The sequence below is a fragment of the Apus apus genome, chromosome 3 (assembly GCF_020740795.1).
Source record: "Apus apus isolate bApuApu2 chromosome 3, bApuApu2.pri.cur, whole genome shotgun sequence".
NCBI classification, from domain to species: Eukaryota; Metazoa; Chordata; class Aves; order Apodiformes; family Apodidae; genus Apus; species Apus apus.
The window spans coordinates 9,059,331-9,203,509 of NC_067284.1; positions in this window are offsets into that span (position 1 = coordinate 9,059,331).

Below are 144,179 nucleotides of genomic sequence, written 5' to 3' on the forward strand. Positions count from 1 at the left end.
CTTTTAGTTTGGCTCAGCTCAGAAGGATAAACAAGTGTGGACTACTGCTTCGGTTCCCTGCCTTTTTTATTAACTGCCTAAGAACAGGAGGTTGGCAGATCTTGTGCAGGAAAGTGTTAATTAAGGCTGCTGACATGTTTTTACTTTCTTTTTTTGTTTTTCCTACGGTAGATATTTAGAATTCACTATACTGTTTATCAGCCAAATGCTGTAAAGAAGTTCCTATGCAGTATTCCCATTACAGCCACTGGAAGCTCTGTGTATCAGTATGCTGCAGAAACACTTTCCTAATTGTGGCTAGTGGGGAGAGCTTTCAAGCCTTTTGGATTTTCTTTTTTTTCCCCATAATTTCATTGTGAGATAAGATACAGATTATTTACATACTTTTTAGTAGCTATAAAGCCTTGGTACTGCACTCTGACTGTAAAATAATTCATCTGAAGATGCCCATGCCTCTGTGCTATTAGTTGTTTATTTACTTACACAGAAGGAATAGGTCAAACATGAGAAATACCTGCATCACAGTGGCCTTAGTGGTTGAACAGTCACCTGCCACTGAGAGGAAAAACAAAGCAGAAACTTGAACTTCTTTCATTTATATTTCAACAGAGTATCACCATCACACCCTAGCATTTCTCTCTGCATGCTGTCCAGGACTTACACCCACTAACCAGCTGGCTTAGGAAAAACCTTTCTCTAAAAAAAATTTAGCAGATCTGGATTGTTCATGTTAAAAAACTCTACTTATAATGAAAGTTCATCTGCAACAAGAAGAAAAAAACCCACAACAAACAATACAGCTGAGAAGGAGACAACATTTTGATAACATTTCTTAGGGGTTATAATTCTAGCACATCTGTTTCAGTTTTGAGCAGATACATTTCATACACTCACATTCTGACAGTAGAATAATCTCTGACTCTACAAAGCCTGTCACTGGTTTCAAGCAGGCTGCAGCTTTTTGTCATTCATAGAATGAGAAATAAATGATTTGGAACTTCATGTACTTTCAAGAGAACTGAGAGCCAGACTCACCTAGCCAAGGACAGTGTGAGGGTTGTGTCAACACAGGCAACTCAGAAATTTCCACCGTCATAACAAAAGCTTTAACGGCATCATTTCGAACTGACAGCAAAGAACAGAACGTATTTTCAAGCTTCTATCGCTCTCAGAAATAAAAAAGCTCTATTGAATCTTACAGAGGCAGCTGACAGGATTGTTTTCCTGCAAATGTTTGCCCTGCCCACCTTCTGCTTCACATTTCTAATGTATTAGTGCAAACAGCTGATGAGGGCAGGTTGGTGATGGGAGAGTGTCATGTGAATGGGATGGAAGAGAGTCAGAGAGATTTGCCATTCTTTGCAGATGACTGGGGAGGCTGTTTATGTTGGTTTTACACCAGGTGCTGTAGAGGTATGCAGGGGAGAAGGATGGTCTAAAACATTCTGGAAAGAAAGTAATAAACTTGAAGTTACAGATCTGGCGGTTTGTTTATGTCAGCAGTTCCTGGTGCTGTTTTGAATGTGGTTGTGAGAAATCAAATTGTGTCAGGATTTGGCTACAAGCCTGACAGAAATGGAGGTAATACTGCAAAGAGGAGATTGGGAGGGTCTGTAAAGGATTTTGTTGATAAATCAGGATGGGTGACCATAGTCACAGACATAGTTTCTGCCATAGTATAGCTGAAAATATCAGAAGGTCCACTCCTATGTGTCTGCATTCATATTTCTGTGCAATTACCATACTAATGTTATTGTATTCTAATATATGTTTAATTAATTATTAGACTATTAAACTCTATTAGAGTCAAGGAGGGAAAATACTGTTGACGTACACATTGTAATAGAATCTGACATGAATTGATAATGCTGATATGCATTATTAATGCTGGTTCTGATTTTAGGATTAATAAAACTTTTTTTTATTATGTTGACAACACTTTCTCTGGATATCGTGGTTAGACTACCTTCAAATAAAAACAAAACAAAACCAAAACAAACAACAACATTTTTTAACATTAGAAGTGGAAAAACTGTCTCTTTCAGATTTTTGGCAAATTTGAGAGTTTTAGAGAATGGGGTTTTTGTGTCTACACATTATAGAAGCAAAAAGTGATCATCACATTTTGACCGAGCTGCCCTAGAAGCTTATGTTTTTTGTTCTATTCAGCTTTGAAAGGAAGCAGATGCTCTATGCATACTCCAAAATAACTTGTCTTTTTCTAAGTGCCAGCTTCAAACTTCGTGGAAGACTTAGTCCATATTTTGCTACCACTAAATTGCAAAACGGTGTTTTTGTAGTCTATAGTCATCATATGGCAGCAGAATAAGGAATCAATCTCACAGTTAAGGCTTTCAGTTCTTACTGCATTGTGCTTCTGAATTTAGAGCCCCAGGTGTTTGCTTAAATGCAGACATCTAGAACAGTGCAGTAATCATGAGTAATGTTTCAGTTTCTAAAGTCTCTCTTTTTTCTTGGAGGCTGAGAAGTTTTGGATAAATGCCTAATAGAACTGCTGTCTAGTTGCCAGACACATTTCTTCCTACCTTTTGGAGCTGTGTTTATGGCATATACTTGAAGATACAATCTCCACTATAGTTCAGCTGAAATCACAGTTATCCAAATAATGCATAACACATTTATACAAAGCTCCTCTCTCTCTCATCTTATACCACTGTGTTTGCATATATTCCCATAAAATCCACACTTTAAACTGCTCTAAAATACTAATTAACTATATTAGTCCTCTAAATAGCTATTTAGTAATGCCTGTTTAATATTGAGTATTTGTGCTCTGAGCAATGAAAGAAAATAGAAAACAAACTGGTAGGCTTTTTAAAAAAGTGATAGAAGACAAAAAAGCCCTTTATAGTTACTTTTAGAGTAAAAAAGAAAAGCTTTCTGAAAACAGTAACACACACATTTGAATTAAATTACGCTTATAATGAATATTCCACTCACACTGAGAGTAGATACATGGCTTTCCTCCAGTCAAAGAATAATTATTTTATTATTTATAAATGCAGATCTATGAATTCCATACATCAGTTTTATTTAAGAAAAGACTAAAAGGTTATATTAAATCTCTATTTTGTTCTATTAAGTGTCAAGGCTTGCAATTTGTAACAAAATACTGTGAAGACAGCTGGATGGAAACTTGCTCTTAAAAAACTTTTCATCAACCAAATTAAAAGAAGCCTCAGGTCTTTTTAATTTCCTCTTTTTAATAAAACAAATATATATATATATAGTATTAATGATCTAAACATACTTGACTTTGTCATTAGCAATGGCTCTATTTTCTGTTTTTTCTTAAAGACACAATAACTTGAGCTAGTGAGGAAATGTTCCTTATTTCTCCTATTTCTTCCTAAACACTCTTAAAATTGAGGTTATATCACAGGTTGTTTTTTTTTTATTGTGAATGTAAACTTAACTTTATTGGCTCTTTAAACTGCTTAACTCTTTCATGTACCATGATACAATTTTAAGTTCCTGGACTACCATACTACTTTTTGATAATATTATAAACAGCACAGAACACACACTTCACTCATGCACTTGTCATAAAGGCACTTGTGAGAAAGGTAGCTTTATTCCCCAAGTTATATCAGGAAGTACTAATTCTGTTTCCTTAGGGAAAAAAAAAAAAGTAGAAATCAGACCTCATCTCCATAAATATAGTTTCCTTTATGTTCCAAAAGCATTTAGATATAGTTGTTGAAGTCAGACACATCCCAGTCTTGTATTATTAACAACAATGAACTGATCTGTTAATTATTGAAAATATACAACATGAGTATAATTTTCACATTTCCTGTTAGTTCCAACAAATAGCTGTACTATACTGTCATGATGGAAAACACTTCAAAATTAATACATTCAGAAAAGGAAAAATAATAAGAGAAATAAGAAATAAATAATAAAACACATCAAGCTCAAGAATAACTTACATAATTTATTATTGATTTGCATCAAAACACTTGCAATTATTTTACTAATCAGTCTGTGTTTCTGTCAGGCATGATGGAAATCATGTTACTCATGCTATTTAACAGCTGGAATATTTGCTTTACAAAATCCCGTCCTTCTTCTTCCCTTTTCTCCCTTTCTTTCTTTTCCTTTCCTTCCTTCTCTCTCACTCTCTTCCCCCTTCATCCTTCTAGTCCTTCCTTCATAGCCAGGTAGTGCACATCAGCCAGACAACCCCTGCTTATCCAGGGATGTGCTGTGAAGCAGTGGAAGGAACAGGGAACATCACTCCCACATGGGTGATTGAACCTGAGTGGCACTGGCTGAGGAGCCAGGTCTGTGTTCTCTAAGTATGAAAGATGTACCTTAATGACATTTCATTTTACCTATTTTCAAGCTTGGAATATAGAACTCTCTTCAGAGTTAATTACTGGGTGGTGTGATTCTCTGTGATGAGTTTTATTGCTTTATCTGGGTGATTTCCATGTGTGCTAGCTTCCTTATCTTTCCTCAAGTGCTTAAAATATTAGCACTGAGTATTTGTTAGTTGTTTAATTTTCCTGGAATTCCTTGCTCTTGACTGGAGTCCAGCCTCAAGTTTTCACAATAAAACAAGTACTCTAAAAGGCCCTCAAAAGCTAGTAAATAATAATATGTATTACACTATAAGCTGGTAGTGGAAATTCAATACTTACTTTTTCCTTGTGTGAGTTTTTCCCTTTCTTGAAAATTGCTGGGCATTGTCATGAAGAGCTGAAGAGGAGACGAGAAGATGGGCCTTGTTAAAACAAGGAGAAACTCAGGGTTCATTCTTTCTGCTGCTGTCTCTGCTTCCACTTCTATAGGCCAATCTCTCTAATATATAATCTATAATTCATAGCCTGTGAGAGAGTCTTTAGTTCTCAGTCCTTCTGAAAGTACATGATTTTAAAGGTGTGTGTGAATCCTAATCAGTCAGCCTACATATTTCAAGCATTTGTGTATATTCACAAATAAGGCAGATTTTATAACATGCCAAAATTGTTCTTCATGTCGCAGACCTTGCCTTCCTGCTGAGCTGTAGGAAAGTCTTAAAAGGTTCTTCTGGCACTGATTGAAACTCTTGGATCACAGCCAGAAGACTTGCTTTAAATCTCTAGCTGCCCATTTAATATATGGAGAAAGTAGTTACCTGATAAGCATAACTAAAGAGTGATAATAGAGATCAGAAGTGACCTGTCTGAACTTTATTGAGATGTTGTTAAATAAAGCTAATTTTTTTGTCTGATATATTGTAAGAAGCCACATGCATATCTGCATGGATGAGACAGTGACAGAAGGGTCTTGAAGCTTTAAGATGTAAAACATGGGAAACAACCACTCATTTGATATTGTGGTAACCCATGCATTGAATGTAGTAATGGCTACTGATTTCTTTCTATAATTCTTTACAAAATATGTGTGTGAGTGAGATCAAATAAAATATTTTCATAAATCCTTTCTTTATCTTATTACAATAAAAACTTTCACTTAAACACTAGCTACTGCTAAGAGAATTAGTAATTTAAGCTATCTGTATAATTAATGGGCAGTTTTTTTTAGAAACCACAAGAATTCTTGCCTATTGAAGTATTTTTAACAAGAATGGTATATTTATAATATGTATTTATAATATGCATTTTAGACCTATGGCTCTCATAAGTTTCTATTTAAACTTCCTGACATTATTAAGGTCTGCTGTTCTAGAATAAATTTTTGGGGTTATTTATAAATTAAGTATAGGATTTGAAAGGAAGCTTTCAGGATTCATGTTCTTGACAGGTAAACAAAAAGTCCTGAATGGACTATAATGACATCCACATGAAAGGATTCTTCTCACATGGCTTTGGCTTTCTAAAATTTTTGTACCTATTTTACACTTCAAATCTGAACTGGCTCCATGGTCAGTGGGTGAAGTCCTCCCATCTTATTGAGAGGCCTGTTTTTCTTTATTGATTATGAGAATAGCTTCAGTTGTTAGCTGTGATGTTTGAAATGAGACAATACAAAGCTATGTCATTATTATTTAATTATTTCATAATAATGAAATAATTGCTTATATCAGAATATAGTATTGATAATTACTAAATTTAGGAAATAATATTAAAGTATGCAAAGAGGGAAGTGGATTTGAAATTATTTGTGGCAAATATATTCCTGGGATTTCTGGTTCATGAATCTAGACATGTCATAGAGGTAGTTGTACTTGGTTCTTTAGACTGCTTTTCTGTGACAGAAAAAGGGGAAGAAAGCAACCATTATGCTGCTGCCATCACAGCAATCTACTGTACATCAGAGTCTAAAGCCCTCCAACACTGTAAATGTTTATCATCTGGCAGGAGGATTAATTTAATCAGACTGTCCCAGAGGAGGCTTCTACTAGCAAAGATAAGCTGCCAATTTATACCTTTGGGTGAGAAGAAAAATACCTTTTCTTAATCCTGTACCTCAGAGAAGTATCTGAAGTTTAAGGACCTCTCATGACATCTGACACAGTCAGAGGAGAAAAGCAGTAAAGTCAGAGACTGAGTGGTGTTGCAAGAGTTTCCAAGAGTGAATGGGAGTTTGGATAGCAAGTGAAGGAGGGAGAGCGATGTCACCTCAGCCATGTCCCCCTGCTGCTGCAGTTGCCTCTTCAGTATGGACCCCTCCCTGAAAACTATGTCATACTTTGGTATTTAGTGTTATATCAGATCTGTAGGGTCCCAGAACAGATGTTTGAAATACACCCACATTTTAATCTAAAAAAAGCTAGAGATGAAATTCATATTTAAAATAGTTACAACTGCTCTTTCGGTGAAACCATGACCCAATTTTACAGGACAAAAGCAGATGCTTTTCTAGCTTTACAGATACACTTGGCAAAAAAATCCACAACAATGAAGACTTAGTAGCTGCTCAAAAATCAGCCTCAAACATCTCTTTAAATGGAGAGTGCCATGAACTGTTCAAGCACCACTGTCCCTATAGATTATGGACTCTATTATATGCTATTAGCGTATCTTCCTCTTGATCATTGATACGGGTATTTTTTGTGAGGCTTTCTGTTAGTGTCCTTCTAGACTTTTCTGTTCTCTACTTTGTTTTGTAGACATTGACCATGTAGCCTTCTAATCTTTTGGTTAGACTTAAAAACCCTTCATATCCTGTATCTTAAGCAAAAAAACAAAAATAAAAACCACAAACAAAAACCAAAAACACACACAAAAAAACAACAAACAAACCCCAAAACAAACAACAACAAAAAAATTCCAAACCCAACCAACCAGCCAGATCAAGCCAAACCAGACAAAAAACCCACCAACCTACAGAAAACCAGTGTTTTTTTCAGAAGGTATTGAAATACTCATAGATCTTTGGATTAAAATGTGAAATTAAATGTCCCAAGAATTAAAAGTCAACTTTTCCACATTCTTATCTGGTTAGCTGTAGCTCATCAGCAGCACAGCACACTGCAGTTAGGCTGCTTCTCAATTTATCTCCTTCAGGAGGCAAAAAGACATGTTGCCATCCGGTACTCCTTCACAGAGAGCAGGAGGATGTGGAAGAGGCCCATATGGTCTAAAAGGAATAATGAAAGTGTTATCATTCAACACAGATATCCTCAAGCAAGCTTCAGTGCAATAAATTATCGAGTATAAAAACCAGCACCTGCTGTAGGAAAGCTAATGGTGCAAATCTCTTAAAAACAAGAACTGTCCTGCAGTAGAATCCATTAATTTATTCTGCATCTAGAATTTTTAGTTTAATTCTTCAGAACTCACAGATTAGGCAGCAAATATGTTGATTAAAGTAAAATTCTCTTACTTGTATAAGGGGTAGGCCTCACTGTGGTTCTGCTAGTCCTCTGTTTATCTTCGTTCTGACTGTGTGGCTCTAAATCAAGATAAAAAGCAACTCAACATGAAGGAAAATAAAAAGAAGGTCATTTAATCACCCCGTTAGCTTAAAATGATTATTGATTCCAGGAGGTGATGTCTAATTCTGCCAGAAAATCCATTTCAGTAATGATTACTGCCCTCTGCCTTATCTATTATCCTGGAGGTTATTAAAAGTGGGAGTCTCCAGGGAAGTATATAGCCTTAGACCACTAATATTATATTTAATATGTTTTTAACAGAACTGAGTTTCAGACTGTGCCCTTTAACCTACAAGAGGATCAAATAGACAGTTAGAAAACTGTTGGTCTAATTATTATATATACTCCACTGGGATCTAGTCAAACACACAGTGTGATAGATAAGTATCTTCTGGGACAAGGGCACATTGAACTCTTCATCACTCTAAATTACCAGGTGCACACAACTCTAGTAATAACATACTCAGAAATCTTACAGTACCTTTCTGAAGTAGATACTCAACTTGCTGTTGCAATGTTCACATGCTATGAGTCTTGTATTATGTTTTCCTCCTGGCTGCTCTTTCAAAATCACAATGATATAAACGAACGACTGTGGGAATAAAGACTTGTCTAAAAACTGAAACATCTGTTCTACAATTATATCTACACAGACATCTCTAGAGTGACCCACTCTAACTAGATTAAATAATTAAACTCAAGGTGAGGCTAACCAGATAAAATTAAAAGATTATACATTCAGAAAATTAGACTAGATCTTGTGGTCTAGAAATCTTTTGTGCTGTTAATTTCTCTCTATATGTGAATCTCCAATTAAATTAAAAAATCAGTAAGATGACATATAGCATAACTTATTAAAAAGATATTATTTTAATATTCCATGGACCGCTTGGTGTTAAACTTTGAACCTTTTTGAACCAAAGGACCAGTGTTAACACTTACAATTTTGCATAGATCACAATGTGCTTATCTAATTATATTTAACACTGGGAAAAGATGTATCATTTCATGAATTAGTTTCAGATCTTTTTCCATGGAGTTCTAGACCACCATTTTTGTCAATGTGTAGACTACAAACTGAGACTCACTCATGCATGGGCTATTGAAAATATAACTATTCTGCCTCACTCTTTTTTCCATTTCAAAATACCAGAGAAACTTATTAAAAAGTTATTTTAAAGGAAAGTGTTTGAAAAAAATAAATTACAGAACTTGATTTCTGAAGTTAATTAATCTTGCCATATTTACGGTATAAAAATACATTAGTAAAAATAATAGCTAAAAACTGTAAAGTAAAATTAATGACTGCCTCCTTATTTCTACCACAGTAAGCACCTTCACAATGCAAATAAAATAAATTATTATCTTCCATGTTCTAGAGAGACCACAGATCTTATCAATTATACTGAAAATGATGTGACCAGATGTCCAGAATCAATGAATAAAGCAAAAATGGAGCAGCAAGTTGTAGTTCCATCCTACTCCAGGTTTTTGGGGCATTATAGAGCATGGAACACCACTACTTTTCAATCCCTGCTGTGTACTCCCTTTAGTCTTGTCTGAACGTTAATACTAGCTAGGCATTATAGATCTCCCAGCATTTTGTGAAGGCAATTCATGTGATTATTTTTATTTTACTCAGATAAAACACATCGAAGATTACATGAATCTTTCTTTGTTCTGATCCCAGCCCATTTCCCACAGGGCAAAGAAATCTGAACGAGTCAATTAACTATTAAATATGTTATAGAAATATAACTGCTAAAAATGTCTTAGAAATTTGGCTTCAAGTTTTCACTTCAGTTATTTTCCACATTACATACAGTTGATAGATGTGAGTTATACTTTACTAATATAGTGTGTGAAATACTAGCACTATAAATGTCAATAGGTGTCCTATCATTAACTTTAATGGGAAAAAAAATGTTTCATACTACATTGTAAAATTAAAAAGACATATATTCTCTTTAACACACTATGAATCACTCTTTAATGGTTAAGTATTTAATTCCTGAATTGCTGTTCACTTTGAAGGATCTGTGGCCCAATCAACTGTTTATTTCAACTGTGCCTGTGGATGCTTTGATCTTTTCAATGAAATTGTGTTTATAATTATGTATATAAAACAAAAAAAAATAATGTAGTTTCTGTAATTAATTATGATATGTCAGCTATGTCACTTTAAGGATAGTACTGTATTTTCTTTCTGTATTGAATGATAGCTGGTTCATTTATTTAATTTGAGCCTTTTTAAGTGGACTTGTATTGCTCACCGTTGTGACACTTAGCAGAAAAACTGCTGTTGCCTATCACAGGAACCTCTAGAGCAAAAAAAATACAAAACACAAAACCAATCCTAGGTTAATGTCCCCAATGTGTTACTGTCAGAAAAGGCAGCCAAACCACAATGTGTTCTTTAATGGAAGAAATATCAGTTAATTTCTCTTCAAAACACAGACATAAATGTAGTCACAACACTAAGGAGGAAAAAAAATAATAATTAATTGACCAAAGCTGGGGTCACATCTTCAACTGGTATGAATTTGTACACTCCATTAATGTTGATTGGATTTATGCTCCCTGAAGACCAGATGTCCCATGTTTCTCTGTTTATATCTCTTTCATAACCATAGTAGATTTTTGCTTTTTAATATTTTTTGTTTGTTTTGTTTTGGTTTTATTGACTGGGTATAATTTTGTTTGTTCTGGTCAGTCCTTTGTCCTATTTAAACTTTGTCAAGATTTCAGTAGTTAATTATCAGACTGCAGACTCAGATTTAATCAATCAAATATTTTGAGTCTACACCATTTTTAATTAAGAAATTCTTCTGTGTTTGGCATATTGTATTACTTATTTGTTTATTATATTTTTATCAGCAATGAGAGCAAATAAATAAGATTTTTAGCTCCACTGGTGGTTTTAACAGTTTAACATTTATAGTTTCTCCCTTCTCCCACCTCTGCTAACACCTTCATTCTCTCCATCCCCTATCAGAAACAAATTTATTCTAGCCATGCACTTAAAATAACTGATTTCTATAAAGACTTATATGATGCTTACTGTGGTCAAGGGGTTTCAGTGTCGGGGTTTTTTGCTGCAGGTGAAGACTGGATTAAAACAGAGAAGCAAAAACCTGATACACCTTCTTTAACATAGTTCAACAATGAGGTTGCTTTTTTGACCACTTCGTACTGAGCATTTTCTTCAAGCTTTTGTCAATTAGTAGTTCTTGGGTTTAGGTAAAAAACTTGCCATTAGTGATCTTCATTCATGTAAATCTCATTAATCAGAAGCTAATAAAATTTTGTCAGTCTTTGGAAGGAAAATAATGAGCTATTCCACAAGATACACTACATTTGTCAGTTATGAAGTTTAATATATTATTATCATTTTTAAACAATGCAATAGCTGCATTTTGTGTCAGAGATACTGAAACCTCTGCTAATTTACAGAGAAAAAGCCCTTCATTTTCATATGGAAGTCTTACAAAACTTGCTGGTGTCTAACAAATATCACTTGAAGAAAGTACAGCACATGTACAAATTTGAGGGAAGAACTAGCACAAACAGTTTGATAAATTAACCAGAAATTTTATCATGCTGTTCTTAGCTTTATTTTGTATAAATGTATAGTTTCTTGTCTAAACCAGAAACACTACGGTAGTAGCAGTGATTATTATGCTTTTCTTCTTCTCCATCATTGTCCCCTAAATTTCTCTAGTCTTTATTCTTCCAGCTCATTTTCCTTTTTACCATATTATCATCATAAAAGAAGATATATGGTGGGAGTTATTAATAGTTCCTTTCTTATATCCATTTTACCTCTAAGTTGACCCAGTATCTGTGGCAAATATTGAACAAATTTGTTTTGCTATAGCTCCTGACTATCAACAAATGACCCAATGAATGCTCATTGACTGTCTTTCAGAGGAGCAGAGGTGTCAAAACTTGATTCTTCTTCTTGTCATTGCCAAACATGACAGCAAAGACTAGAAACACTCACATATGATGGGAAACTTGGTGCTCGTTCAGCTGTGAAAAGAGCTGTTATTAGGCAGCCCAAACATTTTTGTCAGGCCAGCAAAGTATGAGAAAAGTTGCCATTAGACAGTTTATAAGTATACTCCTCTTTTTTCTTCCTTTCTCTCTCTCCTCCCACTTCAAGTTTTGATAGCCAGCAATTCTGTTTTCTGGCACAGACTGTGGCCTTTCTCAGAGTATAATCCACAATGTTTATAACTGTCACCATTTCATTCTCTGTACTTTGTTTTTTTCCATCTCATAATCTTTCTCTTTTCTAGGTCCTTGTCACCCTGGAAAAGTACTAGTGTTTATAACCTCTCTGCCTACACTCACTGGCTTTGTCATCAGAGGTTTTCATAGCAGCCTTAATGACCTGTTTGCAAGAATCTCGTAAACATTCTGTCATAGTAAGTGTTAGGCAGAAAATCTTCTGTTATCTTAACTTGTATGCTGAGAATATTGCCATATTAAGTGCTTGGGCATTGACTGATGTGATGATCTCTATTTAGTAAACCCTTCAGATATATTTTTTTCTGAGTAGTGTTTCTTTTTGCCAGAAAATAGACCATATTAAAGAATGGGTGCATTATTAGGCTGTGAATCTTTAGGAACTTCTGTACTAAATAGTTCTAATTAAAAAATTTATCCCAAATCAACAGTATTCATCTAGAATAATAAGTAAAAATAATTGGAGATAATTTTTGAAGTTTTGAGCAATATAATAAATCAGATATACAGAAAATTCCAAGTTTGGTTTGTTTTTTTTTGGTGTATATATATTGCTCCTTATTCTTGGTGAGAGGAGAATGTAGGGAAGGCCCAATTCTGCTCTATTATTATAACAATAAGAAGTGTGTGAGGCATTCAGAAAATTCAGGAGAAAGTTGTGTCATCTACTGCTCCAGGCTGGATGGTAGGTTTTGTGTAACCTTTTGAGCCAGTCTTGAAATAGCTAACCTTCCCAACTCCTCTGGAATAGTTTTGTGGCAAAACTGACTTTCTGCACTAAGACTTCATAGTTGAGAAGCAGGCATTACTCAATTCAAAAAATGCACCAAAAATTGAGATACTATATTTATAATTTGTTTTTTGTTTCTGTTTCAACTTATCATTTCAGTCTTATGATCTGCAAGAACACTCAAATTGAAATAGAATGCTGGAAAACCTTTAGTTATGGTGTCTTAAAGGTGCCACAATCATCTCTGTCTCAAATAATATCCTTATGTATGTAAATATATATACACATATATATGTATAAATATGCCACAGATATATAGTAAGGCTCACACACTAAGAAACAATGGTGATGATACAAGGGAAATATTTTATTTATCAATATGTTTCACTTATGAATCACATTATAAAAATATAGGCTTATGTCAATAAAGCAGGTTCATCTCATGTCCCAAGGAAGCATGAGGTTTCCTATCTGAAATGGCTTAAATAAACATTACTTGCTTTGAAGAGCAAGAAAACCTCAGCTATTATTTTTGGTAGAAAATTGGGATGCAAATCAAAGACATTAAGTAATCCTCTTAACTGTATGGATTTACATCTCCCACAGATTTGGAAGTCAAAAAGACAAGTATGGGTTCTGGCAAATGTTCCATTTCCCCTTGGAATGAGTCAATGAGCCCATTGCTGACTGATCACCAATTTACTGCTGCCAGGAGAGTGCACTGGGCCAAATGGAGAAGTCCTTTGAAAAAAGTTTGGGACTTGTTTGAATGAAATTGTAACTGCATGAGTACAAGTGACACTGGAAAACTCAGTCATCTGGAAACCAGGAAACAAGTATCAGCACTTTATCCAACCCTTTTTGCTATGCTTAGAGATAGCAAGACGTATTGCTTCATTGTGGGGGGATCAAACAATGCTTATGATTAATAGCATCACAGTCATGGTGTTCATGTCAAACAAAGCACGCACTGAAATACTTGAGTACCAGGAAAAGGAGAAAAAACTCAGTGAATGCAGGAATTTATGCTGGAGAATGTTAAATAGTAGTAGCCACAAAACCCTTAGATTTATTCCAGGAACCACTTCATGCTTATCAACAAGAATGCAGAAAGCCTCTCAGCGGTCAGATGAATGAACTACTAATGGGACAAAGCAATCTAGAATAATTAAATTTTTCAGATAATGCACAATGTGCAGCTGGATGGATAGTACTGAATGCTGTGCCTTGATCTCTGACAGTTCTATATTCCTAAAAAAGAATATAGAAATCTCCTCAGCCATCTTCTTATCAGTCTTTGATCTCAATGGAACTAATCAGGGTTTTCATTTCCTTCATGAAGGTGCCCATGAATTATTTTTTTTTGCCAACTCATTTTATTTTAAATACTGTTTCACTAAAACCCTGTAAAATAAGAATTTAGATCCTTGCTAAAACCAAATATTTATCAAGAATTCAATAATTGTCTTTAAGGTGTGCAAAAAAAAAAGTTTGTGTTTACATAAATGTATAACTATTTTCCATTGGAGAGAAAAAAAACTTCCAAAAAAACCCACAAAAACCCCCACAAACTGACAAGGGTAGGTTAAATTTTAGACCTGTTGCTTTGATTTTCAGACATTAGTATTCAGTCATAGCATGGGCAGAAATATAATCTGGATAGACCAAATGCTTGAGAATTGATCATTTTTATATGGTTGCTTTTTTGGCTGACAGTGATATAATCATCCCTCTGGCTGGAAGAGAAGGTCACACATACCTCAAGATCAGTAGGAGGATCAGCTGATAGCAGAACTAGTAACGATTTTATTTCTTTTTAATTTAAGATATAAAAACAGATAGACCTTTTTTTTAATAAATATGATATAAACATGAATCAATGAAAAAAGAGAGTAGTTATGTGCTGACCCAGCATGAGAAATCTGTGGGATTAAGACACTGTTAGAAGTAAAAGTTTAGTTTCACCAAAACTGGTGAAAGAACTGTGACAAGAAAGCTATGGGAGAAGCAGGATGTAACTGCTCTCCTTTTAGCTATAAAACAGCCATTTTGTCCTCATTAATAATCTAAACTATTCCATAATAAGTGGAAGTTTTTGTGTTGGTTAGCTGTGGAGCAGTGGTTTAGATTACTAGTATAAATAAGATTTTTAATTTCCTAATATAAAAGATACAAAGCTGACCTAAAGCCAAATTATACTATTTTTATCCTTTTTATTTTAAAAATTACAGAATCATTGAATAATTTAGGTTGAACAAATTCTCACAAGGCCAAGTGGTTCAACCCCTTGATCAAAGTGAGGCCACCTAACTTGTAGTTGACCTTCTGAAATCTTCTCTCACCAATTTGACTGTAAGTATATTATGGAAGACTTGTGCTGAAAGCTTTGCTGAAGTGAAAATACAGAATATTCACTGCTTCTCAGCTTCTTCACCTGAAGCAGGATGATTGGTTTCCATGGTGGGTGGCTCCAATGGGTGTTCTCTGTGTATTTCTTCTCTTAAAACAGTCAACTTACTTTCCATTGGTTTCCAGCTTGAGTGTTGAAGTTTCACAGTAGCCTACACCCATTTTATTCAGTTAAAGACAGTTTCCAGATATGAAAAACAAAAGTAAACAAACCTCACACATCAATAGCCCTACCTATTTAATGTGATATATTTTTAATGAGATCTCTCCCTGTGTTTTGCTGAAATTGTCATTGAGCATGAGTACTGCATCTAACACTTCAGCTTCCTTTTTCTTCCTAAGCTGGATTTTTTTACTAGCCACTGCAGAATAAAAATATGCAAAACAAAAGGTCCCAAGATATATGCACACATATTTGTAGTGCATTAATTTAAATATAGAAATATACAGGGTTCTGGAAAACCTATAACATTTCCAAAGTCCGACTGAAACAACTGTCTCACTTTAAGGTAAAAATGCTTTTTCAACATGTAGTATCACTGTCATGCAAAGTTTAAGTGAAAAGAAAGAAAATATATGTCTTAGTGTAATGTGTATGTTTCTCATCAATATGTATTCTGGATGAGAGAGAGAGGTATGTGTTGCTCACAGTCAGGCAGGTTAACCCATCAGATAACTGTAATAATTTCAATGCTCAGGAATGTTTTTTATGACATTCCTAATTTCTTCAGGTAGAAAAGAGACAGATATTTTTTTCACTACTAAATTGATGTGAAAGGTTTGTTTGTTTGTTTTTTTATTTTGGTTTTGTTTTGGTTTTTTTTTTGTATGCTTGTGTTTTTTTGCTGTTGCTTGATTTTGTTTTGATGGGGTTTTTGTATGTTTTGTTTTAAGTGAAGAAAAGCTGGTGAAATCAAACTAGAGAAAAAAAATACAGTTAGCTGGTATCAGTCAGTACAAACCTGTTCCATCAAGTTCCTGGGGCCCTAATATCTTTTAAATGAGAATTTAGTACTGTTTTCCCTTAGTGATTCAATATAAGTAACAAGAAAGACAATGTGATTGTTTGTTTATTTTGTTGTTATTCTATCCCTAGTAAAGTTATTCTACATAGCTCTAACACAATTAATAGCTGGAGCAATCCATAGAGCTTTAGTCTAGAAATATGTGATGATACAACACCCAAGAACAACCAGAACATGAAGTATTTAAATTCCTTTTTTATATCTGATTGCACATTAATGCTGACACCATTAAGATGCATGCAGTGAACACAGCAAGAGGTAATTAAGATGGGGATGTGAGTTCTGATTTCTGCAAGACAGTACTTTTGTTGGGAAGACTGTAAATACTTTATTCATAAAACCTCAGCTTTTTAACCATGTCTCCCTGCACTGCACTCCCCCAACATCACTCCCCTGTAAGATATCTCTTTAATTTTTTTCCCATAGTCTCCCAGACATCCTTCCTCCTCTTGTTGCACCTTGAAGCCTAAGCCGCTAACTGCCATTTTCATCCTTTATTCTATTTCTGGTGAGCTGTTGCATCATCCTCCTTGGCTGCCTTTCCTTCTGTTACTGCTTTATTTTTTAAAAGTCTATGCACCATTCTTCCACCCCAATTGCACTTCAATTCTCAGTTTGTTTCTCATTCTCTGTGTCCCTTGCCTTCCTCCATGAACCTAAGTCCTTTACTTCTGTTTGTTCCCACATTCCTCTCTTCCCGGAGATGTTTTCTCTAAGTTGTCTTGTCTTAGTCTTTTCCAGTTAGTCCGATTGCATAACCTGTTGATAAAGATGACATTAAATTATATATTAATATTATATATATATAATATATATACTTATATATAAATATATACATATAAATTGCACACAGATTAGAAGAACACATTTTCTTGTCTTCATTCTATTTACAGGCTAGATGGTAAGGAATAAAGGACTTTTAGTGCCATTGAATTCGACATTAAAATTATTAAATTAAGTAAAAGAAGAAGACTTAATTTTGCAAAAATGTAGTACATGAGTTATCATCTAACACAAAACTTAGGATATCACTGCTGGTTTAACAGCTGACTGACTCATGGAAACTGTCAGATTTCTTAAGAGCTTAGAATCCTCTTCTTTTCAGGAAACATTTTTAGTTCTTTTCTAATAAGTCTACATCTGGAATGTGTTGTGAAGCAGTCCTACTCATTTCATTGTAAGAAATGTATGACCAAAGGAAAAGGGTAGAAGTGAGGGCAGGCAGGATGTATGAAGCCAGAGAAATATGAAAACTTAACTTGAACCAGGTCTCCCTTCAGACAAAGAGAAAAGATTAAACGGTGATGTGTTCTGGGGAGAAGGATCTGAAGAAATCAGGGAAAATAGATGTTATAAGATTATTTAACTTATATTTTAATAATATGAAAAAGTAGGTAAAATATAAGTTTTTTTAAAAAAGAACAGAATTCTATGGGACTGTGTTATAAAACCAGAAATAAAGTAAGTCACATGCAGAATAAATGTGGTTGCAGTGAAAGTTCCTTATCAGAAAATACATCTCATTAAGTTACTGAAGATCTGCTTTCCATGCAGGTGTGTCTACTATTATTCAAAAGAATTCATTTTCCAAAAGCAAACAGAGTATTTTTGATTCATTATCAATTTTTTATTTATTTTTTTTAAACATGAACTAACATTATCTACATTATTCTGGGAGAAATGAACAATTATTCTCTATGCAGTAAGAAACACCCTGTACTCCTCCAAATATCTTATTCAAATTCATATGCACAAGTAATTTATTGGCATAAAAATAAAAGCAAAGATCACAGTGTAATAATATATCTTTAAATTCAGAGACTGGTCATAATGCAAGTCAAAAGCTATAACTGTCAATCACAATATGGACAGATGCATAAAGCAAAATTTCTCAATATAATCTGATGGTGTAATTTGTTCTGAATTTTACAATCTTTTTACTTATCCTGGCCAAATCTCTAATGAGAGGAAATCAGTAAGTGAGACACAGAGAACCTATAAGGATTGTACAGAATAACTTTAAGGGCATGTTTTGGGATCAAAACACTTTATGTCAGATATATCTTGATCCCTCTATTTAGGAATATCCAGTATTATCCTCCTCTTTTTTTTTTTTTTTTTTTTGAACAATGGTTAATCTGCAGGTGGACATGTCTTTCTAAAATACATGAACTTAGTGTGTAAGAATACAACAACTTTTCTTTAATTAAAATAATGGAGACCCAAATGTAGTAGATAAACCAATGAAACTTAACTCCATCTACCATTTTCATTCCCAGCATTTCAAAGATTATTATCTACATTTGAATCTATGTCTCCACTTAAATATGGATCTATAAGTTTTCTTTTACAAACATTTTCTGTCCTCTTCCAAAAAAAAAAATCATATTGAAGTCCATCTTTGTTTCAAAAGAGGAGCTCATTCGTTGAATAAAAACAATGAAGTGTAGCTTTGTATGGCTTGTAAAGAAATGAAAATCAATCCCTCCCCTAAACTCACAAAACAGATAACACAGAACAGTCTTCACCTGACATGTGGATGTAAGCATAATTAATCAAAGTACACACACTAAGACAAAATAAAAAGAAATATATAAATTCAATCAGAGAATTATTTGTACATAGCATTTATAAAATGAATCATTCACTACAAATAGTTTTCTGGACAGTTGCACTTGAGTATATCCAAGCAACTTGGCAGCTTGTTCAGAAATGCAATTTCATTCCCTCTCCATAAGCATTTTTTTTAAAAAAGGCATGATGAGTGTGTGATGCTGAGTACATGCCAGAGTACAGAAAAAGAAAACAGGTAAACTTCTCAGCAAGAGACATGGAGCTTGTGGCTGTGTGAACACGATGTCAGCCAGGTGTATAACAACTTTCTGTGCTAAGAAAAAGGTTTTCATCAACGGTTTACGCAACTAGAAGAGGAAAATGAAGTGATTGCTTGCATTTCTATACAGTGACTTTGAAAATATCATTTTCACTTCAAAATAGATTTCTGACTAACAGTGTGGCAGTAGCACTGTCTCTTTCAACTCCTCTTGAAAGCATTGTTCTGATTTCAGTGGCAACACTGTTAAATGACTGACTCACCAGCAATGGAGGACACTCTTAGTTCAGCCTGTATACTAAAGTAAGGACAAATTACATTTTGTATTCCCACTAAAAAAAGAAATAAAAAATACCTTTTGGTTTGTGTACTGTATGCAGAAAAAGGAATATGGCTCTATTTTTCTATTCCTTTATATAAAAAACCTATTTTTATTGTTCCAGTTAAATAATTTATTTCAAAACTATTTTTTTTATGACTGGTCTATTAGCATATTATTTTCAGCCCATGTAAACAACTGCCTTCATTCCTTTATCTTTGTTCAGGAAGAATGAAATAAGAAATCAGATTTGCAGAATTATACGTCAGTTCATGGGAATAGATTCTTAGCTTTACAAATCAATTTCCAAGACTAACAGGATCAGCTGGGACCCAAAAAGCAGGCTGAGCTCCAGTCACTTGACACTACAGAACAGAAGTGTACCTTACGTTAGCATGAGGACTTTGGATGAGGTACAACACAAGGCCTGCAGGGCTATACATCTTTATTCCAGAATGCTCCTTTTGGCAGTTTTTATAATCTATGTGGAAGACCAATGTCAAAACTGCCAATGCAAACAGACCATCAAGGCTGCATAGCATGGAGTCCTGCCATACTCATACTACTACCTTCTGACACATACCTTAAAAAAATTCTGTGGCAAAAAGTGGGTGTATAATAACATTAAAGCTGTCATTTCTCTCTTGCACTAAATTAAATTATCTACGGATGTAAGCATGTGAACATGCACAATTTTGAAACTGTTGTGAAGCATTTTGGTTACTAAAAAGCAAAATTCAGACTTTAAAAAATGGTGGTAGACAGTATTGAAAAAATATTTATTAACTGGATTAGGACCACAGCCTGAGCTTTGCCACCAAAAAAAAATTAAATTGTGGTTAATTTTTCCTTTCAACAGGGGCATCACACATGCACTAGAGTCCTGCCTGAGACTCTGGTGCGACTGTCTACATTTAAAACATTTTCATATAGCTAACTGTATCACAGAGAATACTAAGATTACAGCAGCAGCTTATACAGACCTGCCTACAAAAGAAAAACTTCTGGGCAACCAAGTCAACATTAGCTGTTGTTCAAATGCAGTGTTAAAAGAAGGTTTGTGCAACCCTCAAGGGTATAAATCAAAGACTAAGAGTGAGAAGATGAGTTCACCTTTGCACAGCACTGATGACACATACTAAAGTGCTGAATGTAGTTCTGTTGTCTAAACTTGGAAAGTGGAGCAAGGAAAGAAAGAACTCCAGAAATAGCTCAAGTGTTAGGAAAAATAATTTATAGAGAGCTCAACATATTTGGCTTTTCTGAAGAGAATTGGAGTAAGTGCCTTCACGGTGGGTGTGGACACTGGAGACAGGAGTGCTCTTTAAATTAATGCAGAAAGGCACAAGAACCAATTTCTAGGAAACTGAAGAAAAACTGTGATAATAGATGTGTCACAGAATTCATTTTCTGTATGTTGAAGTAGTTATTTATTATTTGTATTTTAGTGGTGTCTGGGAATCCTAGCCATTTGTCATGGGCCGGTATCGGGGGCTACCCAATATTTTGGTTTTGTTTTTCTTATTTGCCTTAAAGAACTTTCAGCTATAGAGTTTAGCAAATTATAGCAACTAAATGTAGGTAACTTTATAAAGCATAATGGCTGGCAACATATAAAAGACTGTCTTAGATTATATGAGATAAAAATCTCACAGATGTCCGTTTTAAAATGATGTGAACTTAACTTCACGATTGTTCGATCCCTGAATTTAGTTGGCACACTGCAAAAATGGAAATGTAAATGATAGTATGTGGGGAAAGGAGGTCAGAGTTCTTTGGGATTGCCTGAAAAGAATAAATTTAACTCAAAGAATACTTCCCAGCATGTGATTTACAGATTAGCAGTTACATTTGCTTTTGCTTTGCAGGGATTATTAAGAAAAAACTAAACACAATGACCAACAGACCATCCATTTCTTCCTTGCCCTCTTACTTTTCTCCCAAATCCTCGCTTAAAGTTACAGCTCCTCCTGAGTGGTGGAGGCAGGCAGTTTATAGGTCTGCCATAACACTTGTGAGGTGGTAAGAGAATGCAAATATCACTAGAATCATAGAGTCATAGAATGGTTTGGGCTGGAAGGGACCTTAAATATCATCCAGTTCCAACCCTCCTGCATGGGCAGGGACACCTCCCGCTAGATCAGGCTGCTCAAGGCCCCATCCAACCTGGCCTTGAACACCTCCAGGGATTAGGCATTCACAAACTCCCTGGGCAACTTGTTCCAGCATCTCACCACCCTAACAGGAAAGAACTTTTTCCTAATGTCCAACCTGAATCTCCCCTCTTTAAGCTTCAGACCATTGCCCCAGCTTTCTTGTAGGCCCCCTTCAAATACTGGAAAGTTGCTATAAATGCAGTAAACTCAGTCATCTCTATAACTGACACATCTGACCTCTGACTATCAGTTTATGTTACAAGTATAAATCAGCAGGGCAAATGAGAACTTTAGCCTCGTGTGCTTCCTTTCTTTACAATCCAGCATTGCTCACATAGTTTTCATAAGCAGTATTTTTACTGAAGAAAATTACAAAGTCTGCAGAGTTCAAAATAAAAATTATTTTTGCAAACTCACAGACATGCAGATACATATTTATAAATTTATATTTAAAAAAAAACATTGGGAACAATTTAGTCATGACAGATGAGAGGAAAATTCTGAGCAGTCCAAAATATGACATCAAGAAGTTTTATGAGAACAATTTGGAGAATTGTAGCTAGCGGTCAGGAACTAAAACACGAAGCGACATGTTCTAAAGAGTTAGGGGATCACACCACTGTAATGTCAATCTGAATAGCTAGAGAAGTGGACAACTGTATCAAGTGATCTCCATAACCAGCGTAACCAAACTATAAACCCCCTGAAGAGATTTGAATTGCATTTTAGCAAGTAAATTATAGATATGGTATAAAAAAACAGTCCTGCATTAGAAAATCTACAATCTAAGGATCCAGCAACATCTATAAACTGAAAATGAATATGTGATGTGACAGCATAAGAGCAGAAAGGCTGGGATAAGAATGTAAAGTTTGATTGATACATATTAAAGGTTGAAATGGCCTTCATAGACACACATGGTTGCTGGGCTAACCAAGGATAATGGTGGCAAATTAATTTACCTTAATTTTATTATAAAATGTTTCTGTGCTGGTCACTCCTCTAAGTGACTCTACTGTACTATTCTTATAATGACAATTGTGTGCTGATACTTCAGCATTTTTGTCTGAGGTATTACTAATATAATTTAATTAAGTGCCCTTTTATGCATATATCTGAGAAAGAAATAACTTACAATACCTTAAAATTCAATCATACCATAAGATGAACTTCTGTTTTCAAAGATTTGATCAAATATCCACTCATTTTCAATATCTCATTTTAAGATTTGGTTAGTCTGACCTACAGATATTATAAGATCGATTTTTTTTTTCATGTTGCTATGCTTTACTATAGATGATTTTTTCTAAATCTCCGTAATTGAAGTTCTTTTTTGAGTAAAGCAATTCAATTTTGTGTTACAGAAATGAAAAATACTTCTCAAATAGACTATAATGAAACATCAGATCTGATATGAAACATGAACTTATCTGAGAGCTCTATCTGATCGGTCTTACAAAATTCCTGCCTGACATTTTTAGAGATATTTGTCTCTTATACCTCCATATTTCCATAAGAAGTATTTGGTGTTGTTTTCATTATGATTCTGTCTACTTTAAAGCTGGCTTAATGTTTGGATTACAGGAACACCTCTGTTAAGTAAACTTGAGCTCAGCTTCAGTCTAGAGCAGTGAGAGATGGCCTGCAAATATCAAATTAAATGGTTACTCCTTTTTCCATTTGATTTTTCCTCCATCTGTGCATAAAGCTGAGGTAAAAGTACTAGCGGTACTAATCTATTTCAAGCTTAACTAGGGCAAAAGCAGGAACCCAACATAATGTTCATTATCACAAAATTTCAGCGTAATGAAAGATACAGATCTCAGTCAAGATTTTTCTTATGCCAGAATCATTGTTCATCATGATTAAGCAGTACAATTGGACTGAACACCTTGTTCACCAGTGATTTTGGTAAAAGTAAAATTACATTCTTAACTATTATGCAGTTTCATTTCAAATAATTTTGTAGACCTCTCTGGGGCTGCAACAACAGTGCAGGCTTCATTTTATCTCCATAGTCAGCTGTGAAATAAACTTGAAATCTCTTAAGATTCACCATCCTCTAACATGGAGGGGGATTAAAAGGGAACAAAATTGCAGAAGAATGAAGTTCTGGTAACCTTTTGCTGGTGACAGTGCCTGTTGGTTTTATTGTAATGACCTATGCCAGACCCTACTAGAAGCAATACAGTTCTTTGCAAAAGCCAACTGAGAATTAACTATCACTTAATAGTCCCAAAGGAAACCTGTTCCCAGCCCAGGGTGATGCTGCTTAATGGCATTCTGGCTACATCAACTGCAGATGTAAGCTGTATAGGCCAACATCTGGCTAGTGCAGATGTTGCCTTCCCACTTGGGAATACTACAGTATGCCAGCATGGGGTGAAGGAAATGCATTATTTCCACCTCCTAAGTGCTAATCAAACAGACACACAATAAACAAATTAATAAATAACTAAACAAAAAATCAGGAAGCATGATACTGGTGCTCAAAATTGTCATCCAGAAGCTCCTAACCCATGAATGCATGAGCATGAACTACAAAAGGTAATAGACCCAGTGTCAGAAGTAAGAAAGGAAACTGAAAAGTAAACTCACTGGTTAAAATAAAATAAAAAAAATTACTATGCATTAATTTAGAAGTGTTACCATAATCCAACGCATGTTTCAGAGATGGTTTCTGAAATTAATCTAGATGCATACTGGGACAATTCAGTTTAGGAGGTCTTCTCCAGTGAAGAAAACTGCAGCCATTACATATTGTCTTGTTACTAAGAAAAACCTTTTCCTCAAGCAACACCATAGCAAAGGTGAATGTAAAATTACCACTACTTAGAGCATGTCAAGATTGACATAAGGTTCCATTGGATAATCTGGGGGGGGGGGGGGGAAGGAATATCTTTTTTTGTTTTGTTTTTAATACCTGAATGTTTCAATGAGCTAAAAACATGAAAATCAGTTGTAACCAACTGAAAATGTTCTGTGATATTACGTGACGGATGCATATTGTTACAGGCAGTGCAGCTCTAATCTGAGTGAACTCTGTATGCAGCTGACGTATGTGGGAATGTGTGGGCAGTGACCACAGAGAAGCACAACCCAATTATCCTTCTCTCCTGCACCCAGTAACTCCATCCTTAGCAGCGTGTAGAACTAAGAACAATGGAGCCTTTTAAGGTGTATTTTCAGCTGCAAAAAGATATGAAAAAATAACATGTTACTGTTTTTATTTTTTATTTTTAAAAGCTGTTTGTAGCTTACTTCCTTTAAATTAATTTGTATTTTCAATACTAAAATTAATCAATGTATTGTTTCACACAAGAAACAAAATTTCTTTCAAAACATTACAAATTTTTTCATTTAAAACATTCCTAATTAAACTAATTGTTGTAAATTAGAAAAGAGTGTTTTGAATCAACAAAAATTTGCATGCCTCATTCATATCCATTAATTTCCTCATATTTTCTCATGTCTTTGAATTAATTGATTACTTTTTTTCTGAGTTGTCATAATAATTCATTAACATGAGAGATTTTGAGCTTTATCTTATTGTATTTGTAGGAAGAATGTGAATTATCTCTTTTTCCAAAAGAGAATAAATCCATAAATAGTGTTTTAATTGTTTCGTACCCTGTGGATATGTAACAGTGACTATTGAACATTGCAAAGTACTTATACTTAATGAAATATAGGGGAAAAATGTTTCTGAGCGAAAATAGGCTAATGCTCATAACATTAGGTAATTACATATACAATTAAACAGAGAGCTGTAAAATAAACTTCTTTAACCTGCAGGCCAGAAAAAATTACGATCTGAAGATTGCAATTTAGCTAATAAGTCAAATAGCAAGGTTGGATAAGGGAGGAATTAATAATGGTTGCCCACCCCCCATTTCTATGCTATTATCACAGCTGGGTGTTCCAGTCAGTGAATGATGTGACATCTACATAAAAGCAGCCTTGTAGTCTTCTACCACTGACTACTAAAGGAAAGAGAACAGGGAAGGTACATCTCATCTGGCCCCTGACTCCCTGTAGGTAATTTGCTTTTGCCCTCTGACAGAGTTCAATCCTTTAATAATACAGGCAAACACTCGGTGAACACCTCAAGTAGTGAGGAATTACTCTAAATTCAAAAGCCACTCTGACACTAATGGCCAATTCAACAGCGCAGAAGGAGACACCCTTCCTCTTTCTAATCACACCTCAGCTACTTGGCTTCATTGTTTTATTCATGTGTTTACCCAGAGATTTCCATTCTCTGTATTTGACTGTGTGCAATGTCAGGAAATACAGTTAGCTTTGGAACAGCAAAGAAATCCTATCAGGAGTTTGTGGGGTGGGATCTTGTCTCTACTGAAATCAGTAACAAAATGCCGTAATCGGAATTCTACCTTTTTTTGTGTGTGGATTAAAGCACAGAGATAAAATAATTCCTACTTTTTAGTCAAATAATTGCAGGATTTTCCATAGAAGTAAAGCTGTGGTAACTCCACCTGGAGGAAGGTGGTGATGGGGAACTCAGGAAAGTGTTTAAATGACAGACATTTGCAAAGAGCTGACACACTCAAGCTCATGATTCATTCTTTCCTTTTTAGGATGCTCTTTTAGACTATGCTCTGCAGCACAAAACTGCCATACTTAGGGTTCTAAATGCTATCTGTTGCCTCTTGCACCACATCACAGTGTTTTTTAATAATGGATCTTCAGCTGTTTTGTTCCTAAGCTTCAGAAGGTGCAGCGTAATTTTCCATCCCTTTTCAAATAATGTGTTTATAACTATGTATATATAAAACAAAAAACAAACCAGAAGACAGTAAAAAACAAAGCATGAAGTTTAGATGCAAAAGCTGTGACTGATCCTTACTTTAAAAATTAGTGTCACCTTGACTGTTCTTTTTTTAAGAAGAAGGATTTAATTTTCTTTCTCAAAAAACAAGTGAAAAGAATGGAAGAAAATTACAGATATCATAATTGCTTCTTGACAACATGTTTCCAAATCTTCCAAGAGTTCTGTACCTTCTTTGCTTGCCATTTCATCTTGAATATACATGTTTTGGGCTGAGGAAACATGAAAAAATTCTCTTATCTCTTTTGAAATAATTGAACAAGCATGGAAAATAATTGCCTCCTTTTCAAATAATAGAGTTCTTCAGACTCCAGGAGGAACAGCCTGAGATGGTGGATTTTTTGTCTTCTCCCATAGCTGGTAGCTGTCTGGAGAAATGACCTGGACAACCTGAGTACTCCAAGCCCCCTTATGAAACTGCTGTGTAAAAGCTGAGCCCCCTACCTGCAAGGGTTAGACAAAAGGAGCACTTCCTTTTGAGGGCAGGGAGGGGAGGCTCTCCACTGGGTGGCACTGCTGAAATGCGTGAAAATTCACAATACAGCAGCTTTGGTTTTTAGATTTTTTAAACATAATTATTTGCAAGAAGATTTTTTATTTTTTTTTCCCCACAATGATATGTTTGTTTCAGATGTCACAGATAAAATGATACAGATGTCTATTCAAAGGTTACCTTGAGATGTGCAGCTATATATAGAGAAGAATGTCCTAGAAAACAAAAAAGAATAATAGACCTCTATTAAATTCTAAATTTGAGGTTTGTTTGGTTACATCTTTTTCAATAATTATGCATTTAAGGCTTGTTCACTTCCACTTGAAATCAGAAATCAGTCTTATCAATCAGTAGCACTGAAAAAATCCTGTCTTTAAAGATGATGTTTGGTGAGCTTGCAACCTTAGTGAACAGAGGAAGACAGGACTAATCCTCTCAGCTATAGTTGAGAAATTGAAAGAAAGAACATATTTGATTGTGTTTTCACAAATGAATCCAGATCTTGTTTCAGTGATAAATCTCAGTTGCTTATTTCCAGTATATCACTGTGGACTATTATTTACTACGAATCAATTAATGAAACATTTGTCATCTGCTCTGCCCTCTGGATACATATTATATGGTGACAACAACAAAAAAATGTACTATATTTTTGGTTTAGTAATTGTTTACTTTCCTTCACTAAAATAAGAAGAAACTGTTATGAAGTATTAGGCTTCAGTAATGTCCCTGACCCAAATGAAATACTGGGTCGATACTCTGCAGTACAGTATTGCTCAGAAAAACTTGATTTCTGGTTCTAACTGATCCGTCATTCAGCACTGAGTAGGATGACAAAAAACACAGTTAGACAGTTAGACATTCAAAACAACACAAACTGAGAAAGAAATTTTCACTTCTTTTTTTTTCCCCCAGTGAAAATGAATCTTGTGCTTGTGAATACTGGTCACTTGCTAGACCTGCACTAACAGATGCTCATTGGTGTATTCAAGCAGCATTTAATCACATTTTTAAAAAGTTCAGAAAGGTTGCTCTGGTCTATTTGGAGATATCTCACACTCTGCCAAAGTCTCCAGGGCTTGCGGACCTTCTGGATTCTTTGTGAATGAGGCCTTTTTTTATTTTATTTTCCCTTCATTTGCTTAGCTCTTTACCTAATTGATTTTTTGTGCTAATACACTAAAGGTCTGAAGAAGGCAGAGCCTCAGGTGTGACAGATGAAATAAGGTGCTTTTAGTCATTGCTTTTATCTTCCATGTCTAATGTGTTGGTTACAGCTGTGCAGTTTAACAGCAAAATCAATATATCATTTGCTGCTGGTACCTGAAAGAATCTGGAATCTTGTTGGTATTTTAACTATTAGGTTTCCCCTAAAAGACCTTACTTCCCCTGGTCCCCCCTACCCTGTTCCTTTTGAAATAAAATGTTACAGGAACTCAATATTCCTTTCTGTCTCCTGGTGTTTGTGTATGCATGTAAATTCATTAACCTTTTACCCTATTACCTGTGACCTAAACTGCCTCACTGAAAATTGCACCTTATAGTTGATTAGCTAAGTTTATATTTACCTCAAGTAGAAATGATATTCAGGGCATACTTACTGCTAATGGTTCAAGAATACATTTCATGAACATGAAAATTATGAAAGACAAACAGAGAAATAATCTGCACAACGATAAGTGAACAAAACTAACGATCCTATATGAAGTCCTGTCTACTGATGCAGTCATAGAATTTATGCTACGTAACTATTTTGTCCCCATTTTTTAAATAAGTACACTTTAAACTCCAAAAAATGACAGAAAATGCCAAGATAACAGGGCTCTGCCAAAAAAAAAAAAAAAAAAAAAAAAAAAAAAGGCAGCAAATTGGTGACTTTTAAGTAATGTCCTGAGTCATAAATCTGTTTAATTCCTTGTCATGTGGTATATGTTATAGTATTTTCTCCTTATCTCTTGATTGTACTTAAATTTTGTTGAATTTAGTCCTTGACATACTGGTGCAGTGTCCTTTATGTCTTGTTTCTCTCTGACATTATTTCTGTGATCTTTCACACTGTTATACTTGAGGAAACCCTCAAACACAAAAATTGCCCTCTAGATAACATGATTACCTTACTATTGATTTATTTCATAGCTTGCTGAAAAGTGTCCTCGAAGTTACACAGTGAGAGATCTGTGCCAAACAAATAGCAGCCTCCTGCCCAGAAAGGATGCACAGAACAACACTGTCCTGCAAAGAGCTGTCATTCCCATGAAATTCTGTGCACCTTTATCTGATCTGAATTTTGACCTTGCCTGCTTTGGTCACACCCTGCACCATGACTGGTTACACTATGGTGAACTGGTTCTGACTGAATTTTGAGTTTGTTAAGAACTTACCAGGTTGAAATAATCACCTGAAAAGGACTCATCAATTCAACATTAAAAGATAATAAAATGCTATTATGATTATAACAACAATTGACCAAATTAATATAGAAAATATAGCAACAGCTGGAATGTTCATCCCAGTAGTGAAACAGATGAAACATATTTCAGGTTCAGGATAACATGAATTTTCTCTGCTTTTTCTTTCTACATGTATTTTCTAGACATGCTGCAAACTGGCATAATCAAGTAGTAAAGGTAACTGTTTGAATGGTACTTCCAGCATAGCTGAATCCAACAAAGCTATTTTTATTACTGCTGTTCAGATATCATAATGTCCTCAGCAACCTCCAACTGTACATGAAGATAATATGTTTATATTGAAGTGATATTTTTAGATGCAGCAAAATTATTTTAAGAGACTTACTGAGCTCAATTTAGAATACTGAAGTTTCATAGCAAATTAGGTTGTTATGGCTTTATCAGTGGTAAACCAGTACTTAAATAACACTCCTCTCCCCCATATTTCTGACTGTTAGCAAGTCTTTACCTTCAGCATAGCTTAGAGATTTCTCAATAGATTTCTCAGGCCAAAAGGTATTTTTATGGTCAAATTGTCTGTCCATACAAGACAATTAACATAATTTTATCAACAGGTTCCTGAATCAAGTTCCTGACTTGTTGTTTTAGAACATAACTTTCAGAAAGGCATTCCGCTACCTTTAATTTTTATTTGATTTGCTCCTTTACTTAGTATACCAGTGTGAGAAATTGTACATTTGGATATCCACTGTGATACCCAAGCCATTTCTAAAATCACCATTTTCAGAAATAATTCATAAAAAAATCTCTGAAAGTGTATGTAGTTCTAAATGAAATTAACATATTTTGATTTTTGATCAGTGAGCTTGGATTGGCTATGCTAAGCTAAGCTCAGCACTGAGAACTTCAGTGCTAGACATCTTTAAAGTTATTTTTAAAATACAAAGCCTTTGGATGATCTGGAGGGGTTTTGTTTGTTTTGGTTTTTTTAACCTGTTATGGAACTTTCAAATGTACGATGCCTCTAGGAAGCTCTATCACTACCTTTTCAGCTCATGTGGCAAGAATTGGAGAGCTCAGAGTTCGTTATAGCTCATCATAGAGCCAGAGAATTTTATGGCACCTTAATGATGCTCTCCTGTTGTAGTTATTATGCCTTATTTATCAGGCTTTGCTGCCTGGCTAAAGACCCCTGCCATATGGGTGTTTTGGATCCTTTTGCACCAAGATAGCCTTTCCCTCTCAGAGTACATTTTTCCACTATTAGTGACCCTTTATCACTTGAAAGGAGGAAAGTTGCTGACAATGATGGTAGAGAGCAGATGTTTGGCACCTTGAAGCCACACACAAAGGAAAAAAACAGTCTTTTACTTTCAGACACTAGCTTTACATTATACAAGAACTAATCATATCTGTACAGGGATACAAAAATCAGATGCACCTTTTAAGGTGCATCCTGTATTATAAAGTAATACATTCATGTAATTCTTCAAAAAATGTGAGCCTGCTATTCCTACATATTGAAGGCTCCAGCACAAAGTTAAGCCTCAGGTGCTCACATTGCAGTTGCCTTTTCATCTGATCCATACGACACGTTATTTCTTAAATGTCGGTATGAAGAACTCTATAGACTACTTAAATCTGCATAACATCCTGATACCCTTGGCCTCTGTGAGGACACAGGGTGGGGAAGAATGCTTCAGGGGGGCCACTACTCAGGACCCATCCTGCCATCCCAGCCAGTTCTGGGTGTTGTTAAGGGAGCACAGCACGTGCCCTACAGGCAGATCACACACAAGGTTGTCAGGACTCTTGCTGTGTGTCTCACAGGGGCTCATGCTTTCCGTGCTTCAATGACAGAACACAGACTCTGCTGCTACTTGACCTTGGTGTGTAAACATAAAATAAATGAAAGTGTGGTTTGCCATGTTTATTCACAGGTGTCTTTACTGTGAGTGTTGAGAGGAATGACTGAAGTCAGAGTTTTTTTGGCTGTAGTTGTTCAGCAATAATATTAATAATAGTAGTAATAAAATCTATTTTGAAAATAACAACATTAAAAAAAAAAGAAAATAAATGGTCCTGTGTATGAATGTGTCTCTTTTCACTAGTCCTACTCTAAGACAAATTTTTTTGCTGATTATCTCAGTCACGATAAATGAAAGGAAGTGAAGAACTTTGAATTTGGTCAACACAGCTATAGATTAAATGGAAGGTATAATCTTTGAGGTTGTAGCTCTTATTTAAGTTTATTTGGAGTTTGTCTTTAGACCTTTTATTTTTATCTAAAAAGTATCTTTTGGATAAGAAAAGCCATTGCAACCAGCTGGAGCTATGTGACTCCTTCTGCCAAGGATGGCAGAACTCCCTGACATACTATACAATTTAGTTACTCTGGGCCAGATGCTTCTTTTTGCTGGAAAAAAATAGAGGCATTGTGAAGGGGTAGGGAAACAGACAAGTACAGATTTCAGCCTCCCAATTGGGAAAGAAGGGTGGATCTCCTGGAAAACTCCTTTTCCTTATCCAGAAAGCTCCATCACAGAGTAAGAGGTGATTAATCCTCAGATCTGATATGGAAAATGGTTTGTAAATACAGGATTCATTCAGGCAGTATCTCCTCTAAAAATCATGTTTTTGTTTGAGCTCAGTGAAACTCTATTGTGCACTTTGCAAGTTCTATTCTTCTCTCTTTCAGGTTTATTCTTGCTTTTTATTCAATGACATTTATCCGAGATGTACTAACAGTGATAAAAGCCAGAACTAGTATCCTCACTTCTTTCTTGGCAAGCTCAGAAGCACTCGCTGAATACCTGCTTACTTTCCCTCTGTGGCATGAGTTTTGCATTCTAGTTTTTCTCTTGCCCAAATACAGATGGAAAGGTGGAGAGGGAGAGATACAGTGACTTAGTCCATACTGAATTTTTTAGGGTACTGTCCTGGGAGATTGAAATCTAAATGCTTACATTTGGTTTTAAGCCAGTGGAAGAAAAAGTGATAGGAAGAGTAGCTATGCATGATTATTGCAACATGTGACTTGTAGTCACTTATACCTTTTTATCGCATCTGATCTTTACTGACAGCAAGGCAACCAAGGACTTTGTCTAGAGCAGTTTTTCCTTTGACTGTAATGATAGTACATTGATCAAGGGGAAAAAACAACAACAACAAAAACAAACAACAAAAACCCCCCATATGTCAGTATACTCAAAGTAGAATATTGTGCTTACCCTCTCAGATGAAAAATCAGAAATCTCCAGCTAGGCATATCCACTTTCCTGGTTCCTGACTAATATTTACCAGAGGTGTACCATAACTATATTTTCCACAATTTTCCCACAAAAATGAAAACTGGTGATTTAAGCTGAGGTGTCAACAATGTCAGTATGCCTTAAAGATCATCTTTCATATTTTCAATAATTTAAAATTAATTTAACCTATCAATCCATACTTCTTCCTTTTTCTTTTCTGGAAGCACAGGCATTGGTCCTTTATTCACTTAGAAAATTTTAAATCCTGAACATATATTCTAAAAATAAATAAATAAGAGTTTTTGACCAAAAGACTTTTAATCCTGAGATGTTCCCTGGTGATCTGTCTTTCTTTGAAAACATATGCTCCATTCCAGACCCCATGGAGTCAATTGCTTCCATACCATCTTATACAGCTCACAGAAATCAGAGGAGACAAAAAAAGGAGAAATAAACAAAAATGGTGAATATGTACATATTTTTTTGTTTGCTAAAAGAATGTTTAAAATCCAGTAGTGTCTTAAAAACTTGAGTGTTCAGCAGTGTTCAGATAATTCAAGAATACATTATTTGGAACCTTTTTTCCAAATGTGACTTCTGCTACTCTCCTTTTATTTTTTAAATAGTTTTTCATAAAAAATCTCCTTCTCATGTGACCTTTTACTATTTATTCAAACTCTGTAGAACACAGAGAATTCACAACCTTGTGCTGCAATTTCAACACCAATTTTAAGCCGAGTTGTCTGTTCAGGCCAGATCAAAGCTAAGATTTGCTGCACATTTTTTAGCCTATGTATGCATTTTGAGAGGGATTTTTTTTCTACAGCTGAGCAAATGACGGCATCATCTGTTTACTTTCTTTCCCCATCTCCTCTCCAGACTGAGATTTCATAACAATATTTTGTTCGGTCATGTCCCTGATATCTCTGTGTCTCTCTTGTTTTCCCTGTGTGTGAACATTCAGGTGCTCAATCTTGATTAGTGCAAATAATCAGGAAAAGGACATGTTAATCTCCAGTTTGTCAAAAGCAATTTTAGAATTGTCTTTTAAATTGCAGCACTCACTTCATGCTGCTTTGGTTAATTAGATGTGTTAACAGAAGCGAAGAAAAAATATAGCAGAAACCTAGCAGAGTAACTGTGTGCAAACTGTGAACTTTCATTGAGCATGTTATTTGCATACTTCTGCATTTTTTAAATTAAAAATTATATTAATAGCTTATATATTTTTGAAATTGTAAAATACAACATTCTATATGAAACTGTGAAAGATTAATTATATATTAAAAATAAGTATTGCATGAGTGAAACTGTCCTCAAAAGAGCAATTTCTATTTGAACTGTTGAGTTTTCCTTTTTGGATGAGAGCATTGTGTATGCAATGAATGTTAAAGTTGCTGGGTTCCAGAAATAAGTGCTTAGTTTTATTCAGTTTAAAACTGTTTGAGTGAAGCTGTGTTTAAAAATCTGAACAACAGATGTGTTATTTCAGCTTGTAGCAAACCCCTTGAGGTTCAATGCTCTAGTTTACTGTCCAAAGGATGTACCAGGACCAGATCAGGGTGGGGAAAAAAACAAACAAACAAACAAACAAACAAACAAAAAAAAACATGAGTATGAGGGAGTGGAGAAGAAATGAACTAATGTTCCTCAAAAGAAAGAAACTCTGTTGTTTTCCAACCTCTGCAGAACCCCACTTCAGTCAGTCCTTAATGCTCCCTTTAGGCAAAATTCTGGTCCTGATATCCAAGTCTCTCCTGGGTAATTGATGGGTATCCTATATCTGTGCTCAACTAATAAGAAGCCAAAGCCAGTTAACTATGTCTTTCAAAAGACTACTTACCTGAAGAATGTCAAAAACTTAAAAATAACTCCCTTTTCTGAAGTAAAATAATAATAATGTATTCCATTGGAGCCAAGTTCCTACTCTTCTTTTTAATAATAATAATAAATAATCTTCATGCTTATTTATGTGAATCTTTCCATCAACAGAGAACCAAATTTCATTTCCATATTTCCCACTAGGGTTGAAACAGGGTGCAGAGTAAGTTTTATCATAATATATTAGGGTTTCTTTGACTTCTATATTAATACAATAGAAATTAAATACTTCTAGCAGATGTGAAAGCAAAGTGTAATTCTGTTTGTGCAACAATATTACATAGTGATTTTTCATTTATTAATTCGTTTTATTATTTTAATAAGTCAATATTAAGCCTATATATGGGAGAACAAAGGAAAGGGAGATAGTCTAAATTAATATTTACAAGTATGAAATTAACATAAGTTCAAGGTTTATCAAGAAGTGGTAATCTGGTTGAATTAACTGGAAATGGAATAGTTATCAGAAGCATTTATTCTATATCTTACAGTTAAAATGGTGTAATTATTTATTCTTATATACTGTTTTATACATGTTATAAAGTCAATAAAACTGACATAAAATCAATAAAACATTGATTGTTTTAATTTTAGATGATAATTGTTGTGATGATTTATGAATGTTATCAAATTTTGGCTATCACTGACAATCAAGTATGAGAAAGAATTTGTATCAGTCAGTGATGAAAACGTCTTGAAGAGTATATCTGTGTTCTCATTCACAGGAACACCTATCAATATATAAGAACATGATACAACCAAAATGGATTAAAAAGATGACAGACATTACTGCACTTTTCCTTACCTTTTCCTTCATTTCACTGTACTTCAATGTATTTCTCAGTTCTCTAATTCTAAGGTTAGCTATGATCTCAGTAAATAACTTAGTTATAGTTGTTATTATTTGGTATCTCTTTCTGAAACATTATTAAGTGTAAAATATTTAGCAGAAACAGTGGGGAAAAATTCCACATTTTGGTCTCTTTTTAAATTTAAAAGATTTAAGAATTCTGAAGCCCTTTTCCATTCTTCCTTGTTTTTCTATTTTTTTCTTCTTCTATTTTTCTTCTTTCTCTGTTTTATTTCTGTTTCCACTGATGAGAAGTTAAGTCAAGAAACACAGAAAGACAGAAGAGAAAGTGTGACTAATTCTGCCAAAAATATTTTTACATTATAAAATATTTTTTTTTCCTGTTGAATTTTAGAACATATTTTCAAAGTCTTCAAAAGATTAGTATTTTAAATATTTTTGCATGTTTGTTTGTTTTTTTAATTCTATAATTTTTCAGAGATCAATTTAAATAGATATCTAACAGGATATTTTTCTTTCTAAACACAATGTATGTCTTCACACAAGTTGATTTTGATAATTTGGGTGAGTTTTTTTCTCTATTTCCTCCTCAAAATTATAAATATGATAGGTTATGAATGTTTTATGATTAAACTCAGGAAGTGATACGTAGAGAGTCAAAATAAGTTTCTGTCTGAACACTTTTACTTCTTTATTAACATATATGCTTTATTTATTTCTCTTTATTAATTTATCACTTATTCTTTTTTTTTTTGGTCTATTTCCTCCCATGCCAGTTTTCTGAGGTACTGTTACTTCCTTTCCTCTCTCATTCTTTTTTTACCCTTTCCCTATTGTGTCTTCTTTTGCTCAATAGTGAATCTTGCTCTGTCTCTCTTTATTTTTTTTTCCCCACCATCTGTTTTTCCTTTCTAATTACTTTCCTATCCTTCTTCATTCACTTAAATGTTTACTTTTTCTCCTATATTATCCTTCTCTGAATAAAATCCATGCTTAACTCTCATTCATCGTAACTACAGAGGGAACTCTCACGGCCAAACTTACTCTCATCACTCACCAGACTGAAGGATGAAGTAAGGAAGGATTTTTTCTTCTTTCTCACTTGGAAAATCCCCCCAAAATAGATTGGAGATTAGTGAAGGGGAGAGGTGTGAAAATTTCTAGCTGTTGGCAGTTGCAAAACAGCCAAGTGTGACCGGATGCTTTATGAAGAGAGTCAGATTGTTTTTCTTTGTTAGAGAAAAATGTACACAACAAAACTTCTCTGTAGATTTCACTGTCAAGCCAAGGCAGAGCCAAAGGCATGATCAAATCTTACACAGACATCAGGCTAAGAATGCTATGGATATTACTATAGAGCTTCAGAATCATGGTGCAATTGAGATAGGGAGGAACATCTGCAGATCACCTAGTACAACCCTGTGGTGAAAGCGGGATCAACTACCCAGGATTTTGTTCAGTAAGATTTTGAATGTCTCCAAGATAATCCACAACCTCTGTCAGAAATCTGTTCCAGAATCTGACTACCTTTATATGCAAAAAAAAAAATATATATATATAAGGGTTGTATTCTTAAGTTTGAATGGAATTTCCTGTCTTTCAGTTTATCTCGTCTCTCTTGGCCTGTCAGTGGACATCAATGAGATGTTGATGCTTGTCTCCATCTCCTCTACTCCCCTCCACCAGGTATGTACACACATTGATCAGATACCACTCAGCCTTCTCTTCTCTAGGATGAACAGACCAAGCTCTCTCAGCCTCTGTATCTATGTCAGACACACAAGTTCTTTAATCATCTGTATGCCTCTTTTCAGAACTTGTTCCATTTTGTCCATGTCCTTCTGATATTGGGATCCCAGACCTGAACTCAACACTTCAGTTGTGTCTCACTTGGACTGAGCAGAGAAGGATCACCTCCCTCAACCTTCTGGCAATGGTCTTCATAGTGCATTTAAAGATCTTCTTGAGCTTTTTCCTGTGAGGTTGCACTCTAGCTCATGGCCAGCTTGTCTACTGGAATCCCAAGGTCTTTCTTTGCCAACCTGCTTTCCAACCAGTCAGCCCTCAGCATGTCCTGGTGCATGGGGTTGTTCGTCCACAGGTGTAGAGCTTTGCTTTTTACCTTGTTAAAGTTAATGAGATTCCTCTCTGCCCAGTTCTCCAATCTGTTGAGCTCCCAGAGTGCAACCATCTGACATATCAAACACTCATCTCAGTTTTTATTATCTGCAGATTTACTGAGGGTGCATGATGCAGGTCATTAACGAATATGTTTAACAGTACTTAACCCAGTGTCAACACCTGGGGCATGCTACTAGTCATTGGCCCCCAGCTGGACTTCATGCCACTGGTCACAACCATTTGAGCCCAGCAGTACAGATGGTTCTAAATTACCTCACTCTCCTTTTATCTAATCTGTACTTCATCAGTCTGTGTCTATGAGGATGCTATAGGAGAAAGAAAAACCTTAGTTGAAATTCAAGATCAACCATATTCACTGCTCTTCCCTCATCTACCGAAGCTGTAATTTCATTGTAGGAGTCTATAATTTTGATCGAGCATGAGTTACCCTTCATAAATCCACAGAAACTACTCCCAACGACCTTCTAGTTCTTTATTACTAGGACTATCAGTCGCTTCATCACTGTCTCAGAGATCAAGGCCTTTCCTGAAGATAGGAGTGATATTTGCTTTCTTCCAGGGTCAGGAATCTCCCTCAGTCACCATAGCACTTCAAAGATAATAGTGTCCTCAAAATAACATTGTCCAACTACCTCAGCACTCATGGGTGCATCCTATGAAGTCCCACCCCTGAGGTATGCCAACTTTGTTTAGATGTGCCCTAAGCTGAAACTCTTACACCAATGATAAGTTTTCCTTACTTCCGATTTTTCCACTGGTCTGAGAGGCCTGAAATTCCAAAGTCAAATCTTACCAGTAAGAGATGAAGACAGTTTTGAGAACCTCAGGCTTTTCCATGTCCTTTTACACCATTTTCCATGCCCCGTTTGGCAGCAGACCCACATTTCCTCTAGTCTTCCTTTTGTTGCTAATGTAATTGTATCAGTCCATCTTGCTGCTTTTTACATTGCTTGCTGGATTCATCTCCAGATTGCCCCTGACTTTCCTAATCTTATCCCTGCATGATCAGACAACATCTCTTTATTCCTTCTGGGGCACCTCACCCTCCTTCCATCTCTTGTACACTTCCTTTTCAATCAGGGGTAACTTTTTTGTCAATGCACGTTTCCTGCTGTGTTTGCTTGACTTGCTTTGTATTGGGTTGGAGCTTGGAGGAGGTGAGCCAGCTGGCGGTCTGGCTCTCCTTGAACATCTCTTGTCTCCAGGACTGTATCTGATAAGATTCTTCCAAGTAGATTCCTGAAGAGACCAAAGACTCCTCTCCTGAAGATCATGGTTATGATCCCTCCACTCAGGATCCTAAGCTCCACCATCTCATGATCGCTGCATCCACAGCTTTCACCCCATCAACCAGTCCTTCCCTGTTTGCAAATATGAAGTACAACAGTGTGCCCTAGTTGGACCCTGGCTCACATATGTCAGTAAGTTGTCATCAGTGCACTCTGGAAGCCTTCTGGAAACCTTGCTGCTGTGTTGTACCTCCAGCAGGCACTGGGGTAACTGAATTTCCCCATGAGGACCAAGGCCAGTGATATTGCAGACTCAATTGCAAAAGCAAAGGAAAAAATCTTCTGTCAGAAAATAGAAAAAAACTCCCCAAAACTGAACCTTCTTCACAATGCATGTATCTCCTAGACAATCTTAATACTTGTTCTGAATGCCAATATCTCATCATACAATATTTATATCTGTAGTAAAAATATAATTATAAATTAACACTTAGGTTTTTTTACATACTCTGATCCATTTTTCAGTGTGGAGCTTGCATTGTTGAGCTTCTGAGAGCTCCTTTTCCCTTAGGGTCTATTGGAAGAGCTGACCCTTTTTCAGGTCTGCTTTCAGCAATTTCTAGAATCAATATGTGACATTTTTCAAAATGTAATCTGGAAAATACTTGTAGAGAAAGGTTCCTGTGCCTTCAGAAAGTGTTAGTAAGAGTGTAGGTGGTGTAATGTGGGAGATACATTAGTTGCTTTACATAGGAATGTAATATGCACAACAAGAATAAAAGGAGGCAATGTGATCAGTGCTGCTGCCCACACTGTTCTGGCTTTTGAATGGGCTGTAGTTAGTTTGACCTCCATACTTAAAATGGTAATGTCTGTAGAATTCTGGAGGGTGTAACTTGCTATTATTAACATAATTACCTGAAAATTTAAACAAATATCTATCATCATTTAGAGTTATGTTCTATTCTATACTCTCAGACATACTTAAACACTTTCCTGCTCAAATCAATACTCAGTGTTATATCATCATGACATTTTTGATCATGTATACCTATCCCCACACTTTAAAAACGTAGGAGAGAGCAGGCATTTTGTTGTTTTGATGAAATGTCTGGGTTTTCTCATTCAGAAAGCTAGGAAAAATAAGTACAAAATATGTGTTAAGCTGAGATTGTACTTTCAACGACCAAAAAAAAAAAAAAAAAAAAAAAGCAACAAAAAATCCTACCCAAATAGGCAGCACCTAGTGAGTAATAACTTCATTTCTGTATAGCTCAGGGGGGTTGCACAGGGAGTGTGAAAAGTTCATTATTATCAACCAGAAAAAAAGCAAGTGCTAAGAAGAAAGAATCATATTTCCTATTGGGATTTCTCTCAGACTACATGATTTGCATGAAGGGCGCAACATCAAACACATTGGGTGCCCTTTTTCAAATATTAATGTGAAGCTTGTTTCAAGTTCTTTCTTGACTTTGTGCCACCTTGTATCAAAGGAAGTTAAAAGCAGGACTTGGGAGGAAAAAATACTTTTCCAACACTTAGCAAAAATCTTTCTGTATTTGATCAGTTCTGCTTCAAACTTTTATTATTCTGACAAACAGGCAAATTTTTATGGCTATGCATGCTATGACAATCTGATATGGGCTTTCAGCCTCATGCTTTGAGGTTTTCCTGTTTTTTGCAGAGGTGGGTGTCATGACTGACCCACTCAGAACATTTATGCAATACCTAATTTAATTATCTGCCTTATTGTTTTCTCCTACATGTTATAATTTCTGTTAGATATTTATATATCTGAGCAAGATTACACCAAAGTATGCCAGAGAAAACAGAGCCCTTCAGATTAGATGCATGTAGTCTGAGCTACCTTAATCTTACCTGACTGAACTTTTAAACTCCTATTGTAACAGAAGCACCCACAAACACACAAGAATAAATATTTATTCCAATCAACACCATTTAGTACTCAAATTAAACAACATAATATCACTGGTTTGGATGTCAGTTGGGAAAACACTACAGCACAACTACTTATTAATTCCTAAGGTCGTTTTTTACTAGTCTTAACATTAAGAATAATAATCCTACATGTGCACATTCACTCAGACAAAAGGAAAGTTTCCCCCTCAGGTACCTGGAATCACTCGTCCAACAGTGGCAAGGCTCACTCAAAGATACATCTAGAAGAATTACCACTCACCAAAGATGAGGTCACTCTATCCCAAGAAGTGTCCTTAGGTGATGGCCCAACCTAAGGAGTGGGCTTCCTCACAGACCCACTGCTCCAAGAGAAGACACCAAGGAGCTCCATTATTATGGACTAAGTCAGATCTGACCTGTGCTTATTTATTTGTTTGTCTACCTGAGCCAAGACACCCCATTGGCTGGGGACCCTGTTCATATAAAAAGGATCCCACCCTGACAACCCTCAAATTGCCCATGAGAACCGGGTGCCACTGCGTCTGCTGGCAGTTCCACAGCACCACAGGGGGTAAGAGCAGAAATAGGTCTCAGTGTCACCAGGTCCAACCCAACAAAAGTTAGCCCATCAGGGGTTCTTCTGCCAGCTCCAGAGAACTTAAGAGATAATATAACAACCCCAGCACCAGTGGGAGTGGAGGGGACATGAGTGCTCTGCCACACCTGTATCTATGCCAACTTATGTTCTTCTTACAGTGAAGGGGACAAATAAGCACTTCCCCAGGATGGCTCAACTTTGTCTGAGAGAGGTGACATGAATTCTGCTCCAGCAATATTAATTGACTATAAAAAGACCCTAAAATGCTTAGTTTGTTTTTAAATTACTAGTACTTAGACATCAACAGTTAAAGCCCACTGTAAGTTACACAATAACAGCACCAACAAGAAAAAACAGGAAACATAGTTTCTGTCTATTTCCACCTCTCCTCAGAAACAAAGAAAGAAAGAGAAAAGTGGCAGGAATTGTTCGTTAAGCAATGCAGGTATAAATATATTTAGAAATAAAAATTTTAGAGATTATACATTTTATATAGTTTGAGAGCAATTATTAGAGATAAGAAATGAAATTATGGAAATCTATAGTAAAAGTCGATCTTTTCAGAATGCAGGGCCCAAGGTATGCAGGACAAAAAGATGAAATTACAATAAAATAGGAAGAAAATGTAAGTTGCAATTGGTAATTTAGGAAGTAGTTGTATCCTAACCTGAGAACTAAATGGTCTCCACAAGCCCTGTGAAGAAATCTTCATTGAGCTTTCACAAATTTAAAAATCACAATAATCAGCCAGATTTGTAGCTGAAATAATTACCATGGACATGGTACAACTAAAGATCCTGAAGCCTTTTCAGGCAAAAAAGTCAAAAGTGCTCTGGACAATAAATGTAAGCAAGTTGTTTGGTCTGTTAGACACAAATCTTCTAAGTCCTTTTCTTTAACTTTCTTTCATAGAAAATAAATTAGACAGACATTAAAGCAAACTGCTGTCAATAAACACGTGAAAAATCTAACAGTGCTTCTGAAAAACAGTGTAAACTTTAGACCTAATGGACTCTTTATGTGCTTCTTACCATGCAGAAACATCACTGAAGTCAGAAAGATTGTTTTTCTTCTAAGTCACAAAAGAGACAAAGTTTTATAGGAATTTCCTGTCAATGTTTTGTTGTTTGGTTTTTTTTTCATGTAAAAAAACCCAAGCAAACCAAACAAAAGAGTAATAAACATTTTTTCTGACCAGTTCTGTCTATGGCCATAAGAAAAATACAATATAATGAACTAATCATTAAAAACATTATGTAGTCCACACACCAATGATACAGCAGCCTGGTCATTAAGAATGGATTGTATGGATGATGATCTTCCCTTTTGTACAAAGATAAAAAATCCTGATTTTAATACAGTTTCATTTTTTGTCCTCATTACCTCAGGATGAGATCTGTTTTTCACTTGTCAGCTAGATGTCTTTTGCATGAGTTTTTATTTCCATTTTCTTTGGGTTTTTTTGGTTCAGTAAATTATATGGGCATTTTTCACATTTTAAAGCCAAAATTTTCATAAAAACAGAAGAGCCGAACTTTACTATCATATTGTTATCCTATGTGAGGTATGGTGACACTAGTTTCCAATTTTAAATTTTAATTACCGTTGGGAGACTACATTCTGCTGTACCATTTTGGCAGCCCCATAGGTATTGAATTAGTCCATACATTGGACTTGAAGCATATAAAACAGAATCTAGATCTATGAAATTAGTGATAGAAAGGTTTATTAGATTGTCTAGCCTATAATACAACAAATCACCGAGTACTCTAAGCTAAGAAGAATGGCCATAAGACTTTTTACCACTTAGAAATGCATTATCTGTGTATTTGCTGCAGCCATAAATGACAAATATGTAATATTGGAAAAGATCTGCACTAGCAATTTTTGCTGGATGCTTGCCAAGTAACATGTTTGAACTATTTGGTTCTTGGTTTCCACCATTATCAGTAGAATGAAGTTAGAGGAAAGAAAAACAGCGTTGCACATGCAACAACTCTTACTTCCTTTCTACCAATGTTTCCTACTGTAGATTGTTTACACAGAAAAGAGTAGCTAGAGTCAACTATGTTCCAGAGCTGAAACAAAAGCAGTTTTCTATTCCAAGCTTCCTCCTAACTCCCAAGGAAAGGCTGCAGTCAATGCCCATCTGAAGCGAGTACAATAATTAAAAGATTTATATTTTAAAAAGAAAAATGTTTTCTGTTACTTATCTTGATTTAGTGACCAGTTGAAACAAAGATAAACAGAGAAATGCGATCACTGTCGTTATATATTGCAACTCATTCAACTTTAAGCTACATTTTCTCCCCTGTTTAATCAATTTTTAATTTCCTATCACCTTCTTCCTGTGGACTGTATTGACCATAGACATCCTGCGCTACTATAGAGTAAGTTGAAAGGATAAATGTAGAAGAAGAATTTTTTTTAAAGGCAGACCTTCTTAAAGCTGTATTCAGCATAAGAAGTGGTAAACAGTCATCTCACTCCTTCGGCTTACATGGACTGTGAGTCTCCTGAATTATCTTTAAGACTCTTTTGCTAATGTTATCCCCCTGGAAAAAAGTCATGGTGTATATCACAAGATCTCAAGCTGCTATAAAACACAATGCATTGCCAAATAGCTCTTAATAAAACAGAGGCTTAAGATTCCTGAGCGTGTTTCCATGTCATCTGCAACATTCCTGCATCAGATGAAAAGAATCCACGACTACTCTCTTATCACTTCCAGTGAGACCCCACATTTCAAAGCCACCAATAAGACACTAAATGACCAAGTGTCGCCCTGCCCACTGTCAATGGGAGGCTTCATGATTTTTCCCTCACAATGAAGTTAGAGATTTCTGTGCAGGAACATTCTGCATCTTTTACAATTCCTCTGGTACAAAAACCCCTGAGAATGCATGACTTCAGGTAATTCTATTTCTAGAACACTAAAGCAGTTTTCAGTTCTCTTCTCAAGAGCAAAACCAAAATGTCATTTTTCACAATTATTAAAAACTCTGTCTGGTTTTCAAACACTATATTCTTTGCTTCTGCTTTTTCCTGAGCAGAACTTTCTGCCATTTCAGCCTGTATAAAAACAGGAAAAGGAAAGAACAATTAATTCGCCCTCTGCAGTCAGAGCACATCACTTACGATGACTTTTCCTAAGTATTCAAAAACTATTTTCCAATTAGTACACATCTCTTTAGAAAGCACAATTCCTGAGATGACCAAAATCCAAATTGTCTTTCAAAAATAATTTCCTGTTCAAGAGCTCTAAAGCTACATAATACAATGCATTGTGACTGCCAAACTCTAAAAAATCATTTTGAGAAAGGGAAAAAAAGACTATTTATGGTTATAAAATACAACTTAATATCTGTCTTTCCAGCTTCACCCTCAGTAAACATCAGATCAGAGTTAGTTATTCGAGCCTCCACTGAGCAGCAGTTCTGGATAACATGAGAAACTTCCAGTTTTTATACTGTTGGGCAATGATTCCACACGGCAATGTAGCCTTGTGGTTTTGAGGAGCTGCATAGCTATGAGGTGTATATTGTTTAACAACTTGGCATTTATATTATTTATATTATTCATACATTTTCTTGTAACAGGACAAAGTTGTACTCATCAAACCATGCAATTCACTCTCATGACAAATATCAAAAGTTTATGTGAAATAATTTTGTATTTTGACTGTTCTAATGGATCAAGGTTTTGATGTGTTTGAGAGCTGTATTTTCCCACCTTTTTATCTCAAATCACATTTAAAAAAAATAAAATTAGTGTTTAAAGTCTGGGTAGAAATATGATGAAAACTCAGTTTTCTGAGAGAAAAGCAATAGAACAGGCATCTCAGTGCATATATCCAAGTCCCCAGATACTATTTTCTAGTAATTTAAGTTGGAGTTTATCCCTTGGTACATGGAGTTATGATTTCTTCACACTGAGGGCTAATACAAAATGCATTAACTGCAAGTGGGGAACTATAAAAATCCTGAAAGCCAATGGTTTAATATATGAATTTCCAACTCAGCTGATACTGTATAAAGCGTTAGCAGTAAACACTGGGCCACAAGGGGATTACCAGATCATATTGTACACTCAGTGTAAGATCTCAACCACGCTTCTGTTTGATGCTTGTGATGTTACTGCTTGCCTCCCCATCCTGCAAGGGAGTAGCACAAGCAGTTAGTTATTTTTCACTGATGTCTCTTTTTTGACCAGTATTTTATAACACAGCAACGTAAATGGACAAAAGAAAATTTAAAGGGCTTCTTAGGAAAAAGAAACAAGAATTACATTTAGAGATTATCTTAATACTTGCTGGGTAGCTTTGGTGCATTCCACACATCAAAAGAAAAGAAAGATACATATAAAAATTCTATGAACAGTTCTATGAAAAGTTCTAATTTAGAAATTAAACTCACATAAAAAAACACCTATGTAAAGTATCCTAGAAGTATTCTAGATTTATGGGAAGTGTGATAAAAGTTATTCAATGATAGAGAATTAAATTATAATATAGTTCTTAACAACTTAAGGAGGATTTTAAATTTGGGATGTAGGGCCAAGGTCCTTTATTTGCCTGTTGTTTATTGAGAACTTCTAAACAGATACTTCATTTCTGAAATTGGATAGTTTTATAGTTACATTATTCAGTTGAGCTGTTCTTTTCCTAAGGTAGGATTTTATAAATTAAATATTATTTGATCATAAAAAAAAAAAATCCTAGAATGGCAAGAAATAATAAATACATAATTGCATTAGCTGCAAAAAAAAAATTAATAGACATTTTAATTAAAGAACTACCCTAACAGGATTAGAATTCACCACCCTATAAAGGCTGAATCATGCAGTGTTTCATTATCGTTTCTGAGACTGTACAGGTGTTTAATTAACTATAGGAGACCTCATCTTTTGTTCATTGCATAAATAAAAACATACTGTAAATTAAAATGAAAAATTAATTTACAAGTTTATAACTATAAAGTTTAATAAAAGTCTTTTGGCTAGTAAAACTGGTCAGGAATTTGCTGAGGTGCATCTTTATTTCAGAACATTGATGACGCGAATGAATGACTTCTGGGAAATTGATCTGTTTCATAAAACTTTAACGAGAAAAAGTATCTCAGGACTTGTTAGGTTCTCTGTTCCTAACTAGAGCAGAAGAGACTCGTATGTTTTGATGGTCACACTTCTTACCTTGTAGTATAGGCAGCTGCTTTGTACAGAGCCACATAAATAAGTGAACCTGAATTTCCTACATCTACAGAGCCTGTCAGCAGTGAGGCAGGTGCTATGTATTCAGAGCAGCTCTTGACTTCTGACTGACATGTATCTGGCTTGTGTTGAACCATGTGGTTATAGAATCTCAGTTACAAAATATCTTACAAGTTTCTACATAGTGCCTTTCCTTGAATTGTAGGGAAGGAGTGGGGACATTTTTAGTTATTTTAAAACATATATTATACTCCTCTGGCTTCTCTGTTAGCACCCTTGCTTTCAGTCCCATATAAAGGTATTTTAGGATAATAAAACATAAAATTTTCACATTAAACAGAAAGGAAAAGAAGTTCACATTTAGTCAAGTCTCTATTTTGCAGCAAGCACATACACAACAAAGTATCATGAAGTGTAGACTAAATACCATGCATTGCCTTGATACTTGGTCACCAGTTTTCTATTCAGTGCAGAGTATTTTTTCATGCTAAAGATTACTGGAAGAGATTGATGGATACTGACTGAAATAATAATTTGTCAAAAGCAATCTGTTGATGGAATACCAAATGCAGATGATTATTTCCAGTGGTTGGAGGAACACATAAATGATCTCTGCCTTTAACTTTACTAACAGTAATGCTTTTCATTCAGTCTCCTGCTGGATAAAAATGAAATAAAATATCAGCCAGCATCCCTCAACTCAGCAATATGATGCCAAAATAAATTTGCTCAATTTCTGTGATAAATGAACCATTCCTTGCATAAACTATTCCTCTGAATTCCCAGGCTTTATACATCAGTTTCTATAAACTAAATAGGAAGAATTTTACACAAAAAAATAAAATTATTTTTAGATAACACTGAAGACTGGTCCTTTTTAACAAAGGCTCACATCACATATTCATCTACTTTCTTATCAAAAGCTTCCTATACTGACAGAGAAGTCCAGATTCATCTGATCTACCACAGATATCACTTTGTAAATGTTTTTATTTGAGCTTGTCATCAAGGTTTCCTTCAGACAATGGACTCAGATTGGCACTAGACAAGCAACTCACGTTATCCTAATGCTTATACATATAAAATAGATAAGGATCCAATCCTAACAGATGTATGCCTGTTTCTTTCCATTAGCTACAAAAAAAGCCTAAGGTAATGTAAGATCTGAGTTGCAGAGAGCCAGATGCAGATACTTCAGAAAAGATGAAATGGAAGCCTTGTTAATAAATACTTTTGTAAGACTTTTATTCAGAAAGCTAACTTAATGTAAGTTGTGGACAAGAGAATACACATGCACAGGTACACTGCAATGGGAAAAAAGAGTAATGACATATAATATTAATGATCACATCTATAATATTTCACTAGCTCTTGGAAACTGCTGTGGTTGCTCTCTTTAAAAATGGCATACAGAGAGGTTTCTTTCTCAGACCCAGTCCCCTTACTTTGCTAAAAACAGCAGCTATAAGTTTTCAAGAATAAGACTAATACTACTACACAGGAATGATTCCTTTATTGTCACTGTTACACAATCATTTACTCAATACTAGTACATTAGTCAATACTAATACATTTAGTCAGATGCATCACTATAAAATAGTGTAGAATTATCAGTTATAATTTCACAGAGCCACATTTGGACATGAATTTTAAAGAATGCATTTTGATTCTAATGCATTTTGAGAAACCAACTCTCCATCTGTTCCTTCCCACTCTTACCTTATGGTTGATATTTAGTTTAAAAACAGCAAAGTCAATACAACCCGTTATAAAAGGGACTTTAGTAGGCAAACATTTCTATGCTATATTGAATGTGCTCTTTACAATAGAAGTGATTTGAGCAACCTGCACTCTACATCAAGGTGATTAGTTTGCACAAATGACGCGCTTGTATCAGGAAAAAGGTACAATGCAGTGGTTGCTGTGTTACAGCAGTGTGAACAAAGAGAATAATTATCAAAATAGGACATTCTGAATTATCTTCTGGCTTTATACTCTAAGTACATGAAAAAATAATTTGAAAATAATGTCTTCATTTTACACATATTGAACTCCTTTGCATTCCCCTCCCCCTCACACACTGATTTAAATGGAGGAGGCCCAGAGCCAAGAACATTTTATTTATGTCTTTCATCATTTTGTGGAAAATAATTTCAATACAGAGAATAGGAGGGGAGAAAAACAGAATTTGCCATATGTTATGCTATATAAAGAATAAACAAATGCTGACACATCATGGAACCAGCTCTTCATTTCCTGGGTTGTTCCCTGCATCCCTTTTTATACCTAAATGTAATCTCTACCCTTGAGCTGATGGAGAACTTGGACAGGCACTCAGTCTCTGTCAAGACATCAGAGTCCTGGGGCATACCATGGCCCATGGTTATCTACTCCACAGACGACAATCTATATGTACATACTCTGTATATACTAGTAGATAATCTATGTGCACATAAAGGAAAGGCCATTATTACTGCATGCTGGGGTTTGGTTCTGTTTGCATACCACCACAAATAAAATTATAGCAGGTAAATGATGATTAACTGCTTCATCAAAGTCATTCCGCAATCAATGACTTTATTTTACTAATTTTTTACCCATTTATATCTTCTATCTATCTATCTAAACTATTTCTATCGATTATAATTTTTTTAAATACTAAAGCTATTTTGGGTGCAACTAAAAATAAGTTTCTTCAAACTTGCACGTTTCAAACAAGACAAATGGATTGCCATGGGGCAATGTATGTCCTGTCTGTCATAAGACACAGAGAACAATAATAATATTTATATATATCCCAGAAATATTCATTTGCATCATGCAAATGCTTCTCAACCTGGGTTAGAAGAAATTGTGTTTGACAGTGAGTACCAAGCTAAGTACTTATTACAGCTTTTATTTTTTTTCTTCTTTCTTCTTGTCAACCCAAGTATTCCAATAATACAGTCTAATATGGTGCTAAAAGCTAAGCATTCATTCCTTCTGACTACCTTATAAGCAGTAATCTTGTTGCTCTTAAACATTTTTTCTTAGACTTTTGTAATTAGTTGATATTAAACCATTTGGTCAGTGAGTAATTCTTGTTGTTCTCTATTAAGGCCTCACATAAAGTAACTTTCATTCTTTGAGTTGTTCTTTCAGAATCACATAAAAATCACAAAAATAAAACTCAAGCTAACAGCATGCTGAAAACTGCAACAAAATTAAAAATCAGGGGAAGAGCAAACTTGCCTATCATTTTATACTCTTCATTTCTCTAAAGGAGGCAAACAGTATGTACAACATTTTCACTCTGGAAACATTTTTTTTCTTTGTAGTAAGTGTAAATTTAGACTAACAAAGAGGTTATAGTATTGTTCCATAATGCCTTATTCAGTGTTTTACAATCCATTGCAGAGATATCTGATGGACCTAACACAAACACTTCATGTAATTTTACTTTAACTTTATTGTAGTGATAGGCTACTTGCTATCCTTCATGACCTTAAAGATTCATTGCTCCAGGCTCCTGTCAATTAACACTTTTCAAGGGCTAACGGGCAGTCTGACTTGACTTTCATTTGTCTAATGTACTGGAGAGGAGCTGAGTGTTATTAAATACCTGTTGTGCAGCAGCTATCCAGGCAGGACTGAGATGAATAAGTCCATTAAGGTTTTTTTTTTAATTCCCTCTGATTTAAGCGGTGTGACTGCCTGCTTATTTAAGCTACTCAAGCAAGTTTAAGTTTCATCTCCCCTCTCAGGGTTATCCAGAAGCTGTCTCTGTTTTTTTTTGTAAGTATTTGAAATAACTAAGGTGAGTAGATAATTTGATTTGAGTGTGAATAAAGACTATATGATGCTGCTCATCATACACTTCTTTCTTTCTTTCTTTCCCTCCCCAGCATAATCAGGAAAAATACATCCATACTAATACGCAATTTGACACCCAGTGCAACCTATAAAGGTTTGCTCTGATTTGGATAAACCATGCCATTTTTTACGAGGCACATCAGCAGGCCTGCAGGAGGATAAAGGGACCTCCTATTGGACTACTCAAAATATCACCCAGATAGCTGTTAGATCCAACATCTTGAAAGTCACCATAGCTGTAGAGCATAATTTGAACAGATCAAGAAAAAATATCAAAGGCCTTAATCTAGGATCTTTTACTGTCCTTATGTTGCTGATGATGACTTTTCTTCTGTTGAATTCTATGTTTAAGCACCTGAACTATTAATTTGTAAATGTTAATTTCTTTTTCTTTTTTATTTAACAGAATGAAAACATAAGCTTAGTTTTTCACATGCCATTAGTTTATCTAAAGTCTTCTTTCCAATTCTTTTGACATGTATGTTCTAAATCTTTTGAACAGAAATAATAATAAAGTTTTTCTAAGGTTGTACTGTTATTTTTAAATTTAATGCCTCTGAATCCTTGGTTAAATTAAGAGCAAGACTACTATGTTTAAGACAATATTAATTATTCGAAATGGTTTACTGGAGTCATAGAAAACAGAGTTCTCATGTGAATTGAAAGTAAATGTACACTGGTGTGAAAGAGAGTTTTAGAATTCTGTTTTGCATGGAAGACAAAAAAAATTGAAACACCTTAATATTTAATAGCTTTAAAATCCTAGTTCAGGACTGCTGTATTCCTGCACAGAGCACAGAAACAGAAAAACTGTATGTAAGTGACTGATTCTAAATTTGTGTGTATTAATAAAATTTCTGGGCAAGACTTATGAAGAAATTTAAAATCCTAGCTATCACTGAAGTTAAATGGAAAATTAGGTTTCTAGATACTTTAAATACAGCTCCATAACTCACAGAGTAGCAGTTGTATTGATTTTATCTCAAGTCAACTTCTAAAAAAATTTTTTCAACAGAAAATGAGAATAGTTAGAGGAAATATCCAGAAAAATATATTTTACTCTCAGTACACAGATCTATGCATTCATCCTAGAATCAGAATCATAGAAAGATAGAATGGTTTGGATTGGGAGGGACCTTAAAGATCATCTAGTTCCAAGTGCCCTGCATGGGCAGGGACACCTCCCACTAGACCAGGTTGTTAAAAATAGGGAATACAAATATTGCTCGTATTAATATGTGGGAGCAAGGTGAAATGTTGCAAAAAAGAAAAAGATAACAAAAAAACGTTATTTACATATTTGTCTTGAAATGCTCATAATATTGTCAGAGATAGTGCTGAGATATCTAAATCTGAAATTATGTTCAAGTAACCTTTGAACACTATGAAGCTTGAGTATATTTGAATTAATCTTTTTAGTTTATGTTCAACTCTAATTAAAAAGGTTTTGTATTATTAGAATACTTGACTAAAATCTCTGCTTCTAATTGTTTAACCAAGTCTATCTATTTAGTCTTGAAATTTCTTTTAAAGAACCACCTCTGCCCTTTACTACTAATGTCTTCTTTCAGCAATTATAATCATGCATAGCAGTGACTTACTTGCTTTTTTGTTTTTACAACATTGTTTTAAGGACTCATTATTCATAAAGCAGGAGGCAACCATTGAAAATTAAAAGAGCCGTGCAATGTGCTTAGTTAAAGCAGTAAAAATAGTACTTGCATTCAATCTTCTTTCAAGTCTGATGTGCCTGAGAATCAGGATTAGTACAATAGAAATTACTATGTGCACAAGCTACCTACAAAAAGACTTTCTGCAATGGGCTCTGTCACATCCTTCCTTTGCTCTCTCATGCTTCCAGTGAACTTTTTTCCAGCTTGTTGAATGTGATATATTAAGAATTTAAACTTGGTTCTCTAGAATAGGCATGCAAAGCAAGTAGTCAGAGAAATAAAAACTTAATACATCTCTTTTACCATTTTACTCTTTTCACCTACAAACAAGGTCTTATGACAATGTCCAGAGCTGATCTACACGAGAATTTTAATCAACATTTGAAAATAAATTTTAAAAAGACCAGTGTTCATTTCTGATCTAACTAGAGAAAAATGAATAAAAATAGATAGAAATACTGTGATAGCTATGTAGATAACTTGCTTAATACCACCCTGTGAAAATGTAAACTGAATAGAATGTCTTATATGTCTGCTTGATTCAGTGAGACAATAGCCTTATATTTTGCTTATTTTTTTATTTCTACCATTTGCTGTCCTGTGTTTATTTTACATTATAGAGCATTTATTTTCCAGGAAGAACTTTTCCTCTTATATAATTTTTCTCTGTGGTACCCTGCTGTGCATGTTATGTTTATTCATGAACAGTGAAATACATTTCCTGGGCACTAAGGAATGTATTGTTTCAGACCAAGTCTCAATCTCTGTTTAAGTCCATTCCCATTCTTAATAATTTACTTAAAAGGACAAAGGCATTCAAATAAGTTAATTCTGTGCTTGAGTGTTTTATTTCACAGACATGAGTGGTTTACTATTTTTTTTTCCTCAGTTATTAAAATGGTATTCTTTTGCAAACTACTTATTGAAGATACTGAGGCTGGTATATTAGCCAATCTTATTACTAGATATTCCTTACCCCATGATTATATACAGCTTCAGCAGACACACATAAGGAAGTCCTGTGTGTAAGAGTAAGTTTTAACATGATTAAGTCAAGAAAGGACCAGACTATAAATCCTCCATACTGTATGAATGCTACTCATTATACAGCTAAGTAGATCCACCTACAAATCTCATGGAGATGCCATCCCAAACTTTTTATTTATTTATTTGTCTCTTCTGTTTAGATTGCATCACATGGAATTATGGTTATTTCATAGAGCTGATTAAAATTTTATTTTCATGTTCTCCAGAGAATGGCAATAGAGGGTTCAAGAACCTTGGAAGTGGGTGCCCTTGCAAAATCAAATCTTGATTGTACTTCCTCTGCAAATTTTGGAAGATGGCAGCTTAGAGGTAGCCAGCAGTTGTAGCTTTTGCTTACTTCCTTGATATAGTCATACATTCCTGGTATCCTGTCATGGCCTATTAGGGTTATAGAGCAGCTATAATTTCAAACATACATACATTTCAATGGGGAGCAGAAGAGTGGGTTTAGAACCAGGGCTTTTATCTCTGGATTTGCCCAAACAAAAGCAGAACAAATTTGCATCATCTTCACTGTAATTGGTTTTTAATCAAAAGTGATTTTAACATAAATATTGAGATTTTTGTTCCTGAAGCAGCATGATTGTTTGCATTTTCCCCCTGAAGCAGGATGTAAGTGCAGATGCCATTCAGCTGGAATGCTGACAGCCAGCCGAACTCCAAGGGCCATGACCCCATTGAAACAATTATTTATGTAGAGGAAAAACATGCAAGGAGCTTCCAATGCAGCAAGTAGAAAAGAAGCATTTTGTAACAAATATATAATCTCTTAGTTCCAAGCTGAGATGAAAACCAACCAGCCAAACAAACAAGTTTTTTCATTCAAATTATCATCCAGAAGGCTCCATCAGCATCTAGGACAAACACAGCCCTACAATTACTATAAAACTTCAAAGTAAGCATGCAGTCCTACACTGGACAGCAGTTTTTCCCCACATCAGATCTTTGAGGGAAATTTAAAAGCTACTTTTTCACATGGACTGTCTAGGCAACACCATAACTGAGGTAGGATGAGGCTACTCTTCTTCCTTCTATCTGTCAGCAATACAAGCACAAGCAAGGCTATATCCCTGTTAAATTACTCTCCAGAGTTAATGGTTGGAGAGAGAGGACAGATAAGAAAAGGGTGAATTGAACAAAGCTTATTTACAGTTGCTTGCCATGGCAACACAGCTGAAATAGTACTTATGCTACTATAAACCAAAAAAAGCCAGAAATATTGCTGTTTGAGTATGTCAGCCAGGTTGTATTTTGTCGACGAGTATGACTTCCCTTTATTTACCCTCTGAAGTTGTGATAAGCAAGGCATTGCAGAATAGAAGTGTATCTGAAAAATCATATACTTGGCACTATCTAATGAGCTTTCTGAGAGGTAGCCAGTGTTAATCCAATTCAAATATCAAACCAGCTCAGTTCGTGGGTGGAGATGAACAAGATCTAATGTAGTCATGGTCTGAGCCAAAATGTCTTTAAGGATTTTCTCTGGAGGAAGTAAATCTACCTCAAAGTTGTATCAAAGGAGGAAGAATCAAAATAATGTTTAAAAGCGCAACAAAGCAAAGCAACAAACAAACAAAAAACCCCACAAAAATTACAGCCAAACAATGTAGGCAAATGCAAAATTATAAATTTAAAGAAAACCCACAGGAGTCACATATACACCACAAAGACCCCAACATCAGCTATCATGAAGGCTGTGGCCTCATTGTGGCCGTATCCACTTTTAGGACCATTACCTCAATACTCAGGGAAAAATGCAATGTTAGGGAGTACTAAGAAGGAACTGAAAACAACTGAGAAGCCATGGAAAAAAAAAAAGTAATACTTTTTTGATTTATTAGTCTGTAGTTCACTCATAGTTTGAAAAACACATGAACTCTGAACACAGCATTACAAAAATGATAGAGAAGAACTTGAGAAAGATACCAAAGGTTACCAGAGTTGAAGAACCACTTCATTATTAACGGAAATGCATTAATGTAATAATCCCAAGCTTGAAGGGAAGACAACTAGGAAAGGAGAAACACACAGAGAAAGTAATGAATAGTGCTGATTAATTACAGCTACTATCTACAATATTTAATAACAGAAAACCCCAGAGGCACAAAAAGGAAATTATCAGGTGGAAGCTTTAAAACAAACAAAAAGTAGCTTGTTTCATACAGCACGTAATTAAAATGTGATGCACATTGCCAAAGGATGTTTGGAAACGAAACCAAATGTGTTTGAAAATTGAGTAGAAAAATTCATAGAAGAAAAGTTAATTAAAGTCTACTAAGTAGAATACTGAAGATAAAGCATCCAGCTCAGGAAGTCCATAACTGATGATTTGTCACAGTTTAGGAGGAATGTATCAGTTGATTCACTTAATTGTGATTATATTAGCCACAGTAATAGTCTTTTTTTAGAGGAACATTTTGCTGCAAAGTCAAGATTTTTTAAACACACATGGAGGAAGATAGGAGTTAAGGTTGATGTTTGTTAAGTAACTATTTCTTTTTCCTGGATAAGAGTAGTGTGGTTCTTAATTATATGGGTTGTGTGAGATGTATGATATCTTCAATGTTCATGTTCTTATTTTCAAAATGGTTGATTAGGTAACTTATGTAGACTTCAGCAATTCACTGCCTGGTAAAGCTTTTTCTAAACCTTTTTCAGTGTTGAGATTTGTAGAGGGAATTACAGAGACCCACACAACAAGGACCTTGAATCATATGTGTGTGTATGTGTCTGTGTGTGCGTGTGTACAGATACACATATACACGTTTTTTACAATATTCTCTAGGTTTTATGTTCCCAAGGTTAATCATGGGTACAACTGCTTTGCTAAATGAGGACCATCAGCATATACAATCTCTAATCAAAATTCCTACAGAACTATATTTCACTAATGTTCGCATGATGCTGTTGTACTTTTTTTTTTTTTTTTTTTTTTTTTAAATGCATTATGTCAAATCCCCATTCCTGTAATTCCAGTATAACCTCAAGGCCAATGAATGAATGGACCTGGAAGCCAATCCTGAGGGTAGGGTTTGGCCCAGACTTTAGGAAGACAAAGTATGGCAAATTTTGGAAAATCTCAAGGCAAAAACTTTCAATATCACAATGTTTATATGTATAAGAGCATTAATTGAAATGTGGGTGAAAGCCATGTTATTTGTAAAGAGGGGCTGTAGCTGTAACTTCCTCTATTTACAGCACAATTTCCATGTACATCCACTATTTCTCTAATGCACCTGAGTTATTTGGTGACGAGGAAAGACTAAGCTAGTAAAAATCAATTTAAATGCTCTATCTTGCTAAATCTTCTTAATGAATACTGTAAACTGAAACATAGTTGCAATAAGACACAAATCTTAAAGTTAATTAGTATTTTAGTGCAGTTGTTTATCATCTTGACACAACATCTAAAGAACTTAGGTTATAGATTTGTTTCTGGCTATAGGTCTCAAATGCAGCTTGACATTGATTTTATAATTAAAATTCCATTTACTACATAGTCTTTTACCTATGTCATAAAAGGGAAACATAGTGTATTTGGGGTGATTCCATAAGGGAAACCCATACTGTTTTGCAGTTACTCCAAGTAAAGGTAGAACGTGGTCTTGAACACACTAAAAGTCACACTTATGAGTGTGTAGATTATCCATTATGTGATAACTAGATTATTTTCTTCCTTGTTAGGCAACACAGCTGTTTCCCAATCTAGTGTTCCCTTGATAATACAACTTGATTGATTTTATTTACTTTTTTTTATCTGAGGCAATGTCTATATGAAGAATTTACACTTGGTACTGGCTAATGCTTCTTCCTTAATTTATAAAAATACACATTTTCCCTTCCATTCCTTAAAGACAGGCGTCCTTCACAGAAAATAAGGGTTTGAGTTGGCTGTTCACACTGCTCAGTCCTCTTTCCTGAGAGCTGGACCCAATGAACTAGATATGGGTTGTTTCCAAGATGTAATTACTAAGGATGTCATGAGTTGTTGTTTTTTTTTCTAATCTCTGTCATTTCACAGCCTTACTTCTACCAAAAATCACAAAAGGTTACTCTCTCTGCATTCATTTTCCTTTCATGCATGAGCCTTTGAACAAAGTAGAAAAGCAGTAGCAACTTATGGTGCTTTAACCACTATAATAGCTAATGGACTTTGAAGGGAGTATAATGGGCTGAATCCTGTTCTGCTAACCTGCTCCTTGTCCCCCCTGCCCTTGACAGCTGCAGAGGTCCACACAGCAGCTGTACTGTTACTGAGCAATGCATTGCTGCTTCCTTTGCCCTCTGCCTGGCTCTTCAGCTCTCCTTTGTGAATTCTTCTCCAACATTTTTAAAGTAAGGTAGAATTCTTTACAACTTGTCAGGAATACACAACAAAGATGCACTAATACCTAAAAGCTTCAATGGAATACAAAGGACTTGCCTTTGGGATGCCTGATTTATATTCCCTTTTAAGGTAAGTGTTACACAGTACATCATTCTGGTTGGCATCACACTGGATGTCTGTCAGAAGACACCTTTTTTAACTGTCAACTCATCAAATTAATTGCTTTGTTCTGAACGTGGATTGGGTGATGACATACTTTTTTTTTTTACTTTTTTTTTCCTTTTTTTTTTTTCTTCTTTTTGTCATTTAACCTGCTGATAAGAGAGCAAGATGTTTGGAAGACAAACTATAGACAGTTTTGAGAAGGACAAAATGGACATTATAAGAACTGAAAGAGTAATCATGTTTATATCCTTTTGAGGTAAGTAAAACTGTATTGAAATGGTAGAACAAGTGCAGGCAGCTTGCCAGCATACCACTCAGACTGCAGTATAGCTCTTTGAAAACTTTGTCAAGTATTTTGGCACTGAGAAACTGCTGACAAATTAATATGTTTATGTGCTGCATACCGCATCTATTTTGGACTGTAGTGCTGCACTAAACATATTTTCCTAAATACACTCACTTTATCAGATTATTTTTTTCCTCTAAGAGGTTTCCTTATCTACCTTCAACTGTGCAGGAAGGTTTTTCTTTCAACTGTTTTTTTATAAGTATTTCAAATTAACAATTCATTAGTCAATACTGTAGGGTCTTTGGACACTGCAATGATTGTATGGAATTTCACTATATAGCATGCAGTTTTATTAAACATGCAAACATTTTAGGCAATTGGAAACTTTAAAATGGTGTTCATTATGGATATAAGGGAGTGGTCCTGTGTAAGTGATGCTTCATTTTCCTTACTAAATTAAAAAGTAAAACAAAGAAAACAAGGTTTGTTATCATTGGACCTATAAAACTATGTACACACACAAACAAATATAAATACTTTATATTTATATATATACACTCAAGCATATTTGTCTGCATGCTTTCTATTCAAAGTGAAAATGCTTCCAAGAAAAACATCTTGCACATATTCTGCTAAAAGGTATCTCTAATGAAAGAAAGTAAAGGAAATGAAGGGCTAAACTTGGGTAGTGTAAATGCAGTGAGAACAATACCCTTTTATTTAATAAACTAGTACTCACAGCCCCTATCCAGAGTGCAGGAAACAATTCCATTCCTTCATTCTTTTCAATGAAATTTGAATCCAGTCTGCCAAGTTTGAAAAACTTTTCTAAATGTCCTGGAAAAAAAAAAAAAAAAAAAAAAAAAGTACAAATAAGGAAAGAGGAGCAGATTCATTCAGTCGCCTCTCTCTTCATACTCTTGTACCCTCTCTATACTCTTCACACTTCCAGTATGTGAAAGTCCATGTACTGAACACCCATAATTTGGTGTCTTGGGACATTTGTCTAGAACCTTCAATAATCCCTACATTGAGAATAATGTCCACTCCCCTGGATAGCTATAATGTATGAATCCAAATCTTCTGGGCACAGGATGGAGTTACACTGTTTCCTAACATGAATATTGTCATGAGCTAAAGGCTGATAAAACAAATTACCTGATTTGGGAATCTCCAGTCTCCCCACAGATTTCATGTTTGGTGATTTGTTGAATCTAACACAAATAATTAGTACTTAATATTTAATGAATAAGTTATTTACAGAAAAGAAAACTTAATTTCATTTAAGGCTGAAGAATATTGGCTTCAACAGCACAGACTCTTCCTTATGCCTGACGTGTCAAAGCATTATTACTACTATGTTAGGGATGAGGCTGATTTAGATTATTTAACATTTCTAAATTGTGAAGTTCAAAGGCTACTTTGGATGATCTAAATAGAAGTACATTATAGGTGCTCTGATACCAAAAGACATGAAAATTGACAATGATTTAATGTAGTAACTGACACACTTTATCACTCCTTATTATAACATCCATCATTTTTCAAATGCTAAACTTCTTTCAGATTCTTACAAAACCAGCAGATAGACACGTCAGTCTTTCAACAAGACTATTCAGGATGAACAAGGTACTTCACTAAGAAATGGCTGTACCCACTTTCTGACAGCTCATTGGGATGCCTATAGCTATCTAATACCTGATCGTCAAGTTTATCATTTCACACACCACTGAAGTTGGTAAGATAGCCCTATCTACTTTCACTAAACAATTTAAAAGAGTAGGCAGTAGCTGTGTTGAGACATGCTTAATGGAAAACCAAAATCACTTTTTTTTCTCCTTTCCTCCCAGCCCATTGAATTCTAAGTCAGAAAAGAACTGCCAACACCATTTTTTCTGATTTATATTCCCAAGCCTGTCAAACTCTAACTAACCAGAATATATACTTGCATCTCATTGTTACATTCTAGCAATGCACTTTGGTGGCATCAATTTGTGCTTAGAGAAGTGCTAATATAAAGTAAAACACAGTCAACAGGGCACTGAGGAAAGCAATTAGTCCTATTTATCTCCCTTTGCAAATGCCTGTCTACTTCCAAGAGCAACTTGTGTTAGCGTAGTAGTATTAAACTCAAGATGTCATCCATTCATGTAAAGATATACTTACAATCAGTGGAGGAAAAAAAAAAAAAAGCACTTGGGAACATTATGTTCTCTGATAAACTGATAGTTACAGAAGTCTAAATAAAGATACTGAGAAATATCTAAAGTATGTGTTCAAACATAACGTTATTGCATCAAAAGGAAAGCAAAAAAGAATTGTTGCTGGAAAACCTTGTAGTAACTAATACAAACAAAAAGGAAGTAGAAAATTGATAAGAAAATAGAACTGGCTTGATTAGATCAATTCTATTAAAAGCTCTGAAAGGTAATAAATGATTCAATAGACGTAATCTGCAGTTCAGGTTTACTCAGTAAGCCACTGGAGGTCTTTGTCAAAATCTTTTGACAAGCTAATTAAAAGAAGACAGTTAAGCAGCACTGAGTATTTACCTCTGTGAAACAAATCAACCCATCTTAAGGTTTCTGTATCCATATTTTCTTCTTAGCAGTGTGTTGTGGTTTAACCCCAGCTTGCAACTAAGCCCCAAGCAGCAGCTCGCTCACGATTGGGTTGATGGAGAGACTCAGAAGAGTAAAAGTGAGAGAACTCATGGATTGAGATAAAGACAATTTAATAAGTAAAGTAAAAGCTGCAGATGCAAGTAAAGAAAATCATGGAATTCATTCACCATTTCCTAGTGCCAGGCAGAGGCATTCAGGCATCTTCAGGAAAGTAGGGCTACATCAAACATAACAGTTACTTGGGAATGCCAAGACTCTCAGTTTGCCCCCACTTCCTTGTTCTTCCCTCAGCTTTATATACTGAGAATGATGTCAAATGGTCTGGAATGTCCCTTTGATCAGTTGGGGTCAGCTGTCACAGAAACATTTTGTGGACCCCCACCCTACTTGCTGGTGGGATGGTGTGAGAAGCAGAGAAGGCCTTGACTTTATGCAAGCACTGCACAGCAGTAACTAAAATATCCCTGTATCATCAACACCGTTTTTAGGAAAAAAAACAAGACTTAACCCTATGCTACCTACTATGAAGAAAGTTAACTCTAGCCCAGCCAAAACCAGCACACAATGTCACAGGAACTGTCTGAATACAATTCATAAACTTCTTCATCATGATAGCTTCAGATTAACCTGTTATTTAACATGTTACTGGTTTGGGGGATCTTTTTTAATGTTTAAGTAAAAATATGAGAAAATATTATATAGTAAATTTCTAGGTTCCGTAAGCCTCAAGAACTGGTATAGTCTCCATATATTTCTGTCTTACAGGTAAGGAAAGTACCATGAAAACAAATTTAAAAAAACCCTCTGCATAGAACTCCAAATAGCCAGAATACATTATGAGAATACTTAGATGTTTAAGACACTGTGAGGACAATATGTTTCATTTTATAGAAGTTTATATTATTTCCTGAAGGATTCCTGTTTGACTGGAATAACATTACTTTTTCATACCATTTAAAAAAAAAAAAAAGTTCTTTAGAAAAAAACCCAAATTAATAAATCCCCATTCAAATCTTAGCCCAGTGTCCTACATGCTTCTTTTAGGATTATAAAGATCTCAGATATTTTCATCTCTTCTCCAAAAAGTTATGATTTTTTTTTAATACATCTCAAAAATTATCTAAGAAGTCATTATCTGTTTTATTTTGCCAGTGAAAAAACTGTGTGTATTTCTGAATTGCATTTCTTCTGTGTCACGTGAGAAAAAAAGAGTTGTCAGAGTCTGACTCTACAGACACTAGCAGTGTGAGCTGCAATCTTTTCTCAGTAACTGGAGGTTTGTGTCAGATGTCCTTGACCAATATCATATCTATCATGGAAGTGGATAACCAGGGGTCTAGTCACTACTCCATGATTGAGTCTCTGTACAAACATCCCTTTTCTGTGCTTCACTTTGTGCATCAGTAGAAAGGGGGTAATTATGCTTGCACTAAAAAACTTTTTTAAATATGTGAATGGTAAGATGCCTTGATGATTTAAGCTAACACTTGTCTTTCAAAGCTGGGACAGATTTTTAAAACCCACAGTGTTCCAAGACATATGTGTAGAATCCATAAAACTGTGTTTGGATGCTGCAGGACTGAAGTTAGGGCAACAAAAACTAAAAAGACAAGTCTGATCATAAAAGGAAGAAACAAAGACAGTAGTCTCCAAAGAGGATTGCATATAGCAACTGTTAGTTTTCACAAAAGAGACCTCATGAGCACACCTGTGCACTTGTTCGGTTGGATGGCTTTTATGTAACATAGTCTAAAGCAGCATTTTGGAGGGAAGAGATTAGGGTCAGTCTAGTTTCTTTCAGTTATCAGTTAGCTACTGTTAAGAGGCAGGTTAATGTCATTGTTTTGTGGAGTTTGGGGGAATATTGGTTTATGCCACACGTCCCCTCAGGCAGTGACCTATCATTCCTGTATTTGAATTAATGCAGGACTCTGAAAAGGGTGAAATGATACAGCTAGTGCTTTACCTTAACTGACCCTTCTGTTAGAATCTGTGGATCCTCCCTCATTAGCACTTTATTTTGGCCTGAAAGTGAGCTTTTGAAGTTAATCTGTCACCAATTGTCCCCTCTCCTGGTGCTGGATAAGAGCACAAATGCTGGATTCCTGCTGGACAACACCTAACTGGTATGCATGCACTCCGAGAACACCTCAGCTGCTTCCAGGGCTAGCAGGCATTCAGTCCTCTCAATTAAGCTGGAATATGTTTGAAGCACCCCATCCTCCAAAATTCATGTAGGTAAGAAGTCATGTCCTCATCAACAAATACTATGCTCTAGAGTATGGTAAAATAGAAATATAGAAAGAGAAATAATAGAAATAGTGATTGAGTCTTTAGTTGTGTAACACTGCAGAGTCATACTTGTATGTGCATTAGAAATTATGCCAATTGCATCCTGTGTTTTTATTGATTCAATTTGGAAGAACTTCCTATTTTTTACAATAAAAATTAATATATCTAAATAAAAGTCTTATTTTCCTAAGGCCATGATATAATTTACTAGTGTACTGATCCTTGTTAGTTTAAGCCAACTTGATCTTGGATAGTGTAAGATTCTTGTAATGTTACCTGTATGTTTTATATCAGCTTCCAAATTTCTGAAGCAATGTCATTATCATTTTAGATTTTCTCAGTGTTTCATAGTTTCAGATTTGCATTTTGCAATCTTCAAAGGCTGTTCCTTAAGGATTGACTTATGCTTCTATTTTCAGTTTTTGTTGATTGGCATTTTATAAGTATTTTAAGGTATGTTTAACATGTTCTTGTTAGATACGTGAAATACTAGAACACTCTTATAATAGTGAGCTATCATAATTGGATACACAGCTCTGTGCACCATGGAGGTCATCAGCCTTCCCCACATTTCCTCATTCAATAAATAAAAAATGAATATTATTCTCATAGAAACTGGAGCCTGTCCTCTAGATATATGATTGTACTCCTTTTTAATGCCAAGTGAATTGATTTTGTCATTGCTCTATTCCCCTTTTTGCTCTGATGATGTCTGAGGGTGCTTCCAGAGAGACTTCACCTTACAGCATAGCTGGCTGAGGGAAGATATGCAGCATGTTAATATCCAGGGATTTTATTCATGAGCCCAGCAGCTATCAAATTGCATATTCCAGCCTATGATCAGGTCTCATGTTGCATTGTCAAAAAAACACTAAATGATTTCCCACACACAGTTAATTTGTATTCAAAGTCAGCAAATGAACCTTATTTCAAGAACATGTCTATGAGTGAGGCTTCTCTCTACCAAGTTTTGTATTCTAAAAGTTTATTCAAAATGACAGGTGGTCATTTAGGCTACTCCTATGCTTAATGGAGAGAACTAAGAATTCTGAGTGAGTAAATCCTGTCATCTGCTTTAGATGCCTAGTTTAAAGTGGGATAAATTGCTTCTGCAAATGTCTCTTTTTTTTGTAGACAGAACATAGGTGCTGAGGATGGGATTAACCTAACATTTATTAGTCACTAAGAAGTAGTTTATTAGATTCAAGCTAATTACTCCAGACTCTCTGTGTAAAGAAATAAAAAAATCCAACAAGTGTATCAGCCTAAGACACTGTGTCTCTGAAGTGAAATAAATTCTGAAAATACCATTTTCCCTGCTTTGTGTAAAGAAAGACTAGCTTATATAAACAACTTATAGATGTTTAATCACATATGAAACAACTACCCTGGTATGAGAATCCTTTACTTGACACCTCTTATGCCTTTGGGTAAGCGGCTTGTGGGACAGGAGTGTCTACCATTTATATTTATTCCGGGTCTAGACAGTGACCCTCTACATATGTTAGAGAAATGTACACGTAGTGTACAATGTCCAGTGCAGCTTCTTTTCTCTCAACAGTGGATATCCACAGTTGCTATAGCTGATTAAAAAATTATCAGAATCTTTTCCAGTTTTTGGCATAGATGATGTCTCAACAATTTGCTGTGATGGTGAATTTCCCTGGCTGACCACACATTGACTTAAAAAAAAAAATATATATATTAAATTCTTATAATTTAGTTCCATTCTACTGAGTTTAATTACGTTAAAAGACTCCCTGTGTTATGGGATCATTATGCATTATGCCACTGCTACTCTGCCACAGGATAATGAGGAGGGACTTTTTAGTTCTGAATTTTTAGTGCCTTGGCTAAATCCCTTCTATCATGGTTCAATTCAGCATTAAATAATGTTAGGCTTTGTAATTTCCCATCAAATGCTAGGTCTACCATGATGCTTGCCGGACACCTTCATGGCTCATCTCCAGATTTTTCATTTTGTACAAGACACACACCAATTTCAGGCATGCAAAACTGAAAGCTCTAGATCCAGCATATTGGCTGATCTATCTATGCAGTTCATAATATGAATCAGTATTCACTTCATGCTAAGATGTTATCTTTGGGTTTTCTGTAGGTTATTAACAAATGCAGGCACAGTGGTACTCCCCTGCAATTAGAACATAATTGTTTTCTTAAATGTTTACAAGATATACAGATCTTCAAATTTATTTTTTTAATTGTTTTTGTTCCTGATAATTGTTTTAATGAGATTTGCTCCAAAATTATCATTTCATTCCTCCATAATTTCATTTATTGAGAATTTCTAAGATTTGGTTTCTTCCAGGGAACACTTCTAAAGGAGGACTCAGGAAACTAAAGGCCAGTCAGTCTCACCTCTGTCCCTGGGAAGGTTATGGAGTGACTTGGAGTGACTTGGACAGGCTGGAGAGCTGGGCAGAGAGAAACCTAATGAGGTTCAGCAAGGGCAAGTGTAGGGTCCTTCACCTGGGGAGGAAGAACTGCAAGCACCAATATAGGTTAGGGGTGGACCTGCTGGAAAGTAGTTATGAGAAGGATCTGGGAGTCCTAGTAGGTAGTAAATTACCCCTCAGCCAGGAATGTGCCCTTGCTGCCAAGAAGGCCAATGGAATCCTGGGATGCATAAAGTGTGTGGCCAGTAGGTCAAGAGAGGTCATTCTCCCCCTCTACTCTTCCCTGGTGAAGCCACACTTGGAATACTACGTCCATTTCTGGGCTCCCCAGGCCAAGAGAGACACAGAACCACTAGAGAGAGTCTAGTCAAGGGCAGCAAAGATGACTTGGGGATTGGAGTATCTCCCTTATGAGGAAAGGCTGAGAGAGCTGGGACTCTTTAGCCTGGAGAAGAGAAGGCTGAGGGGAGACCTTATTAATGCTTGTAAGTATCTAAAGAGTGGGTGCAAGGAGGATGGAGCCAGACTATTTTCAGTGGTTCCCAGTGACAGAACGAGGAGTAAGGAACACATACTGGAACATAGGAAGTTCCATATATATATGAGGAAAAACTTATTTCCTGTGAGGGTGACAGAGCACTGGGACAGGCTGCCCAGGGAGGTTGTGGACTCTCCTCTGGAGATATTCAAGACCCTCCTGGATGCAGTCCTGAGTAATGTGCTCCAGACAATCCTGCTTTAGCAAGGGAGTTGGACAAGGTGATCTCTAGAGGTCCCTTGCAAATCTGACAATTCCATGACACCATGATAAGGGTTAGTAGAAATACTTGCACATTACAAGTATCATTTTGAAGGCAGGAACTAAAGCTTATCACAAAATCACAGAATATTTGGAGTTGGAAGGGACCTTAAAGATCATCAAGTTCCAACCCCCCTGAACAGGCAGGGACACCTCCCACTTGAACAGGCTGCTCAGAGCTCCATCCAACCTGCCCTTGAACACCTCCAGGGAGGGAGTTCCCACAACATCTCTGGGCAGCCTGTTCCAGTGTCTCACCACCCTCACACTGAAGAATTCACGCCTGATCTCTAACCTAAATCTCTTTTCTTTCAGTTTAAAACCATTACCCCGTGTCCTCTCACTGCAAGCCCCTGTAAAAAGTCCCTCCCCAGCTTTCCTGTAGGCCCCCTTCGGGTACTGGAAGGCCACTATGAGTTCCCCCCGGAGCCTTCTCTTCCTCAGGATGAACAACCCCAACTCCCTCAGCCTGTCCTCATAAGAGAGCTGCTCCAGCCCTCAGATCATTTTTTGTGGCCCTTCTCTGGACACGTTCAACACGTCCACATCTTTCTTGTGCTGGGGGCACCAGACCTGGATGCAGTAGTCTAAGTGAGGTCTCACCAGGGCAGAATAGAGGGGCAGAATCACCTCATTGATCTGCTGGCCACACTTCTTTTGATACAGCCCAGGATGGAGCTTATACACACTTATACACAGATTTTTTTTTAGATATCCTTTCAAAATCTTTAGAGGAGCATAAGGAAAGTCAATCTCTCCTTGTTGATCATGTTGCACTCTTTTTTATTATACTAAATATTCTAAGAGTATTCAATGTGTCTTCCAGCTGACAGATTTATTTATTTTTTTTCCCTCTATGACATAGTTTACCCTCATTTCTCTTTCTCTATAACAGTTCTGATCATAAACCAAACCTTTAAGATCAGCTACTAAACTGGGCACAGCCCTTATCTTGACATATTTTCCTAGGATATTAAAAATCATTCAGGTGGCTATATGGGTTTTTTTTGCCCATAACTTCAGACCCCTGTTGCTTAGTTTTAATACTGGGGGGGTGTTATGTGTTTTTTTATCATTCCCTTCTCCTCCTCCCCTGCAATTTTCAAAATCAAAGCAGGTAGCAGTCTACATTCCATTATTGTCTGGGTAAGTTTGTAAGTTTGTGTTATTTCAAAAACATAAAATAAACCCTTTAATCTCTAGAGTTCTTTCAATGTTGCAAAATATAGTTTTTGGCTTTTGGTCTTTTAATGTAGATCTCAAGTTTCTTACAGACTGCTGTGTTCTGTGACCTATGATGTACAGGACATTTGAAAGAGACACTGTTCCACTTAATCATCTCTATCTTGAAACTTCAGATGACTCTGTTCAATTAACCAGTTATGCTCCTCTAGTCTTTTGCTTCTTTATATTCAGGCCCTGCCATTTTCTCTGCCAAGTCAATATGAGTTTTTGAAAGTAATTTCAGCAGATTAAGACCCATAGGATTGAAACAAATGTTAATGTAAACCCTGTAGTGCTTAATCCTGTGAGACTGTGGCCACAGAATCACTCACAGGAGGTGTTTGGTACTCAGGGACAGTGCTCAGCATCTTAATGAAGTACATAAGCCCTCATCACACAAAAGCCAATATTTGCACCTAGTTTTCACAAGAGAAATTGATTCTGCAGGGCTGACTCTGCAAGTAAAACTGTTAGAATTCTTGCCAGGAAAAGATTCTGGGTTGTTTTTTGTTTGTTTGTTTGGTTGGTTTTTTCTGTATTGTGTATTTGTACACTTGGCAGGCTTCTACAAGGCACTGAGCAACTGTGTCTTCAAAGATGTCAATAGGCATCTCAAATGCCTAATCTCTAACATCTCTAATGTTGTAGCACCTTCCTCTTCTTGATCAGTCTTTCAGTATTTGTTGAAGAACATCCTCTAGCAAGCAAAATACAGAGCCAGTGCCAGATAAAAAGCTTAGCATACAAGAAAAGACAAATGATGGAATGGAAAATAATGAAACTCCTTTAACAATTAATCTAAAGTTGATCATAACATAAGTGAATCAAACTTGTTTCCAGACATAGCAGCAGCTCCCAGGACAGTTCCTTGCTCCTTTCATTGTATGAGTCTATGTTTTGATGACCTGCAAAGAGTAGTGTCAAATAGTTCCACATCTGAAGGGACAAGACAATACAGAAAAGTCAGGGTTTGTCTTATTCTTCATGAACATGCATGCACATATGTTTGAACCAAGAATACTTTGCCCATATCATAATTTCAAACCAGAGTTACTCTGATTTTTGTAACTCATGGTAATATAATGTATAATTTTTTAATATCACTAAGGGATTCCTGACATTTTCTAGTAATAACTAGGCAGTGACCTGGATCCATAGTCACTGCCTTGACTAGCCAACTGTTGACTAAACACCTGTTAATAGCTCTACAAAACCAGATCAATGCCTGCTTGCTAAGGAAAACAGAAAGAAAGCAAACACTTAAATAAAAAAGCAAAGGGGCTATAGCTATATCTAGATAAATATTTTTTCACACATACAGAGCATATTAGCATTTTATATGGTTTCATTATTTTGCCAGGGCTTATGGTCCTTTAAGTTTCAGCCTCAGTGAAAACTGAAGGCTACCTTGACTTATACAAATGCAAATTTTGAGCATCCAAACTAATTTCTCATGGAGATTTTCTATGCCACAGGACACCGACAAAGCATAAGGTTCAACTGTGTAGCAAAATTTTAGCATGGAGACATTGAAAGAGCCATTCAGCTCATAACAATTACTGCATATACAATTGCTTTCCAGAAAAGTGACAGGAGAACTTTAAAATTTAAACTCAGCAAATAGCTAATAAATCTTCCAGATGAATAATTTTTCAAAGAGAAGAGCCTGAAGCAAACTCTGGGTGGCCTATGAAAGAATAAATTAACCATCTTACTTGTCTATCATCCTAATCTAGTCTCTTACCTGCTACATGTAGTTACCTCCTTCTGAGACATTTGGATTAAGAAAAGTAGTTCAGTATCTGCTTGATTTCAGCTTGAGGGTGTTCTTTATGAAAGTGTGTCATCTTGGTACTTCTTCTGTTCTTCTCCCTGATTATTTAGTTGGGAAAGAGAGGAAAGGTAAAAAATATTTTATTTTTTTCGTATCATGTTCAAATTGAATTTTCAGCAATCAAGCACTTTATCTAAACAGTTTGTATTCAACTCAGAGAGATAAATAAAGACATGAACAGCTGTGAAATTTCAAGCTAATGAGATTTATTGGTACAAATTTAAACTTTCTTTCTTTTAAAACATGAAAGAGGAAGGTATAATATTTTATGTATTAGTCTTGTAATTCACTGTTGAAGTGAGAAATGTAGTTTAATTCTCTCTCAAAATAATGATACCCAGATCCTTGATCTCTCAGGAAAAACTTCACCAAAAGTTGCCGTGTCAATTACTGTGACGACACCATTCTCACACCTGTTGCTATGATCATATTGATTATTTAGTTTAATAACAGTGTTTCTACCATAAAAAAAAAAAAGTACAATTTGAATATTTGTCCAGTTTAAAATAGGCTGTTGTCTGTACAGACAATGTTAGTACAGTAAAGAAGACAAAGGACAGAATGTAAGAATTATTTCTGCTAAAAGTTCACTGGTAATGAATTTATATTGCCTACTAAGTGATAGTTTCAGATACTTCTTTATTTCTTTTGTTTGGTTGGTTTGTTTTGTTTTACGAAGATTACATTTAAAAGGTAGTTGCTAAATGGATAAGCAAGGGAAAAATTAAGGGAGAAACTGAAGGCTGAAGAAAAGAATAGCAGGTAAACTAGCTAGTTGGGAATAGGATCTTCAGAAAGACACATGAGGTTTGGAGCTTCTGTTATGGTGTTTGGTCTGTTCTTGAACAATCAGTTCTGGACTGTCTGCTCTGCCTGCAGTCCCTTTCCTCAAAGACATGATGCTGAAAGAAAGGAAAATTCTGAGATCTAGAGCCTAGGAAAAAAATAACTGCATGTTTCTGACCTTGGGCAAAGCAAAACTGGATTGGACTACATTCTGAAAGCCAGTCAATTCACACAGTTCAGATCACATCAGGATCAAAGCAGTCCATTGCTTTACTAACAACATGTTACCAAAGAGCTGTATCAACACAAGTGGTAAATCACAATACCGTAACTGTGTGTAACTCTGCATTAAACAGCTACACAGTTCCCAGCCCAGACAACTAATCCCCAGAAGCACACCCTGACAATCCCCAGCTCCCAAGTGACCCCCTCTGCCCCCAGCCCGTGGGTCACAAGCATCCCCTCCTCTTCCTTCTCTGGCCTTGGGCCAATGCATGTCCCTGGAGCCACCAGGTCCCTGCTGGGGCAGGGGCTGCACAGCTTTGGGGGGCGGCTGCAGCCTTGGGGATGCTGCGAGCAAGGGCCAGGCATGTGGCAGGGCTGCTGGGCACCCTCCAGGATCTCTCCATCAGACAACTCTTCCCCCTGCTATCATGCTCCTTTTCAGGGTGAAGCTCTCTGTGCTTCTGTTCCTGGAAGTCCTCTACCCAAAATGCACAGGTGCCCTGCACTCACTCACAGTCCTGGTGTGGATCATGTAAGCACCTCAGCAAACCCGTTGTACTCTTCTCTCCATCAATTCTCTCCATGAAGAATTTCCTACAAGACATTTTGAGGCTTTACTCTCTCTTTGCTCCCTGAAATTTCATGAAAAGGATATGAATAAACTACTCGATGAAGTGTGTTTACACTAGTTATTGCTGAGAACAACACACATGCACACAAAAATGAAAATTATACTGTCTCTTAGGGAAAATATTCCTGAGTTATCAGACTCTAAGTAAGGAACCTCCAGGCATGTGATTGTATCAGAATTTGCTCAACATTTTATACAGTAGAGATTATTGAGCCGTGAGCATTATCAAGCTTTTATGAAGAATATATTAACTTTTATTCTTTTTAGATACACCTCCAAAACAATTTTGTAGCACAGGTATGTAGTGTAACTGGTATCACTGTCCACTGCTTAAATGATTTGATAAGTAATGTCAGTTTTTGAAGAAAGTTTTCTTTCTGAATTTAAACTTAGTCATGGATTTGTTAAAGTTTGAAGTATTTGTTATTCAATTCTTTAAAATGCCACAATAAAAAAATAGAGAAAATTATATTTTATTATATTAGACGTTATTACTGTACACAAGAAATTATTTACATTTTTACTAAGATATTATCTAAGGAACATAAAGTTCAGTTTAAGTTTATCTCAATGTCCAACTCGGCTATTCAAACAAATCTGACACAAATTTCCACCAGTTAATAAATTTGTTAGGAGGACACCTTGATTTATTTGCAAATAACTAATTACGCATGTTTGATTTTATTTTCTACTGAGTGCTATTTTATTTACCATATTCCCTCTGAACTCTTGAAACAAAAGATGTCATTCAGCTGATTTGCTTTACTGCATAAGTGGAATGGGACGTTTACTGTTGTGAAGGCATTAAGTTCATGTGTGTACGTGAAAATCGTGGCATTGAGTCTAAGTTGATCAGATTGTAGTCCCTCTATCTTTTATGAGAAAATTAATAAACCCTGTAAAAAATTAACTGTCTCAAATAGGAAGGATTAATTGCATTTTTCTTTTCATTTAGTGTAAAAGAGAGGAAAGGCTGGATGGCTGATTTGATCAGTCTTCTCACCTTTAGGCAGTTCAGGTTACTGCAATACCTCTTTCAGGGCATGATTTTCCACTTGGTAGTATTTGCTCTTTTTATTTCTACCGTGCGTATCCACAGATCACCTGCCATTTCAATCTGAAAAGCTGCTCTCTTGTGTATCAATGGCATCTTAACTTTGTGTCTGACAAAAAAGCTTAGCTGTGTAAAAACTTCTGAAAAGTAGAAGATGAAGACATAAAGCACTTTAACTTCAGGCTGAGGAACATTACACTGCCCACTTCATAACTTTATCTTCCTTCTGTTGAAAGCTAGTTTTCTTCATGAAAATGCTAAACTAAAATTAGTGTACATATGGATTTTATTATCTTTGCTTTTTAACTTCAGCTTGTCTTGGATAAACAGCCTCTATCTGCAGAATAACTGAAGTGTAAACCAGGTGTTGCCTGAAAGCTGCTACTAGTAGTACTTGTTCAGCGTTCAGTTTTTCACAGTTTGTCATTTTGAGCATAACAGATTTCATGCAGCCCTCATTTTGCATTGCATATGTATTTTTCTCTCTTTAGTCCAAATGCGGTTCCCAGTTCCATCTCGGAAAGCATTATTTTCCTCGAAGGCATGTAAAATGCTTTTCTGGAAAGGTAGTCTTGGTGAGTGAATAATTACAGCCAACGTGAGATCAAAATATGCACAAGTACTGGGCAACAAGCAATAACAAAAGTCTGCATTAAAAGAACCAGATGAATGTGTGACTTCAGATTTCTTGTGCAATGCAGTAGGTTAATTCAGAGCCATCTATATTTTCCAAACTACATCAACCTTTTGCTTTCTAACTTTGATTACTATATACTGAATCTCCAAATAATGGCACAATTTAAAAAAAAATTCTCAAAAGTGAAATTATTATATAAAGTTTTGTGTATTTACCAGCAAGGCTTGTAAGACAATCTGATGAAGAGTCTAGGAGCTATATGCCAGATACCTTGGCAGCATTCCCAAAAGATAAAAAATTGACCTATCACTGCAGATTGATCTATATTATTTCTTTTTAAATAGTCTTTAACCACCAGAGGACTCAGAGCTCTAGCTTTTTAAAAATCTGTCACTTCAGTTGCCTTTTGGCTAGGCTTTTTGGAGATATCATGGATGGGATTAAAAAAAAAAAAATACTAAGAGAATTTAAGACAGAATACACATTTATTTATAATAATTTATAATAAACTTCTAAAATACATTAAATACACTCTTATTCTTTGATTTAAAGTTATTTTTCCATAATCAACTTAAAATAAAAACTCTCACAAAACTATTAAGAATTGTTTAACCATGATATTTCTGCATTTACATGGTGCAACATTAAGAAAAATGACATTTGAAATCTCAAATAAATGGAAGGTGGGAAACATCAAGTGCCCTGCTAGTACAAAGAAGGCACATAGGACTATTCAGATTCCTCAAACTTGAATCCACAGGTTTCTGTAGAACAAAATTTACAGTGACCTTTTTCTCTCAAATATCCAGGTGTTTTTTTTTCATTTGCTCTTATATATCTCTATAGAAATCTTAAAGCACATAGAACTGGATGAGAAGTCAACCTGGCAATCATCTAGTCTTTGGTAGTGTAGTTTGTCTGCCTTCATTTACATGATAGTAAGACTTTCAGTCGTCCTCCTTGTCTCCTACTGAAATCAACAGATCAACCCACCTCTCCTGCACACCAGGATGTGTCTTTGTCTCACCTCCAACCCGAGTAAGAGCACAGGCAACCAGCCCAATGGCCTCTTAACTTCAGACAACTGCACACCAACTGTTCATGGTTCCTCAGATTCTTTTTTTGCCATCAAAGAAGTAAGATCTGGACGGGAGCAATGGACAAGACTTAAGCATTGTATGGGAGAGGTAAATCACTCACGGTGTGCTGACCTGCAGTATCAAGGGAGCAGAGCTGATGTTCTGGAAGGTCTCTGTCAATGATATGGTCGTAAACATGATATCTACACAGCTGTCATATTTTACAAAATAAACTGTAATTAAGAGCATATAATGGAGTTTCTTTAATACTGTTGTTGGGAGTAATTAACATTCTAATGCGGTATCATACAGAGCTGTCAGTTGTCAGGAGAGATAACATGTCTTTCTGGAATGTAACACATTGAATGATTTCTTTCAAAGGACTTTAACGCTTAAAGGGAAGTATTCTTAGAACTAAAACTCAGAATTAAAATACAAAAAATAAAAATTTAGAAGAGAAAGAGTTTAAATCTGAAAATAACGTATCAATGTTTAGGAAGAAAATATATGAACCACAGAAATCATTTTAACTTGTTCAACTCATTTCTTGGCAATACAGCAATAAGCTAAATTCACAGATTTTGGAATGTGATTTGCATTTTCTGCTAATTCTCTCCTTTTTCTGATTTCTGTAAGATTATTGTTTTCCAGTTCTTTCAACTAGTTAAAATGTAATAAAACTGTTATGCAAGTATCAGAAGTGTGAAACTGCCTTTTCAACATTATATTTTGAATGTTGATAAAATAATGAGAAATTAATTAGGATTTAATGTACAGATTATCACCTTCTGCGAATAGAGCTGGCTTCAACTGTTTATTGCAAACAATCTATATGCTGAACCTTTCAATTTATTTTTTTTTTTTTCTGTTCCTCAACTGAAGAGAGTTTTATTTTCATAAACTTGTTCATTTGTTCATTCTTGGACTGCCTAGTTTCTAAAAACAGTTAATTACAGCAGAACATTTTATTGTAATAGCTTTTCTCCATAAGAGGAATTTTTAAATGTGTTACATAGTTAAATAATAATTTTTAACATTATATATATTAAAAAAATGTTTTGGTGTACAATAGACTGTGTATTTTAAGATTACAAATTTATGTGTCAGAAGAATTTTACCCTCCCCGAGGTGCAGGCAAATGTATTTTCTTTATTAACTTACCAGTTTGGTAAAATTCCAGGCAGGAATGGATTGAACTAAGGCAGCAGGTGGGTCTCTGTGACACGTAGCTTTTTTTCATACGCTATAAGTATTTGCGTAAATGGACAAGGTGAGAGAAAAGTTAAGACCAAGGATGCTTATCATAATTATTGTGTTCCTTTATAGACTAAAGGAAATTGAGCCCATTATAATCTTTGTGGGGTTTTCCTGCTGTTGCGTGACTGATTGCAAGTGTTTAATGGATTTACCTGGGAACAAATTTTGCAGTACACTGTAAGCTGTAGCTACTACTTGCTTTATTTTATATTTTAATCAGTGCTGCTTTACTCATCTTCTCTCTTCCTCAGTGTTGCTTCTTTTAGGCTATATTGCTAATATTTAGAGTTATTTTGAAGAATGGCTCCCACCCTAACTTTTCTCTTACCTGTTGTCTTATGCTCTTGCACAGTTTAATATTTAGTGGCAGATTCCTTTTTCAGCCTTTCAGGCAATAGCATTAGATACCTGGATTTCGCTAACATCAGGAACTGAAAAAGCATGTCAAAGTAAGGTTTCTGTTGGAAGTGTGGCTGTATCTGTGTTCATCTGCTTGAATTTGCACTGCTTTTCTTCTGGTGGGACTTGAGCACAGAAGGAACACAGGAAATGTTGTGTGCTTGCACCTTGTCCTGACAGGCAAGTACATATTCTTTTGTGCCAGAATTAATCCAAGCACATTTAAAAAAATCTATAGGAAAGGTTAAATGCCAGGGTGCAGTTTTTCACTCTCAAGTGATAAATCTGGTGAGATAAATAGCTTCTCCTGTTCATCTCTTTTTCTCAGCACTAACATGGATTTGGTTCTACTAAGGTATTTCTTGGGTCTCTGAGGAAAGCTCAAATTCAGGCCAAAAATCTAGGGCAGATTAACAGCATCAGTATTTTGTTCATGGTGTAGACAGTTTTAATGTAAGTAATTATTCCTTTGTGTGGGAATCTTTAGTCTTTTCCCCTGGAAACTATTTTGTTTTCTTTTCCATTGTCTAAATTGGAAGAGAAATATAATTACCACTACAAGACCAAGACTTTCAAACTGATAAACCTTCATTAAAGCTTCAGATTTAATCTGAACATTGGCATTTACCCTTGTTATGAATTAATTCTGTCTATGACACTATTGAATATGAGAGACACCAAGGTAAACACAAATGCACTTCAACAGCAATAGTCTTCTTCTCTTATAAAATAAATTACCATTTGTAGAAGGCTGGTGTAAAGTTCTGGAGGTTAGGTTTTGTTCTCCTTTTATCCTACCTTTTGTGTTGAAGAAGGGTACATGGGGTTGTCTTGCCTTAATTATCAGGTGTTGTAATGTAGTGCATTCTCATTCTTCTCCAGTGGTATATATGAACTATATGTGAACTATATATGAACTTTGAATCAAGGCCAAAAAGTTGGGAAGTAATAAACCTTAGCTTTAAGGAAATTTAAAATTAATATTTTTAATTGAATTTTAATGCCTGATTTTGTGTTATTTCAAAAGCAGAAGAATGGAAGAGTGTATTTTTTTTTTACCTTGGATTAATCCTGAATCCTTCAAAGTTGAAGACCTAAAATTCTCGGGTTTGTATCAATTGGATTGAGCCTTAGATCTCTCTCATTCACTTCAGTGGAACTGTTACTGCTTTTACCAACCACAGAGATACTGTTGGGACAAATTAATATCACCCCAATAACACTTTATAAAGAACAAGTTTTTATCCAGTTATTTGTCCAGGTTTTGATATTGCATAGTCAGATTTTAGACTCTCCTTTTGAAAATAGTAATCATTATGTCTACCTTCAGCTTTGAAAAAAAGTTTGACATTTATTTCATTAAATAAAGTACATGTTTTTTGCCTATTTACAGCATATCAAATTTATAGCAAAACATCTTTACCATAATTGGTGATACTTTTAAAGAATCTCCTACATTAATTTAGAACTAGTTATTTTTAAATTGACTGGAAAAGATTAAAAAAAAAAAATAATAATTAAAATGGTCTCTTCTGGACAACTCATTTTGCAGCCTGAAATAACAAAATTGATTCCTGAAAATATGTGCATGTATATGTATCAGAATCCACAGAATATATATCAGAATGGAACTTTTGATGTGAAATCAGGATTTACATAACAGAAACACTTTTGCAGGCTATAAGTGAGGTTATAAGCTAAGATTTGTACTAAGCCAGTTGGTCTACAGAGAAAATGAGAACTTATTGAAATATATCTATCTCTTTGTGACAAAATATCTCAGATTTTCTTCATCCAAGATAAGCAATGTTCAATGGACAACATTCATCAAGAGATGAGAAAACACACAGCAAAAAAAACCCCTTCAAATCTAATCAGACTTGTTAAATCTGGCCCTTAAACCACCTTGGTTTTCAATTAATTTTTCTTATTAGCTTTGTTTCTTTTTTCTCCCTTATTCACTTTTCCCACTGTAAGAACTATTGGTTTTATAGGTTTATTCACTGAAAGAGTTTAATTGAGATACTTATGCAGAAGGTGTTATACATGAGTGTTTGCTGTATACACAGCAGATTTACACATATGTTTTCCATGAATGCTGTTGTGCTGAATTTAGCAATCTATTTAAGAGCAAGATGAATATATATTGTATCTCAGTGCCTGATCACTGACACAGTTCACCTCAAACAGACAGTGGGGTATGAAACAACAAAGCAAGGCATCCAGCAATCAAACAGTAAAGAAGACAGGGAAAGAAAGAAAAATGGAAAGAAAAGCACAAAGCAGTGAAGAAAATATATTACAGAAAGGAAAAAAAAAACAAACCTTTTCAAACAATGTAACATTTTTTAACAACAACAACAAAAATGTTGAAGATGTTGAATTTCTTTGCAAATACTATCGGTATTTTTAAGTTTACCCAAATTTATCTACAGTGCTGTACTGACCAGGATACCAGGCAGAGAATGGGACAATCCACTTCTCCCCATCCTGTTTCACATAATCCGGGAAAAACAACTTGAGCTTGGACATTTATATCTTTTAACCTTTTATTCCCACAGGTTATATTTTTGGGGAATATAAAGCTGTCCAACTGCACAAGATGTTCCCGTTTTCCAAAGCTACTTCTCTGTTCTGCCCTCACTCAAGCAGTTTCCATTATCAGGAATCCAAGGATGGGCTCCGGCTCTGGGAGGTGCTGCACTACCTTTCCTGTGAGGCTGTATATAATCTTTCCCACTTTGCTCACAAAACTTTCACCAGTTTTTTAGCCATGAAATATTATAACAAGAGTAGCTTAAATGTATTACTTGACAGGGAATATCTGGGAAGATTTTGCATAGCATAGCTGATCATCTGACCAAAAGAGATGTTGTGCAACATACCAATAATTAACACAATCAATGAATTATTGCTTTGTGCCAAGACAGCACAAAGGTGTGTTTATCTTGCATACCACATCTGGACTGATAAGCCTAACAGATACAAAACACAACTTTTTTCCCTCCAGTAAATTATCATGCATGTGACCTGAGCTCTTCAAATTTGTATCGGTAGGTCTCCTTAGAGCTTTTTGGAGACTGACAGGCATTTCTGACTCACTATTAATAAATATTTTGGAAGTTAATGTAATAAAACCTCAAAGGTTCTCAATTAAAAAGGAAACAAAACACAAACAAAAAATAGTACAGGTGTTCATCTGTGTTATAAGCAAAGTCATGTAGCTCCAGATCCAGAAGTGTCATTTTATTTCAAAAGTTGTTCTGACAGTAGAGGCAAAGAACCCTTTAAAACAATAGAAACTGCCCAATCCAGGCATGTGCTGTTCTAAAGCCTTGTTAGAAGTTTAGTCTTAGTTCTTCCATGATCTACTTTCTGATTTTGGTATTACTGCCTTTTTTACAATATTTCATTTCACTTCTTGTTGGGAAAAAAAAAGTCATGTTAAAATAATACCTCAAGCCATGCATGTAATTATAGATTTCCAAGAAAGAAAATAATCTTTTTTTTAGGAATGAAGCAATCATTCTTGTTTGCCTAAATGGGAGTAGCAGACAGATTTTTTTAAATGTAAAAAAGATCTAACATCAGAAATTCCATTATCTTCCTGGTTTACTTGTTCCAGCACTTAACTCTCCATACCGTTTAAGAAATATATTTTCATAATAACTAATTTAAATCTCCCTTTCTAAAAATTAAGTCATACATTACTTTTTCTGTCCTCAGGTACAGTAAAGATCATTAATTGTCTTTTTAATAATCTTTTACACATTCGAAGACTATTTTACTGTCTCCTCTTAGTCATCTTTTCTAGATTAAGCAAAGCTCTTTTGGACTTTCATCATGCGTTACTCTTCCTAAACTCCCTGTCATTGTTTTACTCTTCAGTTCTGTTTCACTGTTCCTACAGCTTTCTTCAACTTTGGTGCATAGAGCTGAGGCCTCATCAGTGTTAAACTAATCAGACTAATTTAAATAATTGCGTCTTCCTTTGAACATAAAATATTCCTATTCATACAAGCATTGAATCACAGAAACATCCAACTATTTGGGTTGGAAGGGACCTTAAAGATCACGTAGTTCCAATCCCCCTGCTATAAGCAGGGACACCTCACACTAGATCAGGCTGCTCAAAGCCCCATCCAGCCTGACTTTTAACTCTTCCCAAGGATGAGGCATCCACAACCTCCCTTGGCAACTTGTTCAACTGTCTCACCACCCTCACACTAAAGAATTTCTTCCTAATGCCTAACCTAAATCTAACTTCTTCCAGATTAAAACCATTACCCCTCATTCTATCACTACACACCCTGATAAAAAGTGCTTCCCCGGCTTTCGTTTAGGCCCCCTTCAGGTCCTGGAAGGCTACTATGAGGAGCCTCATCTTTTCCAGGCTGAACAACCCAAACTCTCTCAGCCTGTCTTCATAGCAGAGGTGCTCCAGCCATCTGATCATCTTCGTGGCCCTCCTCTGGACTCACTCCAACAGCTCCATATCCTTCTTATGTTGGGGGCTCCAGAACTGGACACAGTACTCCAGGTGGGGTTTCACTGGAGCAGAGCAGAGGGGGCGAATTACCTCCCTTGACCTGTTAGCCACACTTCTTTTGATGCAGCCCAGTATACCGTCGACTTTGTGGGCTATGTCTGTTCTCTGTGTCTGGTCTAGTGACCTCAGTGAACTCATATTCCACTCTTGCTGTATCCTCATGTGGACATTGTCAGGAAAACTGCTCAGTCCATAGGCAGCAGACACCATCTTCCTTAAGGGGTAGCAGCTCAAGAGAGTTTTGGTTTCATATGAGGAAAAGTCTTGACTTTGTGGCTGCTTCTCCTTTGCTTCAGCCAGTGTACAATCAGTCAATGTCACCTGAAGCACCAGCAGCATGGGGAGAGGCTGCACGGTGGGGGTTGTCACTGCCCATGGCATTCAGCTGAGATGGGTGTGTGACTGTGCACATTCTTTCACCAAGCATCCACCTATAAACATGTATAACTTAATGGTATGCACACGTTAGGATGAGCACTTCAAGCAGTCAGCAAAGAACAATCTTTTTCCACCACTGGTAATTTTCCGAATTGCCCGTGGGCTATATTGCATGTAGAAGGCTGTTCAAGATCAGCTGGATGAGCTAGGTCCTCTCTACTGTAAGACAACTGAGAACTGGATGTGATAAGGATGTGATAAGTCCAAGGTTAAACTGTTGCCAGGTCAGAGCAGGATCTGGCTAAATAAGAAGTGCAGTCTTAATTCATTTCAGAATAGGATTTAAATTTTCTCAAGTTGCTTCTTGTTACTGACTTCAATTGTTTGTGCATCTTTTATCTTCTGTCTTTTATCTTATTTGTATATTTATTCCACTGATGAAGAGGAGCATTGTCTTGACAGCTCTTTCTCCTAGTTGGAGGCTGATTCATACCCTAAGACACACTATGAGACTCAGCTTTGCTGTCACTATCGATAGTTTTCTAACTCGTAAGATTCTTGGGCACTGTTGCCTGTCAAATTGCACTGAAAAAAAGACTACTATTTTTAAATGCTTCTGTGAAAAAAAATAAAAATAAAGTGTTTGTATTTCTCTTACATGTAGCAGTGGAGACAAAACAGTACTTCACTTAATTTTTTGATGCAGGTTTCTAAAAGTTTACTATACAGACTCTAAAAAGTCTCTCTCTCAAAGTTTGCCAGCTTTTTTCTCTCTTTCTCAGTTTTATTGGCACATAGTCTATACCTTTTACTTTTCAACTGGGAAATGTATTAACTTTATCATTAGCCTTTGGACACATGAAGCTTATGTTCCTGAAACTAAGTATAGATGACTTTTGGGGAACTGAGAACTAACTCTCCTTTTATGCAGCTGCTTTGCAACACAAAGTAACCTCAATCAGGTCTGACATTCTCCACTGGAGTCAGCTTCTTTGCCAGACCTTAGCCAAGAGAAAGAGAGGACTTAATCCCCCAGAACCCCACAGGGCCCATTCAATCAGGAATCCTCTAGCCAGTCCACCTGGGGGCTTTAGATAGGCCTTCTGTATGTGGTACCTTTTCGCTCGAGTCCAATATTGAGGATTCATATTAAATAATGTATTTGATTATCAATTTTTCTTGTGACATTTTTAACTCTCGTTATGATCACTGAAAAAAGCACCTGAAGATACACCAAATTAGCTGACAATCTATTTTAGTAGTTATGCATTGTAAAAACATGATCAGCTGCCACTTACAGAAATATTCACTCTGCAGATCCCAGACTACTGAAGGTATGCTTTGATACAAAGTGATTCTGAAGAAAAACAAAAACAAAACCAACCCACACTACAAAACAAAGAATTTAGGTTTTAAATTTGCCATAAACATTCAGTTCATAGTATGTCTGGGGACAATATTTGTTGAAAAATTGCTAAAAAAACATTTTATAAAATAAAGTTGACCTCTGGCAAGCACTTATGTTGACATATAATTTTGAAGGGGGAAAAAAGAAAGGAAAGGGGAAAGGAAGGGATATGCTATTTTTACATTTCAAACAAAATTAAAACTTTTCACTTTTGCAGCTACATACATCCAAAAATATATAAAAACAATTCAATCAGATCTAATGGTTTTCTCACACATGGCTGGAATAAATCTTATTATGAATACAAGTTTTTTGTGAATGCTGGGTTCAGATTAAATTAAATTCCACATAAGTAACAAAATGCAACATTCAAATGCAGGTATATTTTGCTTCCTTAAGAACATTATACTAAAAAATTATCGACCTCAATATTTAAAACACATTAGAGTGAAACATGCCTCTTACTTAAAACGTATATATTTTGTTACTGGTGTCAGAGGTCTTAATTTTATTCAAATAAAAATGAAAATGTCTTTTTCTTACATACATATGCTGAAAGAGATGACTTTGAAATTCTTAATGTCTGACATTTTACAAACCAAGACAATTTTCTATTTTACACACCTATTCCTGAATATGCATTAGCTATAGGCATTCTTGATTGCAAATAATAGTTCTGCTTTTGATGGCAAATTGAGAAAAAATTCTTCTAAACATTCTTCTAAAGAAGACTCAGGGTTTTTTGCAAAGCCCATCAAGTCACAGGACTTCTAATTGAAACTCCTACTCCTCTTGCTCCTTTCAGGTATAACAATATCTGAAATGTTGAATCTATGATAATTTATTTTGTAAAAGCTTGAATGAGGCCATGTCTTTTAAATGTTAAAATCCAAGGAAGTTTCAAAATCTCCAAATTGAATTGTTTTAATTTATCTAAAGTATTATTCTTTGTTTTTTGTTTTAACAGCCACAGCCAGAGCAACAAAGTTTATCTCAGTGTTGTCTCTGTCTCTCCCCACCCATTGTTTTTTTTACAAATTAGAGAAGCTCAGGCATATGCAAAAAATATAAAATTATAACTACAAACTTACAGTTATATATAATAATCATACATCTTATAACTATGTTTATGAAGGCATTTTTATAGCAACAAAGAATAGTTAATCCTTAGCACCCCAAAATCTAAGTTTTATTTTAATAAACACAGCTAAAGAACCCAACCAATTTTGACAATATGTGGACCTGATGCATCTTGACAGAATACAGGTCTCTATATCTCCTCCTCAGTCAGAGGACTTAACATTTATCATACTTCCTTTACCAAAGTCACAGTGTTACAATTCCATAACCACCTTCAAGAAAAACCACCCCAAAGCAAAAAAAACCCTATCCAACAACAACCACAAACCACCAACTACAACCACAACAAAAAGTGTTGTGTGTTTGTTTGCTTGTTTGTCTGTTTTATTCAACAGACACAAGAGCTGCATCGAAAGAGGAACAAAGGTCCAGAATCCCAACACATACTTCATGTTTTCAGTGAAGTCCAGCATTAAAATGTGGTCTGATTACAGCTCTGAACTCCACTCCTGCAACAGCTCCTCCTTTAGTAGTACAAAAAACTGCTCCTGCTCCAGTGAGTTTGGGCACACAAGCTTTCCCCTCCATGTAAGGGAAAAAAAAGGAAAAAAAAACCTCTAGGAGGACATTCCTGAATTTATTGTTCTTTTATTGTAGAGATGACTTGTCAATAGTAAATGAGCAACATTGACTTTAAATATTTGAAGAATCAGGTACAAATAAAAGCCACAGCCCAGTAAGCAAACATCCTTGAAAAGTTACCTTAATTAAAGCTTTGTCACACTTGATAATGAGAGATTTGCTTCCATGGCCTTTTCTGTTTTCCTTTCCTGATGATGATGAGATAGATGTCAATTTTAACTTAATAATATAATATAGATTTTTCTTTGGTAGTATCTTTACAGATCAGTACATTTCAGGCCTGTAGGTGTCAACTGATGCCCACTCTACAGCCTCTTCCTTAAGTTTAATCAGGAAATGTGCCTTTTTAAAAAAATCATGAATGCATAGCAATACACAGTGAAATGCAGTCATATTTTGCAGTACACAAATATTAAACTGATATTCAGTGAATTTAAATGGGATTTCCTTCTGGCGAAATGATTTCATAATAGATGCTCTATGTCTAATAAGTTCTCTAATAATTAAATGAAACCTAAAGCAGTAACTATCTGAATCTCTCTCATAAAATATGGAATACTAAACTCTGATCTGAAATGCTTTGTTTGATGGAAATTCTGTAGACAAGACAGTGTTCATGTCTTGGCCTTTCTGCCCTTGAAAGCTTTTGAGACTGAGAAAAAGAGACTTCTGTACAGACTTTGTAAAAAAGCAGTCTTTGAAATTCTACTTGATGTGGAATTTTAGGCTTATTAGAAGGGTGAATTTAAGTACCATGTCAAGTCATAATCCAGTTCTTAGATTCTCTGTTTTTTCCTTAGGTCCCCCTTCCCCAACAACAACAAAAAACCACAACAGCTCACAGTTTTCTATTATTAAAGTACTGTTGAGTAATGGGATTTGGTATTATTTTTGTAAAGGAAAACTTTTAAGGACAAGAGTGAATGAACATATTAGTCTAAATACAAGTCTGTTTTCCAGAGAAATAATCTGCTTTCAGGTAATTGTAAACATTATTTCTGTATTGTCAAAATAAAGCTGAGTGCAGAAAACCATCACTCACACACAGCACGTTTTTTTAGGTTTTTTTTTAAGGAACAAATTTTGCTGCACTGCAACAATGAACTGGGTTATCATGTTAAGAATGCATAATGTGTGAGCTTTTTTTCCCCTCTTTCTGAATACATTGGCTGCTTGTAAATAGCTGAAAGTAAAGTGGATTGAAGTTAGACCAAAAAATGCCTAAAACCTTATTGACTAAGAGAAAATGTAGTTTACATGTAAGCAAGGGTGGGTAGTTTATAATTTTAAGAGGAGGAAAATAATTTGTTTCCTTTTTCAATATAATGACTTGCAGTAGTGAAGATGTTTAATTATAAATCACATAACTGAGCTCTATAGTTTATGAGCATTAGATAAGGGAGGTATCCAGTTTTCAGTACTAAATTCATTATCTATCATGGGTCTTATAAAATTGCCTTCAGGTTTCACCTTCAAATCAAGGAAGATGTGACCCGTTCAGGATTTAGATCAATCTTTTTTTACTATCATGTCTCAGCAACAGACTGAATAATAAAATAAATTTCTAAATATCTGAATATTCTAGTGATTACAAGAGTATAATGTTTATTAAAACGAGTCAGATTTGACTAACATTAACTCATTATTATAAATAATTTTTTTATTAAAATATATTTACAACAAGAAGTCAAGCTCAATACTTTTGTAGCTGTGTTTGCTGAAGGTGAGAGTAGATTTACTGAGGGATGTTGTCTTATTAAAGACTTCACAAACATACATTAGACCTTAGCTTTCACTACTCAGAAGTAAACAAAAGCATCTGATAAAGTTCAGCAAGCTAAAAAAAAGTATACAGTATACAGTGCACAGTATACAGGAGGAATAACTGATGCAATCACTAAAAGGAAAGAAGAAAAAGAAAATTTTCCATTAAATCATGGGAGCAGGAGAGTAAGAATTCATCTTTGCAAACACAGGTGAAGAAATTAAGAAACTGACATTCTCTAAAGAATACTATATATAACATCTATCCCAATCCAAGACAATGGGGCTGAACGTGGCTAAAATTTGAACTTTATACTTTTGCACACATATAAACAGTAAAAAGCTCCTGACATGAACTGAAGCTCTATGTTCACTACACATAATGAGAACCAAATAGTGTTTCTTAGAGAAAAATAACTTTGCAATTTCTTCACATGGCAGTTGAAATATTGAGAAATATGACTGATGTAAGCCAGAGTAACTCTCATACATTCTGACAATTGGCACTTTGCCCACATTCACTGTAGCTCACTAGTTCACTAGATGATTTCACAGTGCAAATCTTTCAAATCTGATAGGCTTGGTTATGGGATCTCCAAACATCAGTGTCTGTGGGGACACTTTTGGTAGAAAACCACACGTTAAATGTAAATATTTACTAGGTGTATTGATCCACAAGTAGTCTCAGATTCATCCCTGTAAATTATGAACACACAAAGATGTCTTATATTATTGTCATTAATAACAGAAGCAAGAAATTTTCCAGATTAGGTGGTTGAAAAACAGCTGCAAGACCTGCAAAATTTCACATCACTCCAGTATTTCCTTGCTTTAAATCTCCACTCAAGCATATATTAATATTGTACATAAGATGACTGGAATTTCAGATCTAAAAGTGAAACCTTGTGGAAATCTAAAGAAAAAAATTGACAAAAACATTAGATGTAACATAACATTTGTTAAAATCTGGATCTTAGAGGAATTGCTACAGAAGTGGGAGATAAAGAATCACACCTGGACAGACTTGCAGTGCAAAAAAGTGAGGATCATTACGGACGTCTTAGATAAGAAAAAAAAAAAGCCTGCTTTTGAAAGTTGGTCTACTGAAAAAAAAAGAGATGTTTCAGCCTTCATGGTAGCTGGAGCTTAGTGTTCTACTGACAAAACAGCTGTTGGCTGTACAAAATTGTGTCAAATTACAGGCACTGGTTATATGATGTGTATTAATGTCCATGAGGGACAAAGATGAGGTCACTCCTTTTACTTAGGACTGAAAGATGGATTTAAATTATACTGCTAGGGATGAAAGGCTAGTGCTTCATTAAGTAAGCTGCTCAGCCTTCATGCTTACTCCACTTTTAAAACTATTATCCTGCAATCACAGTGAATACCTTTGAAATAATATTGCAGTCATTCTCTGATAAGAAAGCCTGTTTTTTTTCCATTGCTCTGCCTTACAAGTAAGTATCAGATACATAATTTATATTAACCTTGATTTGCTCTTCACCTAGAGATTCTCCATTTTTTATATTATAAGGGAGAATCCTCTTTTCCTTTGCAACTGAAAACATGAATTATTTCCCTTATACAGATCCCTTCCTTCCTTCCTTCCTTCCTTCCTTCCTTCCTTCCTTCCTTCCTTCCTTCCTTCCTTCCTTCCTTCCTTCCTCCCTCCCTCCCTCCCTCCCTCCCTCCCTCCCTTATTTTCAGAGGAGCCAGGGTTCATTAAGCACCTGTTCTAGCTTGCAAGATGTAGCAGCTTGTTTCTAGCCTTCAGACTTGTCCAAAATCAATCCTGTCACTTTGGCTTGGATTTGCATAATATTCCTCCCTGAGTGGAGTTTCTGTGGCTTGTCTGCAGCAGTACTGTAGGGAGCAACGGGAGCTCTGTTTACAAACTGATGAAATAGAAGTGCCACTGATATTCTCACCTCCTCATTTCTATCCACCTATATTCTTTGCAGAGTGCTAAAACCAGTACTTTCAGAAGTTGCACACATTACATTAAGAACTGCTTTTGTACTGAAAGCATTGTCATTAGAACGTCTTATTTCCTTGGTACAAAGGCTCTATGGCTCACTGCCCTTCTGATATCTCAATTATTTGGTTGTAATCATGTAACAAAGGAGATATTGATTTCCTGGGTATTCAAATTACACCTCTAAATGCAAAAGCTAGTAAAAGGGCTTTATCATTTAAAATTATACACTATTTGGTGAAGCCAGTTAGTTCCAGTGTGAAGAAACATATTCTTTTATTTTAAAAGTGACATTATAAAGAGCATCTGTGGGGGTGTTTCTTTAATGTTATACTAAAATTCAATAAGCCCTAGTTATTTCAAGAAAAACCTTGCTCCCAAGCAACTTCTGAGACTTGCTAAATGTGAATAAAGAAAACTAAAGCAGTCCTTGGGACCTGATGGATATATAGATTGTATGCTTATGTGTACATCAATTTATGAATGTTAAAAATCCAAACATTAATTTTTATATGTCAGGTAGCAATGATTTGCTATCCTATTCATCATCCTCCCCAATATAAAGCAAACAGAAACCTGTGAGTTTAAAAACTTTTAAAGTGAACCTGAAATACATTTTCAAGATTTGGGAACACTTCCATTCATCGAATGTTCTTCCATTCCAGATGTCTCTTCTTTGTCCATTCCAGACTTGAGCTGATGGCCTAAATGCAAAGATGTTCTATCAAATCATACAGTGAGAGCTTTACCTAAAACAGTATTTTAGTGTGGCTGTCCTGCTCGGCTATGATCAACATGGCCAAAGCCAGGAACTGAAACAGCTACTCCCTGGGGAGGCAGAGATTAGTTTAAAAAAGCCAAGGAACTAGCCAAACAACAACAACAACAACAACAACAAAACACCCATGCAGTTTCCAAGAGGAAAACAAGAAGCATCACACTGTTGAGCTATGATGAAATAAATGAAACAAGCAAGCAAACAAACAAACAAACCAAACCAACCAAACCAAACAAAACAAAACACCCACAACAAAACAAAACAAAAACCCCACCAAAAACCATCAAAATAATGATATTTTAGATTCCCAGTGACCTCACCATTTTGATAATTTTGCCTTTTTCAGTGAAAAGCCTGAATTTCAGCTTTTCAAAGCAGCTTCCAGTTTTCCTAGTTGTACTTTCTTAATAAACCTTTTCACTCCTAAGTAGAAAGAAATCACTTTGACTGCATCCTCTTAATAATTTATTACTATTTCCCCATTTCCTCTTCTTTATTTTCCTTCCTTTTCTGGAAGAACCCTTAGGCAAAGAGAAACCTAAATATTTATTTAAAAACATATATTTTCTAAGCATAAACCTGCATGTATCTATATGCATAATTCTTTACGGAGGAAGTTAAAAAAGTTTAGACTCCCTTGGTTACAGCTAGCTCACTTGAGACTATTGTCTTTATATATACATTTTAAAAATACCAGACTGCACAATTAGCAGCACAAGTATTTTATATAACCTCTGAGAGAACTGAAGAATGCTTACAGATACAATCAATTGCTAATAAGTTATTTCTATCATTGTCCTAGAAATGAAAGAAGTTAAAATGATTGGGAAAAAAAAAAAAAACAACCTTCACCTAAAACAAGGCAGCATACCTGAACTTCTAAAAGCTAGCAGGAGGATTTTTTTTTTTCCTTTTTTTTCTTTTCCTGTTTCTTGGTTTGTTCAGGGTTTTTTGACAGTTTATAAATTTTTTAATACAGAAAATGCGTTCAACTGTGATGGATATTATTTTAAAAATTCCTGTTTATCTAAAGAGTTTTGCATACGTTTTGATGTTGCCATTCAAAGCAAACCAAATGGACGCGCTCTGATTAGTTGATACTTGTTTAGAAAAGGAAGTGTGCAGTTACTTCCATTTTTTGTACCCTCTTAGAAAGGTTAATAATCCAGTATTTTTTCATTTCTACCTACTTCCTCAAGTGAAGTCCCAGTGCCAAAAAGACTTAAAAGTTTTAAAAACATGCTTTTTCTTTTTCACAAATGCTTCTTCCTTCATTTCCAGTCTCAGACTGATCCTGAAGTCAATATTTTGAAGCTTTATGTCAAATCTATGACTTTCATTGTCTGGACATCTTTGTTTTGCTGGTACAAGCTGGGACAAGAACCTCAGAAAGAATAATACTTCAAGACTGAAAAAAATTACAAAGCTGCTGCTACATCACCCCTACACAGGAAAGGTTCCCCTACACCACAAAAGGCAAATATATAATCTAATTTTATATCCTGCTTATCACAGATTACTTCTGCTTCATTTGGCTGTCCATCATTGAACCCAAATTCCCAAATACAACGAGATTAAACATCTTCCAGAAATGCACCCGGATTCTAATGGAATGTTTTCCTACTTAATATCCCATCTAGTAACACAGATGTGGATGCCTGTTTTCAGTAAGTACGTAGTAGTTTTTTTCCCCTCTTAGTGAATAATAATAATTTAAAAAATTACTAATAAATTGATGGATTTTTGGCCTCCAAAATTCTAATGCCTGTATGGTTATACTATTGTGTGCACATCTTATGTCATCCTGACTTTGGACATAAAACTTCCAAAAAATTCTGGGCTTTAAAGGAATCCCTCTTATAAAATATCTTTCTTACTTAATACTGGCTTTTCCCTGGTTTTGAAAATAAGTTTTTACTTAGAAGGTAGACATCAACCTACATTTTCTAACAAGTTATGTTACCTTTTTTTCATGAGCACCTTGCAGGTAACAATATCTTAAAGCACAGCGAGTTACCCTAAAGAAATCTATACAGTTCCAGATAATTTTTACTCATGAATATAACTGTTATGTTCTTACAGAGTCAACAATATATGTTGGGTCAGATCCTTGCTCCCTTACTGTGACAGATGTATTGAACAACATCTGCTCAAACCAGTCCTTTTTAACCACGAAATCCTTGCTTGGTGGATGCCTAAGAAAATACAGACAATAAATAAATAAATAAATGATGCAGCAAATGTTAGCCTAAAGTTCAAGACCACGTGTGGCAGTCATTACAATTTTTACATTTAGTTATTGATTTCTTTATAAATTATGGCTATGAGCTGGCCAAAACCAGAGGGAAACTAAAGAAGGTTTAGTCATCCCACAGTAAAATAGGATGTGCTTCCACCCCACTCAAACATCTCCATTTACACAAGGTCCCATGTACTCATCTACCTTCACCCAGATTCCAGATTATTAATTTTCCTCTTTTTGAATGAGAGAAGAAAAACAAGTTTTCACTACATACTGAACTATCTTACCTGCTCCTGTTAAATATGTTAAATATAGTGAGAATTTGAATCCACATTTGACTCCTCTTTTTTCTTTGTGGCTTTGCATGTTACACCAAACAGTAGATTTATTTTCTCTTTCTAGCCCTAGGACTATTATATTAAACTATAGAAGCAAGGTGGAATTGCTCTAACATGAGAGGTTTAGCAGAGCAACTTAACCAGTCACACAATAGTTATAACATTCCTCTCTGACATGAGTTATTCATCCCTGTATAGCCCACAGCAATACGGTCAGGATAATTTCCTGCAAAATGAAAAATTTAGGCTGATCAGTAAGTTGGCTCAGGCACCACACGTTATTTTAGTCATGAAGACATTAGATAAAACAGGAGTCAGCTCCAGTGATATTTGGCTTAAAACTGTCAGTACTGATTAGGCATGCTCCTAGAAGGAATGCCCAATCAGAGCCCTCCTGGAATTCAAGCAAAGGAATGTTTAGAATAGGATTAATTTCATGCACCTTTAGGCACATGAAAGAAAGATGTCAGAATATGAACTAACCACTCCAGCCTGTGCAAAGCAGAGAAGTAGGCACCTTCTGAAGTGTTTAATCACGCACTTCAGATGTCTCTTGGAAGTGTTAGAACTCTTTTGGGGATACCAATATGAATTTAAATGGACATAAAGTGATTAGCTGAGGCTAACTTTAGTTATTCCATGTTTAGCTTTTGTATCTGACTGAGCTGATGCTGGAGCCAGACATTGTGCTGCTTTGTCAAGTATATCAATGTATGACCCCTGTTTTGGGTGTTATTTCCTGAAGTCGTTATAAGTCCTTCTGTAGGAACTCCAGTATCAAGTATTGGCTTGACTACATCAGGATTGCATGGGAATCCAGCACAGGGTTGCCAAAATAAAAATCCAGAATGCTATTGCCTACAAACAGACAATGTTTACTGTGTTCTGCCACTTCAATACTAAGTTTTTAATTCCTTTCTAGATCTAACCAAATATTAGCAGTGATGTGCAGCTTGTGTTACTGATGTTTACTACCACATCCTCATGCTACAGGGATAAGTTCAAGTGGCATATCAATACCAGCTGCTTTTTATAATGAGTCAGTCGCTAGTAATTAAAAACTTAATTAAGCAGCAATTGATTCTGAAGGTACCCTGGACAATCTTTGATAGTTTCGATTGAGAGTATTTTGCTTCTTCAGTAAAAGAACATAGGCTTTATTTACTACATTAAACAGGGAAAATTTTAGGGGTTGCTAGAACTGACTTGATGGACTTACCACAAATATAGAAACAAAACAGACATGCTGATATAATTTGGATATAGAAATCTAGAGCTACCAGCAAACACATGAACATTTACTAACTTCATATATATATATAAAAAAAAAAAAACAACAAAAAAACCCACCAACATTCAGCTAAACAAACAAACAAACAAACCTCCACAAAGGCAAAAGATAAATATACTTCTTATTCCCTTTGCTGGGTATTTTTTTTTTTTCTCTAGCACCACTTTTAGGATTGCAGCTCCTATATTAGATTTATTGTTGAAATAAACTAGATTTTTAAAGTCAGAGGAGTCTTGTGATATAACTCCAATGTCTAAGATTAGGCACATCTGCTTCTCCCTTGGGTCCATGTCTAACAAAAAAAACGCTTTAGAGATAGAAAAAACCCAAATCTTCTCAATTCCTTTGACATTCTTTTTAGTATCCCCCCCTTAGTTTTTCAAGTTTAGAATTATTATAGTTGATTTTCCTGTGCTAGTTATCAATCCCTCAGAGAACACTTCTGTGTAAATTTTCACTTGGTCTCCAATCCTCTTCCTTCCATTGACTTTCATGAATTATTTTCTGCTATGTTGTCTTCTTTTTCCTTTTCATTTAAGAACCATGGCACTGACACATTGTGATGAGCCTCAGCTGTTCCTCATTTCAGGTTATGCTCTTTAATGAAATCAAAGAAAAGCAGATGAGAGATCCAGATAATAAAAAATTTACCTTGATAGCTATTAAAAAAGGACATCAAACAGAAAAGAGATTTGTAGGCTGAGAAAATTCAATTCAGAGTTAGTTGGAGATTTGTCATTTTCAAGTAGGAACTTGGAGATTAGAAGAAAGTTTGGCAGAGAAGTAGAAGACCGTTTTGTTCAGGAAAAAGGGAAGGCCTTGAAGAAAATGAAGATGTTTTTTTGTTGTGAATATACAGCAAAAATTCTAAATAATCTCAAGGAGAGTAGTGAAATCAGACAGCTATTTAAAAATCTAGGTGAGAGAAAGACATGTAGTGAAACTTCTGATAACACTGACATTTTAATATCTTATCAAGAGCATCAATATACACTCTTCTGTACAAAGAGTTCTGCACAAGCTAAACTAAGTTAAACATCTCTCATAATTGATTCACATTAGTCCTTCGAATTGTCCTCAGACATCTTTAATATATACTGAAAAATATGTTTCCTTTATTTAATTACAGTGTGTATCCAGCTTGCAAGTGTTTGTAATTGTAGTATCAACTCTTCATAATCAAGGTTTTCAGCTATGGAAAGAAAGCAGAAACTCCTCCAGGAGTCTAGCTAAGCTCTTGCAAATAATCAGTCTTTCTTCAAGCAGTTAAAATATTCATATATTATTCCTTTTTATGTATATTAAAATTACTGTCTATTTCAAATTCTGGAAACCAGACACAATTCCAAGAGTGTCCACGTTTTTTCTATGTTTCAGTTTGGTTTTGTGAAGATAAATGCAAATCAAACCAAGCTTCTCCCTTTTTTATTTATTTTTTTTTTTCCCTAGCCTTTCTACCATTATCTCCCAGAATATCGTGTTGACATTCTGGTCCTGGTTTTGTAAGAATAATAAAAAAAAAAATCCCACTCCTTTGATAGGACTCTCACACCATCCTCTGATGCACCTGCTGCTAGTCACTGTCTCAGGCAGGAGTTTGTAACTGTGGTTACAAGATGTCAAACATGTTTGTGAATGCATGAGTACACAAGGTCAGCACTTACAGTTATGAAATCCAATATGCAGGGACTGTACCATGTAAAATTTTACCTTCCAGTTTGGGATTTTTACGTAAATTAACTTGACAGAGAGATGTCTATGAGGATAAAGGCTAAAAGAAACACGTCAATGTTTAGAATTAGAAAGCAATTCAGGCCTTTATACTTTTTATTCTGTAATACTACTGCTGACTTTGTATTGATACATAGCACTATGAAATTCTGGTGGGGTATATAAATACTAATATCAGGTGGTAAGCATTTTTAAAAAAAAAATAATACTGTCTCTTATTAGTTAAATTGTTTGTTCCTTTGTTCTTGTGCTATGGAATATGATGAGAGAGATCATTTCTCCTATGTTTCTCATAAATATAATTAATTGATGTTCTCAAAGTCTTGCAGGTTCAGAGGAGGCTAAGGAGTGGTGATTTTTCTTTATCTAAATCACTCTGTACCTCTCAACATGTTTGTCTTACTTGTATCCCTGCAACCTTGGGTTTACTTTTTGTTATGACAAGGTGAAAATGAGATACAAAGCCCAGTTCCATTACATATAACTTCCAAAACAGAATGTCACAAATAGTTACAAGCTAACCAGAAGCATTACTCTTGCTATGACTATACAGCCATGCTTTTTAAGAATCTGAGCTTTAATTCTAGTCACTGTAGAATCACGAACTATAAATCTGTCCTCTGACTCAAAGTCTCATCACACAACAATTCCATTGAGATGGCTTATTATATTCCACTATAAATAGCTCACCTCCATCCCACATTAAAACATAGAAGAGATTGAACAGATAGGAAATGTTTTAAAATAACAACATATTAGGAAGATAAAAATAATAAAGCTTACAACAGAATAAGGCACTTGCCAGTAAGATGCCATGGTATTCAAAAGCTCTCAGTCACAGTCATGGAGAATCAGACCCTCATGGTCCTGGCTCCAGCAGGAAGGAAGGGAGAATGTTATTTGCATGTGCTTTGCTTGACTATCTGTGGCAGCCACAATGCTGAAGCATGATGGAAAAAAACAACCAACCAAATTTAAAAACATTATTTTTTGAAAGAGTTTTTACATACCACTAACAGGAGGCCTCCATAGAACAGTTCAACCTTTCTATTTTAAATAGCCAGCTGAGGGTGGGATGTATCAAACTCCAGGGGCACTTTAATGACTAGATGCTGATTAGCTATGACTAGATGGCCAGACAACCCTCTTGGGCTAGATGCCTCAGTTTTAGATGGGTTAAGGTATTTGGGATGAATCCAACCCACTAATACACTGCTAAACAGCGCCCAATGGGTAGGCATTCATAAAGCCTAACAGGGATGAAGCTGGCATAAAGGCTTGAATGGAACAGAATTAAAAAAGATTATTAAATGCAGTTTTAGTTGAACTTTTAAATTGTATTTATCTTATATTTTAACAAATGTTTCCAAAGATTGATTATTATTTCTCTTACAAAGGGCAGAACATATGGCACCATTTGATAGTTACTGCATGAAATGCCAGCTTCTTCTAAATATAGGCTTTGGGAAATTATCCTTACAACCAGTAGCATATGAGATAAATAATTAATAGGGATGCTAATTATTCATTAAATTCAGGAAAATGCTAAGGAAATGTCTTATGTCTTTGATTAATCCATTCTGTTCTCTTTCACTTTGCATGGGTCTTTTACTAAATACTATCGTTTTATTAATTGCTGAAGCTAAAAAGCAGAGCTAAAGTAATTTGGTAATGGTGAAAATGCCTCTTGAAATGTTTTTTTGGATACTAAATCAGGAATAACTGAAGGTCTGTTGGCCTGAGTAAGTGAATACTAAGATAGTTCATTTAAAACCAGCAGATGAGTTATTAATTTTCTGAAAAGCTGGAACTGAACTTTGCTTTTAGGATAATATTATTACATTACTTCTAGGAACATTATCAGGAAAACATAAATGGTTTGAATGGTTAGATCTAGTCAAAGATTATATGTTCCTTTAACCCCTGTGATATCTCCTTTCCTATTGTGATAGGTGGTTTGTCACTAATACCATTGGAGGTGCAGATCTATTTCCTGACTTTTGTTGAAAAATAAATGAGAAGCAATGTTTTCTTCTGGTGAATGCCCAGCACGTTATAAGTAGGAGACTGAGTTTTAACTGTTTCATAAACACAGATAATAAGAATATTTGTTGCTTTCAAGATGGATTTTTGATTTTTTTTAATTGGCAGTGAGGTGCTGAAGACTAGTTCTGTTTTGTGCCCAGGAACCTTCACAGATGTCCTTTTCTTCCATCCCTTCTTATAGATTGTATGAGTCTGTAACATAGGGCTTCCAACATCTGTACAATAGAAGTATTATGGTTGAAGCCAGTAGGGATGCTCTCACTAAAGCTATCTGACCTTGCTTTCAGTATTTTTTAATTTTGTTATACTAAACCTTATTTAACATAATTTGTTTGTGACTGCCTTTTAAAGCAGTTCAGGTGGATTGTTGGTTGCTATTATTTTAAAAGACAGACAGACAGACAGACAGACAGGAAGGAAGAAGGAAAGAAGGAAAGAAAGAAGGAAAGAAAGAAGGAAAGAAAGAAGGAAAGAAGGAAGGAAAGAAGGAAGGAAAGAAGGAAAGAAGGAAGGAAAAAAGGAAAGAAGGAAAGAAGGAAAGAAGGAAGGAAGGAAAGAAGGAAAGAAGGAAAGAAAGAAGGAAAGAAAGAAAGAAGGAAAGAAAAAAGAAGGAAAGAAAGAAAGAAGGAAAGAAAGAAGGAAAGAAAGAAGGAAAGAAAGAAAGAAGGAAAGAAAGAAGGAAAGAAAGAAGGAAAGAAAGAAGGAAAGAAGGAAAGAAGGAAAGAAGGAAAGAAGGAAGGAAAGAAGGAAAGAAGGAAAGAAGGAAAGAAGGAAAGAAGGAAAGAAAGAAAGGAAAGAAAGGAAGAAAGAAAGGAAGAAAGAAAGGAAGAAAGAAAGGAAGAAAGAAAGAAAGAAAGAAAGAAAGAAAGAAAGAAAGAAAGAAAGAAAGAAAGAAAGAAAGAAAGAAAGAAAGAAAGAAAGAAAGAAAGAAAGAAAGAAAGAAAGAAAGAAAGAAAGAAAGAAAGAAAGAAAGAAAGAAAGAAAGAAAGAAAGAAAGAAGAAAGAAAGAAAGAAAGAAAGAAAGAAAGAAAGAAAGAAAGAAAGAAAGAAAGAAAGAAAGAAAGAAAGAAAGAAAGAAAGAAAGAAAGAAAGAAAGAAAGAAAGAAAGAAAGAAAGAAAGAAAGAAAGAAAGAAAGAAAGAAAGAAAGAAAGAAAGAAAGAAAGAAAGAAAGAAAGAAAGAAAGAAAGAAAGAAAGAAAGAAAGAAAGAAAGAAAGAAAGAAAGAAAGAAAGAAAGAAAGAAAGAAAGAAAAAGAAAGAAAGAGGTTGTGGAGTTGGCTTCTCTGGAGACTTTCAAGACCTGTCTGTATGCCTTTCTGAGTGATCTGCCCTAGTGTTTTTGGTCCTGCTCTGGCTGGAGGGTTGGACTTGATGATCTTTGGAGGTCTCCTTCAACCCCTAATATTCTGTGATTCTGTGACCATGAGCAAAAAAGGTGTAATAATACTTGAATTAGTTTATTTAACAGTGTGCTGAAAGTGGCAGTGGACCATGGAAAATGGTATCAGAATATCAGACAAAGAAAATCACCAGCAATTTGACATTTAGTATTTCATAATTTTTTTTAGCATGTGACCATATAGCTTTAAAGGCGTGGTAAGAATTAGTTTGTGTGTAACATTATTGTGTATGATATAATTGTGATCAAGTGTGACTGAACATATTCTGTATTTAGGCTAAAGGAAGAAACATTTGAATGCTAGTTTCCTCAGTGTCATGGTAAAAACACAAGATGATGTTCAGAACCCTGTTTAGAGTGGCAGGGCCTCAGCAGCTGACTTACTAAAAGATTATCTAAGACACAACAGTGAAGACTTGGGTCAAATTTGAATGAATCAATGCCAGAGGGGAAAATGAAAAGCTAGTTCTTCCCCCAAGGAGAAAAACAAACAAACAAAAAAACCAAACAAAACCAAACAAAAAGTGGCAGAAATTATGAGATTAATGGCAGGTCAAAATTGAAAATCTTTTATCAGTGTTCAGTGAAATGAGCTACTCTTCTCCCACTCTTTTAAGATATAAATACAAAACAAAAATAAAGCACTTTTAAACTAGCAATATTTTTCTGGTATTTTTTCCTTCAGAAAACCAGTTTTTTTCAGTGCTTTAAGATCTCAAAGACTAGTTTATCACTTGTGAACTCAGCTTCTAGTTACAGGGAGATATCAAACATATAGAAAAAAACTTAGTGTTCAGTGCATGGGGCTGCAATAGGAAAGTATCAAAGTTTTTTTGTAATGGAGAACATAAGCTTATATAAACAACTGTAGGATGTGTAAGAGATTGTGATAATGTCAGAGACTAAAGCATGTGAGTCTGTGGGTGTCCCCCACCCAAGCGGGGTTAAAGGGGTCATTTCTCTCTGTTGGTTGTGTTAGATGTGATATGTCTGATAATATATTCATCTAAAGCTTTAAGGCTTTCAGTAGACAGCTACTGGGTCCAAGAATATTTTATTCTCCTTGTGATACCTGTCTGCACTTTGTAGCATGGGATGATAAAACAGCATAAAGCATCAGAGATTGGTTACAACTAGAGACAGGATATTAGACGTCTTCCTTTAGGTGATATAAACTCTTCTTAGTTGGGGCATGATCTTTACATACTCAGTGTTGAAGGGTTCTCAAGGTTCTTTTATTTTTCATTCTTTCCCTTTTTGGGGTGAAGGCAACCTAATTCCCAGAATTATTTAGGAATATTTCAGCTAATACATTCAGTGTGTTTATATGTGTCTAACAGTGTCAATAGCTCTCTCTTTATCTGAGCATGGCTCTTTGTTTCTCTCTCTTTCTTTTTTGATTTTTTTTTTTTTTAACTTGGTCTTAACCTTAGTCTTAGTCTGCATGATCTGCTGTGTTTATGGGTGGGTTGGACTATCTAGATTTTTTTATGACCTAGTATGTTCTTATACTGTGGAAATATATGGATATTCACATTATAAGTATTTTATTTGATTTTTTTTAGTTTTCTGGGTGAAAGAATCAGTAAGATTTCTCTCTCCTTACCAGCCATGACTAGAATTCTTTTTACTGGTGACACTATAGTCTGTTATCACAGAAAGAGATGCATGTACCACTGTCCCACTGCTTGTGCAAAATTTGCAAACAGTAAAAGAAAGTTTGTCAAATTCAAATGTTTACAGCATGCTATTTTATCACCATCTTGCAGGTTAAAAACCACCCCATCAACTGCTGCTTTTTTTCCCAGCAGAAAACAGGTGTATGTTGATTACTTTGTCAGCAGGGAAACAGCAACTTAGGCTTCCACTTACAGTGACATTATGCTGTAAACTAGCTGAAAAATGGTGACAAGCTGATTCATAGAGAACTAAAGATAAAGTTTCCAGGTGTCTATCCAGTTCTCAGTACAAACTGGCAAAACTTCTCAATTCCTCTGTAGAATTTAACACTATATCACAATTAAGACTATTTTGGTTTCCTGAGTAATGGGAAAAAAAACATAAATAATGAAGGGTAAGGCCAAAAGAGACAGGACAGGACTGGCATCTCTTGCCAGTCAAAGCTTTGATCCAGACAAGAAAAATAAAAAAAGTGTTGAATTTTTTTGCAAGTGACTTTACAGACTGGCTTCTGTACTTAAGAATACAACAAGATCGATAGAACAAGAGGGAATGGCTTCAAGTTGCAACAGAGTAGGTTTAGACTGGACATTAGGAAAAATTTTTTTCACGGAGTGGTTAGACACTGAAATAGGCTGCCCAGGGAGGTGGCTGAGTCACCATCCCTGGATGTGTTTAAAGGTCATTTGGATGTGGTCTTGGTGGGTATGGTTTAGGGGAGAACTTTGCAGAGTAAGGGATAACTTTGCAGAGCAGGGGTGATGGTTGGACTCGGTGATCCCAAGGGTCTTTTCCAACCTGAATGGTTCTTTGATTCTATGAATATGCTTATGGGCTGGCCTGGATCACAGCCCAAGTGCTGAGTTTACTTTCTGAAAAGACACTACCTGCCTAAAGCTGATAAATCATATAAACATTCAGCAAGCTTTGTTTAATCAGAAACATTTTATACTCAGATAAAAGCAAAGGAGTTATGATAACATCAAAGGGGAACATATTATTGATAAAATAGTTTTATATACTTCTTCCTAACATGGAAAGGTTCTTTGAAAATAATTAAATAATATTAAAAAATGCCATGCACTGACATAAAATAGTACTGTGGGTGCATGATTTATTGATTTTGCTATACCATTGTGCTTATAAGCAGGAATGCCACATGTATACTTGGGCTGCCACAAGCAATTACTTTTTAATTTAGTTATGGGTTTTCTGCTTGTTTTTTAGTTTGGTTGGGGTTTGGGTTTTTTGTGGTTTGTTTGTTTTTTTGGTAAAATTATTAAACCAGGTGATAAAGTATAAGCTACAGCTGTAAGAACTGTTTGAAAATTATTTAGATGCATTTAGATGCAGTTTTTAAGAAATAAATACTTGGAGAACATATATAATGAAGACTGCAACAGTGCACAAAAGAAGCAGTATGAATACCTGGAAGTATGAATAAACTTTGTAGGATCTCAAGGGAAAAGAAAATAATAAAAATAAATGTTGTTTTATCACATCAAACAACCTACCAGAAACAAATCAATTATATACGCAACACTACTATGTATGATTGACAGCTGGTATTTTTATGTTCTGTCACTGCTTTGGTTTTGTGTAGACAAGACAAACAAAATTGGAAGTTGAGGCAGGCACAGAGAGGGGATGCAACATATTCCAAGACATATCTCAGTTTGTATAGTAGTATGTCATGAGCATGGAAGAGTACTGGGGTCACCAGCACAGCCTGTTCTCTACCTTGATATCTGGATCTATTACCTAAGCATGATAATCTTGTCAATGACAGCAAGATATGTAAGGCATGCAAGTCAAAGCAGCAAAAAAATGTAATTTTTTTGTTCTCAGTAAATGAAAAAACTGCAAGTTTATAAGAAAACCAGAAACAGGATAATCCCTGGTCTTCCTATAGAGTTACTCTCACCACACCTTATGTTTGCGGTTAATTACAAGTGCCACTTAAACACTTCTTATTTGATTTTTAACAGAAGTAAACATGAATATTTGTCTTCTCTGAACAAAATTCTGATCAAGATTGAATGCATGTGTTATTGTTACGATAATACAATGTCCATGTATACAACCCTATATGGCATAACATTCAAGACAAAACTTGGGTTTATGGCAGTTGTTATTAAATGATGATGTAAACTAAACATATAATGGAAGATGTAGCAACGGAGACATTTTAAATACTAGCTAGTTTTTTTCCAATATTTTTAATTTCAATCTTATTTAAAGGAAAATCTGTGTAACTCTGAAAGTGGCATGAGAAGCCAGCTCAGACCAGAAGTGAAATTCTAACTTTGCATACCTATATTTTGGTATATGCTAATTTAGATTCTTCTTCTGTTAATTTGTAACAGGAAGATACAAAGGATGTGGGGATAATTTCATACTAGTGAGCTGGATCTAAAACTTTACCATTAACCACCTACTGCTTTACTGCATTAGTTTAGCTAGATGAAGTGTTCTGTGACCCGCTAGATATTTAACTAGCGAGAAGAAGACTTGGACTATTTGAATGTTTCAGCAGGAGGTCTGCCTTTTGCCACTTAGTTCTATATAGTGTTACATTGCCTAGCAGCAATTAGTGTAAAAGTGATTGATTAATAGATCGCAGGTAAAAACTTATTGTTGAATGTTCATCCATTAAAAATCATAAAATGTTAAAGTCACCTAAACAGATTAAGAAAGAGACACATGGGCTGCTTTTATACTGGAAAACTTACCTGTGCCAGGCAAGATTCCCATGCAGTGGTACCCCATTGCTACACTTACGTTTTTAACATAGGCCCTGGCATGGTTTTTATTTCTATCAAGCAGTACTACCTGAATAATTCCTGAGGCCAGTTGATGAATTATCGTGGACCATGGGCCATTTCCAAGAAGCAATTTATATGCTACTGCCTCACTTTGGAGAATAAAATTTTGGTAGTATGGATGCATGAGATCATAACATTCAAGTAGACCTCAGAGTCAGATAACACCCTATTCAAAGGGCTAATATGAGCCATTACCCAAGTTGACCCAATCTGATCTACATTTAGCTATGTAAAAGTCTAACCTATTTCTCTAGAATTCCTCTACTGCTGTAAGGGAGAGTTGATCACCCCTAGAAGGTGATTCCTCCCAGCTATTGTAGACAGCTATGAAACAGCTGTCTTGAGAATAATGAAGGTGGATGACTAACTTTATATTAATCACCGACTTTAGACAGTCAAGGTAAACTGAGGTGTAGTCTGGGAATGGGGAAGTTGCTAATCAATCAAGTTGTGTCCATCCTATCCAGCTAGTCACCACCCTTCCCTGCTCTTTTCTCCCAGTTTTCTTTAACAGAAAGATTAGTTCATTACTTGTTTTGGGCCTTTAAAACCCAAGAAACTAATTTTTTTCTGGTAAGCAATTTTCACTGTCTAAAAGGTAGCAAACTTGCTGATGCTGATTTTTCACATACATCTGCAGTTGTTTAAATTCTATGGATGTATTGTCCTCAATAACCACCTTTGAGTTTATGTCTTCCTCTCCAGGAGTTTCAAAGCGGAACTCTGGCTCTCTAAGCAGAATGTGTGGTTCTTGTCACATTAATAGCATAATTTTTATTCATCTCTGTTACTTAGAGCCCTGGGCATGAGTCTTGGTGTCCCACTGTGCTAATGCTTTTGGTTTTTTTACATTTTCTTCTAAAACTTAACTCTACACTTAATGGCCAGAGATAATATATTACAGTGAGCAACCAGTCACAAAATAATTCTTCATCAACTTTATGTAACTTCATAATTTTATTTGCAGCTCTTCTGTTGTGAAGCATTTCTTTAACTAGTTTTAACTACATTTTTGATGAGGTATGTTTCCCAATTATTATAGTAATAATTATAAATATATTACTTGGACATTTCTAATGCAGGTCAGAGAAAAAGAAGGTAAAAGAAGTCAGTATTCTTCCTCCCTGCTTACAAACCTCTTATTTCCAAACTGAGGACAGTTGGAACACATACATTCAGCCTTACTAATGGTAAAACCATGCTTCTCCATGCTTAAGAACCCTGCATTTAATCACAGTGCTATTCACCAGAAGAGTACCCACTTGAAAGTATATAAAATTAAAAGGCTACAAAGGTCAAACAGGAAGAAAATTCAAGACAGATTAGTAGAGACACAGGTTCCACAGTAATCCATTGGGATGGTGAACTATGGACTCTTTATATGAAGGGGACACTCTTCTTGAAGCGTTTTGCTTTGAGAAGTGTAAATGGGAAGGAAGAAAAATGTTATCAATAAGATAGGACTTAGACTGAAAGAAAACTTTGGGAAGAAGTTCTCTTTAGTGCTGCTTCATTTCCTTTCCATTTCTGACTTAAGCATTTTATAAGAAAAACAGATGAAAAACTTATGGTGTTGATCATCCTCTGGGTCTCTTATTGGAAATGGAAAGAAGTTCCCCAGCTCTGTCTACTGTACAGGGCAAGACCAAACCTGTTACATCCCACTTCACCTTGACTACCTCCTGTCCCTACACTTAGCACACAGATCTCACTATATACCTGTAATACTGGCTCCTTTTCTTCCCTACACTTTTGCCCCCTAATTGTGATTGCCTGAGGTTTCAAATGCTGATTGCAGTTCAAATCGTGAGTGAAACCCAAATGGGGAAAGATACATGTGGAAAAGGTTTAGAAATAATTTTGTTCCTCCTTTCTGCTCTGAGTCTGTTCATGGCTCCTGACCTACAAGAATATTTGTGGCTATATAAGCAATTTTAAATGCCAGCAAAGGTGTAGAGATAATGAAAAATAGGAGATAATTGATGGAGAATTTCCTTTAGCAGTTCCTTGCAAATGTCAGGTGAATTAGCACATTTTGGGAAAATAAGTAAATCTTTTTCTCCAGCATATTAGGAATTCTGTGGAAATTTCATGTGCAATTTTTTATGATTCTTTTTTCTACATCTATATGCTAAGAGTGTACTGAGATGTAAACTAGATAGTCAAAATGGGATATCTGAACAATTCTCACTGCTGGACAGCTTTCTAGGAGATTCTAACAGCTTTCAGCTGACTAAACTTGGAATTTTTCTCTTGTTATTTTTCCTCTAAGAAAGAAAAAGCAAACCTTTAAAAGTGAAGAGTTGTAACCCTGTGTAGTCAAAGCTTCTATTACGTTTGAGAAACGTTTTCAAATGAATAGGATCTCAGAGGTGGCAGATACAGTTAGTCACAGTGGATAAGTGCCATAGCCTATTGGTTCTGCTATGACAATCAGCAGCTCTTTGGTTAACAGTGTAATTGCCATCCTAAGCACTGCAAACATAGTTGGGGTGTGTTCCTGAGCAAAATATCACCTATCATTTTCACAACAAAAAGCTTTAATTCCTGAGTAAATAGTTAGAATTACCAGCTTCCCCCCTTGCAAATTTCTGAATCATTTATCTGTTTGTTTGTTTGTTGGTTGGTTGGTTGCTATTCCCTGTTATATTTAACAATGCAGTGAGATTAATATGAGGAATTTACTCTTCTATTGGTTTCTTCTGAACACGCTTTGCACAGTGAAGGTTTTTCCTAAAATTTGATGTATGGGAACTTTTTTAAATGAAAAGTTCTGGAAGATACAGTAAAAGCTGTGGGAAGTGCACTGCTAGGCTCTAAATCCTTTTGAGGCAGCAGGTTTTCATTACCTATAGTTTCCTATTGTCTGAGAGCATGAGTACTAAAGAGGATGAGTTTGAATCAATAATGCTGGAGGAAAAGTGTGAAAACATAGTAATTACTGCAACATGATGAGATGAATCCCACAGACAGAATGTTAATATGGATGGATATATATTGTATTCATGGGGGAAAAAAAAAGGAATGGATGGAGGAGACACATTTTGTAGTCAGTTTTCACATATGGAAACATTAAAAGCAAACCAAAGCTGAAAATAGATATATATTTGGTAATATTTTATTAGAATATAGTAGTTAGAGAACAGTAAAATATTTATGACAGGAATGTCAAATATGTGTATGAATTTTATTTTAATATTCTGCCTTTCAAAGAACCGTGACTGAACTCTCACCTCTTCAGCTACAGCCATGGACAAACTCTCAAAAAGACACAGATTCAGGATCAAGAATGGATGTAAAAAAAATATTTTTCACAATTCTGACTACAAAGTTCTCTCTGCCAGCCTAAAGGACTGTATGATTATAAAAGTATACACGCATGTTTCAATAATTTCTTTTCTTTACAAACCATTTTAACCATTGCGTCAAAGATCCTCACCTGGAAAAGATCCTCAAATTTGAACTTCTCTAGGAATATTTATTGTATTAAGGGAGGATGTGTCTGCCCGTAGTATTGAATGTTAAATATGTTTTAAGCTTTTTGTTATCTCTCATATCGGGAACTGCAGTGACTAATTAAGGAAGTTCATAAAAAAATGTGACTTTAAAACTATCTTGTATTTTCAAAATATAAAAAAAATCGATTTTTTACAGACATCATCAAACCATGCATGTTACAGACATCATTAAACTGAGTATGTTGGAGAGCTTCAGCTATCCTCCTACACTTAACATCTCCTGATACATCACCTGTGTTATACACAGTAGCACCATGGTAATACGGTGAGAGAGTGGCTCACATAGTCTCCTAACTGTATCAGAAAGTCATTCTTTAATGTTTAAAAACAGTAAAGTGGGAGAATTGTTTGTAGCAGACTTTTTAAAGTGCAGAATCCTATAAACTACTCAACCCTTTAACAATCTCTCAGATGTTAATTGCTTGCATTCTTGTTTTCAAATACAGACCTTTCTATTTTGTCTGATACAAAATACATCTTTCTCAGCCTACCTCTGTACTAGCATTAGTATTTTGAGCTGTAATATGCTGTATTGAAAATACTGGTAAAACTGAGGGTTATATTGTGTTTGTTCTACGTATATTATTTTATTAGAAATTCTGATCTATATCTTACAAATCTTGGGGTTTCAAAGAAAGTCAGATTTTAAGAATTAACAACATGAGATGTCTTACAGCATTGAAAAATAAATAGCAATAATATGGTGGAATATAATAAATAAAAGATGGAAAAAAATTGAAATCTGTAGAAGAGGCCTTCTGTGACTATTCACAAAGGTATAAAGAAGCATTAAACAATATTCTTCCAGAATACATCTCTAAAAGACTTGAATAAACATATGGAATTGCACTGGAGTGGAGCAGAAAGGCTGTAATTCTGGCTTTCCTGAAACAACTTATGAATGTAGAATAAATGGTTTGCTTGAAAAGCAATGAAGCAGAAAATTGCAGTAAAAAATAAATTTACAAATGGTGAGACTATATATATAACCGATTGTGTCATACCCTTCTTGCAGGAGCTGAGAAAACCGAGAGCTCAGCCAAAGTGAGTGAACCCCAAGAGATGTTGTGAGATGGCTTCTCTGGGTATGTTTGCTCTAAGAACGACAATCTGTCGATACAAGCGGTGTAATTCTGAGGTTTATGATACAAGTGAGGCTCTTTGTTACTATTTACTCTCTGTCACAGATGTGATTTTAACTACAAGCTCCTCAAGAGGTAAGGAATCCCTATCTGAATGCCCTATCTCTGCACTGTTAAAAGAAGTACTGGGAAAATTAAAGTTCGAATTCTTATTGTCAATACAGGGAATAGCATTGCATTGCCATCCTAAACACTGCAAACATAGTTGGGGTGTGTTCCTGAGCACAGTATCACCTATCATTTTCACAACAAAAAACTTTAATTCCTGAGTAAATTGTTAGAATTACCAGCTTCCCCCCTTGCAAATTTCTGAATCATTTATCTGTTTGTTTGTTTGTTTGTTTTCTTTAGAAGTTAAAAAAAGTTATTCAGAGAAAAAAAAAAAAACAAACTGAAAACTTTTAAAATTGGATGAAGTATATTTTCACATCACATTCTGTGAAATAAAACAAAAATAATCTTAATTCAGCCTCCACTATTTTTTTCCATGTTTATTTTTAGCAACTGAGATAAGATAGAGAACAACTAATTGAAGGGACAACTGAAGCCCTTATCACCTATATTTCCATTAGTTAAAAAAAAACAGCTGTGCAAGTGGTTCTTCAGAGAAAACCAAAAACCTTAATGAAAAAAACTAATTTTTAAATTTTCATAGTCAGCAAATTAATAACATATTTTGCCTTTCTTCCTGGAATTAACAAGTTAGACGTATTTCATTTTGTGCTGCTTTTTCAACTCACCATTTCTGAAACAAATAAAAAAATACATGCAAAAACAAATATATTTAATTTTTATTTTTAATTTTTTAATGTTGGGGATTTTTGGTTTAAAATACAGTACTTGCTGGAAGGTAGCATACTCAACTTACTTTTTCAAATAATCTTTTTTTAGGAATTTCCTTTTGAATGCTTTTCATTTTTATACATTGCATTAGAAAGCATTGAATTTAATAGGAAAGAGGAATGTCAGTGACTGCACTGACAGTGCACTTTAAAACACCGCATTAAAAAAAGAAAAAAATGGTAAGTATGCAATCAAAGACACTTACCTACAATCTCTAGCCTTGTTGTTTCTATTCTTGTACTATTTTAAAAGAATGTCAAAATGTTTTGTTTTGTTTTGTTTTTTTCCTGGCTCTGAGAATTGAAACAGTTGGGAACTTTCTTGTATGTTATACCACACTACGTATTTCCTGAAATGGGGCTAGAAAAACATAATGATTACTATGATTTTTGCACATTAAGAATACATCAATCTCTACATATATTGGAATTCCAATTTACTTGAAAATGCAGCATACAGAAGATACTGAACTGGGTTTAATGTACTTTTTACCCTATGAAGACTTGCAGCCATATTTGAAATGGCATGAATTGTATTTGTTTTAAGTAATTATTACATAGAAATTAATTTAAAACATATTATTGGGTTATGCAAGCTCATCTAGCTTGTAGGTGGCAATTAGCACTTATTTAAAATGCAGTAACAGGTAGTGTCTTGTGACAGTTATCTGTGTCAGAATTGCCAGCTCTCTTAAAAATGGACAGGCATGCAGGTTTTAAGATGTCAAACGAAGCATTAAAAATAGCTATTTAAATTTGATATTCTAATCATTCTGATCTTCAGCTACAGCGAATCAAAAGTTTCACCTGCAGCAAATTTCAGTAGGAATCATAAGCTGCTAATGGCTGTGTTTTTTGCCTAACTCTGAAATATCAAGCTGCAGACTATATTTGCATATAAAAACTGACTGTGATGAAAATCACTAAAAACAGTGAAAAATGTTAGACTTATCAGCTTCTGTGAATTTTAATTGGCTTTTTAAAGCTAAAAATATGAAGAAACTGTGTGGTAAGAGATACTATTTGAAAATGATAAATTCTGAAAAGATATAGCAGACATGAGGAAGCAAGAATAGTTACTGTAATTGGATACCAGGTCATGAAAGAGGAAAAAGATGGAGGAGATGAAATGCCTCACAGAAAAAATGAGGCCTGCAAGAAAGAAGGAGAGTCTAAATGTGAAAAAAGAGATTGCATTACTGCAACCTGTCTTAGAAGGTTTAAATAGCAGAGTTAGAGAGCTGCTCCTCTCAGGCTGATGTTTTCTTTTAATAACCTCACCAGATCCTCTCTTCCCTCCATCATTTCTATTTTCCCCAGTAAACCAGGAAGACGCAAGTGAAACCTGCACACACACACACACACAGATAAAATAAAAACACATATAAAATTCGTGAGGATAAATGTGATAAACAAGGATGATAATATACTGAAAGAATGGCAAATACTAAAAGTGATGCTGCTAAAGCTTGCACAGGTTCATTCAGAAGCAGAAATTTTAACTGTCTTCACTACTGCTGATTTCATTCATATTAGCCCCATCTATACAGATGTAAAGCCAAAGCACCTTATATCCTTTAACTGTAATATTTAGTGTGATTCTGGGCATGATTTTGGTTCAAGCTGATTAGTATCTTGGCACTAAGGGCAGGGACAGTTCCCTTTGGACAGCATGTGTGACGTGACAGTTTTGGGGAACAGATGAGAATTCAGCCTTATGATGCTGAGCTTCACTGTGTTGTTTTCTCTCAGCTCCAGAGAAAAGAGCTTTGGCTGATTTTGCTTAGACCGTGGGAGATGTCAGGTAACACCCCAAGCTCCCAACCAGGCTTAGTACTACATAACTTGGAAGAGAAATTTACACAGCTTCAGACATTAGAAAAGGCTTTAGCAAACCCTTTGCTTCACCAAATCATGCCACTATGGGGAACAGGTGTTGTACTTAATCAGAAGTTTGGCTGGGTTTTTTTAGAGAGAAAATAACATGATAAATGCTACAAATTGGCTCTAAGCATTTAATATTCTCATTTGTTGGTTGTATGCATAGATGCTGCTCCTGGAATTTATGTGCTTCTGCTTAGATTAGATCTGAGCAGCATCTGATTTTCCTGTTTAGACTGGGACTGCGGACATACTCTTCAGAGAAGAAAATTTCTCTTAAACAGGTTTCTGGGTTTTGCTGCCTTCCCAAGTCACAAGTCTCCATATCCATCAGTCACATGTTCATGCTACCCCTTGACTTTCACATCCTTTCATATGAAAGCACCTTTCCAAGGAACTCACTGATAGTCAGTCAGTGTAAGCAGCAGCCTTAAGGCTTGTCAGTGTAAAAATTGCCCTACTGATCTAAGTATGCTCTTTCCAAGGCTGAATGGCTCTCCAGGGTGCACCATAACATTCTTTTCATGATATATACAAATGAAGGTGCTCCTTTTATGCTTTGATGAGCCTGTGTGAGTGTTGTGTGAGTAAATACAAAAACTGTTTTTGGAGATTTTTTACGATTTATTTTTTCCCAGCCAGCACTTCATGTTGCTACTGAGTATATGAAAATTATGAGAATCCGTATGACTAGCCCAGTGAAAGTCTTCCTGTGAAAAATAGTCCTTGATTTGCAAGACAGTTTGTAATAAGAAAAAATTAGTATTTTTTATATTTATGATTAATCATGCCAAAAGCAGAAGCTGTTTTTCACGTTTCTTTGTGAGCTACATCAAAAAGAAATAAACCTGAGAATTTTGAACTGTGAATATGTATTTATGGGAAGTATGTATCAGAATTTAGACATGCTGATTGTAAAGGTGCTAAATGTGTAGATATTTGAGAGTTGTCCATTTGCTGAGGCTGAGATGCGTATTGTGTATAAAAGGTAGAACACAGAAGCACAGTAACAAATCATCAGTACAGTGTCCGTTCTTTGGGATAAATGCTTTGTATAAATGTTGTGTCTGTCTTTTCTGTATTGGCAACAACTTGTAGAGAAGTGAAAGGAAATTTGAGGTACACGGAAATGGCAGTTTTGGTTTTACCTAAGGGCTTTCTGTAGTGGAGAAAAAGTTCCCACTGTAATACTTTGACATTTGGAAAAACTCCTGCATAGTCTGAAATGAAATAAATGTGCTGTCTGCCCAACAGCATTTTTGGGTAGGGTATTTTTGGCTATTAGAGCAGATAAGATAAATATGATACAAATATGATTGAAGCATGAAGAAAGGGAAAAGGACAGTAGTGCTTAAGGTCAGTAAAGATAAAACTAAAACTTGTTTGCATTCTCATGACAAGATCTTGACAAGATAATCTTGTTGCTGACAACAATGCCTACAGCAAACTGGACAATCCAAGTTTCTTGGAAAATTGTCTATTAACAGTGTTTTAGTAGGAGAGAAAATGAAATATTACACATAAAGCAGAAATTTCTAAATACATTTCTCAACAAATAATTTATGAGCCTTATTCAAGTTTCTAGATATTAGACCTAGACAACTGCTAAGAAGGGCAAAAGTCAACTCAGAAATCTTCAGCTAAAGTATTAGGATCAATAGGAGATTTGTCAAGGACCAGCTGGTCTGAATATGGGAAAGTTCTAGCAAAGTCAGTATATATGAAACAAGTGAAGACACTAACATGCTCCCCACTGCCTGCCCATGGTCATGGATCACCATTTCAGCTCAGTACAGTGACATCCAAAAATGCTGTATGAGTGCTAGTCTCCAGCAAGGTCTACTGGAAAGACCTTCGTCCAGTGTTACAGGTAATCATAGTCCCCTGCAAGCCTGATGTGCTCGCAGCATGTGCTGGCTGGACCCTGGACCCCACTCATTACCTCATGCTCTGATGATCACCTGCAGGTGACTTGACAGCCTGTCACTGTTCACCACCTTGGTCCTGCACAGGCACAGATCTCTGACCAGTTGGTACAGTCACTGGTCACCTCCTGGTTCATCAGCCTTAAAGGAACAGCCAACAGTAGCTCCTCCACAAAATTTTGTCATTTGGAAAGTTATGCCGATTCTAATTTTGATTTCAATAGTGGGAAGAAGAAAAAGTAAATGTGTCTTTCTTACAAGATCATAAAATCTGGCCTTAATTTTAAACAAGAATTGAAAAAAAAAAAACAAAACACTTGCAAGTGGAAACAGTGACAATACTGAGGAATTATGAGAATGATCAAAACATGGCGTGGTTTAAAGAGTCCTTAAAAAGAGCAGAAATAGGGGCAGTATAGATCAATAATTATTACAGAGATACAAATGTGTTAAACACCCAGTAATTATTTTTAGTACTTTTATTTTAAAAGGAAACATACATAATATAACTATACAAATTAAATTAAATTTAAAAGTACATCTAATTAATAATAACACTTTTTTTAGTTCAATGTGACAGACTAGTCTTCAGTAAGATATTTTTTTTCTACAAGAATTGCTGAGTAAAATTGTAATTGTTGGAAGATTGCTGACAAATTTTTGATAACAGCAACCCCCACTGACTTCACTTAAGGGAAATGTCTCTCTGAAATCTCTTTTCCTGGCACAAAATGATTAATTGCTTTCCTAAGAAATGATGCCAAATCTATTTAACTGAAATACAATTTCATGAAGTTACAATATTAAACACAGGGTGATCTCATCTCACTTTATCTGTTTCACGCATCATGCTGCAAATCAGGGAGAGAGGATAAGAGAAAAATATCCATATCTTCACAGGGCACATGGGTATGCCAACAAATGGGAGGATATTGATCAGGAAATGAGATCTATTTAAAATTACTTAAAACCTCACAAAGTACTGTTTTGAACACTTTAATATTTAATTCATGTTTGGAACAGTTTGCAAACAGTTTAAAAGCATGTATTGTGTTTCATAATAGAAATACTGCAGGTCCTTTTCTCTTGGGACCATACTTGATGATTCCCAGGCCTAGCTGTCCAGGCTGAAAGGATATCTTATAATTAAAACCTCAAGATTCAGGTTGTTCACATTTCAGCTCCCCACCCATGTTTTTCATTCATGCTAAACCAATTCAATTGAAGTAACAAATGTGGCAAACCTCCAGTTTTAGCCCATACCCTTAAGGTCTTCCAATTTTATTTCACTTTTGGAGAAAATGATTGCACTGATATATATTTTAATTAAGAAACAGAAGTATTGAAATCTTGTCACTCTCTTCAGTATTGTGTAGGTATATGTTTAAATCTTTATATATATATTTTTGTTTGTTTTTGTTTTTTTGATACTACATAAAGACTTTCACACAGGCTACAGTGTCAATAAGTATGTGCAGTGATTGATGAAAAACTGGTAGCTTTTCCTGATTATGTTTTGACAGCTATACATAATATTTAATCAATGAAATGGATTAAATCTTGCTTAGTTCTGCATTTGCTTCACCTTTACATTTGATAAAAGGCTTTTATGATTCAGTTTCCGTAGGTGAACTTAATGTTATCTCTTTTTTAGATGACAAAATAAGAGCTGGAAGCAAGTGAAAAGCCTGAAAGTGTAAATACTTTGCAGTGCAGTATTTTCTGTGCTCCTTGCTGTTCTGGGATCTCCGATATGAAAGAAACTAACTTGTTAACTTTGGAAATTCATTAATTTAAACGAAACTGTCTTTGCCACAAGAATATGCTCTGGTTCAAGATTGAGGTCAGTACCAAAACCTCTCCAGAACTGCCTTTAGGAATGGACCTCCAGTACATTAAAGACCTCATATTCCATCTTTCTTGTAGCTCTATGGAAGTTTTTTTTACTTTGTATTAACTGAGTCCTTTTCTTGTGGGAACCTTGAATTTGAGACTTTCTACATAAATGAAACAGGACAAGAATTACATTTTTTTGTTACCAATCTCTACATGTGTAAGTACAGATATAATTTTGTAATAAATTCATGTTTTATCTCACTAATTTGTTTTTTCAAGTTTCACTTCTTGAACACCACAATTCTTGAATATAAGATTTGGGTAAAAGTTTATTTGGAATGCTGATAAATTAAACTGAAAACCAGCAAGATCGTTCAATACACAAATTATGCATATTTCTCTCAGTGATTCAGTGATACATTTTTTTTCTGCTTTTACATTGAGGACACTAGAAGGGGATGGTGAAACACAGATAAACCTTGTCTGTGAAAATCTGGAATTATTTTAATTGCAATGAGTTACTAAAGCTGTTTTGATAAATAGAGAATTTAATAGAGTATACACTTTGGTTTTCTAGGTGAAGGAACTGATATAGCTAAATGAAGCAAAAATTATCTACAAGCAATCTTTCCCTGCTGGGCAAGCCATTTATAGGCTTTTTTTTTATTTGGTTGGTTTTCTTTGTTGTTGTTGGGGTTTTATTGTTGTTGTTTTGTTTTTTCCTTTTTCCTCCCCCAGTGATCAGATCTCTCTACAATGTGTTTTAGAAGACTGGAGTACAAAACTAATATGGTAATATTTTTAAATAAATAAATAATTAAATAATTAAATAAATAAAACTACAGTACATATTTCTAAAGGAAAGCCCATCTATTGTAGGAGAGCAGAGCAGCTGCTAGTGAGAAGGCCAACACAGGTCATTAAACACCACTGGCTGTGAGTCCCTGAGAAGCAGTGACTTAGCAGACTTAACTGGGGATCACATTTTCCTGTTTTACAAGGTCTGCAGGGCAAAAAATAGAAAACTGTGGAAAACATAACAGCTGTTTTATCCATAGTATTTGGATCCAAAAATGTAAAACCAGTCTAAGAAATTTTGTAATGCATATGTTTGTCTAACAGAGTGGAACCTATTTCTTAATTTGTCCTCATTGTTTTATATTATTTATGATTATATTCAGAACCTTTGCCTCTTAGCTAACCTCCAAAGTTTTTCCCCTATTTAGTACACAACTCTCATGCTTTCAATATGCAGATATAGATCATAATGAGGATAAATATATCAATAAATAAATATGAGAAGTGTTCTGCCAAGTATTTCCTCAAACAGGTAACAATGGAATTTTCTTGGATTTCAAAACTTTATCCTGCTTAAAATAAATTTCCAAATACACTGGGTCTCGGTCTTGTGGCACATGACACTTCTGTGAAAGGGGAAAGAGACTGATGCTAAGTACACTGGCATCTCTCACATATATAAAAAAAGTTAAATGTTTGGGAATTCTTTGTGTAGAGAATTATCTCCAAAAAAATGAGTCTGTTATATATAGTGTGATTAAGCTTCTAGAACATCATTAAAAAGAAAACCACAAAAGTCCTCAACATCAATGGAAATCTTAGCATTGATTTAGCTTGCAATTTGAGTATTATGTGTTTAACAAGATCCTTCACAAAAATCATAAACAAGTAATAATTTATGACGGTAAATGTGAAGGACTTCTCTACCAACACCAGAAAATGTTGATAGTTGAAAAATATACATAATCTCTGAATCTTAACTAGAGTACTCACTGCATACTGCACATAGTGACTATACTGTGATTTTATTCTGGGCTTCAGTGTCTTTAAAGATTGTCATGCAAATGTGTATATACCAGCATTATCCTGCTGGATTCCACCAGAATGCTCAGCTGTAACACACTGCAGTGATTTTTTTTTTTTTTTTTCATTTTTTTTTCTTCATAATGCTGTGGAGATATGGAAAATTCCATACTTCTAGCCTCTTTATGTGCACACAGTCTCATACATATTTTTCCATGTGAGTATTAGGATGTATCACATAACCATCATTGTTAAAGAAAATCAATATATGTGTTATGTGTACAGAAAAGTAAATTAAACTCTCTACAGGGTGTGCATCTGGCCAAGCAACAATAATGCAGTCCTCAGAGGACCACTGAAAGTGGCTTCTCTACGATTAAAACTTGTCAAATTTCAACATTACTTTTTTTCTGTATGGATTCCTAATTATCACTAGGGCAAACTACAAGGATTATTTTCCTTGTCTATATAATTGAAAGGTACATATTTTCACTTTTATCTGAATTTCCCAAAATAAAGACAATTATCTCCACTGTCCATTTCAGACAACTTCATATTATGGCAGATTGTTTTTTATCCTGAATCAGGAAAATCAGAATTGATCCTTTATATTAAAAGAAATGGATAGTCATCAACAACAACAGCCAAACCATTTTCTGCAGACAGATTAGAATATTGTGATTCACTTGGGTGTGTCCTGAACAGTGATCATTTTTCTCCTGCAATACTACCATGCTCTATTTAATCTAGTCCTGATCATTTCACTAACATTTTGATTCCCATTCCAAGGGTTTTATGACTGCCACGGAAGTGTCATGATTCTTGACATGTTTTTTGGGAAGAACCGGTACTTCCTGACACGTACTGGTATTTATTTCTGTTGCCCTCCTTATGTATCTGAATGCCAAGTGAGGAGCTCCCTTGAATGCTGAAGACTGTTTCTTGTCATATGCTTTTAACAGGCTATCTTCCAATGGCATATGTATTTGATATAGGGTATGTGGTCAAATGAGAGGGAACTTAACGTTCTTTAGCAATATAGCTTATATAGTTGCCTACATACTTTTTGCCTTTACCCTTCTTTGTTAATTTACCCAGAAGACTTAATTGAAAGACCATGTACAGAAATATCAAATAAAACCCACCATAAAACGCGACTCTCAGAGAATCTAGTGACCTGAAAAAATGCTACTTGAAAAACTAATGACTTAAGTATGCCTCTAAATCTAGGATCATCCAGCATAGAAATCAGAATTCCTTGAAGTGGATGTGTAACTAGTGATCCAAATAGAAAATTGAATCTAGCAGTGATTTCTTTATAAATTTATATATAAAGAAGACCTCTGAAGTCATCCTTTCTGCTTCAAGCCCTCTATCCTATCTGAAGATAGCACTGAACTGCACTGAAATCTGCAGTTGATAGTTTCCTGTGAATGCTTTCTATATTCTACTTGCTTTGTTTACTTTTTCCTTGTATTAAAAGAATGCATTAATAGCTATTCAGGTATTGATGCATGCATGTAAAATGCTATACTATCAGAGGAGTTATGATTTTAATCTATTGTAAAAGAAATACTACGTAAGCTGACATAGATGTTTACTGTTGAGGTGATCTCTATTTCCAATTAGAAACCATTAAGCTGCAAATTAATTGCATCAAAAATTACCTTTCATAATCATAAACTTCTCAAGCCCTGAATAACTGGAAACAGCTTTATTAATGGGTCAGAATTCATAGTAAAATGTCAATGAACGTGAAGATAAATTCAATTTTCACAAGCTCTAAGGAGAATACAAATGATTGACTTTCTATTCTTCAGTCAATAACATATTGACAGTTCTAGGTCCAAAAGACAAAACAAAGAGCAGAAATCAATGGCAGTGGAGCAAAGATCAGATCAATAGCTGAATTTCTCATTAATGGAGCGAATGGCAGTTTTACTTACTTTGACGGAAAAAGACAGCAGCCTCATGCCCTTTCTGATTGAGAATGGAAGGTTAGAGGGCAAATATGCACTGTGAATGTGAATCTGTAATTTCTTTAGACCAAAAGACCCTTGTATCTATGAAATTCATTTTTAAACAGATACATGATCCCCAGAGTAAAGTCCAAGAAACATCATTAGAAATTATGGTTAAGTACTTACAGTGCTGTCAGGGGCTATAAACCTGCTTTCACATGGTGCTGCTGTGTAGTTACAGGCTCTAGAGCAGAATAATGTTCATAAATTTACCATTTGCACAAACAAAATGACTGTGTTTGTATGGTGATGGGACCTCTACTGTGTTTGTCACCCAGATAAAAAAAGGAACAAAGTCTTCAGAATTCCCTTTGTGCTTTCAAAAAAGCATATTGATATGGACAACACGACAAATTTATTTTTTGATCTTCAGTTAAAATAAATAAATAAGGGGAAGATTCTGATAAAGACTTGGAATTGTATAGATGGGTAAAATAAACAAATTCATAACAACAGATATCTATTGAGCCAATTCAGTCTAATTATACAGAATAGACTGATTGTACTAGTTTCCCAATGTCCAACTCTGCTTCATGTATATCTCTTGTGGCTTGTATGTCATCTTTTAATTATTTTTTATAATAGCCCGTTGTATTGAACAAAACCCAATTCAGTAGCAGTACACTGGTAAAGGTTTGTATGATGCCTGGGTTACACCAATGCTTCTCAAGGAACTATTCCTATATATAAAAAAAATATTTTTTTCTTCATAAAAAGAATATTCTAAGAGAAGGATAAAGTAGAAGACAAAAGGCAGAAACCTCCAAATCTGTGCAAGCTCATAAATGAGAGCTCACAAAAAAAGCCAATGACAGTAGTCATTAATTAACCTATCTGTTAATGAGAATAGATTTAGGGATTTGAATACTATTTTATTTGAAAATATGTTTTATTGATGGTCATATATAAAGGATAATAAAGGCTTGTACGTGACTCATGGAGTGGTCAGCCAGTACTGTAAATTGTTATAGAGTTCAACAGATCAATAGGTTAACTGTAAAACCTTCTACTTACATGTTTATAATGATCTGTAACACATTATATTAATATGATTATGATATCTATTAAGCTTTTATCATGTATTTATACATGCAAGTAATATAACAGATGCAAAAGAGCAAATGGTGATTAAAGGAAAACAACTTGAACTTCGTGAATCTTTCTGGACTCTCCAATTTTGTGGGGATATTGAGGACCAGCTACCAATGAACAACCTCTAGAAATCTCACTATATTTCAAAACAATGATCAAGCTCCACCCTGTATGAGCAGGAAGGAGAACAGGAGGAGAAAATATGGATGTTGGCTGTAAATACTAGTGCCCCTTTCCATACAAAAGTATTATCCAGTAATTTTATCTACCAGTTAAAATAAGAAAATTCCCCACATATTTTCTGGTCTATGAATGAGTTTGAATTGAACTAAGAAACACCATTACCTATAACGACCTCTATTGCCAGTTGTATCCAGCCTCCTTGGTTTGGCTTTCAGCCTCTGGCTCACCTACTGCAATTCTGTACAGAGTCCTTTAAATTACTCTTGTTTCAGGGCTTCCTATTCAATATGCTACTTTTAGCAAATATTTTTTCCTGAATGAATTATCTTGATACAGTATGTAGGAAAGCTTGGACAACTTAGTCTCCTGGACACTTAAAGGTTAGGTGCTGCAGTGTCTCTTGTGAACCTAATCCCCAATTCTTTGCCACATCATTTCTGATATATGTAAAAAAGACACCACCTCACCTACCAGTTTTTCAAATATAAATACTGGGACTAATATACCAGATCTGTCATTTAAGTCTCCTTATACTCCTACAAGTTCTCAAATAAGTTCCTGTTCAGCTTTAATTTATCAATGAACAGGACTGTGAAATGGCAATTCTTTTGAATTTATATATACTTATATTTCCAGAACAGAAACACTAGGCATTGATCTCTATAATCTAGAGGATTTTCAAAGGTAGTCACAGACTCCCTGTGATTTTATCTGCTTCACTGAGGAGAATCAGGCAGAGGTCCTCCAAGTCCTTAATTACTAACATACCAGATAGAGAAAGCACAGAAGGGATTTTCATACTAATAAGGTAAAGACCATTTTAATTTATTAAAGGACTAGTAAAACTGGTTGCTTCTGTAATCCATTAGTAAGTCAAGTCATTATCTTTATATACGTTAGTTTTAAAAATTATGGTTAATTGTAATACATTCCTTTCCAAAAGTTCCTCCTAAATTTTTCAAAGTAAAGCAGAAAATGACTGCATTTTAGTCTGAAGTCAAGATTCTACATAACTGACTCGATGTCAGTAATATGCTTTAAACTACATGATATAATAATTTTGACTTACAGTTTTATATACCAATAAATCTGCTTCACAGTGATATGTTAATAAGTGAATTCTTTTTAAACATGTCCAGATGTTGGGACAGCCTACTGTATTCTGGAGGAGTTTACAAGTTATATAAAATTTTAAAAATAGGTACCAGTCTCATTTATGGATCTTAGTAAATGAATTAGTGTCTTCCTGATGTTGATAGGAATTCTCTGAGCCCTGATTCAATTAAATAAATATATATATAGCCTTCTTGACCAGAGGAAAGCACAACAGAATTGGAGTTTGCTGGGCATTTAAATCATAGATTTTAGTTTATAAATTATTTATTTATTTTCTGAGCCAGGGGAGAGATGTTACTTGCTTTTGCAGAATTCTTAAATGGCATAGTAGATGTTTGTGTAACTGCTGTTAAATCACAATTATTAAAATTACACATTGATCACAATTAGCAAAGTTAGTCAATTTTGTTTAAAAATGTCAACTTTAAATGTCATTTTTATGGACATATTCTGTCATTTTGGTACTTTTCGTTATGAATGTGGAGTACTTGAGAAAGGCAGTAGAGCATACTTGGCAGGCATTGTCATTGGAAAGATGCTCTGAAGCTCTGGGGAGTTAGCAGCACTAGAGTTGCTCTAGGAAAGCTTCATCTCTGTCTAACTGCAGTGCCTGCATAAGATGTGACTTATCCATTCTTTCTTTCCCCTTTCTGCCTTCTTCCAACATCTCTGAAACTTCTAATATGAAAATCCTTTGAAACTCTTATGATTTAATAAAATATGAATGAATTTAAGCATTCCCCGTTCCTCTTTTATCGGACTTCATTTCTGAGTGACTCTTATGGAGGCTACACAAGGGCAGGATAAATATTTCATACCTGTACAAGGCTCATACTACTAGCCATCAGTTTATTTTTATGTAAATACCAATACCAAAAATTTATTTCCTGAATATTATTATTTTTTCCAGTTGCTCCCTTATATTACAACTTAGTTGTTGGGACTTCCCTTCTGATGTTGATAAAATTTTACACAGTCAGTGATTGAAATGGTGCCCTTCTTAATTTTCAGAGGAAGAATATTCCACAATATAACTGACAGTGCCTAAGCCTAATGGGCTTGAACATACTCCAAAATGCTTTGTTCTATTTAGTTACAGGTGTACACGATGGGCAGGCATTTTGGTTAGATGTACTCAGTCTTTTTCTTAATTTAAGGTTTTCAGAATAGCTGAATGCGGTGTAACCAGATGGCAGGAGCTTTGCAATTCTCCCAAGTAACTGAGCATAGAATATTCAGTCTTTCACAATTTCTACATACCACAGTCATACATGGAAGTTCTTCCATCAGGTACCTCAAAGTGTATCTCACAGTGTACAACATTTAACAGGGATCTGCTAGTTGTACCATGTTGGAAATCATGAGTCAGGGATAAAGTTTAAGGCAAGTTCTAAATAGAGTAACTCTTCCAGAAGTTTTCCTTGGTCTGGTAGAATTTTAAAGCAGCATAGCTACATCAGGAAAACCTTTCAGTGTAGCCCAAACTTAATTTCCTTTCCTAAGTGATTGTCCTGCAAATTACTGATGTTTTCTTTCCTTTGATGGCTTTGATATCTTTGGCCTGTGACAGCCCAGCAAAAAAAAATGATTTCTGACTTTAACTAAGGGATCCCAGATGCAATTTCTTCCTCTCACGTAATTTGCCTTCAGTTAATGTAGTTACATTTAGAGAGAGTAGCAATGATAAAAAATAAAACAAAACACAAAAAACAACCAACCAAAAAAACCCAACTCACACCAAAAAAAGCACACCCAAAAAAACTGAAACAAAACAAAAAAAAAACAAACAAACACACAAACAAAAAAATCCTAAAGGCAAGACCAAAGTCAAAACCAAAACCCAACTAAAACAGCTGTGGGAAATATTATTTGGTTTGTGTGGCTTAGAAAGCTAAGCTTGCATATGTCTATGGAAAAAGGTGAGAAAAAGTATCTTTAAAGTAACTAAACTAATAATGAATCACAGTAATTTTCCTGGTTTGAGGCAGAATGAAGACAATTTTCCTTTTACTGATTTTTTTTTTCCTTCAGCAAACTTTCTTTTAACTAGCACTATTGTGTTCTAAGACTGGTAAGAATGGAATGTTTTTCTAACTGCTGGGCTTCAAGGTCGCACCTTTACTCTGCCGGCTCAGACACTACTGGGAGATCTGTGACTCCCCCGTAGGAGGCTGAATTAGACACACAGCAAAATTGGCCAGAAGTATTCCATTCCATATATCTACGTAAGCTCAGAGGAAGGTCAGAGATCACAGAAGACAACTTCCTTTCTGCTTCTTCCTCCCTTCCTTCTGTCCATGGCTGGTGTCCAGGTAGAACTCTGTCCACCCATCACCACTGACCTCCAGGCTCCAGCTCTCCTGATCCTCGCCACTCTGTGCTCTTTCTGGCAGCTCCAGGATTCTTTGGGACTGTTCTCAGCTCAGGAGATGCTGTGGGAGTTGCCGGGGGTTGGGGGAGGCGAGAGGCTTTTGCACATATCTGAACACATTTGTATATAATTGTATATATTTTCTTATATCATTAATGTTTCATTAAAGCTGTGTAGTTTAGTTTTCAATGCGGCCAAGTCTCTCTCTTCTTCTCTCTCTCCTTCCCTACTTGAGTGGGAGGGGGAGGGGATTGAGAGCATTGTTGTCGAACCAGAGTCAAACTGTGACAGTAATAAATATTTCTGATTCAATGAGTATGGCTGTTGGGCCTCAGGAAGTAAATCTGGATATATGTCTCATGTTCCAACCATGGCAGGGAATCATGTTCTCACCCCACAGGAGGGGGGTTGGAACTAGATGATCTTTAATGTCCTTCCAACCTAAACCATTCTGTGATTCTGTGATTCTATGATACGTATTACAAAACCCAGATTGGTAACAGTTTAAGTTTTAGGTTAATCTTTAATATAGATTATGGAGAAGAAAGAAAAAAAAAAAAGCTTTCTTAATATGCAGGATGGTAGTGATAGAAATCAGCATAGGTAAGTATACTCTTCACTGGGTAATAAAACTGGCTGGATGGCCATGCCCAGAGAGTTGTGGTAAACTGAGTCAAATCTAGTTGGCTGCCAGTCATCAGTGGTGTCCCTCAGGGCTAAGTTTTGGGGCCAGTGTGGTTCAATGTCTTTATCAATGATCTGGATAAGGGGATTGAGTGCACCCTCAGTAAGTTTGGAGACGACACCAAAATGGGAGGGAATGTTGATCTGCTTGAGGTTAGGAAGGGTCTTTAGAGGGATCTGGGCAGACTGGATTGATGGGCCAAGGCAAATCATATGAGGTTCAATAAGGCCAAGTGCTGGGTCCTGTGTTTTGGTCACAACAACCCCAGGCAAAGCTACAGGCTTGGGGAAGAGTAGCTGGAAAGCTGCCCAGTAGAAAAGGACCTGGAGGTGCTGGTTGACAGCCAGTTTAACATGAGCAGGCAGCTTGTCCAGGTGGCCAAAAGGGCCAGTAGCATCATGGCCTGCATCAGGAAGTGTGGCCAGAGGGAGTAAAGTGACTGTGCCCTTATACTTGACACTGGTGAGGCTGCACCTTGAGTACTTTGTTCAGTTCTGGGCCTCTCACTATAAGAAGGACACTGAGGTTCTGGAGTGTATCCAGAGGAGAGATACCAAGCTGGTGAAGGGTCTAGAGAATGAGTCATGCTAACAGCAGCTAAGGGTCCTGGGGTTTTTCAGTTTGAAGAAAAGGAAGCAGAGGGAAGACCTCATCATCCTTTACAACTACCTAAAAGGAGGTTGCAGGGAGGTGAGGGTTGGCCTCTTCTCCCAGGTAAATAATAGGACCAGAGGAAATTACCTGAATATGTGGCAGGGGATGTTCAGATGGGATATTAGGAAGATTTTCTATACTGAAACAGTGATCAGGCACTGGAGCAGTCTGCCCAGGGAAGTGATGGAGTCACCATCCTTGGAGGTCTTCAAGAAACATGTAGATGTGGCACTTCAGGGAATGCTCTGGTGGCTGAGGTTAGGATTTTTTGCAGGTTTATTTTTGGTGGAGTGTGTGTGGTTGGTTGTGTTTGGGTTTTCTGTGTTGTGTTTGTTCTGTTTTGGTGTTTTTATGCTGATGGGTGGACTTGGTGACTTCAGAGGTCCTTTCCAACCATGACAACTCTGTGATTCTGTGAAATCTTCTCCCTTAGTTAACTGGTTTTCCAAGCGATGGGTGAATGTTCATTATTGCCTTCAGAATCTATTTTTTTTGTTTTGCTAGGTCCAAGTGGAGCACATTTCACTTAGCTTGTATAATAGGCTTCCAAATACTCAGAAATCTTTATGCAGAAGGAATGACAAGAATAAAAGGCTTATATTCTACAATTAGTGGTTCTTCATTAATCACTTTTATGAGATATAACAGCGTAATATGAATGTCAAACAAAAACATCATCACAAGTAATAAAAAAGCATAACTGTGATCTTAAGTGGAATTAATTGAGCATTGAGTAACAGCATAAAAATTAAAAATAGCCAAGAGTTCATTTCTAGGGCAGTATGCATCTAAATACTTCAGACAAAAGAGCAAATTAAGGTGGAATTAGCAGTAAAAAATCCACAGTATTTGTAAATTATCCACCAAAGCATTCTTCCTAAGCAATCCATAAAGCAGATTTTCACAGTGGTAGCATATTATAACTGTAAAGTATTGAAGCAATGCAATCCTCTTTAGCTGTCTCTTATCAGTTTGGCAGGACATGTTCTTGTTAATTAAAGGCTAGAGGTAATATTTAGACTATTTTGTTATAGGCAGAGGTATGGTCGGTAAGGAACATCAAATGTCCAAGTGTTAGGTCCTCCAGGATATTGTGTATCATGTGTGCCCTAGTGGGCCAGCAGGATAAGACAGAAGGACAACCCCACAACTTAAGTGTCTGGTTGTTTGGTTGTTGTTTTTTTCCTTTCCATTACCTGCAGGCATTAAACAGGCCTTTTCATCCACTTGCTTTCAAACAAATTACCTGCTCTATACTTTGTTTAAGAAAGGGAGGTGGCAGAAATTCAGTTTTCTGAATTCTGAACGGACTTGAATAGAAGACAGTCTCTGAAATCCTTCCACTTAGTCTGTTACCCCTACGTCTAAGATAGAATACATTAGATTAACTCTTTTGTATGCATACTTGGAGGCACAAGGACACTTCTAAAGAGATTTTCTGCCTCGTTAAGATAATTTGCTTCACTAAGAATAGATGAAGCCTGAGCTCTTGACTTAATTATTGCAATCAAATGCCTGAGGATAGGTGATAAACTTGAGCCCAAACCTCCAGAATTAGCTGGTTATACATTAAAGTGATTTTTTTGTTATTAGAGTTTTCCACTTCAGTTATGTGTATGACCTACTTTATGTATTTTTGCTGGGTATATGACAAAATACCACAAAAACATTCAAGCAATCAGAAGCAGTGTTGGAGCAATTGCCCCAATGGCCACAGGGTTGTGGGGGTCAGATTATGAAGACAGAAAGACATACAAGCTGTTTTTAATTTGATTTGATTTAATTTAGCTTTGGCTTATTGCATTGTATTTTTGTTATTGTATTTTATTGTATTTTATTGTACTTGTTTTATTGGGATCGTAACACTAAGAATTTAGCACAAATTTCAGCTGTACTAATGTAGAATATTTTACTACTTCTTGACCCCATTTTTGTACACCTGTTATTATACAGTTTTTTGGGACATGAGCTTATGGGGTTTTTTTTTGTTGTGTTTTGTTTTGTTTTGTTTGTTTGTTTTTTTGTTTGTTTGTTTGTTTTTGTTTTTTGTTTTGTTTTGTTTTGTTTTTGTTTGTTTGTTTGTTTATTTGTTTGTTGTGTGTTTTTTTTTTCCCTGCAGGATACTGTTAATTCAACCACTCTGTTGAAAGTTAAATGTGCTTCTGCATTGCATTTGACTGTAAACTTTAGGTCTTTCACTTCCATTTTATGCAGGTATTTGTGAGTACATAGATTTTAGGCATGAATTTAAAGGATGGTGATGTGATTTAGGATGCTGAATGTTATCCTAGGGGGTTAGATTCTGTGCTACTCATGTTATGTAAAAGCTTGTTTAATTCACATAGTGCTGTTTTGCAATTTTATTGAATTATTTTAACTTTTCTAAACCATAACACAATAGAAAATAACAAAGAGTAATAAACCACAGCAATGATACATGAAGTTTTGTTCACTCTTTTGTGACTGATTTATCTACAAGCCTCACATGTGCACCAACATAAGGAGATTAACCCTTCAACCCCTAGATTAGCAATCTGAGATGTCTTTTTCATATCCCATGTTTAGGCTGTTCCTGACCATAATCCAACTCCTGTTCCTGTTCGTATTTTCTCATACTTAAATTGGCTGTGTAAAAACGTTAAGGGATTTTACAAATTATTTGTAGATAGTGAATGCATTCAGGGAGGTCACTAGTTGAAATCTGAGGTTTTTTTTCCCCAATATTCAGTCAGTTTTGATGAGAAAGTTGAGGGGGAAAAATACAGGCTAGAGCGCTCCAAAGAAAAACATGGAATATACCATCTACTGTGATTTAGATGAAACTTTTATGAAATTAATCATTAATCTAATATGTACAGAAAATATCAAAATAATAAAGCCACACTGATAGAATTAACCATATTTGGTGCAACATGCTTAAATTAAGCTCTTATTAATATATTTTTCTGCCTCAGGGACCTGATTTCTTGATGTGAGTGTTTCTGAAGAAGAAATAGTGTGACTGCAGAAAAAAGTAAATGACCTCTAAGATTAAAAATTGTGCATGCTGAAGGAATACATTAGACTATTTTAAGTCTATTTTTCTTAAGAATTAAATTAATGTTGAAATATTTGAATCCATTATTTTTATTCATTAAAAATATTCTGAGAAAACAGTTGGAAATTGTCAGAAATGTCAGTTAAGCCTTAGATATATTTTCCAACTTCTCAGAAACAAATTATAGGAAAACAGAAAGTATAATTAGTAAAAAACACCTTCACAGACATTTTGAATTCACTTATTTCAAATGAAATGCTATACAAAGTTGACATAGCGTGCTCCTTTCTATTATTTTTAGTTAAATGGATTTCTTGCTGTGATAAGTGATGCAATTGTACATTTCAACTGAAAAGTGATTCTGATAAAACAGTGGGTAGCATTTTTATTTAAGTAACGATGTAATTCACCAGCTATTATAAGTTGGCTAAAATATGATGCTATATTAAAAAAACAACTGTGAAAAGTCGTAGTTATCTTTTAGCATTTGGAATTTTTGTCCTTGGGAAGAAGTTCTAAGACTTACAAGGCTGAACTTAAATATGAACTAATTAAGAGTATCAATGAAATAACACTTCAATGTAAAGAAAAATCTGTCAGGCTTTTTCATAATACAGGCTACATCTCTTAAATCACATTGGATACACCTGGCTGCAATAAATGAAAAGAGCTCATATACTCAGAGAAATCAGTGTTGTCCCATACAAATTTTGGCCCCTGTCAAGTCAGTCCAACAGGTACAGAACAAAAAAAACAGAGTTATCTAGCCTTCTGAAGGCAAACATACTCTGAAATATATTATGTATCAGCATATATTTGCAGGGTTAATGATAAGAGGGCAAAGAAGTTCACTTAATTAGTAAAAGACTTGGATAACTGTATGTCAACACACATCTAGTTTCTGTTGTAACTTAATACTCTGACCCTATGTGGAATAACTGCTGGAGGTGTCTTAGAAACTACACTTATGTTCAGATTTTTAGGAAAGGTTCAGCATTGAAGAAGAGTGGAATGCAGTTAATCTACAATAAGTTTGTACCATGACAATTCCCTAGGCAACCCTAGATGTTGGCAACATCAGGGGAACTTGGTGTGCTAGCTCTAAGTTAAATTGCATGCAGACTGAAGTGGAGTAGAGACATTTCAGTCTCGCTCTGTGGGAACAATGGGATTCAAAGGTCCTGTGGAACAAATCATAGAATCATAGAATGGTTTGAGTTGGAAGGGACCAACTCCCCTGCATGAGCTTGGGCACTGAATTTTTTCTAGTCTGTACCTTTAAACGTAAAGCTAGAAAATTTTGCACCAGTCACTATAAAGGTCTGTATGACTAGAATCACTCCAGCTCCATCTGTAAGGTAAAATACGATAGAATAGTCTGAGTGGGTATGGATTCTAGGGAAGATACTATCACAGGGAATGATCCTGTTCCCCTGACCTCTGGGATCAGCTGATGGGCAGAGCCTGTCTTCCCCCCACTGGGACGCCTTTTGGTAAGATTTGAGCTCTCGGCTATCCTGAGTGCATCCCTGGGAAACTCAGGAATACAGAGTCACTTTATTACCCCACACATGTGTAACCCAGCTGTATTAATTTGTACGTGCTTTGCAGACAGTGAATTTATCACTGGCAATCTAAAAGAATTTGTGCATCTCTTGCCTCAATAAATTACACTGTTCATTAATCTGGCCATGAGAGTTCTTGAATTCCTGAGTGTGGCCATGAGAGTTCACGGACACCACCGGATGGACAGTGCAGTGTTAGTACATCCATAATTGTGAGAGTCCAATTTAGGTAATTGCTGCCACCAGACAGTTAACGCCAAATTGGGCATCAATCAGAACCTAAGCCCAGCTGCCTCCAGCTCCTTTAACATTTGAAGATAAGCTGGAATGCAAGGGGGTTTATTTTCTGCCAAACTAACATCTAATTGGACATCGTTCAGAATTTAAGCCTACCTGCCCCTGGCACCTCTGATACCTGAGGACAAGCCAGAATGCAAGGGGTTTTATTTTCTGCCAAATTATTTTGTCCCTTAACGTAACACCGTGACTTGTGTCTTCACATCGAAAGCAGGATAAGTAACTTTTCCCTTCATACAGGACAAATTACTAATTATGTGTAAATATTACAGTTAATAATTAATAAACTTAATATTAAGCTCCTGACTGGAATAGAGCAGACATGCTGAATCACTTCTGAGTAGGAAGAAGAGCAATTACCTATTCTTTTTTCCTGAAAACATACAAGGAGGGATTAGAGAATAGAAGAACAAAACAATGAATTGCAGTTGTGCTATTTATGTTACTAAGACATAGAAGATTTAAAGTTGTATTGTCCCCCTTTTCTATTGCTTCCTCATGTAGTTTTAACCTTTCTGGGGCAAAGTTCTTCTTGTTTATCCTGTAAAATCTTATCACAGACTTTTCAGAATTATTTCACAGGTTTGCAAGGAAGAACTGGAGCCACACGATACAGAGGATAGATAACCTTGGTGATGAAAGGACATAAGTAACAACCTCAAATCCTTTGATACAGCTGGAGTCAACTGTATCAAACTTTTAGATACATAATCCTTTATCTTTTATTCTTAGATGCAAAGAAGGATAGTTTAAGAAATAGCTTTCAGAAAATGCTATGAGTGTCTGTCACCGTTTGACTCAGGTCCCACAACAATGTTCTTGATCCCCTCCCAGGTAGGAAAGGAGAGAGAGAAAAAGAGAGAGACTTGGCTGGATTGAAAACTAAACTACACAGCTTTAATTAAACACTAATGGTATAAGAAAATATATACAATTATATACAGGTATGTTCAGGTATGTGCAAGAGCCTCTCGCCTCCCCCCACCCCCAGCAACTCCCACCACACTCCCCTGAGCTGGAACAGTTCCAAGAAATCCCGGAGCTGCTGCTGGAGAAAGCAGAGAGTGATGAGGGTCAGGAGAGCTCGAGCCTAAGGATTGGTGGTGCTGGATGGATGGAGTCTTCTCCAAATGCCGGCCACAGACGGGAGAGAAGGGAAAAAGGAACAGGAAGGAAGTTGTCTTCTGTGATCTCTGACTTTCCACTGAGCTTACGTAGATATATGGAATGGAATATCTCTGGCAAGTTTTGCTGTCTGTCTAGCTCAGCCTCCTACTGGGGGGTCAAGATCTCCCCATAGTGTCTGAGCCGGCAGAGTGAAGGTGCGACCTTGAAGCCCCAGCAGTTAGAAAAACATTCCAATGACTTATCAGCCTAGCTAGAACAGAATGTTGCTGGTTAAAAGAAAGCTCACTGAAGGAAAAAAAAATCAGTAAAAGGGAAAACTGGCTTCATCCTGGCTCAAACCAGGACAGTGTCTTTGCTCCAAATTGTCTGGCTTCCTTCCTATGGAGACCAAGACATGAAGGATGCCATTGAAGCTGGATGTCTTAGAGCCTGGCCAGGGTTCACATCTTTAGTAGTGCTACAAGGTTGCTAAGCGATGGCAACAGCACATACAGATCAGACTTTTGCAAAAGTCACCATGTTTGCTGTGCAGGAGAGACATGGCTGAAAAACCTGAACTGTGTAAGTTTACAGCTTCAGTAGGAAAGGCTCTGCAGTCTCACCGAGTTTGGAGAATGAACAAGACAGATAATCTGGACTGCTGTACTAAGGCTCCATTATTTTTGGCTCTCAGAAATCTATGGATGGGCAAATGCCTGACAATAAGGCCGTCTCTATAAGGTGAGTTTCCAACATCAGCACAAACTCAAACCTTCTTTAACCAAGTAATTTTTAAATTATTGTAATACTTAGTTACCATTTCCAGAAAGTTATTTTAGCTAGATCTTCTCAGTTGTTCCTTAAGAATCTTGGGTGAAGATAAACCAACACTAGAGATATTGAAATATGTTAGGTTTTAGGGTTATTTCATTCACAGAATTATTCTGTCATCATTTTACTTGGTTTGAGTTCCTAGTTTTCCAGGTTTTAAGTTCTATTCCTTTAGATCAGCTAAAACTTCCTGATAGTGCTTCATGCATGGATGCTGGAGATGTCTGCTTCAAGCTTGGGTTCTTCATTAACTTTATTTATTTGTCTGAGAATAAGAACACAGAGATGTCAAAACCTGAAAGAATTTAAATTGGTTTATATGCAATAATTAAAGGTTTCTAAAGTATCAGAGTTTTTTATGTTTTTTTTTCTGCAAACTTATCTTATTAGTAAACTACGAAAAATTATAAAGTTGCAATAAGATTAAATACCATTGTGGAGATCTGGCAAGTTCATCTCAATAAGGAGGAAAATTATTATGGGAAAAAAACACACCCTGTTCTGCTTTTGACTGAGGCAGAACTGATTTTCCTCATAGTAGATTGCACACTTTTGGAATTGTAACAAAAACAATGTTGATAGTACACCCATGTTTTAGCTACTGCTGAACAGTGATTATACAGCATCAAGGTCTATTCTGCCTCTCACCATGCTGCATCAGTGAGTAGGCTGGAGGTAGCCAAGAAGCTGGGAGTAAACACTGCTGGCACAAACAGAACAAAATGGTTATCCCGTAACATAGGATGTCAAGTTCAGCAAGTAAAGCTGGGGAGAGAAGTTTACCAAGGCTGTCATTGCCTGGAGACTGGTTGTGCACCGGAATTTTTTTTTTTTTTTTTTTTTGTAATGATGAGGTCTTGGAGTTTTGTTTTTCTGATTTGTTTTCACCATCCTCACACTAAAGAATTTCTTCCCAATGTCTAACCTAAATCTACTGTCTTCAAGTTTAAAAACATTACCCATTGTCCTATCACTACACGCCCTTGTAAAAAGTCCCTCCCCAGCTTTCCTGTAGGCCTCCTTCCGGTACTGAAAAGATGCTATAAAGCCTCCTCAGAGCCTTCTCTTCTCCAGGCTGAACAACCCCAACTCTCATTGTGTCTTCATAGGAGAGGTGCTCCAGCCCTCAGATCGACTTTGTGGCTCTCCTGTTTACTTGCCCTACCAAGTCCACATACTTCTTGTGTTGGGGGCACCAGAACTGGAGACAGACCTTGAGGCAGGCAAAGTACAGGTGGAGAATCACCTCCCTCAACTTGCGGGTCATGCTCCTTTTGATGCAGCTCAGGTTAAGGTTGGCTTTCTGGGCTGCAAGCATACATCACTGGGCTATGTTGAGTTTCCCATTAACCAATACACTCTAGTTCTCCTCCTCAGGTCTGTTCTCAGTCCATTCTCCACCCAACCTGTAATTGTGCTTGGGATTGCCCCAAACCATGTGGACATGAAATATGCAGGTAAATAAAATCACATATTTCTCCTCATTCTTTTAATAATAATGTACATCCCATTTAATTTGACCAAATCATTGTTGACAGTAGAGATATCTAGGCAATTACTCTATCTAGGCAACTATCCTACAGAAAAATTGTAATTAAGGTATAAAATTTACAGATTCAGGCCACTGTAACACAGTGTAAATACAGAATTGTAAACTGATGTTAAGTATTAGCTATATAATCCTGATAGAAATGCAATTGTTAGCATTAAAAAAAAATAGAACAAAACTGGTAAGAACAATAACAGAAAAGCCTGATGGGCAAATAAGAAACTATTAATTAAAACATTTATTTGAGTCAGACAAACATGGTGTATCAGATATATAATTTGTCAGTTATTATTCATTAGGTTGCATATTCTGGCCTTTCAGCACTTCTTTTTTAGCCAGCTAAATGACTTTATTTTTGACAGAGAGAGAGAGAGAGACTGATTAGAAAGTTATGGTTTTGGAAGCTGCAGATAAATCTCATGTTGAAGGTTTTGCATAATTCCGTGAATCTGTACTGGAAAAGTCCTTTTGGCGAAATTCATTCTTTGTCTTACAGTAGAAAAATGCAAATAGACAGCATACAAGCTGCATCATCCAGATTAATTAGGAAAAAACCCCTGTAAGTATATCCAACCGCCTACTAAGCAGGTACACTCTGCCACATTAGCTGAATAGAAAAGTCTTGGATTAGCATGATGTGCAATATTATTTTGTCATACTTGGTTGGAAAAGAAAAATCTACTCAAACAAATCCTTAACTGGCAGTATTAAAACAGCTCTGTAATGCTTTACTTTCCTTGCCATAAAGCATTTAACTCAAAGATATTAACAATAAATGGGAATTAATTTAACTGCCCCTACGGTGCCTTCATGTGTGAAAACAGAAAACAGTTGATAGTTCAAATAATCAAAGATAAAGCTCATTTTTTAAAATAATCATACTTACCAGCTGGAGCAAATTAGCAAGAGATGTCACTGATGGATTGTTCGAAATCCTTGTGTCAAAAATAGGTGTTGTAAAACTTTGTTACAATTAGAGCAACAGGAGGAATATGAATTGTGAGATGAAATGTATGAACTATTTCACAATGTGAAATTTTGCCCTCGCAGTTTATCAATCAGATTAATTGCTTATAGTCTTTCCATATCATACTGATACAAAAGTATCCTTTAATGTATTAAAAAATAATCAATAGTGGCAGTGAAACGACAAATGCAGAATAGTATTATTTGCTTTACAATGCACCTTAATTAACAATATGTGTAATGATCATTTTAATAAGATCGTAACATATTGTTATGAATCACAATAGGCATATCGAGTTCAACAGTTACAGGACATTTTAAAATATAAGATACATTACACAAAACATATAAATATAAAATAATTCACAAAACCTGAAAACATTTTGGAAAAATTAGTGAAAACCCCCTCATCCACTACTGTAAGGAAAATGACTGGGGAAAAAAAGCAGTATTTTTTAATTTACAATCTAAAAGCAAACGTATAAACTTGCAAACCAACTTTTAAATAGAATATTACTAAATGTTTTTTTTTTAAATTATGGCACTGAAGAGGTAGATGCCATAGAGAGCATGAAGCAGTTCAAACGGTGGGAATGAAAAGATGTGACGTGAAAAGATGTGCTTATGTGACACAAGTAACAGGAATTGATACAGATTCTCTGTGATTAAAAGAAAAAAGAACACACTTGATAGAATCATATAAAAATGTTAATTGTCTCTCATCAGATATACAATAGAGACATGGTAAGTAAAAATTAAAGATGGGTTGTTCATCATGAAAATGGAGATGATTGGATGGTTGGACACTTTAATGCATATACTGATGAATCCTAATTAAAGCTAAAACAAATTTAAGGAGGCTAAATGTCTTGCAAAAAATATGTCTAAGGAAGATCCAAAGAAAATAACTTCCAATGGCAATGGAAGGTAGCTATCCATTGTGAGAGAAAAAAAAACACAAGACAATTTAAAAAAAAACAACAGGTAAGTGACAAACTGTTAAATGCTTCCATGTCTGATATAGAAGTATCTAACCCACCAGTTACAAATAAAGAATACATAATAAAAAAGATGTGAAAGTAAGATATTAATATCACACATGGTTAAATTAAGTTGATACTTCCAATTACAAGATCCTGTTCACAGGCATGTAATTGCATTATCTCTTAAAATAACTAAGCTTAAGTAGATGTGAGAAAAGCCTCAGTTCAGACATGCTAAATAAAGTAGTGTTAACATACATTTAATAGCTGAAAACCCTAAAGGTTTCTTCTTTGCTAAGAATGTTACATCTCATGATATGCAAGCACTGCACAGGTTTTGTAATTACTTTTTCTTATACTGCCACAGTACACAGCACAAGAAAGAATAGCAAACTATCAATTTTTCTTATGTATTGCTTCTTTCTTGGTTCTCAAATGAAATAAAGAACTTTCAATCTCAGTTAACAGAAGGAATTAGGAATAGGATTGAAGAGAAATGACTGGGTCCTAGAAGCCTAATGGAGAAAATGTGGAAATCTGGCTGGAAATTTGGATTTAAATTCTGGAACTGCCTATGTACTAAATCTGAAATCTGCTGAAATAAATGGATTAAAACTGGAATGTTGTAAATGGCATGAACTCTGAAATGGTATACAGTATGGGTAAATCAAATCAGGATTGCTGAAAGAAGCATTTGAAATAAAGAGTCATATGCTAGTTTTAGGACGTCTCAATTTGCATTCTCGATAAAGTTATCTGAAGATCATAAATATCTTACTGCATTAAAAAAAATAACAAAAAATCTAGCTAAGGAGGAGCCTGTAGGGTGGCAAAAACCCTAGTGCCTATTCTGTTTGTTTTAAATCTGTATTGTTCTCCTGTGATTTTCTATACTTATTGATATTTATGTTGATCTGCATCTATCTAGATGTACATGTTTAAGACTGGAAGATATTATTCCTTAATAAAAGTGATAAAAGCTGCTGAGAGGATTTCCTTCCCTAACTCTGGTAATTCATTAAATATATTACACCGTGTTTTCCCCCTTACCCCAGAATCCTGAAGAAGAGTATGTGTGATTTTCTGGAACTTTTCTTCCCAGGACTCTTCTTAACGTATCATTTATGTGACTTTTTGTTCAGTTGTCTCCAAAAACTGTTTACAGGAGCACAGTCCCCCTCAAGTAGTTTTCCTTTCACACACTTTACTGAGTCTACTTTCTTACTTTCCTTGAATTAATGTATTATGCTAATATCAGTTGTGCATACTTTTACTTTTTTGAAAAATACATATAAAGAAAGATGCCATTTTAGGTGGGTAGGCTTCTATCTCAGTCCCTGAATGATCCATCACAGGTTATTCACTTACCCCACCAATTATCTATCTGTCTGTGTGTCTGTCTATGTATGTATGTATGTATGTATGTATCTATCTATCTATCTATCTTGAACAGCTCACTAAACTTCTACCAGTTTGTCATTATCTTTGTGGAAAATAGATTACCAGAGTTGAATTCACCCCTGTAGGCAAAATTAGTCCTGCTGTTTAGAAAGAGAAGTTCTATTAGATGTTTGCTTTGTAAGGTAATGTATATGCAGTCCCAAATTAGCTTTCATTTTACTGTGACAACATTTCACAATGGAAGGTGATATATAACTGGCTGGCCAGTATTCCCAGATTCAATGCTTTCTAGGTTGATGTCTCCCTCTCAATCTTTGTAGGGTCAGTTTATCGCTTCAGCGATTCTTCACCTTGCATTTTTTCAAGTTAAATCTATGATTTATTTCTTTTTTTGCCCCTGTTACCGTTTTCTAAGTTCTCATTGGTGCTTGCAACTCTTCTAAATCTACCGCTGGCCAATTTACTTGTTTGCTATTTCCTGTTAAATACTGATAAAATTATATATCTGATTTCTGGGCCTTCTTTCTCAGGTTGATAAGTGAAAATTCGCAAATGGTATTTCAATTGGATACTTCAATTAGATTTCAGGTAATATTTCTCTAAAATAATTGTAAGTGCATAAATTTGTGAAAGATGGAAAATAAAGAACTTGTTCAATTGCTAGAGTTGAAACCTGTTTCAAATTTGCCACTGACTTCAACAGCAGAAGCAACATCAGTATAAACTGTGCAACTGAGTAAAGAAAACACCTTGGAGGAGGTTTTCTGGTCTGTTTTGTTTTTAACATATATACATTTTTAAGAATGGGTCTATTTACTTTATTTTATTGAAAAAAAAATTAAATACTTGCCACATTTTTCTTTTACCTAAGTACACACCCACACACACTCACACAGGTGTAACATATTATTTTATTGGTTTGCTGCACTAGCTTTCTTTGAATTGCCCTACTTGGTTAGACGTTCTTGGTAACAGATATCTGCAGCCTCGAGGGCTGTTACTCTGTCACCTTTAATGAACATAATAGATCTGTTCCTTAGCAAACATAAAATGGTCTTACTGAAATTAAGAGACTCATGGCTATTTATGCAAGCTGAAGCTTACTCAAACATATGTGTGGCTTCATCTTGTGTCACATTTCTGTGTGAACAGAATTCAGATGCTGTTCTCTATAGTATTAAATTCAGTGTGCTGTCATATTATTTTAAAATGAATGTCATACAATCATATGTCAAGAATAAAGCATTCTTCTGCTCCACTGGGAAGTGGCATGCAAAAACATTATTATGTACAACACACTGCAAAAAATGTTTGAAAATCTGAATACCAGAATTATTCAGAATTATTACACGAGGAATACTGGCATTTCAGTATTATCTTACTCTTGACATGTAGACCTACCAGCATGTATGTGTTTGTGTGTATGATTTATCTTTATTGCATTAATAATTTTCATTTTTTATTGTATTAATAATGCAAGAACTTTATTTCCTTTGTGCTTTGTCTTTCAGAAAGCACTACATCAGACTTCCAGATCCATTCTCATTTGGACTGAACACGTGTTAGATCAGATATAAGACAGCTATGAAAATGTGTGGAGCCCATGGATTCCATTTGAAAATTGAAGGGAGCTTTTGAGCATTGTTATTAAATAAGGATAGTAGGCCTATTATTTTTTCCAAGAGTTAGGAAAAAAGAACTAAAACATCTAAGCTGATTTATTTTAAGTAAAAATTTCCCTTTAAAATATGTGAATGTACCATGTAGTAAATTTCTTTCTTTTTTATTTAGGAAAAAAAAAAAAAAAAAAGTCCTTTACCTCAAATTAATGATCTCACTATTGTTCATGTGAGGCAAGAAGACTGTCAGGAGAATAAAAAGATTGAGATGTATATATTTAGTAGTAGTATTACAACAATCTTTAAATGGAAAATACATTGTTAGAGTGGATAATATTTTATTTTATGAACCCATCTTGAAGGATAGATTTTTCTCTGTGGGACTGGGCTACCACCAATGAGAGCAAGAGCATTCAGATCTGTCCCTGTGTCATATAACCTAGTGGTGTCTAAGGTTGAAAGTACCTTGCAGAATGTAGAAATATTGAAAGAATGAACAAATTACCCATATTAGTGGTTTAACAGTAAAATGAGTGAATGAAGAACCCAAATACTCATTTCACTTACTTCATGAAGGAGCACAAATCAAACTAGTGTGAAAATGTATGTCTCCAAATACTACAGTTTGTTGAAGGTGTGCCCTGAAATGATGTGATGTGGATCAATGTCCTAGGCTCTTAGCCCCCAGTTAACCTACAAGCAACTCAAATGCAGTTATTGTGCAAAAGTCAGATGAAGGCTCCTGCAGGGATGTTCTGTTAGGGAGGCTGGAAACTACTGCAGATATTCATTCCTGGAAAGGTAGTGAACAATAAGGCAGGTTTTTACCTGCCAAGGCCACCATAGCCAGTGACAGAGTCCATGCCTGACACAACCATGATACAGTTGGCCATCTTCTACCTTCTAGTTTCCTGTGGAGGTCCTGATCCCCAGTTTATGAGTCTTGTGCTTTAAACATACAGCTGAATTTGGAAGGTCATCTTCCTTGTTTATAAGATTTACTTTGGAACTAAATACACTGAAATACATTGTTGTAAGAGTACTCTACTTGCATATAGCAGTTTTCTTTGTTGTTCAAGTAACAGCTGGTAAAATTACTTCAGTTACAACATGTGCATTCTTCTTAGGCTGATCATTTGTCTGTGAAGTTGTCAGTTTTTGCAAGTGATATTGAAAACTTGAATTCAAACTCTAGCAGCTAATGCTTTTTGAAGTGGTAGAGCATAAACTGCCTTCTTATAAGCAAGAACCTTATAGGATTAAACTCTGAAAGTGGACTAAACAGAACACTGATTTTGTAGTGCATAATAATTAATTCACAAGTGCTGCTTTATGCAGAAAGACTCCAGTCATTGAATAAAGACTAGACTCTCTGGAATCACTGCTCCACATGCTTTTATGTTCTGAAGTGTTTACTAGAAGACAATGTGTTTTGGGACAGCAAGCTGAAATTGCTAAGACAAGTAACAGAAAAGTTAATACAATGTGGGCAGAATGATGGCCAAAGGTCAGATGCAAAAACAGAGTTGTGAAGTACTCACTGAGGCAAAAAGAATAAAAAGAGAGCCCCTTGGGAGTTCTTCTGGGAGTTAGAGAGTGTTCACTCTGTGCAGCTGGGGAACAGTCAAAGTATCTTGCTCATTTTCCTTTTTCCTTCTTCTTTTTTCCTTCTTTTTTTTCACTCTTCCCTTTCACTCTTCCCTTTCCCTCTCCCTTCCCCTCTCTCATTTCTCTTTCTTTTTCTCTTTCTCTTTTTCTCCCTTTTTTGTGCATAAGGTCCTTACCTCAGAGACACTCTGAAATATCATTTTCCTTTCCTAACAAAATTGGAGACCGTTCCAGTGATTATCTGCCATCTGTTGATTTCAGTGCTTCAATTACTTCAGAATCCTCTGGAAAACAACTCTTTCTTGATAGAAGGTTGAATGTACATTCAAAGGTAGCTTCAGCTGAGCAAGTGCCTAGCTAATCCCCTTAGCACACAGGGACAAGGCTGCCACCAACTCTAATTGATTCTGAAATGAATCTGTATAGAAAATTAGAAGGTTTGCATTCCCATGTGAGCTTCAATAAAGACCCAGGATGTAAGCTTGACAGCTGAATGGATTCAGAAATGAAAATCTGATAAGCAGCTTAAAATTGTACTTAAGTCCAGAAATTATTTGAATGCTCTTGTTAATGGCACATTGTATATTGTCACCTAGTTAATTATCTCTGAAGATGAGTTCTTGCAGAGAAGAAGATGCACCAGTCTTTCACAGCCTTTTCTCATCACATATTTATTAAATTCCACCCTCCCCACCAGTAGCTGGAAGGCAGAAAGAAAGGATTAGGAGACTGCAGTTCCTCTGTGGCTGTCAGTTCACTGTGCCAAACTTCAAATATGAACTGTTGCATGTACTGTCACAGACACTTCCTTTACATCTTAATTTGCAAATGAGGAGCTGACATTTGTTATGCCTTGTATTTGCACACATGAAAAGCAAATACTGTCACTACTGGCTATTTTGTTTATCCCTTTGGAGATAGTGTATGGACTATTTATAAATTTTCTTCACATTTTTTTTTTAGTAACTGAGATAGTCATGGAGCTACACGTCCTCATATTTTATTCAGGAAGCCTATCTGCAGTTTATGAAGTGTGCCCTGCATGTGACAGCTATTTAAAACAGAACCTTTAAATCTATTTTCACTTCCCTGTTTTGCAATTTTTGATAGATGCCCCCATTTTGATAGATGTTTCATATAGGTGGGTTGATGAGTTTTTGTGTGCACACAGGTACTCCCTTCTTTTTTCTATTTCATATTTCATATGTGTTTATTTGCCTATCTTCATTCATACAAAGAGTGGAAGGGTAGAAAGACTGTGCTGCAGACAAAGACTCTTCTGTCCATCACATTATCAAAGTTGTGCAGATTTTTAGCTTAACCCATGAGGAGTCACTCTGACCAGTACTTTACAGTCAGTTCAGGCATAATCCTGAGATTTCATCTCTCTTACAAAGCTTTTCCTCTGTCTGTCTTTGTCTTTTTCAGCAATAGATGAGTCAGGAAATTAGGAGATAGAGCAAGAGCAACAGCAGCAGCTGCCATTTGCAGCAGGCAAGCTCTGTTTCTTCTTCGTTTGGATGGTAAGTAGGACACTGTTGGTGACTGCTGAGCAAATTAAGAAGTGGCAGACACAGTGATCTTCCAGGCTGGATGAATTTTAAAAAAAAAAAAAAAAAAGCTGAAATGTTCAATTATAATTAAACACTATTCATGGAGCTTGAGTCAAAGCCCAAGAAAGTAAATGGAAACATTGTTATTTCCTTTAATGAGCTTTGGATTTGAACCTAAGCAACTCTGTTGTGTACAAAAATATTTCACATTTAAATAGATTCCACTTCAGCTTTTAAAGTGTCTGGAGATCTTGGGAGCTTCAGAAAGAACTCATATGAGCATTTTTATCAACTGTCACCAGGGATAACTGTTAGCATGTACAAATGGCTTTTCTGTTATCTTAGCATTGCATCTGCATTACCCAATATAGTCCTCTCAACACTCAGTGACGTAAGGTAGCTTTGTTCTACATCTGTGTTATAAAGGTTGCCAAAATTGTTTTCTTAAAAGGCACCAAAAAAGTGCCTAGCATATATGTCAGAGGCATAAAAGACAGAGAAAAAACATAACACATATATATATATATATCTGTGCTGCTTACTTATACATACACATATATACACATATTAATTCTCTTAATAAAAATCAGTCTACTCATATGGAAGACAAAATATTGTATACCAATGTTAAACTAAGTGTGTTTCATATAAATCACATTTATTTATTGATAAACCAGTTCTGTAAGCATTTACTTACTTTACATAAACTTTATAGATGACACAACATCTATGAACAGAAGGTTCATAACAAGTGTTGTCTTAGTGGAAAGCTGGGTTATTCAATTATCTGAAGCACTGAAGTTTAATTTTGGTTTCAAACCCCAGTCCTCTGAGGAGCTTATGTCACTTCCTCTGGTTTGTAACAAAATGTCTCTATTATCTGGCACAGCCTGGAACTATGTTAGGGTGGAGCACTAGTCACTTTTACTCCTTTATAAAAAAATGGAAAAGCAGACAGCAGTATCCTGTTCTATACACAAATCCAGTGGCAAAAATGGTTTGCAAAGCTTGGAAGCTGGAAGCCAACACCATCCATGACTTAATCTCTCTGTGGTTCCCACAGAAGCCTCCCTTCTCTTAAGGAAGCTGTGTGACCCATTGCCAAAAGCAAATAAATACACGAATACATGAATAAATGAATAAATAAATAAAATGGAATCCTTGAACTGGGGGTGGGGCAGCGTGGTTGTGGAGGGAAAAGGAAATGGGTCTGTAATACGTTTCAAACTGCCAGGATTAACCTTGGCTGGATGCCAGGTCCCCACCTACGTGTTCTATCATTCTCCACCTCAGATTGAGAGGGTACAGAAAATTTAACAAAAGGTTTGTGGGTCAACATAAGGACAGGGAGATATCACTGGGCTGTTACCATCATGGGCAAAACACATTTGACTTGGGGAAATTAGTTTAGTTTATTACCAATCAAATCAGTGGGATAATGAGAAATAAAACAAGATCTTAAAACACCTTTCCTCTACCCCTCTTGTCTTCCCAGATTCAACTTCACTCCCGGTTATCTCTACCACCTCCCCCCAGGGGAATCTGGAATGGGGGTTGTGGTCAGTTCATCACACATTGGCTCTGCTACTCCTTCCTCCTCAGGAAGAGAACTCCTCGCACTCTTCCCCTACTCCATCTCCCCCCCATGTGAGACAAGCCTCCACAAGCTTCTCCAACATGCAGCCTGCCCACAGGCTGCAATTCTTCAAGAGCTGCTCCAGTGTGGATCCTTTTCACAGGGTGCAGTTCCTCAGGAACAGACATCCCCAGCACGGGTCTCACAGGCAGGAGGACAGCTTGCCTCACCATAGTCTTCACCAGTGGCTGCAGGGGAATCTCTGCTTTGGTGCCTGGATCGTCTCCTCCCCCTCCTTCTTCACTGACCTGGATGTCTGCAGCGTTGTTCCTCTCACATATTCACACTCCTCTCTCCAGCTGCTCTTCAGCAACTGTTTTTTTTTCCCCTATTCTTAAATACGTTATCACAGAAACACTACTGCTGTTGCTGATAGGATGAGTCTTGGCCAGGGGTGGGTGTGTCTTGAACACAGCTGGCATTGGCTCTGACACCTTCTAGCAGCTTCTCACAGAAGCCAACCCTTTAGCCTCTCCACTACAAAAACCTGTCCACACAAACCCAATGCAATAAGATTCTGAAGAAAATTCAAATTTCAGAGGACACTGAATTTAAAATATAATTTTCATTTGGGCGTCTGGAAAGCATTATTCTTTAACTTGAACAGGACAGAGGACCTGAACCCTGCATCAAAGGCAATTTCATAAAGAAAAAAGCATGGATCCAAGAGGGGGAAACCTGTTTACGAATTTCAACCAGTGTTTGCTTCATTTGGAATTAGTTAACTACCTTTCATGCAGGGATCAGTACACAGATTTCTTTCCAGAAAGACTAGAATGAAATAATTTTAGTGTCTGCTTTTGGGTACTATAGTGAATGTAGGTTGTTTTGTTTGTTTGCTTGTTTTTGGTTTTTGATTTTGTTGTGTTTTTTTTTTCTTTTCTTTTCTGTCATTATGTACCTGTCATCTGTCTGTTGATCTATCATTTGAATGTATATGTGAAAAATTATTCTCTCAGGGCTGAGAATAAGACATTCTATGCTAGGAGGTGAGTGCAGAAAAGACAGTCTGTGCTGTCAAGGTGGCAGCCATTCCAGATACACCCAAAAGCAGAATGTTAGGCAGATACAGATCTTCACCTTTCAAGAGTTAAGTATGTACAGACTCAAGATGGTAAGGAGCTAAGTAGGGATTTTGCAGTCATACACTTCAGTACATCAGTTCCATCTCAAGTTTAAAATTCTTGTTATGAACCCAAATTGCTGATTCTTCAAAAAAACTATGAGTCTTTATGGGGTTACAGGAATTCTTTCTTTATAGAACCCTTTGTATGGCTGTAAGTTTACATATAAGTACGTCAAGATTTAACATTCTTATTGTAACTATTACAGAAGAATCTGTCATAGGAACATACTAAAAAATATTTAGAAATACTTTTTTCTTTATTCTTGCTCCTCTTTTTTTTGATGTTTAAATGGAGAGAGGAAAAAAAAACACAACAAACCCAACAAAACAAAACAAGAAAGAACAAACCAGACAAAAACATTATTGGTTGAAGTTTTAGGCATTTATGGTTTTATTCCTTAGTACTGGGCAGAGCCATAACCCAGATTTTTCAGGATAGCTGCCAATCCCATCTGTTTGGCAAAACTCTTCCCTTTTTTTCTTCTGCCTCCCTCTTTTTATTTTGTTCTGTTTCCACAGATAGCCTCCAGATTTTGTGTCAAGCAGAAGCTTCTGTCAATTGTTCAAAAGATGATTTGTATCAAATGCAATACTCACAAAGGCCAAGGAGGGAGTTTTTGGGTTTTACATAGCATCAATATAATGTCTCAATGGATGCTACATAAAGTGTCTGTGTGCTGCATTTAAGGAGCACTCTGTTCATCATGTCTTTTACTGTTACTGACAATGAAAGTACATGTATAAATCTGTACATGGTCTCATATGCACAATGCTTGAAGGGATCAATGGTGACAGGATCCCCTCATGTCCTCCTGATCCTGACTACCCTTTCTAACCCCTTTTCTTTAATGGAATCTAGGATAGTATAATGTGATGTTATATATATATTTATATATATATATGTATATGTACATATGTCAACAGAAGGTTTATGGATAACTAAACTTGATGTCTTTCTTTTCTTAGGAGCCTTCAACTTCATTTTCTAAAGCAAATATTAGGTAAGGGAGTTGGCAAGAAAAACAAAACGACACTTATACTTTATTGTTGTTGGGTCTTTTTAATCAATGTATTATTTGTACCTGTCTTAAATTAGTATGAAAAGCAAGTGATTAGATCAACATCTGTAAGGACTTTCAGTGAGTTTATAATAATGAAAATAAGTCAGTGTTGATGAAAAAAGGAAGGTAATAAAGAAGTTGCATAAGCATGTTCACTGATAAAAGTGGAAAGAAGTATTTTACTGGTGTCTGGGAGATGAAGAGTTTACCTAGTCTTACAAGTAACACATAGGTAAGTTTGCCTATATTTCCACCTACACTTACAAGGCTGGATCCGACAATGCAAGCAGAGTTTCCTTAGCATTGAAGCAGAAATTTAAAATAGGAGAAGGGGCAAAAGTTTTTGAAGAATTCTGTGGTACAAAGGAGGAGTTACCTAAGAGGAAGACATTTTTTGTTTTCAATCAGTGGAAATGTAGATTTTAATTTTGCATTTCAATTCTAAAATTCATTTACCTGTAGCAGGGTTGTTTAATGATAATTATTTGTATTGTATAGTCTTTCTTGTATCTCAGCTTTCAATAGAAAGATTCTATGGAGCTAGAAAAAAAGTGATGTTTACTTTTTGAAGAATTTCTGTTATTTTACAGAGAAACCTTGCTGGAAGGTACAGGATTCCAAATCTGTTCCATAAGAATTACAAGCTTTAATAAGGCTGTATGTTTGTTATGTGATTGGAGATTGATGAACTTAGCTTTTGAAGGTTTTTTTGAGGGTATATAAACAGAAAATTCTTACAAATATCAAGGAAAGTTCTAATTAAATAAATTATTGTAGTTTGGGAGCATGAGTAACTTCAAAGTCACTTTTAGTCAAAAGTACCAGTGGACTGAAATGAGACTTTTGTGTTCGATCTATTTGGCTGGTCACTTCCTTCCTCGTAGAAACATCCTTCTCTTTTACAACTTCTTTCACACGTTTAGCATAAAAAAATAAACGATAACTTAGCTTTATATGTGAAACAATTAACTGTATTGAAACATTTCTAGCTGTATGTAAAAGTGTTTGTAATAGGATATTTATGTATTATCCTCCGCCATTCCTCCTTCACTCTATTTTGCTTTCTGTATAGACAGGAGAAAATGTAAAAAGTTAGATTTTATTTTATAAGAACTTCAGATTTCTTACAAATAGGTGTAGGGAAAAGGCTTGTTTAATTTCTTTTGTTACTCTGTTTTCTTTTTTTCAATTGAGTATGCCAGAGGTACTACCAATAAACAGATGAGGAAAAAAAAATGTATGGAAAAAGGAGAAAACATACTTTGATTTGCAAACAAAAGATAGAAACAACATCACTCAGATTAAGAGAATGATGAAGACTGACATGAATCACCAGAGAATGGGGGAAAGTAAGAATTATAGAATCAGAGAGAAAATCTCTTGTAGACATAAAGATGGAAAGTAGCAGAAGAAAAGAGAGTCATGTGATGGAGGAACTGCCAAGATTGTGGAAGTCAGAAAAGAACACAGAGATGGAGAACATGGAAAATGGCTAAAGAATTAAATAGATTAAATAGAATAATAAAACAGAGAAAAGAGAGAGAAAATTAATAAAGGAAGAAAATAGAAGAGTCACATTATTTTGCAAAAAGAAGTACACTGCAGTAAGTTTTTCAGCTCTTTTTCGATTTCCTTTTTACTGCCTCAGC